At 37.2% G+C, this 144179-nt stretch overlaps 5 protein-coding genes, 1 long non-coding RNA gene and 2 pseudogenes across 7 annotated transcripts in view, besides 5 other annotated features; 2 read left to right on the forward strand and 6 right to left on the reverse strand.

Moving 5' to 3' along the window:
* The window catches only part of IFNA14 (interferon alpha 14), a 1004-nt gene extending 377 nt beyond the window's left edge, over positions 1-627 (reverse strand). Inside the window, exon 1 of the mRNA NM_002172.3 lies at positions 1-627. This exon is cut by the window's left edge and continues 377 nt beyond it. Within this exon, the coding sequence (NP_002163.2) occupies positions 1-557 (557 nt within the window). The 5' untranslated portion in view covers positions 558-627.
* A 27583-nt stretch (positions 628-28210) lies between these two features.
* Positions 28211-97923, forward strand: LOC107987053 (uncharacterized). The gene is made up of 3 exons (XR_001746634.2): positions 28211-28356; positions 29254-29578; positions 97243-97923. It is a non-coding gene; the product is annotated as an uncharacterized LOC107987053 (long non-coding RNA).
* On the reverse strand, positions 38310-39185 carry IFNA22P (interferon alpha 22, pseudogene; annotated as a pseudogene). The gene has a single exon (NR_036676.1). The product of NR_036676.1 is annotated as an interferon alpha 22, pseudogene (transcript).
* On the reverse strand, positions 64948-65935 carry IFNA5 (interferon alpha 5). The gene has a single exon (NM_002169.3). The coding sequence runs from the start codon at positions 65876-65878 to the stop codon at positions 65309-65311; it is 570 nt and encodes a 189-aa protein (NP_002160.1). The 5' UTR covers positions 65879-65935; the 3' UTR covers positions 64948-65308.
* On the forward strand, positions 81922-82449 carry IFNA20P (interferon alpha 20, pseudogene; annotated as a pseudogene).
* KLHL9 (kelch like family member 9) lies at positions 90287-96026 on the reverse strand. The gene has a single exon (NM_018847.4). It carries the CDS (start codon positions 95479-95481, stop codon positions 93628-93630), a length of 1854 nt encoding a protein of 617 aa, NP_061335.1. The 5' UTR covers positions 95482-96026; the 3' UTR covers positions 90287-93627.
* Positions 95456-95505: an enhancer, noted in NCBI's record as "active region_28237". NCBI's record gives its function as "activates an Ori minimal core promoter by ATAC-STARR-seq in GM12878 lymphoblastoid cells {active_cell/tissue: GM12878}" and the evidence as "EXISTENCE:reporter gene assay evidence [ECO:0000049][PMID:35858748]".
* Positions 95696-96005: an enhancer, noted in NCBI's record as "active region_28238". NCBI's record gives its function as "activates an Ori minimal core promoter by ATAC-STARR-seq in GM12878 lymphoblastoid cells {active_cell/tissue: GM12878}" and the evidence as "EXISTENCE:reporter gene assay evidence [ECO:0000049][PMID:35858748]".
* Positions 96046-96215: a silencer, noted in NCBI's record as "silent region_19806". NCBI's record gives its function as "represses an Ori minimal core promoter by ATAC-STARR-seq in GM12878 lymphoblastoid cells {active_cell/tissue: GM12878}" and the evidence as "EXISTENCE:reporter gene assay evidence [ECO:0000049][PMID:35858748]".
* Positions 110940-111509, reverse strand: IFNA6 (interferon alpha 6). The gene has a single exon (NM_021002.2). The coding sequence runs from the start codon at positions 111507-111509 to the stop codon at positions 110940-110942; it is 570 nt and encodes a 189-aa protein (NP_066282.1).
* Positions 118307-118406: an enhancer, noted in NCBI's record as "active region_28239". NCBI's record gives its function as "activates an Ori minimal core promoter by ATAC-STARR-seq in GM12878 lymphoblastoid cells {active_cell/tissue: GM12878}" and the evidence as "EXISTENCE:reporter gene assay evidence [ECO:0000049][PMID:35858748]".
* On the reverse strand, positions 127994-128679 carry IFNA13 (interferon alpha 13). Its single transcript, NM_006900.4, has one exon. It carries the CDS (start codon positions 128630-128632, stop codon positions 128060-128062), a length of 573 nt encoding a protein of 190 aa, NP_008831.3. The 5' UTR covers positions 128633-128679; the 3' UTR covers positions 127994-128059.
* Positions 142413-142712: an enhancer, noted in NCBI's record as "active region_28240". NCBI's record gives its function as "activates an Ori minimal core promoter by ATAC-STARR-seq in GM12878 lymphoblastoid cells {active_cell/tissue: GM12878}" and the evidence as "EXISTENCE:reporter gene assay evidence [ECO:0000049][PMID:35858748]".

Genomic DNA, 144179 nt, shown 5'->3' on the forward strand with positions numbered 1-144179 from the left:
CTTAATCTTTTTTGCAAGTTTGTTGAAAAAGAGAGGGATCTCATGATTTCTGCTCTGACAACCTCCCAGGCACAAGGGCTGTATTTCTTCTCCATCAGATAAAGAGTGATTCTTTGGAAGTATTTCTTCACAGCCAGGATGGAGTCCTCATTCATCAGGGGAGTCTCTTCCACCCCAACCTCCTGTATCACACAGGCTTCCAGGTCATTCATTTGCTGGAAAAGTTCAATGTAGAATTTTTCTAGGAGGGTCTCATCCCAAGCAGCAGATGAGTTCTTTGTGCTGAAGAGATTGAAGGTCTGCTGCATCATCTCATGGAGGACAGAGATGGCTTGAGCTTTCTGGAACTGGTTGCCATCAAATTCCTCCTGGGGAAATTCAAAGTCATGTCTGTCCTTCAGGCAGGAGAAAGGAGAGATTCTCCTCATTTGTGCCATGAGCATCAAAGTCCTCCTGTTATTCAGGCTGTGGGTTTGAGACAGATTACAGCCCAGAGAGCAGCTTGACTTGCAGCTGAGCACCACCAGGGCCATCATTAAAGCAAAGGGCAATGCCATTGGGAATCCCGAAGATGCTGCTGGGCTGGTTGATGAGGGGTAACACTGAACCTTGGGTTGTAGGTTTTCTGAAGACCTTGCTCTGTGCATAGGTCTTAAATAAGGAACATACTAGCTTCCATTTTCTGAACGTCTTCATGTTTTTTTCTACTTCTCTTTTGGCTTTCCTTTATGTCCTGTCTACATGGGTGTAGAGCAGTTTCTCAACCACTTTTATTTTCAGTATTACCTCATCTTTCCCTGCCCCATGGGCTTTTTAGAAATTTCTTTCTAATTCAAAGTCCCATTAAATTTTAATAACACAGACATACCATATATTTGTTGATATACTGTACATATCTATTTATAAGGAGTGTAAAGTTTAATCTTTTTATTTAACATAGTGTTAAGAATGACCAAATGGGCTGGGCCCGGTGGCTCACACTTGTAATTCCAGCACTTTGGGAGACCAAGGCAGATGGATCACGAGGTCAGCAGTTCAAGACCAGACTTGCCAACATGGTGAAACCCCGTCTCTGCTAAAAATACAAAAATTAGTCGGGCATGGTGGCAGGTGCCTGTAATCCTAGCTACTCAGGTGGCTGGAGCAGGAGAATTGCTTGAACCCGGGAGGCAGTGGTTGCAGTGAGCCAAGATTGCAACATTGCACTCCAGCCTGGGTGACAGAGCGAGTCTCCATCTCAAAAAAAAAAAGAAAGAAAGAAAAAAAGAAGACCAAATGAAATTTTTAAGCTAAAAGTTAATAGTTAAATTTAAAACCCATGGACATTTAACTCAATTTGTTTGTGTCTTTAAAATGATTTATTTACCTATATAAATTGTAATGTGTCCAATTCCATCAGCAAATTAACAAATTATAAAAACACATAATAATACCTAATATTATAAAATACTTAAAAATCATTTAAAACTGCTAAAGACTACTAAAATTTAATTTTTTAACATTTACTTTTAGTCTAACTTAATTTTCTGTCATGTTAGAAAATGTTTAACTTCACTAGCTGCTAGATATTCATCCAGATATTGTATAGATTTTTTTCTCTTCAGTGCTTGACATAATTATTGATGTATTGAGCACCTTTAGTAGAATTAAATAATAAAATATAAAGTATTTGCATTTAATTCTGAAAGCCCACAGCACAGTCAGAAATGCTAAGGATTAAACATAAGCAACATTCACAAGATGGCTAATGACAGCCCATATGTATACAGAGGCCACCTCAGATGTTATGACTTTGATGTCTAGTAAACCTTAGAAATTCCTCCAATCACAGCACCCATTTGACATAGGTTTGTAACGCTGATCTTATATACCTTGTGTGTATCTTCCATGAACTCAATGTCAGTACTTTTCATGTGATACACAAGATAACCCAATGGAAAAAAAGTACTAAGGAATAAGGTTTTGTCAGATAGAGTTGAGTTTTAGAGTGCTACCAATCACCGAAATACCCAAGATTTGTCAACACACTCAAAAATAACTTTTACACTTTTGGGAGCAATATCATACTGAAGGAGTATATGTAGTTAAGAAAAAGCCATTAATTTGATTAAACAAATTTTTGGCCCTAAAATTCAAATTTCCAAAGGACCTGCAGATGTTCCAATTCTAGTTGATTTTTATCAAACTAAAGGAAACCCTTTTTGTCCTAAATGTCCATAATGGGATGTAAATGTGATAACATAAATGTGTTGTACAATTGTTTCACATGCAGGACACCAGAAACCTTTATTTCTCATTTTCATTTTCATTTTTATTGAAAACAAAGGTTGTCACTTTTTGCATCCTAAAGAACTGGGACAAAAGAAACCCCAAAACAAATGTATATCTAAATGTGATAAAAATGTAAAAAGGAAGCAATATATTAATGGGAAAAAAACAAGGACAAAAAGCAACTTACGTACATTCAGCCCAGCCAAGTTGGAGATTAAGGAATGGGGAAGAACAGAAGCAGGAAAGTAGAACGGATGTAGATCAAAGGCAGCAAATGGGCATGGGCTAGAAGAAAAGTAATCATTCCTGAACAAGGGTGTGTTTTCTGCTTTTCTGAATACAGCCTTCACAGAGAGTCATGGGACACACACCAACCGCTAGAGTTTATACACAAAAAAGGCAAATTTTAAAGACTACAGTATATTATCCACATAATGGGTAAGTGTTATTTCCCAAGCTCTCCCTTAATGTATACATAAACTCAAGAGGTCAATGTTTTTCTTATCATGTCTCTTAGAAGAAAGAAAGGAATCGATAATTTCAAAGGACACTTCTCCCAACTTAATAATGTGTGTGTTTTCAAATTTTTGGATTTTAGCCTTTCTAATATGTATGTAGTGGTATCCCATTATTGTTTTAATGTGCAATTCCCTAATAATGTGTGATGCTGAGCATATTTTCATATGTTATTTGCCATCTTTGTATCTAGTTTGATTAGGAGTATATTCAGAGGTTTTGCCTAATTTCTAATTGGGTTGTTTGTTTTCTTATTGCTGAGTTTTAAGTATTCTTTGAATATATATATATATACATATATATGTGTGTGTGTGTGTGTGTGTGTGTTAATTTTTAATTTTTGTGGGTATATAGTAGATGTATATATTTAAGGGGTACATGAGATATTTTGGTACAGGCATACAATGAGTAATAATTTCATCAGGGTAAATGGGGTACCCATCACCTGAAGCTTTTATCCTTCGTGTTACAAATAATCCAATTATACTCTTTTAGTTATTTTTAAATGTACAATAAATTAGTGTTGACTATAGTCACAATGTTATGCTATCAAACTAGATCTTATTCATTTCTATATAATGGTATTTTTGTATCCCTTAGCCTTTCCCTCTTTCCTCCTCCACTACCCTTCTCAGACTCTGGTTACTATCATTCTACTCACTATTTCCATGAGTTCAATTGTTTTAATTTTTAGCTCCTACAAGTGAGAACATGCGAAGTTTGTCTTTCTATGCCTGGCTTATTTCACTTAACACAATGACTTCCAGTTCCATCCATGTTATTGCAAATGATAGGATATCATTTTTTTAATGTGTCAATTGTACTCCATTGTATATGTGTATGTATTATTTGTATATTTTGGATAACAGCCATTTGTCAGATGTCTTTGCAAATATATTCTCCCAGTATGTGGCTTTTCAAATTCTCATGACAGTGTCTTTTGCAAAGCAGGAGTTTTAATTGTAATAAAATCCAATGTATCACTTTTTTAAATGAATCATGCTTTTGGTATTTTATCTAAAGTTATCATCAAACACTAGGTCATCTAGATTTCCATGTTTTCAAAAGGACACATTTTTGAAAAACATATCTTCTTTTCTTACTAGGTATGACTCTTACAGTTGGTGCCAATATTCGTAATGCAAATCCTAGTTATATTCAGGTATAATGGGTGTGGGAATTTCAATTACAAAACCAACATTATCTTCATCCTTTTCACAGTACCATCTCACCTCAGAATACTGAGGTTTCACGTCTCTAGTGACACCCTCTGTTCTGAAGTGACAAAATGTAGCTTGATTAATATGCATATAGCCATGTGTCCTGACCTCCAACTCTCCCTGACTCAACCCCCTTTGGTAGGGCATGGGTTAATTCTGTCAGTAAGATATTCCTTTATTGGGTAGTCTCAAGTGTCCCCAAAATAATCCCCCAACATTCTTCTCATTGCCTAAGCACTACTCCTATTTACCAAGTGTGAATATAACTGAGAAAGTAGCTAACTGAGAAAGTAGCGAGATGTAACCTTCTCTCCTCCTGACCCAGGTGTCAAATAGTCTGACAGCCTACACATGATTCCAGCAAACATTTTTTGTATTCCCATGCTCCCATTACCAGATATGCAATAAAGAATCTCAATTTATACCTCCACCCATGGCATTTATCATTAAATCTTGACCCACATACCCAACTGTCAATATGATTTCTGTACTTTCATGTTTTCCAGGCACCTTAGAAAGGAAATTTATTATTTTTTTCCAGCATGATTCATACCTAAAATTTTTGTTATATAAACATCATTGTCCTTTACTTCTTTTTGTAGTATTTCATATAAGTGAAATTAAGTAAATATTAGTACAGCTTTTATATTTCTTTCTCTGTAATAATTCAAGTTTCCACAAAGAAGGAAGTGTATTACCTTTATTCACCTGTGTTTCCTGACAGCAATTCCATAATATATCACTTTGCTGACAAATTTTTACATATGATATGAAGGGAATGAAAGAAAAAGTAAATGAATATTGTCATTCATTCTTCATTTGGGTTTAGAAAACCAGAATTTGGAATTTATTTTTAGAACAAAAAATCCAAAAATTTTTCTTTACTAAGAATGTATTAAATAATACTTTTTTTAATCAAATGAAAAGTTGAACATGTATTACACACTTTAGTACAATGTAAAAGTGAATATCTATTATAGGAAATAGACAAATATTAGAAATATGACAAGTTGCAAGAGTAAATATAAATAATATAGCAAAAATTTGTTCTAAGTAGGTGGGGGAAGTATTCAATTGCCATAATTTTAACTTTAGTAAGCAAATAATTTTTATTTTGAAAATTGTAGATTTTATTGGTCAACTCTTACTTTCATTCTTCAATACTTAAAACTATTGAACACTTGCTTGATTTGACCTTTCTGAGCTGGCCACAGGGGTGTTAATAATGTTGATAATGTTGTCTCTTGTTGGCAACTAATATGACAGAAACTAGGACTTTCAGTTGTTTATCCAGTTAGTGTTTTTCTTGGGGTTGTTTACCTGCATCTCTGCCTTACTCTGACAGTACAGGGCAAGTTAGGCTCCAGACTATTCTGTCAGGAAGAAATAGGCTTCTTTCCTTTATTGGTTTGTGGTTTTTTGTTTTAAATTTGCTTCTTTGCACATAGTGATTTTCTGGACAAGGTTTGTCTTGCTGTTTCTGCATTACATTATAATTCATGATGAAGTAACAAAAATTAAGAGAAGTAAAAGTGAGGCAAAGGGGCCACATTGTTTTTTTCTATAATTTCCATGATTTCATTTTTTTTTCTCATTTCCACTTTCCTAGAAAGCAAAACTTGATAGTAGTTTGTGGTTTACAGAAAAGTACAATGTCATGAAAGTGGAAGAAGAGAAGTGACTTTCTGATGACACAATCACCAAGTATAAATTAGCAAAATATAACGCAGCAAAATTGGAGACTGGGGTTCTGGCAGAGGGCACGAATGAAGGCCCATATTGAGGTACACAAAGGCAGGGAAATTGCTGCTTCTCCAAGAGGCTCAGAGAAGAGCAACTTCTGAAGCCATGAACTGCTCTCAGCTTTGCAAGACCAGCCACCTGACTTTTCTGTGAATTAATACACATTTAAAAACATTTCTTGCATTGTATTATAGTACACATTTAAAATTTTTATTGATACATAATAGTTGTACATATATATGGGGTACATGTGCTATTATGATAATGCATAGGATATACAATGATTAAGTCAGGGTATTTAAGATATCCATCACCTTTAGAATTTATCATTTTTTTTGTGTGTTGGGAACATTTCAAATCCTCTCTTCTAGCTATTTAGAAATGTATAATACATTGTTGTTAACTTTAAATACTGTACCATTGAATGCTAGAACTTGTTCTTTTCCTCTATGTGTCCACATATAATCAGCTCTGAGGAGAAAAGGGAAGAGTGACACCAACCACCTCCTAAGAGATGGGCAACAAGACTTCAGTTGCTGCAACACCAATCCTCTTAGGCAGGATAATGGATGTTAGTCTCGCCTGAGCACTCTACCTAGTTAATAAATCTGCTCAGGCAATGAAAAGATTACTTGTGGAAATGCAGAATTAAAAGAGAGGGAATTAGATGCACCCAAAAGATTCTGCGCTTAATCTGGATTGTAATAATAATCATGATTTGAAAATATGACATTTAGTTTTATTGCATGCTTAGTATGGATCATCCACTGTTGTAAGGTCTTTAAAAATACTAACTCAGGCCTAGGACGTGGGCACAAAGCTGCTTTGCTAGCCTGGGGATGAGCCTGAGAGAGGCAGCCCGAGGGGTGTTTTTCAGGCCCAGGGCCCAGGTGCAGGTCATTTACCCTGGTATGGAGGAAGTCAAATTGTCTCTGTTTGCAGACTGCATGATCTTATATATAGCAAAACCTGAAGATTGTACCAAAGAATCCTTAGAACTGATAAATTAAGTACGTTTGCAAGATATAAAATTAATGTACAAAAATCAGTAGTGTTTCTACACATGAAAAACTAGTTGAAAGAGAAATCAAGAAGCCATTCCATTTTCAGTAGCTACAAAAAAAAAAAAGAGTAATAAAATGGCTAGGAATAAATTTACCAAGGAGGTGAAAGACCTCTACAAAGAAAACTACAAAATACAAATGAAAAAAATGGAAGAGGATACAAACAAATAGAAATACATCCCATGCTCGTGGATTGAAATAATTGATATTGTTAAAATGAGAATACTACACAAAGCAATCAACAGATTCAGTGTAATCCCTACCCAAATACCAATGACATCTTCACAGAAACAGAAAAAAAGTTCTAAAATTTGTATGGAACCAGAAAAGACCCCAAATAGCCGAAACAGTCAAAAAAAAAAAAAAAAAAAAAGAAACAAAACAAAACAAAAAAACCAAGCTGGAACTATCACACTATCACACACTACTGGGCCTCAAAATAGACTAAAAAGCTGTAGTAACCAAAGCAGCATGGTACTAGCATTAAGAACTGACACATAGACCAATGGAACAGAATCAAGAAAACATAAATTAATTCACGAATCTACAACAACTAATTTCTTTTTTTTCTTTTATTATTATACTTTAATTTTTAGGGTTCATGTGCACATTGTGCAGGTTAGTTACATACGTATACATGTGCCACGCTGGTGCGCTGCACCCACTAACTCGTCATCTAGCATTAGGTATATCTCCCAATGCTATCCCTCCCCCCTCCCCCGCCCACAACAGTCCCCAGAGTTTGATGTTCCCCTTCCTGTGTCCATGTGATCTCATTGTTCAATTCCCACCTATGAGTGAGAACATGCAGAGTTTGGTTTTTTGTTCTTGCGATAGTTTACTGAGAATGATGATTTCCAATTTCATCCATGTCCCTACAAAGGACATGAACTCATCATTTTTTATGGCTGCATAGTATTCCATGGTGTATATGTGCCACATTTTCTTAATCCAGTCTATCATTGTTGGACATTTGGGTTGGTTCCAAGTCTTTGCTATCGTGAATAGTGCCACAATAAACATACATGTGCATGTGTCTTTATAGCAGCATGATTTATAGTCCTTTGGGTATATACCCAGTAATGGGATGGCTGGGTCAAATGGTATTTCTAGTTCTAGATCCCTAAGGAATCGCCACACTGACTTCCACAATGGTTGAACTAGTTTACACTCCCACCAACAGTGTAAAAGTGTTCCTATTTCTCCACATCCTCTCCAGCACCTGTTGTTTCCTGACTTTTTAATGATTGCCATTCTAACTGGTGTGAGATGGTATCTCATTATGGTTTTGATTTGCATTTCTCTGATGGCCAGTGATGATGAGCATTTTTTCATGTGTTTTTTGGCTGCATAAATGTCTTCTTTTGAGAAGTGTCTGTTCATGTCCTTTGCCCACTTTTTGATGGGGTTCTTTGTTTTTTTCTTGTAAATTTGTTTGAGTTCATTGTAGATTCTGGATATTAGCCCTTTGTCAGATGAGTAGGTGGCAAAAATTTTCTCCCATTTTGTAGGTTGCCTGTTCACTCTGATGGTAGTTTCTTTTGCTGTACAGAAGCTCTTTAGTTTAATTAGATCCCATTTGTCAATTTTGTCTTTTGTTGCCATTGCTTTAATTTCTAACTAAGGTGCCAGAAACATTCACTAGGGAAAAGATAATATTTTCAATAAATGGTGCTGGGAAAACTGGATATCCATATGCAAAAGAATGAAACTAGGCCCCTGCTTCTCACCCTATACAAAAATCAACTCAAAATAGAACAGAGACATAAATCCAATGCCTGAAACTTTATTTATTTATTTATTTAGTTTGAGACCGAGTCTCGCTCTGTTGCCAAGCTGGAGTGCAGTGGTGGAATCTCAGCTCACTGCAAGCTCCACCTCCCAGGTTCACGCCATTCTCCTGCCTCAGCCTCCCGAGTAGCTGGGACTACAGGTGCCTGCCACCACGCCTGGCTAATTTTTGTAGTTTTAGTAGAGACAGGGTTTCACCTTGTTAGCCAGGATGGTCTCAGTCTCCTGACCTCGTGACCCACCCACCTTGGCCTCCTAAAGTGCTGGGATTACAGGCATGAGCCACCGTGCCCGGCCCAATACCTGAAACTTTAAAAGTACTAGAAGAAAACATAAGAGAAGTCTGGGAAAAAGTTTTATGAATAAGACCACAATAGTACAGGAAACAAATACAAAACTAAACAAGTCACAACAAAAACAAAAATAAACAAACTGCAACAAAAACAAAAATAAACAAATTGGATTATATCAAACTAAATTTTTTAACAACAAAAGAAATAATAGAGTGAAAACAATCTATAGAATGGGAGAAAATATTTTGAAACTACTCAACCAACAGGGAATTAGTATACAGAATATGCAAGGAACTCAAACAACTCAAGAGCAAAAAAGTAATAATAATGTGATTAGAAAATGGGCAAATGATCTGAACAGACATTTCTCAAAAATAGATATAGATATGGCCAACAAATATATGAAAAACTGCTCAACATCACTGTCATCAGGGAAATGGAAATCAAAACCACACTGAGTTATCATTGCATCTTAGTTAGAATGCCCATTATTCAAAAGACAATGTTAAAAATGCTGGTGTGGATATAGAGAAAAGAGAACTCTAAACTACCTCAGCCAATGTGGAGAACAGTATGGAGGTTTCTCAAAAAGCGAGAAATAGAACAACCATATGATCCAGCAATCCCAGTACTGGCCATTTATCCAAAGGAAAGAGAATTATTATATCTAAGAGACATCTGCACCCCCGTATTTATTGTAACATTATTCACGATAGCCAAGATACGGAATCAGCTGAGTTCTCCAACAACAGATGACTGGATAAACAAAATGTGGTATACGTATACATACACAATGACATACTATTCAGCCATAAAAAAAATAAAATCCTATCACTCGTGGCAACATGGATGGAACTGGAGAATATTATGCTAAGAGAAATAAGCCAGAAACAGAAAGTTAAATACTGCATGTTTTCACTCATATCTGGAAGCTAAAATAAAAATTGATCTCATAAAAGTAAAAAGTAGAACAGAGGATACTTGAGGGTAGGAAGGGTTGGAGGAAGAGACGAATTGGAGAGATTTATTAAAAGATACTAAATTATAGCTATGTAGGAGGTTAAGGTCTAGTTTTATATACCATTGTAGGATATAGTTAACAATAATATATTATATAGTTGTTAATAGCTAGAAGGAGGACAGTGACTGTTCCCTTCACAAAGAAATAATAAATGTTTGAGATCATGAATAAGCCAATTAACAAAATCTAATTATTTCACATTATGAATATGGAAATCTCACCGTGTATTCCATGAATATATACTATTGTTATTTATCAATTCAAATATAAAAAAAACAAAAAAAGTTCAATACTTTCAACAAACCTATTTGTATTATGCTCCTTATATAACTCTTTGGAGAGGAATAACAATCTGGAAGGATGAACTATTCTGAACATACCAATGATCCAAGGTCAAAACCTTATGGAGAGTTGAGCTAATTGGTTTGTATGAAAGGGCATGTTACATAAGTGAAGAATAGATATGGGACCAATGTACAGGAGCAACAGTGGTGTTTTATACGTGAATTTAACTGATTGGCTTTATATTCTAGGTAGGCAAAATATTGTTTAAATAGCTATAAGCAAGGATTTTTTTCTCCCAATTGAAAGACAAAGTCTAAGGTTTAATGTGTAGTTTCATCAAAGAAATACAGGAAAATAACTATTAACTTACCAATTGAAAGCCTATTTATTTTTAATTCTCGAGATTTTTTGTGAGTTTAAGAATAAACAAAAAGCACCTAACAATTTTCGGTTTGCTGCTAGTGGAGCCTTATGGGATCTGTCTTATCTCCTTCAGGACCTCACTAAATCTACAGGAGAGCTTCTTCAGGCTAGCCTACTGTTCTCATTCCTAAAGGTGACAGCACTGTTTCTTACCTCCAGCCCAGACTGAACTTCATCTTGTGTACTGATAGAGTCTTGTGAAGAATCTCTTATCCTCTGTCTTTCCAACAAGTGGTTGAGTTTTGAGTGCTGAAAAAACGTTTTGTCAGATGGAAGAATATTATGCAGTTCCTATACAGAAGAAGTGAGGGCTTTTGAAGAGGTGATTACCAAAGACAGTCTGGCTGTAACTCCAAACTTAGTTCAGCTGCCCAACATGGTTGATTTTATTTAATTTCTAGCCTGATCCAATTAAAAGCCATGAAATACAACTTAGCAATGAAATAAATATAGCATTAAAATCAGCAGTAATTGACAAAGTGATAAAAGCATTAGTATTTTTTATCAGAAATAAAGGATGATCTTTGCTTGTCTTTTGGACTTGAATCCTCAGAAAGTGTACAAATCCTAACTTTGAATGTGCCTATTGAGTATAGAATACACTGACTGGAAAAAAGAAAAAAGAAAAAAGAAGAAAGAGAACTGACCCACCAATGCCTCTTTTCAATTAATGAAGTTAAATAAATACAATTCGGCAAAGATCTTTGCTGCCTTTAGAAGCTGTGATTCTTCAGCCAGGTGCAGTGCCTCACGCCTGTAATTCCAGCACTTTGGGAGGCCGAGGCAGGTGGATCACGAGGTCAGGAGATCAAGATCTTCATGGCCAATATGGTGAAACCCTGTCTCTACTAAAAATACAAAAATTAGCTGGGTGTGGTGGTGCATGCTTGTAATCCCACTTACTCGGGAGGCTGAGGCAGGAGAATCGCTTGAACCTGGGAGGAGGAGATTGCAGTGAGCTGAGATCGCACGACTGCACTCCAGCCTGGTGACAGAGCAAGACTCCATCTCAAACAAACAAACAAAAAACAAACAAAAGAATACAAAAAAAAGAGAAGAAGTTGTGATTCTTCAATACATGCATTATTGATATCTGTCCTGCTGGGAAGTCTCTGGCCCAATTGAAATGTACTCAAATACCTGCTGTGTCCCTTCTGTTCAGGCATTGTTTCATTTTTTACTGCCTTTAAGGAGGCTGCATTATGACTAGAATTTAAGAGATGCCTTGAATTGCATTGGCCCCATAAATAAGTTTGCCTGTAGTGTGAGAACTTGATGGGTACTAGGGAGGAAACAGGAGTTTGCAGCTGACACTGAAGTAACCCTGTCCCTTCCAATACTCTACAGGCTGCTGTAGTATCAGTGTCACCCATGCAGGGGACAGTGTTGGCCATGTCTCCACGGGAGCACTGTATGCTCTCAGCATCCACTTCAATCTTCTCTCCCTCTGATTTGAATATTCTGAACAGTTGACTCAGTGCTTCCATTGCTACTCCATTTTCTGAGGACCTTCCAGTCTTCTCTCCTCCTTCCAAATTCTAAAGCTGCTGCTGGCTCTGTCTTCATGTTTCATAATGTGGGCTTTGCTTTTTTCAACAAATGAGAGTCCTGAGCCTGGTGGAGTCTCTTCCTAGCGGAATCAGAATGTTGGAAGTCCCTAAAAAGAGGCACAAATGAGCTCCTGTATTCTTTACCCGCTCATTGGGTGTAGTGTTGTGGGCAGGACTCTCTCTATTTACTGTGTTTCTGTTCCCAGCAAAACATCCTTGACCTCTGCAGTGCTGAGCTTGCCAGGTAAGGGAAATCTAGGGGTGGTTACATTCTTTGGCCTCGTGAGCTCACAAAGCCCCGTTGTCTCCAGGTGGTACTGTATCATGATCTCTTGTATCTGTTCCAATGGAGTCAGGGCAGGGACTAAGCTTCCATGTGTTCCTCACCAGAGGAACTGTCCAGGGACTTGTATGAGGCAGGCTATAATAGGGCTCCTCTCTGCCAGCTCTGCCACTTCCTTTCATTGGGTCTCCAATACTTTAGAATATATAAAAAATTAACTTCTCGATATGTTCAGGATATAGTTACAGACATTTTTCAGGATAAGGTGACAATATGCAGCCACATCATACAATTTTTGCCCACTGAAATGATAAGCAACAAAAAACAAAAATAACATTAAAGAAATAAGAAGCTTAAAAGTAGTCAGGAATAAAAGGGTTTTTAATATATGAAAGGTGTTAAACCATCAAAGAGACAGAGGAGAGAGAACCAGGTATATTCAAAAGTGTTAATGTTTTCTTTCTGATCCTAAACTGGGCCCCCCACACTCAGTAGCTAATGAAAGAGAGGCAAAGAACAAATATATTGTAAAATATAACTTTGAATTTCCCAATTTCTCTCCTCTTCCATTTCAAAAGAGCCATATAAAGGTTGGGTCTGTAACTTGAGCAAAGAATTGAGAAATCTGTCCTAAGTTGAAGCCTCTTCCTACTAACCTAGCAATTCACACATGCTTCCTGGTTAACTTCTTCAAATACACCATTTCACAGATCACTTTAATGTTTCCCCAATTCTACCCAAATTGATACTTCTACTGGGTATCATTTGGCAAGAATTGTATCTTCTGATCCCTTTACAGATCTCTGTTCTCTCTCTTACTACTGAGTGAAAATAGAAGGGATGCAAGTTGAGTCATTATTGAAAATAACAGAGAATGTTCTCCTTATTATGAATGTAAGTGACATGATCTAAGGAATGAATTTGTAAAATTAGCAACTTACTATTAAGAAAGAGCTAATGTACCTTCAAACAGGAGATTTTAATGGATGTCCATTACAGTTCTACACCCACATTGGCAGGCTGTACTGAATCCTAGTGCAGCTCAATACATAAAGGAGGGATGAGTCAGGGGGCTGAAGTCAAGGGACACATTCTTACCCTTTCTCTCTCTACATAGCTGTCCACTGCCCAAAGGACATGTCCTGCTTGAAGCTGGGAGTACTTTCCTTCTCTATGATAAAAAAAATGAAGGAAATGGGCTTCTTCCAATATAAGGTTCAGCTCTTTCTGAGAAAGAGTCCTTTTTACCTATGAAGAAAATTCTGCAAAGGGACAGAATTCTTTATAGAAAAGAAAAGCTGACTCTCCACAGAGTTGGTGTATGTCTTTGTCATCATGGCCAGTAGGTGGCTGTCATCCTCTGTAAATAACTGAACAGCCTCCAGAGTAGAATAAATCTTGACATTTCCTTTTTCTTTAGAGAAAGTTACATCATTTTAACAAAAGTATTCATTCATTTCCAAAATTTTTCACCAGGAGGGAAAAAAAAAGACCTCTGATATGGATGTTTATGAAAAACCTAGAACTCTCACTTAACTTTTGCTTTTATTTGATGACTTTGTGCTCTTAGGGGAAAACTGACAGCCAAAAACCACAAGGGAACAGGAAGCAGCTGTACGAGTGGCAGTGCGGGTTGCTGGTGAGTGAATGAGGACAGCACGCTGGGATTTCTACACTGGAGAGGGAGGAAGCTATTGTGAGATGGGAGTGAAAGAATTGAATCCTGTAAGCAGAGAGGAAGGGAGAGTGTGGCAGGCATCAGAATCAGCAAAGAATGCTATAAATATAGATAGCTATAAAGCCCATGCTATTTATATATTATATAATATATAGTATCTGAAACAAGTATCAGTCTCTTAGACTGATATTCAATCTCCCAGACTTATATATAGTTAGTCTAGGAGGAGACTATATATATATATATATATATATATATATACACATACACACATCAGGCTACATTTCCCACTACCATTATCAAGAACTGCCAAAAAATGTATAGAGTACCAATTTACAGATATATTTATAATACATTAGTCTACGAGACTAATTCCTTTATCAGATATTTACAAGCTGTCACATTCTTATTGAATAAAAAATCAGTCAGACTTATCTTTAATGTCAAGTGTATCTAATATTCATACTTCTCTAAGACTGTCTTCAATTCTCTTTTTAGGCTCTCAGCATTTTCCAATCAGTTATAGAGAGGGATGGGAGAGTTGACTATTCTCAGATAGATCTATATGAATGAATGAGGAAATATCCATCATCTGTTAAGCCGTGACTCAGTGGAAGATAATCTGTTAAGTTCTTTTACATGTTTTAGTTTGTTTGATATTCACAACTCCTCTAGAAATCTTTCTACCTTACTTTACATCTTTAAAATTTGAGGCTCAGAGGAGTTAAGTAAGTTACCCAGGATCACAGACATGTCCTGGCAAAATATAGATTCAATGCAGAATCTTAAATTCCATGTTACAAGTAATTACTTAAGTTTTATATTTTGAAATTCAGATACAAATTAATCAAAAAATTGCACACTATTTTGCTTTCTGTTTTTTAGTCATAGCTGCTATTTTAGTATTATTTTTGACTGATTTCCATCCAAGTTTGCTCCGTACTTCAGATATTGGGGATGAGAAATGTTCTGATCTAGTTTCACTTTTCTATCTTATGGAGATTCCAAGACTGTTATATTCGTTACAAATTGATTATTTATTACTCCCTAAGAGTTTATAATTTTTATGAAATATCACCATACCTATAGTTTAATCTAATGTCACCATACCTATAGTTTAATATCACCATACCTGTAGTTTAATAACACCATACCTATAATTTAATCAGGATTAAAGGACACAGTGGAGAGGAATAACTCTTGGCATTTCTATCTCTACCAGAAATGGAGGAGTGTTTTATAATAACAGTGAAAGCAATTTGACAAAGGGTAAGATTAGGCAACCAGATTGTTAAAATATATAATATCTGAAATTATTTTACTATCATGGTAATAGGATTTAGGAGAAAGTTTGTATCAATTTTCAATAAAATGTTTATAGGGTGATAATCAGGCAATCTAGGTAGATATCAATATAAACTCTCATATAAGAAAGTAAAATCTTGATGGAATACAGGATTGACTTAAGATTTGGTTATAAAAAGAAAATTAACACAGTACAGGTTTCAGGTATGATGCATTAAGAAGGCTGGACCATGTCCTACTGCCTTTAACAAGTACAGAACTGTCAAAAAATGTATAAAGTACCAATTTACAGATATTGGATAATAGTCTACTCAGGGCTGTGACACAGGAGTAAAGAATAAAATAACTCCTTCAGTTCAAAAATTAACCTTTCTTCCTTCCAGAAAGTTTGGGCAAGGGAAAAAATGGAAGCATCAGGGCTTCCAGATAACCAGTCCATGGGTCTGAGGCATGCACTTGATCTCTCAAGTCACCTTCTCGGCCCTCTTCTAAGTGTACTTTATTTCCTTTCATTCCTGCTTTAGAGCTTTTAAATAAACTTTTACTCCTGCTCTAAAACTTGCCTCAGTCTCTCATTCTGCCGTGTGCCCCTCAGTTGAATTGTTTATTCTGAGGAGGCAAGAATTGAGGTTGCTACAGACTCATGTGGATTTGCTGCTGGTAACATACTTTGGTGCCGTGACTTGGATACATTCTGCTAATAACATAATTTGTTGCTGCGTGATTCAGATATGTTCCCCAGTTGTAAGATACTGCGATGGCTCACCTTCTTTGGCTGGAGGTGTTAAACCCCAGTACATGGTTCTCTTCTCCCTTTTTGCTCTAATGCTCACTAACCAACCCCTAGAATTACTTTTCTCAGCCGCAAGTGGCTGTTCCTCTGTTCCTCCAGCTGATCTCTCAGCTCAACCTGATGGGTGGCTCGCAGGGGTGTGAAGGACCTTGGGGTTCACACCAAGTAGACCTGAGACACTAAACATCTTCCTGGACAGGAGGCTTATGAGAGTGGTATGGTGAAATCCTGAGACCATGCAATGTCTGGGGTTTCCTCTGCTTTTTCACCTAAAATCAGCTCTTTCCCCCAAACCTTAATTGCCTATTCTCCTGTTTTCTCTGTGTATATTCTGAAATGACCTTGCATATCTCTGACCATCTGCCTTGGGGGAAGTCTGACTTTTTGCTTTCACTTTGCATGCCACATAACTTCTTAAACACACACTCCTTGTTATTTGGGCACCTGTGGCTCTTGCTGCATTTGCGTGGGAGCAAAAACATGGGCTACCTTGTGGATATCCTCTGAGATTTATGTTTGTTTTTACCCTACCAGCTCAGATGACCTCCAACCCTTCCCCTGTCTGCTGGCACATTGCTGGGACAGACACTAATTGGAACTCTGGCTCTGTCGGCTACTTATGACTTACCATATGTTTTTGTTCCTGTTATGCCCCAGGGACAAGTTTTCCAGTGGCCCTTGAAGCAATCTGTCCACCTGCATAAGGCCTCACTCTGTGGCCCCACTTGCTTTTTCTGAGTTAGCACCCCTTTGGGAGGAGGAGATAGTCTTTCTTTGTCATTTGTGAGTTCTTACCCCAAGCTCCAACTCTTCTAGAGGTTACTACTTTATGTCAAGAGGGCAAATAGACATTGCCCTCTTGAATCCAAGGGCTTTTGGTTTGGGGAACATACGAAGGCTTTCCATGAGTGTTCCTCTTTCTTCCTCCTATTTCTTCCTGTAGCCTCCATTTCTCAAATCACTTTCACACCCTTCTCAGTATGCTTCAAGACCTTTATGGTCTTATTTGAAGGGTGGGGGAAGTCTAGCTCCCTTGTGGCAGTTAGCTGAAAAGCAGGCTTCTTGTCTACTTGAACATGAGAAATGGGAATCTGAGAAAAGAAATAATCATTTTGTTGATAAAATGCTCTGAGCAAAAGTTACTATAACATCATGGAGACAAGGATAGGTCAGCCCAAGAGCCCAGGCACAAGAGACCCATAGGACAGAGATAAAGGTTTGCCGCAGGCTAATAGATTACCATCAGAACAGAGATGAAGGCAAGGTTAGGGGTACATGGTAAGACTGGTTTATTCTGGAACCCCAAGGATGAACAGGGGAGGGTCCTCTCTTCACTCTGGTATCTCCTCTGTTCTCAAGTGGGTCATTGTAATGAGATGGGACCAGGGTTAAGGGCACACAGTAAGACCAGTTTATTCCAGAACCCTAAGGACAAATGGGGGACACCCCATTCAGTATAATAGGAAAGTAATAGGGGACAACTTCTTGTTCCTTTTTCCTTTTTTTCTCCTCTGTTCTCTCTCTGCAAATGGGTAATCACATCTCCATACCACAGAACACACCCTTAGGATGCATCCTTAAGAACTGGAAAAAGTTTAATTCCCTGAAACTTTGAAACCAAAATCCTAGTTTTCCACTGTAATACTGTTTGGCTAAAAATGAACTCAGAGAAAATTACAAAAGTCAGCCTTGGAACCCAGTGCCTCTGTGCAGGAGATCCTCAAATTAGCCTCCTCAGTCTTTTATAACTGAGATCAGGACAAGGAAGACAAGCCTAAGGAAAAAGAGAAATGCAGGGGGAAAAGGCAGGCTGAACTATTGGCTGCTCTGCAATAGAGGCTGGAGCTCTCCAACTCCCTCCAGGTTGCCCTAAGGACATTCCTTCACGTAACTGCCACTGGTGTGGCAATCCAGGCCACTAGAAGACAAACTGCCCCGGTGGGATAAATGGGAAAAAGCCATGTGCAGCTTGCCCTCTCTGCCACAAGCTTGGCCACTGGAATGAGACTGCCCCAAGGGCTGAAGGGTCCGAGGAAGGGATCCCAACCTTTGATGGCCTTGAGCCAAAGGGGCTCTCTGCTATGACTGGCTTCCAAATCAGAAAGCATCATCAACAGAACAAAGCCAAGGGCAACTCTGGAGGCAGAAAGTAACATTGTACATTTCCCTTTTGGGTTCAAGAGCTGCCTACTCTGTGCTAATATCCTTCTCTGAGCAACTCTCCTCCAAATGCTACTGAGTAATGGGAAAAAATGGCACCTCCTTCATCCAAAAGAAAAGATTCGCACCTCTTTGGGGAAAAATATACTTTCAAGTTGGATGCCTACTTAGTATTTACACAACTTTTGAATTCATCTTTCCTTCTAATAGCACTATTTCTTCCAGGAAAGCTACCTAAAACATGAACAAATTAACTTCAACCTGGACCGTCTTACCTCAGGGTTTAGAATAGCCCACACTTAGGTTGACGAGCCCTAGCAAAAATTGAACTGAACAATCTCTTGAGTGGAGATAACTTCTACAGTATGTAAATAACCTCCTCATTTACTCCCCCTTCACAGAACTGGCACAGCAACATGCAGTAAAATCCTTAACTTTCTAATAGAAGGAAAATGACTTGTCTGATTCAAAGGTTATAAAGGTAAAGAGGTATTTCTGGGAAGGAAGGTTATAAAGAAAATGGATTTTGTATGAGAAAGAATTTTGTTTGGTAAATTCTTGTCCCAAAGTAAAATAACTGGTTGTTTAAAAAGAAAGATATTTAGGACAAGTCAGAAAGTCCAAGTATGTCATAAGTGGCCCACGTTGTGAAAAGATTAGTGAAAGGAAATTTATGAAAGAAATCTTGTACAATTTAAAGGTTAATAGGCCTGCTAATTAACTGTTACTATGATTCTTAACTATACAACTACTTGTCTGCTTTAAAGCTAGGTAAGGCCTGGTGACAGAGTTAGCCATGCACCCTAGCTATACTGGAGTCAGACCTTATCTGCATTTCTGTCTGGTATCCTAGGCTCAAAACCTCATATATAATTAGAATTACTTACTTACCAGCTGATAAGATTTGGCTGTGTCCCCACTAAAATATCATCTCGAATTGTAGTTCCCATAATCCCCACATGTTGTGGAAGGGACCCAGTGGGAGTTAATTGAATCAAGGGGGCGATTACCCCCATGTTGCTGTTCTTGTGATAGTGAGTTTTCATGAGATCTGATGGTTTTATAAGGGGCTTTTCCCCTTTGCTCAGCAATTCTCTTCCTGCTGCCATGTAAAGAAGGACATGTTTGCTTCCCCTTCCACCATGATTGTAAGTTTCCTGAGGCCTCTCAAGCCATGGTGAACTGTGAGTCAATTAAACCTCTTTCCTGTATAAATTACTCAGTCTCAGGTAGGTCTTTATTAGCAGCATGTGAACAGAGTGATACACCAGGTTTTCATAAAAAGTTTCTAAGAGTTAAACAGTGTAACATGTATTTGAGACTACTTGAAAAACAGTTTTACGTGCAAGGTACGTAAGGAAAGTCAAATGTGCTTTTGGTAAAAGATTATAAAAAGGCATGGGAATGTGGATTTTTGTCTTGTTTAGAGGATTTAAGGATTGTTTTAATTTAGATAGGATAAAGCTAAAGGTTTAACCAAGTTGTGGAAGGTTTCTGAAATATTAATCTTGCAGAAGAAATTCTGTGTGTAATCATATTGGCTAAAGTTAAAGGGGTATTATTCAATTTTCATTTAAATTGAGCATTAAAATAAAAGCAAACAGTTTTATTAAAGCATTAATCTGCCCTTTATCAATGTGCTATTGGTGTGTGTTCCAAAATTACGTAAAACTCCTAATCCCTTTTTTTTTTTTTTTTTTTTGAGATAGAGTCTTACTCTGTCACCCAGGCTGGAGGGCAGTGGTGTGACCTTGGCTCACTGCAATCTCTGCCTCCTGGTTCAAGCAATTATTCCACTTCAGCCTCCCAAGTAGCTGGGACTACAGGTGTATGCCACCACACCCAGCTAATTTTTTGTTGTTACTGTCCTTTTTTAGCAGAGAATGGGTTTCACCATGTTTGCCAGGCTGGTCTCAAATTTCTGACCTCAAGTGATCTGACCACCTCAGTCTCCCAAAGAGCTGGGATTACAGGTATGAACCATCATGCCCATCCTGAAACTCCTAATTTTTATATACCTTAGTATACATTATCAGTAATTTTTCCCTCTTGTTATAAAGAATAAAAGTAATTTTATTTTGCCAAATGTTGATGTCTATGTTGAGATTAATTCATTAAATCATTGAACACTTCTTATGCTTCAAGTTGCTGAGCTGGTCACAGGGGATTCAACGAAGATTGAAGGTGTTTGTTAGTCACACATTATTAACACTTACAAATTAATCCTCATTTCATCTGATGAGGGATATCTGCATTTTTCAGATGACAGGGTCTCATTATTTTTTATGGTTGAATAGTACTGCATTGTGTGTATGAACTACATTTCCTTTACCATTCATCTGTTAGTGGACACTTAGGTTATTTCCAAATCTTAGCTGTTGTAACCAGTGCTGCAACATAGTAGTGTAGATATCTCTTGGACATACTGATTTCCTTTCTTTTGTGTACATATACAGCTTTGGGATTGCTGGATCATAAGGTGGCCTGATTTTTAGTTTTCTGAGGAATGTTCAAATTGTTCTCCATAGTGGTTGTACTAATTTAAATTCCAATCAACAGTGTACGAGATTTCCCTTTTCTCCACATCCTCATCATCACAAATTAAAAATTTATAAATACACATTTATAACACTGATACAATGGTAGACTTAAAAGTCATTCAAAACCTTTTTTAAAACTTGAAAAATTATTTCCTGAACATGGATAAATGAAACTACATCAAAATTAAAAACTTCTGTGTCTCAAAGATACAATCAAAAGAGTTAAAAAGGCAATCTTAAAAATGGAAGAAAATATTTGCAAATAATACATCTAATAAGGGGTAATGGCCAGAATCTATAAGGAACTTCTACAATCAACAACAAAAAGCATTTAACTTAATTTAAAAAGGGAAAAGATTTGAATAGACATTTATTTAAAGAAGACATACAAATGACCAACTAGTATATTTCTATGGTCTGAATGTTCCTCCTAAATTCTTATGCTGAAATCCTAACACTGAAGTGATGGTATTAGAAGGTAGGCATTTTGGCAGCAGATTAAACCATGAGGGCAGATCCCTCATTAATGGGATTAGCACCCTTATAAAAGAGACCCCAGAGAGCCAACTTTCCTTCCAGCATGTGAGGATACCTCAAGAAGACACCATCATTTGAGCCAAGAAATGGGCCCTCAGTGGATTCAGAATCTGCAGGGGCCTTGATGTTGGACTTTCCAGCTTCCAGAACTGTAAGAAATAAATTTCTCTTATTTGTGAATTACCAAGTTGATGGTACTTGTTATAGCAGCTCTAACAGACTAAGGCACATATGGAAAGATGCTCAACCTCACTAACTGTTAGGGGATACAAATCAAAATCACAATGAGATATCACTTCACATCCATCAGGGTGGTTAGTACTTTAAAAAACACCCCAAATAACAAGAGTTGGCATGATGTAGAGAAATGGAAAGACTTGTGCCCTGTTTGTGGGAATATAAAATGATGTAGCATAGTTGTAATGGAAAACAGTGTGATGTTCCTTAAAAACTTAAAAATAGAATTACTATATAATCCAAAATTTCCACTTCTGGGTATATATCCCAAACAATTTTTCAAAGCAGGGTTTGAAGAAATATTTATATACCATGTTTATAAAAGCTTTCTTTACTGTAGCCAAAAGGTAGAAGTAATCCAAGTGCTCATCAATGGATGGATGAATAGATAAATAAAATGTAGTGTATACATATAATGGAATATTATTAAGCCTTATATGCATTCCATTAAACACATCATGGAATATTATTCAGCTTTTTACAATGGAGTATTATTTTTCATAATATTATTCAGTAAAATGTGGTATATACATATAATGAAATGTTATTCAATCTTATTCTGACACATGCTGCAACATGGATGAACCTTGAGTACATTATGCTAAGTGAAATAAGCCAGTCACAAAATAGCAAATACTGTATGATTGCACCTATATGAAGTATCTAGAGTAGTCAAATTCATAAAAACAGATAGTAGAATAGTGGTTGCCAGAGGCTTAGGGATGGCAGGAGCTGGAAGGAGTGGAGAGATGTTATTTAAGGAGCATAGAATTTCAGTTTTGCAAGATGGAAAAGTCTGGAGATTAGTTCCATAATGCTGTGAATGCAGTTAATACTACTGAACTGTATACCAAAAAATGGTTAAGGTGGTAAATTTTCTGCTAACTGTACTTTATCTTAATTTTAAAAATAGGTAACAAGGGCAACATTATTCCTTGGAAAACAATGCTAAAATATAACTTAGCTAAATTCAGCCCAGCCAAGCAGTGATTAAAGGATGAGGTAGAGGGGAATCAACATTGGAGAAGGGATGTAGACCAAAAGCAGCAGATGGGCATGGGCTCGAGGAAAAGTCATCATTCCTGGTCTAGGGGTTGGCTTTCAGATTTGATTATTCTAGGCTTCAGAGTTAAGAAGGACATAACCAAGTCACAAGAGTTTATATACAGAAAGGTAAATTTTTGAAAGTACAGTATTCTCTGTGGATAATAGGTAAGTGTTAATTGCACTAAGTTCTTTCCTAGTGGATTAATATATCCAGAAGATCAATAATTTCCTTGTTGTGACTGTCACAAAAAGCAAGGAAATACATGATTTCAAACAATGCTTCTCCCACATTGTTTAACTTAACAGAATTAAATAACGAGAATAGTGTTAATACGAAGAATGAAATAGCTAAATTCTAGAAAATGTTTATTGTCAGTCACACATTGTTAACACTTACAAATTAATCCTCATTTCACCTCATGAGGAATACCTGCATTTTTCATATTTATTGAATGTGTACCAGTGGCCAATTCCATTTAGTCCCTATAGATATCAGTGTCTCTGATGGTTAATTTTAGGTGTAAACTTGATTGCATTAGGAATACCTAGCAATTTTGGTCAAGCATTATTTTGGGGTGTATCCCAGGGTGTTTCCAGAGGAGATTAGCATATGTGTCTTAATGGGCTAAGTGGGGAAGATCCACCTTCAGTGTGGGTGGGCACCATGTGATCTGCTGGGAATCTAGAGAGAACGAAACTGATAAAAGACAGATGCGTGGATCTATCCACTGAAACCATGATGCACTCTTTCTCCCCTGTCCTTCAACAACAAGTCCAAGCTCCCCGATCTTTGGACTCCAGGGCTTAAACCAGAAGCCCTTCGGTTCTCAGGACTTTGGCCTGGGACTGAGAATTTCATTATCCACTTCCCTTATTCTGAGGCCTTCAGACTTGAACTGAGCCACACTACCAGCATCCTAGGGTCTCCATATTTATTATATGTAATTATTATATATATTTATTACATCTATATACATATATATACTGATTTTGTCTTGCTGGAGAACCGTGAGTAGCACAGTGACCAAAGCGGACAGTGGTAAGTTATATTATTATTCCTATTTACAGAAGAAAATACAGAAGTATAGGGAGTTATTGAATTGTGGAGCCACTGTTGGAATGCAGAAAATCTGACTCTGAATCCTCAGCTCTTACATGCTCTTGGGACATGTTTTGGTCAAAAGAACCAGAGGTGATTTCTAGACTGATCAATGCTTTTCCAGTAGAGTCCTGCCTAAGGAATAAAAAAGTCATTCTCTTCAGCTGTTATGCTTCTTCACTGTAAAGTCCCATTTGCTTATGCCAGATGTGTTTCATAATGAATATATTGAGCCCTATTTTACTTACACATGTTCTATCCTAGTTTTGTCTCCTTGAGAATTTATCTTTATAAATTCAAATACATTTGAAAAATAATTTGTTCATCCCAGTAATATACACAACATAATCATGGTACAATTATTCAAACAAATAAATTAACATTGATATTATATTACCATCTAAACTTTAGATTTCATCCGTTTTTTTCATTAACATTATTTTTCTGTTTCAAGAATCAATCCAGGATCCCACACTGCATTTATTTGTTTTATTTCTTTAGTCTCCTCCAATCTATAACACATGCTCAGTCTTTCCTAGTCTTTCATTATCTTGAGGCTTTTAAATAAAATTGATCAGCTGTTTTGTAGAATGTCCATCAATTTGGATATGTGTGGTATTTTCTCATGATAACATTGAATTTACAGATTTAAGAGAAGCATACCCCATCATTGCCAAGATCTTGGCCTGCCTGCCTATGTGTACAAACATGTATGACCTACCCAGGCACAGAGACAAAAGAAGCTCTTTCCCCTGGTCCCAGAGTGCACATTCAGTTCATTTGTGCATATACCCATGTCTAGGTGTCTTGATGGCTATTGAGGGAGTTGGTGTGGTACCCTAGTGCTATTAGTGCAGGACACAGCTTGCTTAACATGGAATCACAGCAACCCTTTTAAAAGGCATAGGTGGAATTTCCATTCACATAAGGTTTGTGTTTGCATGTGTTTTTGACTTTTTAAAGACTTAATTGTCACAAGTTTCATGATTAACTGTCACAGGCTGCTATATAACAAAACTTTAGCTACTCACATTCATGCCTAATAGTTCTAATATATTATTTATCTAGGTTTGATATCCTTGTTTCATGGACCCTGTTAGAGCAAACTAAATACAGCTTGAGAAGGACTCCATACTTCTATATTTAAGTCCTTGTGGATGAACTGCAACCTAATTTAATAGGTAGACAAGATTGAAAACCTAACTTAAGAATATGAGTCTGTATCAATAGCTGAGTCTTGACCAATCCCAGCAGCCATACCTCAACCAGTCATACACTGCTGAGTGTTCAAACTGTGTTCAAATAAGGCAAATGCCAAGCTGTAACCAATCTAGCTGTTTTTGTAGCTCACTTCTGATTTCTGTACGTCATTTTACTTTTTTTGTCTATAAATTTGTTCTGACTACAAGGCAACCCTGGTGTCTTTCTGAATCTGCTGTGATTCTGGGGGCTACCCAATTCATGAATCGTTCGTTGCTCAATTAAACTCCTTTCAATTTAATTTGGCTGAAGTTTTTCTTTTAACAACCTTAATCCTCAGGAAGGGTTTCTAATTCTAAATGTAACTACTTAGTGCAAAGTGCACCAACTGGAAAGAAAATAAAGATAATTAAAGTGTCATTGTCTTCTCAACTAAGTTAAATGAATGAATTTTGCAAAGGTCTTTGCTGCATTCGAAATTGTGATCTTGCAATGTCTACATTAATCACATCTTTCCTTATGGGAGATACCTGCCTTTATGTCTTCTGTTCAGGTGTTGTTTCATTTTGTTTTGTTTTTAAACGAAGTCTCCATTGTGACCAGAATTCATGAGATGTCTTGGATTTCATTGGCCCTATGAATAATTTTTCCTGCACTGTGATAACTTACTGAGTCCTAGGGAGGAAACAGAATTTTACAGCTGACACTGGAATAACCCTTGCCCCTTTCAATACTCTCAGTCTGCTGTGGTATCAGGGTAACCTATGCTGAAGACACTGATGTTGGCCACATCTCCATGAGGAAACTCTGTGCTCTTAGCAACCACTTTAATCTTCTCTCCTAATTGCAATGATCTGAACAGTTGACTTAGTGCTCCCACTGGAATTGTTCCAGCTCTTGAGTACCTTCTTCAAGTTAATGTTGTGAGCTTTAGATTTTTAAACAAATGAGAGCCCTGGGTCTTCTGCAGTCTCTTCAAGTGGAATTAGAATTTGGAAACTTTTGAATAGAAGCACAGATGAGTTTTTGCATTCCTACCAGCTCTTTGGGTGCAGATCTGTGGGCAGGGTGCTTTCCACTAACCATGGTTGTGCTGAATTGGACTTCCTTGGGTTGTAACCCTTGTAGCTCATGAATCACCTGGCAGGAAGGAGAAGCAAAGCCATGCTCACCCCTTGCCCTGAGGCTTCAGAAACTTGGCTGTCTCCAGCTGGTGCTGCATAGTGATTGATCCTTAGCCAAGTCTTCCTGTGCACCAGGGGGCTCTCCATGCCCTTTTTAGGTTTACTAGATGCACTTTACCTGGGGTGGGGGTGGAGGAAGTAAAGTGAAGTTCGCAGCAGGACCTGGGGGCAAGGGTCAGCCACCTCAGTGCTCATGCACTCCATTGCACTCCCTGCCCAGGTTCCTCCAGATTTGCCACTCAGTTCCCCAATACTGTAGCATATATAACATGTAAATTATAAACATAAAATTATAAGGCCCCCAAACCACCTGAATGAACTTCCTCCTCTGACAGGGTATTCTTAAAATTTAACCTGAAAGACTGGTTCAGGCATGACAGTTGGACATGCTTCATTGGAACTCTCCCTGGCATTAACATCAACACAGAACTTAAGTCTCATAAGAAGCTTTTACAATCTATTCTCTCTGAAGCCTGCTACCTGGAAGCTTCATCTGCATAAAATTTTGGTCTCTACAACTTATTGCAACCCAGGCTTTCCTTTCTATTAATAATAACTCTTTCAACCAATTACCAGTCAGAAAAATTTTAAATCTACCTATAACCTGGAAGCCCCCATGCTTCGACCTGTCCCACCTTTCTGGACTGAACCAATGTATTTCTTAAATGTATTTGATTAAAGTCTCATGTCTCCTTAAAATATATAAAACCAAGCTGCACCCCAACCTCCTCGGGTATATGTTCTTGGGATCTCCTGAGCCAAGTGTCACAGGCAATGGTCACTCATATTTGGCTCAGAATAAATCTCTTCAAATATTTTATGAAATTTGACTCTTTTCATTGACAATAGCTCCAGGATATAAAAAATATATGGCTGTAGCTTACTGTTCCAGGACAAGATATCAGTGTGGAGCCAAGTCATAAAAAATTTGCATCCAGAAAATATAATGAAAGTAAGTTACATTAAAAAAACAACAGCAACCAAATAATGGAAGGGGTTATCACATTTGAAATGTGTTAGGGAATCACAATTGAAAGGTGTTAGGGAATCACAAAGACAGAGTCAGGTTTATCAAAAAATATGCATGTCACCCTGCTCCTATCCTGGTTTCCCAACAAGTGATTGAAGAGGAAAGAAAAGATAGGAACAAACATTGTTTAATATGTAAATCAGAGCACTCTAACCCATCAATAGGAGAAAAGGAATTTAAAATTGGGTCTCTAATCTGAGGTAGAGATTTGAGCGATCTCTGCGAAGTTGAAACCCTGCGTTACTGTCTGGGGAATTCACACCTGGGCAATTTACACACACTTACTGATTAACTTCTTCAGTTAACAATTTTGAGCAGATTACCTCAGTATGCTTCAATTCTACCCAAATAGGTAGCAAACAGGTGTCAATTGGGAGTCATTATAGTCTCTGAAATCTCTTTACTTATGGCAGTGCTCTAACTCAGAGTCAAGGTGGAATTGATCCAAGCTCATTTGTTATTCAAAGTGAGAGTGAGAATTTTCTCATGATAGTAAAGTCAAGGGACAGAATCTGAGAATAGGAAAGAATTTCTAAAACTGACAACTTACTTGTAAGAAAGAGCTAATGTGCCTTCAAATGAGATTTTTTTTCCTGATTTCCATTGGAGTTCTGCACCCAGATTGGCTGGCTGTACTGATTCCTTATATAACAGAATACATAGAGGGAGGGATGGAACAGGAGGCCCTTGGAGGCTGGCCAGGCTGGAGGTAAGGAACACATCCTGACCCTTTTTTCCCCACATAGCCATCCATTGCCAAAAAAAGTTAAAATGTGCCTGAGGCTGGGAGTATTTTCTCTAAGATACAAACATTAAGAAAAAGTGCTTATTCCCATACTGGGGTCAGTTCCTGACAGGAAAGAGCCTCTTTTTAACTCTGAAATGAAATCTCCTGCCAGGGACACACTTCTGCATAAGCAGAAAAGCTGCTCCTCACAGACTTGGCCGCTGTCTTGGTGCATTTTGGTCATCGGTGGCTCTCTTTTCCTGTAAATGTTTTAACAGCCTCAGAGTAAAATGGAGCCTATTGTGGAAGACTGAGTGCTGGTGGCATGGGGCTCAAAGGATTTACCAAGACAGTTGTAGGTAAAGGAAGGCAGAAAATTTATTAGGAAAATATGTTGCCAGAGAGACAACAGGCAGCCAGTGGAAGAGAAGCTGACTGCCAGGAGAGAAAGGCTTGCTGGAGATTTTATAGGATAAAATCTATGCTGTCTGTTGAAGAGGGCTTTGTGTGGTATTGATAACACAAAGGTTGCAGTGAGCTAACTTGCAGATGTCTACTGATAGCTGGGTACAGAAATATTATGAATGATTTGAGCAGGAGGACTGTGTGTCCCAGACTATAAAGAAAAGCAAGCTTGTTTTCTACCTGCTTCCTCTTTTTGCTTTCTCCTGCTCCCACCAGCCCTACTCTTTTTTCCGAATTAAGACTCCACAGAACCTGCCTTTTATTTCCCCTTTGCAAAGCTACTGTTACATCATTATAAAAGGGACATTCCCTCTTTTTCCAGAAATATTCCTAAGAAAAGAAAAACAGCCTGTTATATAAGAGTGTCTGAAAAAACTAGAACTTTCACTCAAGGTCGGCTTTAATTTGCAGTTTTGTATTCATAAGGGGAAAGTGATGGGCAAACCCCACAAGAGAACAGAAATCAGCTGTGTGAATAGGCACTGCAGGCTAATGAAGAGTGAAGAGGAGAGCACAGTGGGAATTTCTAGAGGAAGAGAAAGGAATCTAATGTGATATGGGAGTGAAAAATGGGATCCAGAAAAGCAGAGAGGAAATGGGGAAGTGGACCAGGTCTCAGAACCAGCAAAGGCTACTATGTATATTTCACTTAGTTTAGGAGACTAACTTCATATGGGAGCGTATGCTGGAATTCTGAGAGCCAGAAAAGGAACGTGCCAGGTGCCAGAATCAGTTAATAGGCATTATGTGTCTTCTGCATTTCAATCTACATGCTGCTTCTTTTCTTTCAGGTATTCATACAAACCAACATTTCCTGACTGAATGCAAATAGGACACTTCTTTGAAATGAGGAGCGACAAATTTTTAACCTTTCTAGAATTCATGACAGAATACTGTTTTTTTTTTTTTTTTAACGCTGTCTCCATTGAAAGTCAGTTACTGAATGGTAGGACACAATTCTTATGAATTTTGTAGAAAGACAAATAATATTCTCATCTACAACTGTGTGAAGAAAAATAGAAAAATACTTGCCATGTGTTAAATCCTTACACTATGGAGAATACTATGCAAACTGCTTTCAACTGCCTGCGTTCATTTAAGAATCACAACAACTATGTAAGTATTTCTAATCCTTTCTATTTATAAGAAACTGAGGCTCAGAGATATTAAGTGCTTTTTTTCAACATCACACATACATGCAAACAGAGTGAAATTTCAATGTTAAATTTTTTATTGTTATTTACAACTAATGTGTAAGCTTTGTATTGGGAATTTCTGCAATAATTTTAACTCTCTTTTGATTCCTGGATTATACACAACTCTCTCCTGCTCTCTGTATATCCTTGGTTCATGTTGTATTTTCGGCTGATTTTGACCAATCTTTTATTTTATTTTGTATTTTTATTTATTATTTACTTATTTTTTGAGGCAGAGTCTCACTCTGTCACCCAGGCTGGAGTGCAGTGACGCTATCTGGGCTCACTGCAAGCTCCGCTTCCAGGGTTCACGCCATTCTCCTGCCTCAGCCTCCCAAGTAGCTGGGACTACAGAAACCCGCCACTACGCCCGGCTAATTTTTTTGTATTTTTAGTAGAGAAGGGGTTTCACTGCGTTAGCCAGGATGGTCTCGATCTCCTGACCTCATGATCCGCCCACCTCGGCCTCCCAAAATGCTGGGATTGCAGGCGTGAGCCACCGCGCCTGGGCCCTATGTTTTGTTTTGTTTTGTTTTTTATTATTATACTTTAAGTTCTGGGATACATGTGCAGAATGTGCAGGTTTGTTACATAGGTATACATGGGCCATGGTGATTTGCTGCACCCATCAACTCGTCGTCTCCATTAGGTATTTCTCCTAATGCTATCCTTCCCCTAGCCCCCACCCCCAACAGGCTCCAGTGTGTGATGTTTCCCTTCCTGCGTCCACGTGTTCTCATTGTTCAACTCCTATTTATGAGTGACAACATGTGGTGTTTGGTTTTCTGTTCCTGTGTTAATTTGCTGAGAATGATGGTTTCCAGCTTCATCCATGTCCCTGTAAAAGACATGAACTCATCCTTTTTATGGCTGCATAGTATTCCATGGTGTATAGGTGCCACATTTTCTTTATGCAGTCTATCATTGATGGGCGTTTGGGTTGGTTCCAAGCCTTTGCTATTGTGAACAGTGTTGCAATAAACGTATGTGTGCATGTGTCTTTATAGTAGAATGATTTATAATCCTTTGGGTATATACCCAGTAACGGGATTGCTGGGTCAAATGGTATTTCTGGTTCTAGGTCCTTGAGGAATCCCCACACTGTCTTCCACAATGTTTGACCTAATTTACACTCCCACCAACAGTGTAAAAGTGTTCCTATTTCTCCACACCCTCTCCAGCATCTGTTGTTTCCTGACTTTTTTAATGATTGCCATTCTAACTGGCGTGAGATTGTATCTCACTGTGGTTTTGATATGCATTTCTCTACTGACCAGTGCTGATGAGCTTTTTTTTCATGTGTCTGTTGGCTGCATAAATGTCTTCTTTTGCGAAGTGTGTGTTCATATCCTTCACCCCCTTTTTGGTGTTTTTTTTTTTTTTTTTTTTTTTTTTTTGTAAATTTGTTTAAGTTCCTTGTAGATTCTGGATATTAGCTCTTTGTCAGATGAATGGATTGCAACAGTTTTCTCCCATTCTGCAGGTTGCCTGTTCACTCTGATGATAGTTTCTTTTGCTGTGCAGAAGCTCTTTAGTTTAATTAGATCCCATTTGTCAGTTTTGGCCTCTGTTGCCATTGCTTTTGATGTTTTAGTCTTGAAGTCTTTGTCCATGCCTATGTCCTGAATGGTATCGCCTAGGTTTTCTTCTAGGGTTTTTTTGGTTTTAGGTCTTACATTTAAGTCTTTAATCGATCTTGAGTTAATTTTTGTACAAGGTGTAAAGAAGGGGTCCAGTTTCAGTTTTCTGCATATGGCTAGCAAGTTTTCCCAACACAATGTATTAAATAGGGAATCCTTTCCCCATTTATTGTTTTTGTCAGGTTTGTCAAAGATCAGATGGTTGTAGATGTGTGGTATTATTTCTGAGGCCTCTGTTCTGTTCCATGGTTCTATTTATCTGTTTTGGTACCAGTACCATGCTGTTTTGGTTACTGTAGCCTTGAAGTATAGTTTGAAGTTAGGTAGTGTGGTGCCTCCAGATTTGTTCTTTTTGCTTAGGATTGTCTTGACTATATGGGCTCTTTTTTGGTTCCATAAGAAATTTAAAGTAGTTTTTTCTAATTATGTGAACAAAGTGAAAGGTAGCTTGATGGGGATAGCATCTATAAATTACCTTGGGCAGTATGGCCATTTTCACACTATTGATTCTTCCTATCCATGAGCATGGAATGTTTTTCCACTTGTTTGTTTCCTGTCTTATTTTGTTGAGCAGTGGTTTGTAGTTCTTGACGAGGTCCTTTCCACTTGTTTGTTTCCTCTCCTATTTCCTTGAGCAGTGGTTTGTAGTTCTCCTTGAAGAGGTCCTTCACATCCATTGTAAGTTGTATTCCTAGGCACTTTATTCTCTTTGTAGCAATTGTGAATGAGAGTTCAGTCATGATTTGGCTCTCTATTATTGGTGTATAGGAGTGCTTGTAATTTTTGCACATTGATTTTGTATCCTGCGACTTTGCTGAAGTTGCTTATCAGCTTAAGGAGATTTTGGACTGAGACAATAGGGTTTTCTAAATATATACTCGTGTCTTCTGCAAATAGAGACCATTTGACTTCCTCTCTTCCTATTTGAACACTCTTTATTTCTTTCTCTTGCCTGATTGCCCTGGACAGAACTTCCAATACTATGTTGAATAGGAGTGATGAGAGAGAGCATTCTTGTCTTGTGCCAGTTTTCAAAAGGAATGCTTCCAGCTTTTGCCCATTCCATATGATATTGACTGTGGGTTTGTCATGAATAGCTCTCATTATTTTGAGATGCATTCCACCAATACCTAGTTTATTGAGAGTTTTTAGCATGAAGGGGTGTTGAATTTTATCAAGGCCTTTTCTGCATCTATTGAGATAATCATGTGGTTTTTGTCGTTGGTTCTGTTTATGTGATGGATTACGTTTATTGATTTGCATATGTTGAACCAGCCTTGCATCCCAGGAATGAAGCCGACTTGGTCTTGGTGGATAAGCTCTTTGATGTGTTGCTGGATTTGGTTTCCCAGTATTTTATTGAGGATTTTTGCATTGATGTTCATCAGAGATATTGACTTGACATTTCTTTTTTTTTGATGTGTCTCTGCCAGTTTTTGGTATTAGGATGATGCTGACCTCATAAAATGAGTTAGGGAGGAGCCCTTCTTTTTCTATTGTTTGGCATAGTTTCAGAAGGAATGGTACCAGCTCCTCTTTGTACCTCTGGTACAATTTGGCTGTGAATCCGTCTTGTCCTGGACTTTTTTTGTTGGTAATCTATTAATTACTGCCTCAATTTCAGAAGTTGTTATTGGTCTACTCAGGGATTCGACTTCTTTTTTTTTTCAATTTTTTTTTTATTATACTTTAAGTTCTAGGGTACATGTGCACAATGTGCAGGTTTGTTACATATGTATACATGTGCTATGTTGGTGTGCTGCACCCATTAACTCGCCATTTACATTAAGTATATCTCCTAATGCTATCCCTCCCCACTCCCCCAACCCCACAACAGGCCCCAGTATGTGATGTTCCCCTTCCTGTGTCCAAGTGTTCTCGTTGTTCAATTCCCACCTATGAGTGAGAACATGCAGAGTTTGGTTTTCTGTCCTAGCGATAGTTTGCTGAGAATGATGGTTTACAGCGTCATCCATGTCCCTACAAATGACATGAACTCCTCCTTTTTTATGACTGCATAGTATTCCATGGTGTATATATGCCACATTTTCTTAATCCAGTCTATCATTGATGGACATTTGGGTTGGCTCTAAGTCTTTGCTATTGTGAATAGTGCCACAATAAACATAAGTGTGCATGTGTCTTTGTAACAGCATGATTTATAATCCTTTGGGTATATACCCAGTAATGGGATGGCTGGTTCAAATGGTATTTCTAGCTCTGATCGCCATGCTGCCCTCCGCAATGGTTGAACTAGTTTACAGCCCCACCAACAGTATAAAAGTATTCCTATTTCTCCAAATCCTCACCAGCACCTGTTGCTTCCTGACTTTTTAATGATCGCCATTCTAACTGGTGTGAGATGGTATCTCATTTTGGTTTTGATTTGCATTTCTCTGATGGCCAGTGATGATGAGCATTTTGTCATGTGTTTGTTGGCTGCATAAATGTCTTTTTTTGAGAAGCGTCTGTTCCTATCCTTTGCCCACTTTTTGATGGGGTTGTTTGATTTTTTTCTTGTAAATTTGCTTAAGTTCTTTGTAGATTCTTGATATTAGCCCTTTGTCAGATGGGTAGATTGCAAAAATTTTCTCCCATTCTGTAGGTTGCCTGTTCAATCTGATGGTAGTTTCTTTTGCTGTGCAGAAGCTCTTTAGTTTAATTAGATCCCATTTGTCAATTTTGACTTTTGTTGCCATTGCTTTTGGTGTTGTAGTCATGAAGTCCTTGCCCATGCCTATGTCCTGTATGGTATTGCCTAGGTTTTCTTCTGGGGTTTTTATGGTTTTAGGTCTAACATTTAAGTCTTTAATTCATCTTGAATTAATTTTTGTTCTGCCCTCTCTTACCACTCCTATTCAACATAATGTTGGAAGTTCTGGCCAGGGAAATCAGGCAGGAGAAAGAAATAAAGGGTATTCAATTAGGAAAAGAGGAAGTCAAATCGTCTCTGTTTGCAGAAGACATGATTGCATATTTAGAAAACCCAAACACTTCAGCCCAAAATCTCCTTAAGCTGATAAGCAACTTAAGCAGTCTCAGGATACAAAATCAATGTGCAAAAATCACAAGCATTCCTGTACACCAGTAACAGACAGAGAGCCAAATCATGAGTGAACTCCCATTCACAATTGCTTCAAAGAGAATAAAATACCTAGGAATCCAACTTACAAGGGATGTGAAGCACCTCTTCAAGGAGAACTGCAAACCACTGCTTAATGAAATAAAAGAGGATACAAACAAATGGAAGAACATTCCATGCTCATGGGTAGGAAGAATCAATATCGTGAAAATGGCCATACTGCCCAAGGTAATTTATAGATTCAATGCCATCCCCATCAAGCTACTGATGACTTTCTTCACATAATTGGAAAAAACTACTTTAAAGTTCATATGGAACCAGAAAAGAGCCCGCATTGCCAAGCCAATCCTAAGTCAAAAGAACAAAGCTGGAGGCATCACGCTACCTGACTTCAAACTATACTTCAAGGCTACAGTAACCAAAACAGCATGGTACTGGTACCAAAATAGAGATATAGACCAATGGAACAGAACAGAGCCCTCAGAAATAATACCACACATCTACAACCATCTGATCTTTGACAAACCTGACGAAAACAAGAAATGGAGAAAGGATTCCCTGTTTAATAAATGGTGCTAGGAAAACTGGCTAGCCATATGTAGAAAGCTGAAATGGGATTCAACTTCTTCCTAGTTTAGTCTTGGGAGGGTGTGTGTGTCCAGGAATTTATCCATTTCTTCTAGATTTTCTAGTTTATTTGCACAGAGGTGTTTATAGTATTCTCTGATGGTAGTTTGTATTTCTGTGGGATCAGTGATGATATCCTCTTTATCATTTTTTATTGTGTCTATTTGATTCTTCTCTCTTTTCTTCTTTGTTAGTCTGGCCAGCGGTCTATCTATTTTGTTAATCTGTCCAAAAAACCAGCTCCTGGATTTACTGATTCTTTGAAGGGTTTTTCGTGTCTCTATCTCCTTCAGTTACACTCTGATCTTAGTTATTTGTTGTTTTCTGCTAGCATTTGAATTTGTTTGCTCCTGTTTCTCTAGTTCTTTTAATTGTGATGTTAGGGTGTCGATTTTAGATCCTTCCTGCTTTCTCCTGTGGGCATTTAGTGCTATAAATTTTCCTCTAAACACTGTTTTAGCCGTGTTTCAGAGATTCTGGTACACTGTGTCTTTGTTCTAATTGGTTTCAAAGAACTTATGTACTTCTGCCTTAATTTCATTATTTATCCAGTAGCCATTCAGGAGCAGGTTGTTCAGTTTCCATGTAGTTGTGGGGTTTTGAGTGAGTTTCTTAATCCCGAGTTCTAACTTGATTGCATTGTGGTCTGAGAGACTGTTTGTTTTGATTTCCATTCTTTTGCGTTTACTGAGGAGTGTTTTATTTCCAATTATGTGGTCAATTTTAGAATAAGTGTGACGTGATGCTGAGAAGAATGTGTATTCTGTTAATTTGGGGTGGAAAGTTCTGCAGATGTCTATTAGGTCTGCTTGGTCCAGAGCTGAGTTCAAGTCCTGAATATCCTTGTTAATTTTCTGTCTTGTTGATCTGTCTAATATTGACAGTGGGGTGTTAAATTCTCCCACTATTATTGTGTGGGAGTCTAAACCTCTTTGTAGGTCTCTAAGAACTTGCTTTATGAATCTGGGTGCTCCAGTATTGGGTGCATATATAGTTAGAATAGTTAGCTCTTCTTGTTGCATTGATCCCTTTAACATTATGTAAAGCCCTTCTTTGTCTTCTTTTTCTTTTTGATCTTTGTTGGTTTAAAGTCTGTTTTATCAGAGACCAGAATTGCAACCCCAGCTTTTTTTTTTTTTTTTTTTTTTTTTTTGCTTTCCATTTGCTTGGTAAATATTCCTCCATCCCTTTATTTTGAGTTTATGTGTCTTTGCATGTGAGATGGGTCTCCTGAATACAGCACACCGATGGGTCTTGACTCTATCCAATTTGCCAGTCTGTGTCTTTTAATTGGGGCATTTTTCCCATTTACATTTAAGGTTAATATTGTTATGTGTGCATTTGATCCTGTCATAATGATGCTAGCTGGTTATTTTGCCCATTAGTTGATGCAGTTTCTTCATAGTTTCAATGGTCTTCACAATTTGATATGTTTTTGTAGTGACTGGTACTGGTTTTTCCTTTTCATATTTAGTGCTTCCTTCAGGAGCTCTTGTAGGGCAGGCCTAGTGGTGACAAAATCTCTCAGCATTTGCTTTTCTGTAATGAATTTTATTTCTCCTTTGCTTATGAAGCTTAGATTGACTGAATATGAAATTCTGGGTTGAAAATTCTTTTAAGAATGTTGAATATTGGGCCCCACTCTTTACTGGCTTGTAGAGTTTCTGCAGAGAGATGCACTGTTGATCTGATGGGCTTCTCTTTTTGGGTAATCCGACCTTTCTCTCTGGCTGCCCTCAACATTTTTTCCTTCATTTCAGCCTTGGTGAATCTGACGATTATGTGTATTGAGTTTGCTTTTCTCAAGGAGTACCTTTGTGGTGTTCTCTGTGTTTCCTGAATTTGAATGTTGACCTGTCTTGCCAGGTTGGGGAAGTTCTCCTGGGTAATATCCTGAAGAGTGTTTCCCAACTTGGTTCCATTCTCCCCTTCACTTTTAGGTACACGAATCAAACGTACGTTTGGTCTTTTCACGTAGTCCCATATTTCTTAGAGTCTGTTCATTTCTTTTCATTCTTTTTTCTCTAATCTTGCCTTCACACTTTATTTCATTAAGTTGATCTTCAATCTCTGATATCGTTTCTTCCACTTGATTGATTTGGCTATTGATACTTGTGACCAATCTTTTTTTGTTTTCTTAAAGCGTTGAGAAAGCGATTCTTTCATCCAGTTTTCCATTTTATTTTATGAAGGAAGTTTGTCAGGTTTTACTGACAATTAACATAGTACTAATCAAAATTATAATTATTGCAACTTTATATGTTATAATTTGATATTATAAAATATTAAGTATATTAACAGCTTTTCAATGCATGAAATCAATCTGCAGACATATATATTTTCAAACGGATAAACCATGCAGGTAAAATGAAATGTGATCCACTTTTTTTTTCATGTCTAACCTTATTTCTTTCCTTTATCTTAAAGGGAAACCTCTCACAACTATTTCTTATCTATTTTGTCACAGATTTCCCTTCTTTGATTCATGCTTCCACCTACTGCAATACGGTTTATAGTGATTAATTCTACCAATGCAGCTCTCACTAAGATCTCCACTGCCATTTATTTTTCTGATGTAGTGGACAGTTTTAATCCATATTTCCCCCAAGTCTATTGATTCTTCTTCTAAATACATTTATTTTCAAGACACACATTTATCACCATTAAGTCTTTCCTTCACTAATGTACAGTTTTCCACCCTTGCTTCCTTTGTGTCTCTTATATCCCCTCTCTTTAAAGGTGGAAGGTCCTCAGAATCAATTTTAGGTTCTTTTTTCCTTTACTTTTCTTTTTCCTCTCCACATGACTGCCTCTATTTTTGGGCTTTCCATTGCCAGTTATGAACCTTCAGGCATTGTATTTCTTGAAAATTGCAAATTCATATATCTGACTGGAAATACACATTTGCAATTGTATGTTTAGAAGTCAATTTATTGAGGATATTGCTTCTTTTATTTTTATTTCTGGAATGCCTAAATCCATCCTCTTCTATGAGAAATTCATTGTTTTTTTTTTCCTATCTCACATTATAGCATTTAACATAACTGATATCAATTGAGAACGATTATTGTTTATAAGTTTCTTTCCTCACAAAAATCAAAGGTACATGAGAACAGGAAATGTATTTGTTTTTTCAATTTTATATCCTGAAGGCAACATACAACATACAATCTGGTATAGAAAAATCTATTTTGACTTATAACCAATAATAGGTAACTGAATCGTATAATCTATTTTTTAATCAGGTTAAATAATCAGGCTTGGAGTTTCATTTTAAAGAATAAACAAATACAAGGAGTTTTCCATAGTAAAAATTTAATGAAAAAAGCAAAGTAATATATTGACTAAATATAAAGAACATGTATTGTTATATTAACCACAAAGTAAAAATACATGATACATGAAAAGAAGATTTTAAATAGTATAAATAGTTAAATAATTATTTAGACAAATAGATAAACAGATCCATCAGCATGATCATCCGTAAGGAACTAGTGCCTGTACAGCTGAACATGATGCTGCTTAACATTCCTGAAAACATTTTAAAATTTTGATTCAACTCATGTCATGGATATAGCAAAAATGAGAAATGGCAGAATTCATGAACGTGTGAGATGATGTATTAATCATGGAAATGTTTCTCATTTCCATGTTGAACCAGTTTTCATTCCTTCCTCCTTAATCTTTCCTGCAAGTTCGTTCATAAAGAGAAGGATCTCATGATTTCTGCTCTGACAGCCTCCCAGGAACAAGGGCTATACTTCTTCTTTGTCAGATAAAGAGTGATTCTTTGAAAGTATTTTCTCACAGCCAGGATGGAGTCCACATTCCTCAGGGGAGTCTCTTCCACTCCAACCTTCTACATCACACAGGCTTCCAGGTCATTCAGCTGCTGGTAAAGTTCAGTGTAGAATTTGTCTAAAAGGGTCGCATCCCAAGTATCAGATGAGTCCTTTGTGCTGAAGAGGTTGAAGGTCTGCTGCATCATCTCATGGAAAAGGAAGATAGCTTGAACCTTCTGGAAGTGGTTGCCATGAAACACCTGATGATGGAAAATCAAAGTCATGTCTGTCCTTCAAGTAAGAAAAAGGAGAGATTCTCCTCATTTGTGTCAGGAGTATGAAGGCCCTCCTGTTACCCACGCTGTGGGCCTGAGGCAGATCACAGCCCAGAGGCAGATGGACTTGCAGCTGAGCACCATCATAGCCATCAGTAAACTAAAGGGCAAGTCCATTGGGGATGTTTCAGATGCTACTGGGCTGGCTGAGAGAGTGACTCTGAACTCTGGATTTTAGGTTATCTGAAGACCTTATTTTGTACGTAACCTTAAATAGGGAACACACTAGTTTCTATTTTCTGAATGCCCCCTCTCTTATTTTCTATTTCTGTTTTTGTTTTCCTTTATGCTCTCTCTACAGGGCTGTAGAGCAGTTTCTTAACTACTTCTTTTTCATTATTACCTCCTCTTCTCCTTCCCCATAGTCTTTTTAGAAATGTCTCTGTAATTCAAATTCCCACTAATATTTAATAACATAGATATACTATATATCTGCTGATGTTCTATGCACACATCTCTATATATAAGCAGTATAAAGTTTAATGTTTTTATTCAATGGAGGGTTAAGAATGACTAAACATTTTAAGCTAAAAGTTAATAGTTAAATTTAAAACCCATGAATATTTAACTTAACTCCATATCTAAATTTTAAAGTGATTTTTATATAATTTATTCACTTATATAAATTGTAATGTGTCAAATTACATGACCAAATTAACAAGTTATAAAAACAAATAATAATACCTAATATAATAAAATACTTAAAAGTCATTCAAACCTGCTAAAGACTTAAAATTTAAATTATTTTTTAACATTAACTGTTAGTGCACTTAACTTTTAATTTTGCTTCATGGGGAAAACTTTTGACTTCAGTAGCTGCTAGATATTCATCCAGATATTGTCAAGATTGTTCTCTTTTCAGTGCTGAGACAATTAATGATGTGTTGAACAATATCAGTATAATTAAATAATATAATATAAAGTATTTTTAATTCTCAAAGCCCACAACACGTTCAGAATTGCTAAGGATCAGACATAAGCAACATCCACGAGATGGCAAATGACAGCACATATGTATGCAGTGGACACCTCTCATGATATGACTTAGTCATCTAGTAAACCTTGAAATGTCCTCTACTCACAGCACCCATTTGCCATAGGTTTGCAGCACTGATCTTATATACCTTTTGTGTATCTTCCATGGACTCAATGTCAATGCTTCTCATGTGATACACAAGAATACTCAATTAAAAAATGCTAAGGGATAAGTTTTTTTTCAGATAGAGTTGAGCTTTAAAGGGCCACAAACCATTGAAATAGGTAAGATTTGTTCCTGCTCCCAAGAATTAACTTATTGTTCCTTTGAGAGCAATATCATACCCAATGAGACTACACAATTGAGAAAAAATCAGTTGGATTAAAAAAATTTGTACATTAAAATTCAAATTTCCAAAGAACCTGCAAAGGTTCCAATACTAGTTGATTCTTATCTAACTAAATGAAACAATTTTTGTCCTAAATGTTCATGATGGGAGGTAAATGTGATAACATATATGGGCTGTACAATTGTTTTACATGCCATGCCAGACACCAGAGATATTTGTTTCTAATTTTCATTTTCATTGAAAACAAAAGTTGTTACTTTTGCATCCTAAAGAATGGAGACAAGAAGAAAACAAACGTGTATCTAAATGTGATTAAAATGTTAAAAGGAAAAAATATCTTAATGGAAAAAAATAATGATGAAATAGAATTTACCTACATTAATTCCAGTCACGATGGAAATTAAAGGAAGGGGAAGAGCAGAAGCAAAATTGTGGAAGAGATGTAGATCAAAGGGAGCAAATGAGCATGGGCTGGAAGAATAGTAATCATTCCTGGTCAGGGGTGTGTTTTCAGCTTTGCTGAATCCAGCCTTCACAGAGAGTCATGGGACACACACCAACCACAAGAGTTTATACATAAAAAAGGCAAAAATTTGAGAGTACAATATACTCTCTGCATAATAGGTAAGTGATGATGTACCAAGTTCTCCCTTAGTGTATAAATAAACTCAAGAGATCAATATTTTTCTTATCACATCTCTTACAAGAAACAAGGGAATTGATAATGTCAAAGGACACTTTCTGCAACCTAGTAAAGTTCGATAATAAAAATAGTGATTAAAAGGAACCAAATACCTAAATTGTTGAATGTGTTTATTTTTAGTCAGACATTGTTCTTAGCACTTACAAAATTGATGCTCCCTTTACCAATAATGAATACTCTTATTTTTCATATTAACTGAACACCTACCATGTGTCTACCCCCATTAATTCACTGGAGATATCAGTGACCAAAGAAGACTGATAGGTTCTACTGTTATTCCTATTTACAAAATAAAAAATAGAAGTATAAGGAACTATCAAATTATGAAGCCATTGTTTGAACCCAAAATCTGACTGAGCCCTCAGTTCTTACATGCTCCCAGGAATATTTCTGGTCATAAGAACTAGAGCGATTTCTAGATTGATCAATATTTTCCCAGTAGAGTCCTGCCTAGGTAATGACAGAGTCTTTCTCTTCAGCTGTTTACTAGTCTTCTTCACTGAAATTCCCCATTTGATCATGCCAACATGTTACATTACAATTAAATTGGGTCCCATTTTGCTTACACATTATATTCTAGTTTTGTTTCCTTGAGATTATATTTTATATGCTTGAATGTATTTGTCAAACACTTGGTTCATTGCAGTAAATATATTCATAAGCAATTGTTTGAAACCCTACATATTTCTACTCAGTTATTCAAATATCCATAGTGCTTTAGATTTCTACCTGTTTAGTGCAATCCTAATTAAGACTAAGTCATGATCAGGATATTGAAATGAGCTAAATTAGAACTAAACCAAGGTAAGGTGCAGAGTTCAGGGAAGGCTCATCTGGAAGGGCTCTCTAAGGAGATTAAAGGTGTGGAAATAGAAACACTTCTGGGGAAATGGGGAAGTCCAGTGCATTAGAGGAGGAGGACTGAGATGACAAAAGATTCTGAATCACCTGACTTTTCAGCTGGTTGATGCCTTTTATGTTGTAGGTCAGCTGAGTTTGCTGCTGTGTTGATTGCGCTGACTTACTTTGAGGAACTGGTAAACAAAAACATTATGCTGACACTTGGTATTACGGTAAGGAAGACTTAATTTAGGACTCTTGCAACAGATGCCAAAACTATCACAATAGGGGAGAGAGATCAATCTGAACTCAATTCTGAATATAACAAAGACAGCCTTGGATTTGTAGCCAACAAGCAGAATGAGAAAGTCTATGGATAGAAAATCACTAAGAAAATCCTTGCTAAATCAACTTAACAGAATTTTTGCCAAAGTAAAGCCAGGGCAGTCAGATATCTAGGGTACAGGAATTCTCATAAAACTGACTTAGGAAGATTCTTGCTACATCTGGACCAGGCAGAACTAAGAGTGGACTCCAAGACATGGTCTATTCAAAAAGAGAGCTCAGAGGAGCCTGACTAACATTTGGTGAAGAAGAGAGCCTTTCAGAACCCTAAAGGGATAAAGAGTAAGAGACAGAACTATCTTCTAAACACTTAAAATGGCATATGAAATTTTACATCTTTTATGGAAAAATGGGAATTTAATGATGATTTCAATTAATGAAATACACTAGTAAAAATTTAAATCATCTGTATAAGAATTTTGGACTTTTTAACTTTTATTTTGAAACAATTTTAGATATGCAGAGTTGTAAATGTAGTACAGAGAGTCCTCTATTCCCTTCACTCACTTCTCCTAAGGTTAACAGCTTACATAGCCATGGCACAACTATCAAAACTAAGAAATCAAGATTGGTGTACTAACCCTAATTAAACTTCAGACTTCACTCAGATTTCCTCAATTTTTTATTGATGTCTTTTTCCTATTCAAGGAATCTCTCCAGGATCCCATATTGCATTTCATTGTCATTTCTCTTTATTCTTCTCTAATCTGCCATACACGCTCAGTCTTTCCTGACTTTCATGACCTTGAAACTTTTTAAAGAATATTAGTCAATTATTTTTGTAGAATGCCCATCAATTTGGATGTGAGTGCATTTTCTCATTATTATATTAAAATTATAGATGTAAAAGATGAATACAATAGAGTGAATCTTGTCACATCAAGTGATATAGGAGATATATATCAATATGTTGCCTTATTACTGCTGATATTAAACTTATTCACTTGGTAAAGTTTGGATATGCCTGTTTTCTCCAATACAAAGTTGCTATTTTTCCTTTCCATACTCTTTATATTGGTAACACGTCACTAATGTGAGCTTACACTCAAAAGGAGGGAAATTAAGCTCCACCCCATGGAAAGAGAAGTATCAAAGACTTTGTTGACATGTGTTAAAGCTTCACAGTAATTTAAAAATCTTTTGGAGGGAGATACATTGAGGATATGCAGTTATCCTCATTCTCTTCAAGGCTTTGCTTATTGATTTTATGATTCAACAGTAGATCTTGCCTGTTGCAATTATATTTATGATGTTCTGACTATGATATTCTATTTTCCTCGTTCCTTGTACATTTATTATTTGAAATGCTTTTGAAAGATGGAGTTGGCCTCCCTTCCCAATAAATGTATTTATTTACTCATTACTTATATTAGTATAAACTCATGGATATTTATTCCATTCTTTATGTGATAATAAAATACTATCATTATCTATTGTGTTACTCTAGTTGTCCCAGCTTTGGCTATTGGAAGCTCATTAAGGCTGGCTTCTGTGTCCTTTTGACATGTACCTATACATTTTGTTTTTGCATACTTCTTCATCTTCTGGCACCACAAGATACTCCAGTATCCTTGTATTTCCATGACACAGACCAAGAATCAGTCATTTCTCCAAGATGTATTAATGCCTTTTATTGGAGATTGGTATTTTAGAAGACAAGATCTGAGAGCTACATGTGCTTAGCAGTACTAGGATGTCACTGCTTTTAGGTCCTCTCAGTGACAGAGATAGGAATATAAGTAGTACATATACGTATACTAATTTTTTATATACACATACCTATATTTATTTCTGTCCACACCTATATCTAAGTAAAGACTAAAGCAAACATGAGACTATACAAATATCTTTGATTCTAATCCAGCACAATAAGGTTAATTCTAGCCTTTCCATTTTCATTATTTGAAACTTCTTTTTCCAACTCTGAGATACTTGGTTTTTGTTAGTAACAATATTTTTACCTATTTACTCAAGTCTAATAATACACATAATGTTTCGGAACTACTAACTAGAATTTCTGTGAGAAACAATTCTACCAACTAGCATACAGTGTTTGTGTACAACCCTTTTGTGTTTCACCTTAAAGTATCTAGTCACCACATGGCTAGACAGAGTATTTGTCACTTTCAGAGTGGTTATGTCATACATCAATTACATTAATTTGTCATCATCTAGATTCAATCCTGGTATCTACTGCCAATGTGGTTGAGTTTTTAAAAATTTACATACAGTAAAATTCACACCTTTTGGTGCATAGTTCCACAGGTTTTAACAAATGGACAGAATTATAGTTCATTTATTTTTACCTCAAGTTTTCCTGTAACTTTAAAGGTGAACAAAAAGTTTTTGCCATTGTATACCGTGAAAATTGCCTTGGTATACAGAATCTGTTGTTTTAAATGACAGGATCTCATTCTTTTTATGGCTTTATAGTACTCCATTGTGTATACGTACCACTCTTTGCGTATTTGAGATAACAGCCATTTATCAGATATGTCCTTGAAAACATATTTCTCCCAATATGTAGCTTTTCATATTCTCTTGACAGCATCTTTTGAAAAGCATAAGTTTTTAATTTTAATGAAATCCAGTTTACAAATTTATTCTCTAATAGATCATGGATCATGTCTTTGTTGTTCTATCTAAAGTCATTGCCAAACACAAGGTCATCTAAATTTTGGCTTTTCTTAACATATTTATGATAAAGACAACTGGGTCTTATATTTTACTGACAACAACTTAGGCACATTCATTGTATTTTTTTCTTTTCTTTCTTTCTTTCTTTCTTTTTTTTTTTTTTTTTTTTTTTGAGACAGAGTCTCGCTCTGTCACCCAGGCTGGAGTGCAGTGGTGTGATCTTGGCTCACTGCCACCTCCACCTGCCAGGTTCAAGCGATTCTCCTGCCTCAGCCTCCCGAGCAGCTGGGACTACAGGTGTGCATCCGCATACCCGGCTATTTTATTTATTTATTTATTTATTTTTGTAGTTTTAGTGGAGACAGGATTTCACTATGTTGATCAGGGTGGTCTCAAACTCCTGACCTCAAATGATCTGCCCACCTTGGCCTCCCAAAGTTCTGAGATTACAGGGGTAAGCCACCATGCCCAGCCTCATTGTATTCCTTTTCTTTTAGATAGAGACTGGTTCCTTGAAGTACCTCTTCATAGCCATCAGGAAGTATTCACTTAGCTCAGAGATTTCTTCTACTGTTTTCTCCTGATTTCAATAGGTCTTCAAGTCTTTCTGCTGGTGCTGATATGCAGGGAGGAATTTCCACCAAGTGTCTCATTCAAAGCAGCAACGGCATCCTCTGCACTGAAGAGATTAAAGATTTGCTACAGCACCTCAAGGAGTAAAGCAGTGGCCTCAGCCTTCTGTAACTGGCTCCATCCAGTTCCTTTGTACTGCCCCCAGGAAGTACAAAGTCATATCTGTTCATTAGACAGGAGGAAAGAAAGTCTCCTCATTGTCTCTGAAGCATAAATATTCCCCTGCTGATCAAACCTTGGCTCTTTGGTGGTTCACAGCCATGAATGCTGCAGGGAGGCCTAAGAACATTGCTAGCACCATTGTTATAAAGATGGAGGAGGCCACTGAAAATCTTGTAGGTGCTACTGGCCTGGCTACATGTGTAGTGTGTGAATCTTGGTCCTCAAGCTATCTGAAGATCTTTTACCATGTTTCCCTTTTAAATCAGGAACACAATAGTTTTCACTTCTGGAAGGCCTGCACCTGGGACAAGTGTCCAGGATTGTAGTAGAGGTGGCTCTCTCTTCCACTCTTTTCTTATTGGTATAATGACTCTTTCAGTTGGTGCCAATATTCATTGTGCAAATCCTAGTTATTTTCAGGTATAATGGGTGAGGGAATTTAAATTCCAAAACCAGCATTATTTTCATCTTTTCATGGCACCATCTCACCTCAAAAGTAATTGTCATGTCTCTAATGACACCCTATGTTCTGAAGTGACAAAGTCTAGCTTGATCAATACAATATGCACACAGCCATGTGTCCTGACATCCAACTCTTCCCGACTCAACCCCCTTTGGCAGGGCATAGGTTACTTCTGTCAGTAAGATATTCCTGTATTAGGTGGTTTCAGGTGTGCTCAAAATATTCCCTAGCTTTCTTACCATTACCTAAGCACTTCCTCAGTTTACTAAGTGTGAATATAACTGAGAAAGTAGTGAGATGTAACCTTATATCCTCCTGACACTGGTATCAGATAGTTTGACAGACTACAGATGACTCCATCAAACAAATATTTTCTGCATTCCCATGCTCTCATTACCAGATATGCAATACAAGTCACAATTTATACCTCCACCCATGTGCATTTATCATTAATTCTAGACCAATATACTCAATTGTCAATGAGATTTCTACACTTACATTGTTTTCCAGTCACCTTAGAAAGGATGTCTACTATTGTTTTTTTTTCCAACATGATTCATAGCTAAAATTTTTGTTATATATACACATCATTGTCCTTTAGTTCTTTTTGCAGTATTTCTTTTTTTAATTTCATTTTTAACCTTTATTTTAGGTTTGGGTATACATGTGAACACATGTCTACATAGGTAAACACGTGTCACGAGGGTTTGTTGTATACATCTTTTCATCGCTCAGGTATTAAGCCCAGTACCCAATAGTTATCTTTTCTGCTCCTCTCCTTCCTCTCACCCCCGACCCTCAAGTATACCCAAGTGTCTATTGTTTTCTTCTTTGTGTTCGTAAGTTCTTGTCATTTAGCTCCCACTTATAAGTGAGAACATGCAGTATTTGGTTTTCTGTTCCTGAATTAGTTGGCTAAGGATAATAGCCGCCAGCTCCATCCATGTTCCCGCAAAAGACATAATCTTGTTCTTTTTTATGGCTGCATAGTATTCCATGGTGCATATGTACCACATTTTCTTTATCCAGTCTGTCATTGATGGACATCTAGGTTGATTCCATGTCTTTGCTATCGTGAATAGTGCTGCAAGGAGCATTTGCGTGCATGTGTCTCTATGGTAGAATGATTTATATTCCTCTAGGTATATACTCAGTAATGGGATTCCTCAGTTGAATGACAGTTCTGCTTTTAGCTCTTTGAGGGATTGCCACACTGCTTTCAACAACGGCTGAACTAATTTACATTCCCACCGACAGTGAATAATTGTTCCCTTTTCTCCGCAACCTCACCAGCACTTATTTTTTGACATCTTAATAATAGCCATTCTGATTGGTGTGAAATAGTATTCATTGTGTTTTAATTTGAATTTCTCTAATGACCAGTGATATTGAGTTTTTTTGTCATTAAAGTGAAAGAAGAGAAGTGATTTTCCACCTACACAATCACCAAGTGTAAGTTCACAAAATATAATGCAGCAAAATTGGGAAGTAGGGACTCTGGCAGCAGGGACGAATGAAGGCCAATGTTGACACACACAAAGGCAGGAAAATGGCTCCATCTTTAGGGTGCTCAGGATGCTCTTTGGCAGAATAATGGATATTAGCCTTGCCTGAATATTCTACCTGGTTAACAAATCCACTCAGGCAATGAAATGCTTGCTTTTAGACACCTAGAATTAAAAGACGGGGGATTAGGTAAGCCAAAAAATAGCTGCTCTTAATGTAACACTGAGTTTTATTGCATGCTTAATATGGACCATCCAGTGTTCTAAAGTCTGGGACACTAAGGTCCCAGCACTAGGCACGGTGCTGCTCAGCCAGCCTGCTGGTGAATCTGATATAGGTAGCCCAAGGGGCTGTTTTGCAGACCCAAGACCTGGGTGCAGGGCATCCAAGTTAGAAAGAGGAAGTCAAATTGTCTCTGTTTGCAGATGACATAATTTTACTTATAGTAAAACCTAAAGATTTGGGTGCAGGGCGTCCAGGTTGGAAAGGAAGAAGTCAAGTTGTCTCTGTTTGCAGGTGACATAATCTTATATCTAGAAAAACCTAAAGATGCTACCAAAATAACCCTTAGAACTGATAAATGAATTCAGTAACTTTGCAAGATACAAAATTAACATACAAAAATCAGTGGTGTCTCTGCACATGAAAAACTAGCTGGAAAAAAAATCAAGAAGGCTTCCTGATTTCAGTAGCCATAAAAAAGTAATAAAACGCCCAGTAATATGTCTAAACCAGGAAGTTAAAGAGCTCCAGAAGCTAAATTTCAAAACACTAATGAAAGAAATTTAAGAGGATATAAACAAGTAGAAAGACATCTCGTACTCGCAGCTTGGAAGAATTAATATTGTTAAAATGAGACTACCACTGAAAGCAAACTACAGATTCAATGCAATGCAATCCCTAACAAAATACCGATGACATTTTCTATAGAAATGAACAAATTCTAAAAATTTTATGGAACCACAAAAGACCACTAATAGACAAAGAATCCTGAGGAAAAAGACAGTACTATTCAGCCATAAAAGAGAGTGAGATTCAGTCATTTGCAGTAACATGAATGGACATTTATCCAAAGGAAAGAAAATCGTTATATATAAGAGACATCTGCATCCCCATGTTTATTGAAGCATTCTTCCTGATAGCCAAGATGTGAAATTAACCTAGTTTGCCAACAACAGATGAATGGATAAACAAAATGTGGTACATATAAAGAATGAAATACTATTCAGCCATGAAAAGAATGAATTCCTGTCATTTGTGGCAACATGAATGGAACTGAGGACATTATGTTTAGAGAAATGAGGCAGGAGCAGAACATTAAATACTGCATGTTTTAACTCATATCTGGAAGCTCAAAAAAAAGTTGATTTCATAGAAGTAAAAAGTAGAACACAGAGGCTACCAGAAGCAAGGAAGTGACAGTGAGAAATTTGTTAACCAATTTCCCATTTAGAAAACAGTGCAGCTTATGACCAGCACTCATTTCTTGGGGCAAATGGTAAATGTGATAAAGGACGAAATTACAGCTAGATAGGAAGTTAAGGTCTAGTGTTTTATACCAGGAGTCCCCAACCCCCAGGCCATAGACTGGTACCGGTCCATGGCCTGTTAGGAACTGGGCCACAGTGCAGTGCAGCAGGAGATGAGCCATGAGCGAGCAAGCATTACTGCCTGAGCTCTGCCTTCTGTCAGATCAGCCATGGCATCAGATTCTCATGGATCAAACCCTATTGTGAACAGCGCATGCCAGGAATCTAGTTGTGTGCTCCTTATGAGAATCTAAGTAATGCCTGATGAGCTGAGGTGGAACAGTTTTGTTCCAAAACCACCACGCCCCAGTTTGTGGAAGTGGGAAAATTGCCTTCTGCAAACCCAGTCTCTGGTGCCAAAAAGGTTTGGGGACCACTGTTTTATACCACTGTAGGATCTAGTTTACAGTAACATATTATATAGCTGTAAATAGCTAGAAGGAGGACACTTGGAGGACTGTTCCCAACACAAAGAAATGATAAATGTTTGAGATGATGGATATGCTAATTACCCTGATCTGATCACTACGTGAGTATTAAAACATCACTATGTTTGCCATTAATAGATACAATTATCTGTCAATTATTAAAAAGAAAAATAGAAATTTTAAAAAATTAATTCAATCATTTTCAACAAACCTTTATTTGTATTACACTCATTGTGTAAAATCTGGACGGATGAACTGTTCTAAACATGCCAGCAATCCAAGGTGAAACCCTTACGGAGGGTTGAGATCACTGGCTTGTGCAAAAGGGCCTGTTAAACAGCCAAGGAATAGATACGAACAAGGGCAACAAAGATGTTACAAGTAAATTTAACTGACTGACTTTAGATTCTAAGTAGACAATTTAAAAAAAAATTATAAGGGAGTAGATCTGTCCTCCCAATGGAAAAACAAAGTCTAAGGATTAATGCAGAGAAATATGTTAAAATAAATATTAATCTATCACTTGTAGACCCTTGGAAGCCTATTTATTTTTAACCCTTGAGCTATTTTGTGAGTTTAAGAATAAACAAAAAGCACCTAACAATTTTTGGTCTACTGATAGTACCACCATGTAAGGTCTGACTTATCTCCTTTAGGACTTCACTAATTTATCAGGAGACCTTCTTCAGGCCAGCATGCTGATCTCATTCCCAAAGATGACAGCACTGTTTCTTACCTCCAGCTCAGACTGGAATTAATCGTGTGTACTGATAGAGTCCAGTAAAGAATCCTCTTCTGTATCTTTCCATCCAATAGTCGAGTTTTGAGTGCTGAAGAGACCTTTGATGACTAAAATGGAAGAATATTATGCAGTTCTTGCACAGAAGTGAAGGGTTTTAAAGAGCTGCTTACCAAGGAAAGTCTGGCTTTAATGCCAGACTCAGCCCAGCTTGCCTACTGTGGTTGATTCACTAGATGAAGGAGATAAGCATTTCCCTAGTTCACACAGCTCACAGCAATCAGAAAACATACCATGCTACCTTTTTGAGGTTAGTAGCCCTTTGTTCCCCATATCATTAATCCTTCATTTTTTTGGCCTTGTCAAGGAGAGACCAAATTCACAGAATGTGTGTGTGAAATGTAAGGAGTTGGGACATCGTTTTTCTACAACTGAGAAACCTAAGCTTCAATCATTTGATGATATTTAGGTGACACTAGTATAGAACCAGCATGAGTATATCAGGGTACATATCAGAAAGAATCAGTTTTTAATAAAACAAATAAATTTTATTATCCATTTTTTGGATGATTCAAAAGAAAGAAATAAAAGGCATTCATTAACAAATCTCTCACCTTTGCCCTCTCTCCTACCCCATACAGAAAACACACTAAGACAGGTACACCATGGGAAAAAATAGTCTTTTTAACAAACAGTGTTGGAAAAACTGGTTATGGACATAGAAAGGAATTAAGTTGAACTCCTACATTACATACAAAAAGTAATTAAAATTGAATTAAACATCTAAACATAATACCTGAAAACATGAAACTCCTAGAAGAAACCTACAAGAACAGCTTTATAACAATGGATTTAACAATGGAATTATTGGATATGATACCAAAAGCATAGGCAACTAATGTAAAAATAGATAAAGGAAACTACATCAAAATTAAAAGCTTCTGTGTCTCAAAGATACAATCAAAAGAGTTAAAAGAGCAATCTTAAAAATGGAAGAAAGTATTTGCAAATAATATATCTAATAAGGAGTAATGGCCAGAATCTATAAGGAACTTCTACAATCAACAACGTGATGAGTTAATGGGTTCAGCACACCAACATGGCACATGTATACATATGTAACTAACCTGCACGTTGTGCACATGTACCCTAAAACTTAAAGTATAATAAAAAAAAAGCATTTAACTTAATTTTAAAAGGGAAAAGATTTGAATAGACATTTATTTAAAGAAGACATACAAATGTTCAACTAGTATATTTCTATGGTCTGAATGTTCCTCCTAAATTCTTATGCTGAAATCCTAACACTGAGGTGATGGTATTAGAAGGTGGGCATTTTGGCAGGAGATTAAACCATGAGGACAGATCCCTCATTAATGGGATCAGCCCCCTTATAAAAGGGACCCCAGAGAGCCAAATTTCCTTCCAGCATGTGAGGATACCATGAGAAGACATCATCATTTGAGCCAAGAAATGGGCCCTTAGTGGACTCAGAATCTGCAGGGGCCTTGATGTTGGACTTTCCAGCTTCCAGAACTGTGAGAAATAAATTTCTCTTATTTGTAAATTACCAGGTTGTTGGTACTTGTTATAGCAGCTCTAACAGACTAAGGTACATATGGAAAGATGCTCAACCTCACTAACTGTTAGGGAATACAAATCAAAATCACAATGAGATAGCACTTCACATCCATCAGGGGGTTACTATATAAATAGATGATATAGATGTTGATATTGTATAGGTATAGATAGAAATAAATTACAAGAGTTGGCAATGATATGAAGAAACTGAAACCCTTGTGCCCTGTTGATGGGAATGTGAAATCGTGCAGCCTGGTTGCAATGAGAAACAGCACAATGTTCCTCAAAAAATTAAAAATAGAATTACCATATAATCCAGCAATTCCACTTCTGAGTATATGTCCTAAGAATTTTTTAAATAAGCGTTTGAAGATATATTTGTACATAATGTTTGTAAAAGCTTTCATCAGTATAGCCAAAGGTGGAAGAAACCCAAGTGCTCGTCAATGGATGGATGAATAGATAAATAAAATGTGGTATACGCATATAATGGAATATTATTCAGCCTTATATGCATTCTATTAAACATAGTACAGAATATTATTCAACCTTATACAATGTAATATTATACTGCATTATATTATTCAGCAAAATATGATATATATGTATAATAAAATATTATTCACCTGTATTCTGACACATACTACAACATGAATGAACTTTGAGGACATTATGCTAAGTGAATAAACCAGTCACAAAATAACAAATATTATATTATTCCACTTGTATGAGGTATCTAGAGAAATCAAATTAATAGAAACAGAAAGTAGAATAGTGGTTGCCAGGTGCTGAGGTGTGGAGGGAGCCAGAAGGAATGTGGAGGTGCTGTTAAAAGAGCATAGAATTTCAGTTTTGCAGGTTGGAAAAGTATGGAGATTAGTTCCACAATGGCGGGAATACATTTAACACTATTGAACTGTATACCTAAAAATGGTTAATATGGTAAATATTATGTTAACTGTATTTTATTTTAATTTTAAAAATATGTAACAAAACAACATTATTCCACTGGGAAAAAAATGACAAATATAACTTGGCTAAATTCTGCCTAACCAAGAGGTGATTATGAGATGAGGTAGAGAGGAATTGAAATTGGACAAGGATGTAGGTCAAAAGCAGTAGATGGGCATATGCCCAAGGAAAAGTCATCATTCCTGGTCTAGGGGCTGGCCTTCAGATTTGGGAAATCCAGCCTTCACATAGTTGAGGACATATCAACCAAGTCAACAGAGTTTACACACAAATGGTAAATTTTTGAGAGTACAGTATTCTCTCTGGATAACGGGTGTTAATTGCACTAAGTTCTTTCTTAGTGGATTAATAAACTCAGAACAGTAATCATTTTCTTGTCATCACTGTCACAAGAAGCAAGGAAATGAATAATTTCAAAGGATGCTTCCCTCAACTCAATAGTTAAATAATGAGGAGAGTGTCAATAAGAAGAATAAAATCGCTAAATTCTAGAAGGTGTTTATTGTAAGCCATGCATTGTTGTAACACTTACAAATCAGTCCTCATTTTACCCCATTTCAAACACCCACATTTTTCATATTTATTGAAAACTTACCAGTGCTCAGTTCCATTTAATCACTGTAGATATCATTGTGTCTGATGGTTAATTTTAGGTGTCAACATGACTGCATTAGGAATACCTAGCAACCTGGTCAAGCATTATTTTGGGGTGTATCCCAAGGTGTTTCCAGGGGAGATTATCAGTGCTCTAGGTGGGTAAGATCCGACCTCCATGTAAGCAGGCACCATGCAATCTGCTCTACAGTCCAAAGAAAACAAAAACTCTATCTGTGGGTCTATCTGCTGGAACTGGGATGAACTCTTTCTCCCCTGTCCTTGGACAACAACTCCAAGCTCCCCTACCTGTGTACTCTAGGGCTTAAACCAGAAGCCACCAGGTTCTCAGGACTTTGGTCTGGGACTGAGAGTTACATTATCAGCTTCTCTGGTTCTGTGGGGAGCTTCAGACTTTGAGTGAGCCACACTACCAGCATCCCAGGGTCTCCAGCTTACAGATGGCATGTGGCATGGGAGGGGCTTTTCAGACTTCATAACTGCATGAGCTAATCCCTCTAATGATGTATTTGAAGGATTAGCTCGTGCAGTTACGAAGTCTGAAAAGCTTTTTAACTTAAAAAGATTTGAGGGATCACAATAAATGATAAAATGTAATTCCACTGATTTTGTCTCACTGGAAAACACCTGAGTAATGGAAAACACCTGAGTCATACAGTGACCAAAGCAGACAGTGAAGTTTCTATTATTATATCCATTTATAGAAAAAAAAGACAGAAGTGCAGGGAGCTATTGAATTGTGGAGCCACTGTCTGAATCCAGAAAATCTGACTGAATCGTCAGGTCTTACATGCTCCCTGGGAATATTTTGGCCATAAAAACCAGATGTGATTTCTAGACTGATCAGTGCTTTTCCAGTAGAGTCTTGCCTAAGTAATGACAGGCTCTTTCTCTTCAGCCATTATTCTTTTTCTTCACTGTAAAGTCTCATTTGCTTATGCCAGTCATGTTACATCATGAATAAATTGGGTCCTATTTTACTTACACTTGTTATATCCTACTTTTTGTTTTCCTAAGTATTTACTTCATAGGTCTGAATGCATTTGAAAAATATTTTGTTCATCCCAGTAATATACACAACATACATAATTGTGGCACAGTTATCAAAACTGAGAAATTTATAGTGGTACAGTATTACTAACTAAGCTTCAGATTTCAACAATCTTTTACTAATATTATTTTTCTGTTTCAAGAATCAATCCAGGATCCCACATTGCACTTAGTTGTCTTATCTCTTTAGTCTCCTTTAATCTGTAACACGTGCCCAGTCTTTCCTAGTCTTTCATGATCTTGAGACTTTTAATTAAAATTGGTCAATTATTTTGTAGAATGTCCACTGATTTGAATTTGTATGGTATTTTCTCATGACTAGATTGAAGTTATAGATTTAAGGGAAGAATACAATGTCATTGCCAAGATGTTGACCTGCCTGCCTATGTGCACAAATATGTATGACTCACACAGACACAGAGTCACATGGAGCCTTTTCCACAGGTCCCAGACTGCACATTGAGTCAGTGTGTGAAACCACCCTAATGCTCTGGCAGGACTCCCGGTCCAGGTGTCTTGGTGGCTATCTAAAAAGTTGGTGTGGTGTCCTAGCATCATCAGTGCAACATGTAGCTTGCTTCACATGGAATCACAGTAATTTGAGCTCATTATAACCCTTTGAACAGGCTTAGCTGGAATTTCCATTTATATGAGGTTTTATTTGAATGTGTCTTTGATCTTTAAAGGTTTCATAATCACCAGCTTCATGATTAACTGTGACAAGCTGTTATATGACAGACCTTTAGATACTCACATTAATGACTAATGATTCAAATTTGTTATTTATCTAGGTTTAATGTTCTTGTTTCATGGATCCTAATCCTCAGGAAGTGTTCAAATTCTAAATGAGCCTACTCAGTGCAGAGTACACCAACTGGAAAGAGAAGAAACGGAACTAAACTGCCATTGTCTTCTTCTTCTGAATTAACTAAGTTAAATTAATAAATTTTGTAAAAGTCTTTGCTGTATTAGGAATTGTGATCTTGCAATGCGCATTGCTCTGCAGATAAATCTCCTGCCAGAAGACAGACTTCTGCATAAACAGAAAAGCCTGGTCTCCACAGACTTGGTTGCGGTCTTGGTGCATTTTCGTCATCAGTGGCTCTCTTCACCTAAAAATGTTTTAATAGCCTCAGAGTAAAATGGAACAGCCTTTTATTTTCTTTTTGCTAAGCTAATGTTACATCATTATAACAGGGACATTCCCTCTTATCCAGAAATATTTATAAGAAAAGAAAAACAGCCTTTCATATAAGAGTTTCTGAAAAACCTAGAACTTTCATTCAACGTCTGCTTTAATTTGTGGTTTTGTACTCTTAAGGGGAAATTGGTGGACAAAACCCACAAGAGAACTGAGAACAGCTGTATGAAGAGGCAATGCAGGTTAATGAAGAGTGAAGAGAAGAGAACAGTGCGGATTTCTAGAAGAAGAGGAAGGAAATTATTGTGATATGGGAGTTAAAAATGGGATCCAGAAAAACAGGGAGGAAAGGGGGAAGTGTGCCAGGTCTCAGAACCAGCAAAGGTTGCTATGTATATTTCACTTCAGTTTAGGAGACTAACTTTATATGGAAGTATATTCTGGAATTCTGAGAGCCAGAAAGGGAATGTGCCAGGTGCCAGAATCAGCTAATAAACATCATATATCTTCTGCACTTCAATCTAGATGGTGCTTCTTCTCTCTCAGGTATTTATACAAGCCACCATTTCCTGACTGAATACAAATAGCAAACTTCTTTGAAATAAGGAGGGATAATTTTTCAACCCCTCCAGATTTTTTGACAGAATTCTAGGTTTTTAGTTTGCCTCCTTTGGAGATGGGTTTCTGAAAGGGAGGACGTAGTTCCTAAGAATGTTATAGAAAGACGAATAATATTCTCTTCTCTAGCTGGATGAAGGAAAATAGAAAAATACCTGCCATATTTTAAATCCTTACTCTGTGAAGGATACCACACACAGTGCTTTAAACTATATGTGTTCATTTAGGAATAACAACTATATAAATATTTGAACCCATTATATTTATAAAAAAACTGAGCTCCTGCAGCCTCTGCACTGTGCTGCCACCACTGCCACTGTGAATGCCTACATGGAGTCCAACACCCCTGCACTCACCAGTGCCCCACTGCAGTCAATGAGCATTTGCCTTCCCAAGCTGCTGACACATGCAAATGAGGAAGGATCCCACTGCCACCACTCTATGAATCACTGTGGCTGGCACCACCTATCAGAGTGTTCTGACCAGTGGTTCAGGAGCAAATTAGGCCCCTTCAGCATGGCAGGTTGCGAATCTCCAGGGGCCCCAGAATGAAGCTTCAGGCCTGATAGTAGACACCCACAGTAGGATCATGCAGTTCAGGGCTCCTAAGCTGAGCCTTGGCCCACTTAAATCCCCATAGATTAAGCCAATTGACTGAACCCACATTATAGCAAAACTAAACCCCAAAGAATGTTACATAGGATAAAAGAAATAAAAGCAATCCAAAGGTTAGCAACTTCAAAGATTGAAGGACCATCAGCCCACAAAGATGAGAAAGAACCAGTTCAAGAACTCTGGCAACTCAGAAAACCAGAGTGACTTCTTACCTACAAACATCCACACTAGTTCTACAGCAATGGTTCCTAACCAGGCTAAGATGGCTGAATTGACAGAAATAGAATTCAGAATATGGATAGGAATGAAGATCATCGACATATAGGGGAAAGTTGAAACCCAATCCAATCCAAGGAGTCTAAGGATTACAATAAAACGATACAGGAGCTAATAGATGAAATGGTCACTATAAGAAAGAATCAAACTGATTGATAGAGCTGAAAAATACTGTACAGGAATTTCATAATGCAATTGCAAGTATTAACAGCAGAATTGACCAAGCTGAGGAAAGACTCTCAGAGCTTGAAAACTGGCTCTTCCAAATAACTCAGTCAGAGACAAATAAAGAAAAAACAATAAGAATAAACAAAACTTCCAAGGAATATAAGATTATGTAAAGAGACCCAATCTATGACTTATTGGCATGCCTGAGAGACAGAGAGAGAAACCAAGCAACTTGGAGAACATATTTCTTTTTTTTTTCTAAAGGATGTATTTTTACTATGATCTATTATTCTTAATTATTTTCACAAAATTGCTGGTAATCCTTAAAAAGTTGTATTTTGTTGCTGATTAATGCCGTCAACTGAACTATCTCTGTAAAGCATAATGATATTTTATTTTATTATATTTATATATTTTTTATTTTATTATTATTATACTTTAAGTTTTAGGGTACATGTGCACAACGTGCAGGTTTGTTACATATGTATACATGTGCCATGCTTGTGTGCTGCACCCATTAACTCGTCATTTAGCATTAGGTATATCTCCTAATGCTATCCCTCCCCCCTTCCCCCACCCCACAACAGTCCCCAGTGTGTAATGTTCCCCTTCTTGTGTCCATGTGTTCTCATTGTTCAATTCCCACCTATGAGTGAGAACATGCGGTGTTTGGTTTTTTGTCCTTGCTATAGTTTGCTGAGAATGATGGTTTCCAGTTTCATCCATGTCCCTACAAAGGACATGAACTCATCATTTTTTATGGCTGCATAGTATTCCATGGTGTATATGTGCCACATTTTCTTAATCCAGTCTATCGTTGTTGGACATTTAGGTTGGTTCCCAGTCTTTGCTATTGTGAATAGTGCCGCTATAAACATACATGTGCATGTGTCTTTATAGCAGCATGATTTATAAACCTTTGGGTATACACCCAGTAATGGGATGGCCAGGTCAAATAGCATTTCTAGTTCTAGATCCCTGAGGAATAGCCACAGTTTCTTCCACAATGGTTGAACTAGTTTACAGTCCCACCAACAGTGTAAAAGTGTTCCTATTTCTCCACATCCTCTCCAGCACCTGTTTATTCCTGACTTTTTAATGATCGCCATTCTAACAAGTGTGAGATGGTATCTCATTGTGGTTTTGATTTGCATTTCTCTGATGGCCAGTGATGATGAGCATTTTTTCACGTGTTTTTTGGCTGCATAAATGTCTTCTTTTGAGAAGTGTCTGTTCATATCCTTCGCCCACTTTTTGATGGGGTTGTTTGATTTTCTCTTGTAAATTTGTTTGAGTTCATTGTAGATTCTGGATATTAGCCCTTTGTCAAATGAGTAGGTTGCGAAAATTTTCTCCCATTCTGTAGGTTGCCTGTTCACTCTGATGGTAGTTTCTTTTGCTGTGCAGAAGCTCTTTAGTTTAATTAGATCCCATTTGTCAATTTTGGCTTTTGTTGCCATTGCTTTTGGTGTTTTAGACATGAAGTCCTTGCCCATGCCTATGTCCTGAATGGTATTGCCTAGGTTTTCTTCTAGGGTTTTTATGGTTTTAGGACTAACATTTAAGTCTTTAATCCATCTTGAATTAATTTTTGTATAAGGTATAAGGAAGGGATCCAGTTTCAGCTTTCTACATATGGCTAGCCAGTTTTCCCAGCACCATTTATGAAATAGGGAATCCTTTCCCCATTGCTTGTTTTTCTCAGGTTTGTCAAAGATCAGATAGTTGTAGATATGCGGCATTATTTCTGAGGGCTCTGTTCTGTTCCATTGGTCTATGTCTCTGTTTTGGTACCAGTACCATGCTGTTTTGGTTACTGTAGGCTTGTAGTATAGTTTGAAGTCAGGTAGCGTGATGCCTCCAGCTTTGTTCTTTTGGCTTAGGATTGACTTGGCGGTGCGGGCTCTTTTTTGGTTCCATATGAACTTTAAAGTAGTTTTTTCCAATTCTGTGAAGAAAGTCATTGGTAGCTTGATGGGGATGGCATTGAATCTATAAATTACCTTGGGCAGTATGGCCATTTTCACGATATTGATTCTTCTTAACCATGAGCATGGAATGTTCTTCCATTTGTTTGTATCCTCTTTTATTTCATTGAGCAGTGGTTTGTAGTTCTCCTTGAAGAGGTCCTTCATATCCCTTGTAAGTTGGATTCCTAGGTATTTTATTCTCTTTGAAGCAATTGTGAATGGCAGTTCACTCATGACTTGGCTCTCTGTTTGTCTGTTATTGGTGTATAAGAATGCTTGTGATTTTTGTACATTGAGTTTGTATCCTGAGACTTTGCTGAAGTTGCTTATCAGCTTAAGGAGATTTTTGGCTGAGACAATGGGGTTTTCTAGATATACAATCATGTCATCTGCAAACAGGGACAATTTGACTTCCTCTTTTCCTAATTGAATACCCTTTATTTCCTTCTCCTGCCTGATTGCCCTGGCCAGAACTTCCAACACTATGTTGAATAGGAGTAGTGAGAGAGGGCAGCCCTGTCTTGCACCAGTTTTCAAAGGGAATGCTTCCAGTTTTTGCCCATTCAGTATGATATTGGCTGTGGGTTTGTCATAGATAGCTCTTATTATTTTGAGATACGTCCCATCAATACCTAATTTATTGAGAGTTTTTAGCATGAAGCATTGTTGAATTTGGTCAAAGGCCTTTTCTGCATCTATTGAGATAATCATGTGGTTTTTGTCTTTGGTTCTGTTTATATGCTGGATTACATTTATTGATTTGCGTGTGTTGAATCAGCCTTGCATCCCAGGGATGAAGCCCGCTTGATCATGGTGGATAATCTTTTTGATGTGCTGCTGGATTCCGTTGGCCAGTATTTTATTGAGGATTTTTGCATCGATGTTCATCAAGGATATTGGTCTAAAATTCTCTTTTTTGGTTGTGTCTCTGCCAGACTTTGGTATCAGGATGATGCTGGCCTCATAAAATGAGTTAGGGAGGATTCCCTCTTTTTCTATTGATTGGAATAGTTTCAGAAGGAATGGTACCAGCTCCTCTTGGTACCTCTGGTAGAATTCGGCTGTGAATCCATCTGGTCCTGGACTTTTTTTGGTTGTTAAGCTATTGATTATTGCCTCAATTTCAGATCCTGTTATTGGTCTATTCAGAGATTCAACTTCTTCCTGGTTTAGTCTTGGGAGGATGTATATGTCGAGGAATTTATCCATTTCTTGTAGATTTTCTAGTTTATTTGCATAGAGGTGTTTATAGTATTCTCTGATGGTAGTTTATATTTCTGTGGGATCGATGGTGATATCCCCTTTATTATCATTTTTTTTGCGTCTATTTGATTCTTCTCTCTTTTCTTCTTTATTAGTCTTGCTAGCAGTCTATCAATTTTGTTGATCTTTTCAAAAAACCAGCTCCTGGATTCATCAATTTTTTGAAGGATTTTTTGTGTCTCTATTTCCTTCAGTTCTGCTCTGATCTTAGTTATTTCTTGCCTTCTGCTAGCTTTTGAATGTGTTTGCTCTTGCTTTTCTAGTTCTTTTAATTGTGATGTTAGGGTGTCAATTTTAGATCTTTCCTGCTTTCTCTTGTGGGCATTTAGTGCTATAAATTTCCCTCTACACACTGCTTTGAATGTGTCCCAGAGATTCTGGTATGTTGTGTCTTTGTTCTTGTTGGTTTCAAAGAACATCGTTATTTCTGCCTTCATTTCATTATTTACCCAGTAGTCATTCAGGAGCAGCTTGTTCAGTTTCCATGTAGTTGAGCGGTTTTGAGTGAGTTTCTTAATCCTGAGTTCTAGTTTGATTCATATTTCAAAATGTTGTCCATGAAAATTTTCCCAACCTCACTAGTGAGGCCAAGATTCAAATTCAGGAAATGCAGAGAATCCCTGCGAAATGCTACAGAAAAAGACTTTCCCTAGCACACGTAGTCATCAGATTCTCCAAGGTCTAAATGAAAGAAAAAATGCTAAAGGCACCTAGAGAGAAGGGGCACATCACCTACAAAGGGAACTGTGTCAGGCTAAAAGCAGACCTGTCAGCAGAAACTGTATAAACCAGAAGAGATTAGGAACAATATTCAGTTGTCTTAAAGAAAACAATTTTTAACCAAGAATTTTATATCTGGCCAAACTGCACTTTATAAGCAAAGGAGAAATAAGATCCTTTACAGACAGGCAAATGTTAAGGGAATTTACCACTAAATCTGACTTACGAGAGTTTCTCTAGGGAGTGCTAAATATGGAAAGGAAGTACACAGACCAATGACACTATAAAGAAATCACATGAAGGAGTCTGAATAATAACTATATAACAACATTATGACAGGATCAAATCCACACTTACCAATACTAGCCTTGAATGCAAACAAGCTAAATGCCGTAAAATTAAAAGGCAGAGAGTGTCAAGTTAGATAAGGAACCAAAACCCAACAATATGCTATCTTCAAAAGACCCATCTTACATGCAATGACACTCACAGGCTCAACGTAAAGGGGTGGAAAAAAAATCAACGAAGCAAATGGAAAATAGAAAAATGCAGGTGTTGCTATTCTAATTTCAGAGAAAACACACTTAAAATTAACAAAGATCAAAAAAGACAAGGAAGGGCATTACATAATGATAAAGGGCTCAATTCAACAAGAAGACCTAATTATCTTAAATATATATACCAAACCCTCAGAGACTATTACAAACACTTCCATGCACACAAACTAGAAAACCTAAAAGAAATGGATAAATTTCTGGAAACATAAACCCTCCCAAGACTGAACCAGGAAGAGACTGAATCTCTGAAGAGATCAAAAATGAGTTCTAAAGTTGAATTGGTAATACAAAGCCTACAAATCAGAAAAAGGCAAGACCAGATGAATTCACAGATACATTCTACCAGATGTACAAAAAAGACCTGGTAATATTTCTACTGAAACGATTCCAACAAATTGAGGAGGAAGCACTCCTTCCTAACTTATTCTATGTGGTCACCATCATCCTGACACCAAAACTGGCCAGAGATACAACAAGAAAAGGAAAACTTCAGGTCAATATCCTTGATGAACACTGATGTAAAAATCCTTAAAAAAGATACTAGCAAATGAAATACAGCACATCAAAAAGCTAACCCACCACAATTAAATAGGCTTTATCTCTGGGATGCAAGGTTGTTTCAAAATACACAAATCAATAAATGTGATTCATCAAATAAACAGAACTAAAGAGAAAAATATATTATTATCTCAATAGATGCAGAAAAGGCTTTTGATAAAATTCAACACCTCTTCACATTAAAAATTCTCAATAAACTAAGTATTGAAAGAATATACCTCAATATAATAAGAGCCATCTATGACAAACCCACAATCAACATCATATTGAATAGGCAAACCTGGAAGCTTTCCCCTTGAAAACTGGCACAAGACAAGAATGTCCTCTCTCACCAGTACTATTCAACATAGTACTGGAAGTCCTGGCTGGAGTAATCAGGCAAGAGAAAGAAATAAAGGACATCCAAATAGGAAGAGAAGTCAAATTATCCTTGTTCACAGATGGTATAATTCTCTATATAGAAAACCCCATATTCTCTGCCCAAAAGCTCCTCGAGCTGATACACAACTTCAGCAAAGTTTCAGGATACAAAATCAATGCACAAAAATTACTAGCATTCCCATACACCAACAACAGTCAAGCTGAGAGCCAAATCCTAAATGCAGTACATATATACCATGGAATACTATGCAGTCAAAAAAGAACAAGATCTTGTCTTCTATGGGAACTTGGATGGAGGTGGAGGCCATTATCCTAAGCAAACTAATTCAGGAACAGAAAATCAAATACTGGATGTTCTCACTTATAAGTGGGAGCCAAATATTAAGTATATATGGACACAAAAAAAGGAGCAACAGACACAGGGGCCTACTTGAAGGTGGAGGGTGGGATGAGAATGAGAATTGATAAACTACCTATTGTGTACTATGCTTATAACCTAGGTGATGAAATAATTCATACTCCAAATGTCTGTGACATGTAATTTATCTATATAGCAAACCTACACATCTACCCCTGAACCTAAAATAAAAGTTTAAAAGAAAATAACAGTGATATGTATTGCTTTTTTAATGTAGAAAGTATATTTTCAAAAGAAAACTGAGGCTCAGAGAGATTAAGTGGTTTTCTGAACATCACGCTTACATGTAAGCAGAATGTAATTTCAATGTAAAATTCTTTATTTTTATTTACACCTGAGGTATAAGCTTTGTATTCAGGATTTCTGTAATAATTATTACATCTCCTCTTACTACTGAGTTATATGCAACTCTCTGCCGCACTCTGAATTTCTCTTTGGTTCACGTATTTTCAGCTGGTTTTGGCCAAAAGTATAAAGAGATTCTCTCATCCAGTTTCCCATTTTATTTCATGAGGGAAGTTTGTCATTTTTTCCTGACATGTAACATAGTATTAATCAAAATAATAATAAATTATTATGCAAATAATATTATGATTTAAATACATAAAATATTAAACATATTAACATGACTTGCCAATAGATTGAATCCACGAACTCTATTTTCAAAAAAGAAAAACTATGTAGATAAAAAATAGTACACATTCTTTTTCAAGTCCAACCTTATTTCCCCCCTCCATTTCCATGGCAAACATGTCACAATTATTTCCTACATATGGTTATCACTGATTTCTCTTCTCTGATTCACTCTTCCACCTACTCCAGTATGGTTTGTACTGATTAATTCTGCCAATCCAGCTCTCACCAAGATCTCCACCGCCATCTATTTTTCTGATGTTCTGGGCAGTTTTAATCCACATTTCCCATAAGTCTATTGATTCTTCTTCTAAGTACATTTATTTTCTAAATACATTTTTATCATCATTCCCTCTTGTCCTTCTAATGTTTAAGGTATTCCACCTCTGTTTCCTTTGTGTCTCTCCTCTTCCCTCTCTTTAATGGTGGAAGGTCCTCAGAATCTAGTTTAAGTCTTATTTTCTTCTCTACATTGGCTCCTCACATGACAGCCTCCATTTTTAGGCATTTGGTTGCCAGTTATGATCCTCCAGACATTGTATTCCTTGGATATTGCAAACTCATGTATCTGACTAGCAATGCACATTCGCAATTACATGTTTAAAAGTCAGTTTAGAGAGGCTAGCTCTGCTTTTATTTTTCTTTCTGGACGTGCCTCTATCTGCGTTCTGCTGAGAGCAATTCACTGTTTTTTTTCCTAGCTCACATTATAGCATTTAACATAACTCATATTAATCATAATTATTGTTGTTAAATTTCTGGCAAAAATCAAAGATACAAGGGAACAGGAATTGTATTTATTATGTTCACTTAAGAAAAATCTTCCTTTACTTAAAATTTGAATAAAATAATGATAGGTAACTGAACTGTACCATCTGTTTTTAATCAAGTTATACAATCAGGCTTGGAGTTTCATTTTAAAGAATAAACAAACAATTAATAGTAAAAATCTAATGAACAAAGCAAAATAATCAGTTGACAAAACATAAAGAACATATTTTATTATATTAGCCACAAAGTAAAGGTGGATGTAATATTACCTGAACAAACATAATTTAAAATAATTTAAATCTTATAAATAAATAAATATTTAAATAGATTAGATAGAAGACAGACAGATAGATAAATAGATAGAATAGATAGATTGGCATGATCATCTGTAAAGATTTTGTCCCTGTGGAGCTAAAGAAGTGTTGCTTAACACGTGTGAAACGTTTGAAAATTTTGATTCAACTCAAGTCATGGATATAGCAGAAATTAATATTTGAAACGGCAGAACTCAAGAAGTGTGAAATGGTGTACTAGTCAATGAGAATCATTTCGATGTTGAACCAGTTTTCATTCCTTCCTCCTTAATCTTTCTTGCAAGTTTGCTGATAAAGAGAAGGATCTCATGATTTCTGCTCTGACAACCTCCCATGCACAAGGGCTGTATTTCTTCTCTGTCAGATAGAGGGTGATTCTTTGAAAGTATTTTCTCACAGTCAGGATAGAGTCCACATTCATCAGAGGAGTGTCTTCCACTCCAACCTCCTGCATCATACAGGCTTCCAGGTCATTCAGCTGCTGGTAAAGTTCAGTGTAGAATTTGTCTAGAAGTGTCTCATCCCAAGTAGCAGATGAGTCCTTTGTGCTGAAGAGATTGAAGGTCTGCTGGATCATCTCATGGAGGACAGAGATGGCTTGAGCCTTCTGGAACTGGTTGCCATCAAACTCCTCCTGAGGAAATCCAAAGTCATGTCTGTCCTTCAGGCAGGAGAAAGGAGAGATTCTTCCCATTTGTGCCATTATCATCAAAGTCCTCCTGTTACTCAGGCTGTGGGTCTGAGGCAGATCACAGCCCAGAGAACAGATTGACTTGCAGTTGAGCACCACCAGGGCCATCAGTAAAACAAAGGGCAAGGCCATTGGGGAGGTTGCAGATGCTTCTGGGCTGTTGAGATTGAGTGACCCTGAACCTTGGGCTCTTCTCTGAAGACCTTGTTTTGTGCACAGATCTTAAAAAGGTCACATACGAGTTTCCATTTTCTGAATGCCTTGTGTTACTTTCTACTTCTCTTTTTGCTTTCTTTTATGCTCTTTCTACATAGATGTACAGGAGTGTTTCTCAGTTTATTTATTTTTACATTATTACCTCATCTTCCTCTGCCACATATGCTTTTTAGAAATTTTTTTTCTAACTAAAAATCCCATTAAATTTTAATAACACAGATATACTATGTGTTGGCTGATGTATATACATTACAGTACCCATTATCGAGAGAGAATATTGTACTTCTTTAATGCTTTAAAAGCAGCGTAATAGAATGTAAAATAGAATTTATTCAGTCCCGGATTAAGAATGAGCAAATGAAAATTCTAAGGTAAAAGTTAATAATTAAATTTACAATTTATGGATATTTAACTTCATAGTTCAATTTGTTTAAGTAACAATGTGATTTATTTACTTATATAAATTGTAGTGTGTCAGATTAAATAAGTAAATTAACAAATTATGAAAATATATAATATTGCCTAGTATAATGAAATATTTAAAAATTCAAAATAGCTAAAGACTATTAAAATTGAAATTATTTGTAACATTTATTTTTAGGGTACTTTCAATTTTGCTTCATAGGGAAATTTAAAAAATTCACTAGCTTCTAGATATTGATCTAGATATTGTCAAAAACCTTTTTCTCTTCAGTGCTTGACATAATTATTGATGTGTTGAACAACTTTAGTAGAATTAAATAGTAAAAGATAAAGTATTTTTATTGAAACCTCAAAACTCAAAACACAGTCATAAATGCTCAGGATCAAATATAAGCAACATACACAAGACAGCAAATGACAGCTCATATGTATACAGAGGCCACCTCACATGATATGACTTTGACATCTAATAAATCTTGGAAAGTCCTCCAATAACAGCCACCCATTTGCCATATGCTTGTAGCACTGATCTTGTATACCTTTTGTGTATCTTCCATGAACTCAAGGTCAATGCTTCTGATGTTACAAGAAAACCAAATTAGGCCAGGCGCGGTGGCTCACATCTGTAATCCCAGCACTTTGGGAGGCTGAGGTGGGTGGATTACAAGGTCAGGAGATCAAGACCCTCCTGGACAACATGGTGAAAGCCCGTCTCTACTAAAAATACAAAAATTAGCTGGGCGTGGTGGCACGTGCCTGTAATCCCAGCTACTCGGGAGGCTGAGGCAGGAGAATTGCTTGAACCAGGGAGTCGGAGGTTGCAGTGAGCCGAGACCACCCCACTGCACTCCAGCCTGGCAACAGAGCGAGACTCCGCCTCAAAAAGCAAGCAAACAAACAAACAACAACAACAAGAACTCAATTAAAAAAATACTAAGGAATAAAGTTTTGTCAGACAGAGTTGAACTTTAGAGGGCCCCAAGAAATAACTTTTACATTCTTGGAAGCAATATTATACTTAATGAGTATATGCAATGGAGAAAAATGTCATCAATTTGATTTTAAAAATATTATTTGTCATGAAAGGTCAGATTTCCAAAGAACCCACAGAGGTTCCAATTCTAGTTGATTCTCCTCAAACTGAAGAAAACCATTTTTGTCCTAAATGTCCATAGTGTAATGTAAATGTGATAGCATGAATGGGTTGTACAATTGTTTACATAGCATGCAGGATACCAGAGATCTTTCTTTCTCATTTTCATTTTCATTGAAAGTAAAGGTTGTCTCTTTTTGAATCCTTAAGAATGGAGACAAAAAGAAAAATGTATATCTAAATGTGATTTTAAAAATCCTACAGAATGGAGATAGAAAGAAAACAAATGTGTATCTAAATGTGATAAAAGAATCCTGATTCTTTTCTGGTCACTTGGGCTAGGAGATTCTAATCCTAAGTTAATTTGTTAGTTTTATTTTCCCCAGCACCATCTCACTCACAAGGCAGTTATCACAGTCAGTAACACCCTTTTCTCTAGAGTGACAATATCCTCTAGAGAGACAATATCTCACTGGGAAAAAAAGGATGACAAAATGCAACTTTCCTACATTCATCCCAGTAAAGAAGGAGATAAAGGAATGGGGAAGAGGAGAAGCAAAATCGTAGAAGATATGTAGATCAAAGGGAACAAATGGGTATGAGCTGAAAAAAAAGAGTAATCATTCCTGGTCCACGCAGTGTTTTCAGCTTTGCTGAATCCAGCCTTCATGGAGTCACACCAATCGCAAGAATTTGTACATAAAAAAAGGGCAATTTTTAAAAGAGTACCATGTACTCTTTGCATAATGAGTAAGTGTTAATTCTCAAGTTCTCCCTTAGTGTATAAATACATTCAAGAGATCAATATTTCCCTTATTATGTTTTTTACAGGAATCAAGGGAGTTAACAATTTTAAAGGACACTTCCCCCAATTTAATAAAGTTTAATAATGAAGATAATGTTTAAAAAAGGAAGGAGACAGGTAAATTGATGAAGGTGTTTATTTTCAGTCAGATATTGTTCTTAGAACTTACAGATTTGATTCTCATTTTACCAATAATGAATATCCTCTTTTTGTATTAACTGAACCCCTACCATATACCTACCCACCATTTATTCACTGGAGATATCAGTGACCAAAGAAGACTGATAGGTTCTACTATTATTCCTATTTACAAAAGAAAAAACAGAAGAACAGTGAGGTATTGAATTTGAGGCTACTATTTAAACCCCAAAATTGGACTCTAAATCCTCAGCTCTTACATGGTCTTTGGGAATATTTCTGGTCATAAGAACTGATTTCTGCATTGGTCAGTGTTTTCCCAGGAGAGTCCTGCCTAAGTAATGACAGGGTCTTTCTCTTCAGCTGTTCTTTTTTACTGAAACGTCCCATTTGCTTTTGCCAACATGTTACATTACAATTAAATTAGACCCCATTTTACTTACACACTATATTCTAGTTTTTTCTTCTTGAGAATGTATTTCCATAAGCTTGAATGTATTTGTAAAATACTTGGTTCATCATAAGCAACTCTTTGAAACCCTATGTATATCTACTCATTTATTCAAATATCCATAATACTTTAGATTTCTACCAGTTTAGTGCAAACCTAAGTAAGACTAAGCCATGATCGGGATATAAATATGATCTAAATCAGAAATAAACCAATAAGCTAAGGCTCAGAGATCAGGAAAAAAACCCTCTGGAAGGGCTGCCTAATAGGATTGGAGGTGTGCAAATGGGAAGCACTTCTGGAGAAATGTAGAGAGTCCAGGGCATTAGAGGAGGAGGACTGCAATGACAAAAGGTTCTGAGTTACCTGACTTTCCAGCTGGCTGATGCCTTTTATGTTGTAGGTCAGCAGAGTTTGCTACTGTGATGATTGTGCTGGCTTACATTGAGAAACTGGTAGAGAAAAAATTATGCTAACACTTGGTATTACAGTAATGAAGACTTTATTTAGGACTATTGCGACAGATGTCAAAACTATCACAATAGGGGAGAGAGATCAATCTGGGCTCAACTCTGAATATGACACAGACAGCCTGGGATTTGTAACCAACAAGCAGAATGACAGGATCTGTGGATGGAAAATCAATAAGAAATATGGCCATTGGGAGGGCCATTGGGAAATGAGGGTTCTGCAGGCCTGGCTGAGCTGGGGTCTGGTTGAACTTTGGAACCTAGGTTCTCTGAAGACATTATTTCTATGCATGGCTTTCAATAGGGGACATCTAGTTTTTATTTTCTGAACATTTCTCTATATGTCTACTTTTTGTTTTCATTTACATATTGCATATTAGGCTTAAAAACACAACATCAATTGAGACCCTTAATTTTTGCAATAGAATTTGCACAGTAAACTTCAGGTGTGCCAATCTAAATGTACATTTATCAATTAAATGAGAACAGTCATTGTCATAAAGGCTGAAGTGTATGTAGGAATGTAAATACTTATATACTTTTTTCATACAAATATTCTTCTTTTCTGTGTCAGGTGAAAAGTTTTCAGCCCTGATCCTAGGTTGCATTATACCCTGCATGCATTACATAGGCTCTCTCTACCATCTGGGTATCTGTATTTGAGAATTTATCCGACCAGCTTTGACAATAAACCCTTTAGAAGAAAGAATTGGGTTTTGTCCATTGTTTCATTCATAGCAGATGCTGACGATTATTAGTTAGTGAGCCTCTCTGATTTTTCTATTTATTTAAAAATACATTCATGCAATTCCATGTGATTGTGCCTCACTGGAGCCGCAGGTCAGGATTAACGTAGAAACAGCCCTTTCTTCCCATCATTTTCTTACTCAATGTCTATAGTGCTCCTCAGGCTGTGATAATACCCCCATCAAGAATCCCGATTCTTCTCTGGTCATTTGGGCTGCGAGATTCTAATCCTAAGTTAATTTGTTAATTTTCTTTCCCCCCAGCACCACCTCACTCACAAGGCAGTTATCACAGTCAGTAACACCCTTTCCTCTAGAGTGACAATATCCTCAACCCAAACTCTTCCAGATTCATTCTCTGAGGCACAAAGTTAGAACTCCTTTACTAGGGAAAGGTCTTTTTCTTTGAGCCAAAATAATTAATGCTCCAAGATCTTTGCCCTTGCCCTTAGAGTGTTTGTGTGAAGGATTTGGCTTCTCAATGGTGATCTCCTCCTGTCCAGGGTCTGTGTCCTCAGGGATCAAATGTGTGCACAGTGCTCGGATGTTGATAGCAAGTTTCCTTTTATACAAATAGGTAAAGGAAGTATTCAATTGCCATAATTTTAACTTTAGCAAGCAAGTAACTTTTATTTTGACAATTAGAGCTTTTATCAGTCAATCAGTCAACTCTTTCATTTTTCTTCTTTTTTTTTTTTTTTAGACGGAGTCTCGCTCCGTCACCTAGGCTGGAGTGCGGTGGCACGATCTCGGCTCACTGCAAGCTCTGCCTTCCAGCTTCACATCATTCTCCTCCCTCAGCCTCCCGAGTAGCCTGCACTACGCCCGGCTAATTTTTTGTATTTTTAGTAGAGACAGGGTTTCACCATGTTAGCCAGGATAGCGTCAATCTCCTGACCTCGTGATCCACCCGCCTCAGCCTCCCAAAGTGCTGGGATTACAGGCGTGAGCCACCGCGCCCGCACACTTTCATTTTTCAATACTCAAAACTATTGAACACTTGTTAGGTTTGACCTTTCTGAGCTGGTCACAGGGGAGTCAAGGTTGATGTTGTCTCTTGTTAGCAACTAATATGACAGAAACTAGTGACTTTCAATTGTTCATCCAGTCAGTGTTTCTTTGGGGTTCTTTGTTCCTGGGTCTCTGCCTTGCTCTAACAGTGTAGGGCAGTTAGGGCCAGGCTATTCTGTCAAGAAGAAATAGGCTTCTTTCTTTTACCTGTATGTGTTTTTTTAGTTTAATTTTTTGTACTTTTTTGCACTAGTGATTTCTGGGCAAGCTTTGTCTTGCCATTAATGCATTACATTCTCATTCATGATGAAGTAACAAAAATTAAGGGAAGTAAAAGACAGGCAAAGGGGCCACAACTTTTTTTCTATGATTTCCATGATTTCTGTTGCGGGAAGTCAGGAACCCCGAACAGAGGGATTGGCTGAAGCCATGGCAGAAGAACATAAATTGTGAAGATTTCATGGACATTTATTAGTTCCCCAAATTAATACTTTTATAATTTCTTATGCCGGTCTTTACTGCAATCTCTGAACATGAATTGTGAAGATTTCATAGACGCTTATCACTTCCCCAATAAAAACTCTTGTGATTTCCTATGCCTGTCTTTAATCTCTTAATCCAGTCAGCTTCGTAAGCTGAGGATGAATGTCGCCTCAGGACCCTGTGATGATTGTGTTAACTGCACAAATTGTTTAAACAATAAGAAATATGGGCACCTTGAAAAAAGAACAGGATAACAGCAATGTTCAGGGAACAAGGGAGATAACCTTAAAGTCTGGCTGCCTGTGGGCTGGGTGGAACAGAGCCATATTTCTCTTTTTTCAAAAGCAAATAGGAGAAATATCACTGAATTCTTTTTCTCATCAAGGAACATCCCTGAGAAAGAGAATGCATTCCCAGGGGGAGGCTTCTGAAATGGCCGCTTTGGGAATGTCTGTCTTTTACGGTTATAGATAAGGGATGCAATAAGCCCCAGTCTCCCGTAGCACTCCTAGGCCTATTAGGACGAGGAAATTCCTGCCTAATAAATTTTGGTCAGACCGGTTGTCTGCTCTCAAACCCTGTCTCCTGATAAAATGTTATCAATGACAATGCATGCCCAAAACTTCATTAGCAATTTTAATTTCACCCCGGTCCTGTGATCTTGCCCTGCCTCCATTTGCCTTGTGATATTCTATCACCTTGTGAAGCATGTGATCTCTGTGACCCATACCCTATTCATACACTCCCTCCCCTTTTGAAAATCACTAATGAAAACTTGCTGGTTTTGCGGCTTTTGGGGCATCATGGAACCTGCCAACATGTGATGTCTCCCCGGGACACCCAGCTTTAAAATTTCTCTCTTTTGTACTCTTTCCCTTTATTTCTCAGACCAGCCAACACTTAGGGAAAATAGAAAAGGACCCACATGAAATATTGGGGGCTGAATTTCCCCCGATAATTTCAGATTTTTTTTTTTCTCATTTCAACTTTCCTAGAAAGCAAAACTTGATTGTCATTTGTGGTTTAAAAAAAAAAGTGCAAATGTCATGAAAATGAAAGGACAGAAGTGCCTTTCTACTGACACATTGCCAAGTGTAAGTTAGTCACACACAATGCAGCAAAACTGAGAGCTAGGGCCTCTGGCAGAGGGGATGAATGAAGGCCAATGTGGAGGCACACAAAAGCAGGGAAATGCCTGCATCTGCCAGAGGCTCAGAGAAGAGTGACTGCTGAATCTATAAACTGCCCTCAGCTTTGCAAGACCAGCCATCTGACTTTTCTGTGAGTTAATCCACATTTTTAATTTTTGCATAGTATTATAGTACACATTTTTAATTTTTGATTGATACACAATATTTGTACATATTTATGGGATATATGTGCTATTTTGAAACATGCATAAGTCGTAAATGATCAAGTCAGGATATTTAGGAAATCCATTGCCTTGAGCATTTATCATTTCTTTGTGTTGTGAACACTTCAGATCCTCTCTTCTAGCTATTTGGAAATATATAATACATTGTTGTTAACTTTAACAACTGCTATCAAACATTAGAACTTATTCCTTTAATCTAATTGTATGTCCACATGTGACTGGCTCCGAGGAGAAAAATGAACAGTGACACCAATCACCTCTCAAGAGACAGACAATCAGACCCTAGTTAGTATGACACCAACCCTCTCTGGTAGGATAAGGTATATAATTAGCCTTGGCTGAGTTCTCTACTTAGTTAATAAATCCACTCAGGCAATGAAAAGATTGCTTCTGAAAACCTAGAATTTAAAAGAGAGTGTTAGATGACCCCAAAGATTCTGCTCTTAATCTGGGTAGCAATAATAATCATAACATAAAAATATATTATTGAGTTTCTTTGAATGCTTATTATGGACTATCCACTATTCTAAGGTCTTTAAAAATAGTAACTCAGGCCCAGAATATAGGCAGAAAGCTGCTCAGCCAGCCTAAGGATGAATTTGACAGAGGCAGCTCAAGGGGTGGTTTTTGAGTCACAGGACCTGTGTGCAGGGCATCCAGGTTAGAAAGGAGGGAGTCAAATTGTCTCTGTTTGCAGACGACATTTTCTTATATATAGAAAAACCTAAAGAATTTACTAAAAAACTCTTAGAACTGATAAACAATTTCAGTAACATTTCAAGACACAAAATTAACATACAGAATCAATAGTGTTTCTACACACAAAAAACAAACTAGCTAAAAAATAAATCAAGAAGTTACCAGATTTTCAATAGCTACACAAAAATTAATAAAATGCCTAGGAATAAATTTAACCAAGGAGGTAAAAGACCTCTGCAAGGAAAGCTAGAAAACACAAATAAAAGAAATTGAAGAGGATACAAACAAATAGAAAAACATTCCATGCTCATAGGTTGAAATAATTAATATTGTTAAAATGTCCATACTGCCCAAAGCAATCTAAAGATTTAATGCAATCCCTATCAAAATGCCAATAATAATCTTCATAGAAAAAAGATACTAAAATTTGTATGGAATCATGAAAGACCCTGAATAGCTGAAGCAATCCTGAGCAAAAAGAACTACACTGGCGATATCACACTACTGGACCTCAAAATATACTACAAAGCTGTAGTAATCAACACACCATGGTACTGACATAAAAACAGACACATAGACAAATGCAACAGAATAGATAACAGGAAAATTAATCCACATATCAATAACAACTGATTTTTAATTAAAGTGCCAAGAATACTCACTGAGGAAAGGATAGTATCTTCAATAAATGGTGCTGGGAAAACTGAATACCCATATGCACAAGAATGAAATTAGACCCCCTCCTCTCACACTATACAAAAAAAAAAAACTCAAAATGGAAGAGAGACATAAATCTAATACCTGAAACTTTAAAATTACTAGGAGAAAACATAGGAGAAGTCTGTGAAAAGATTTTATAAGTCAGACCACAATAGTACAGGCAACGAAAGCAAAAATAAACAAATCAGATTATATCAAAAAACAAAAGAAACAATCAATAGAGTAACAACCTACAGAATGGAGAAAATGTTTCAAAACCAGTCATACAACAGGGGGTTAATATCTAGAATATACAAGGAACTCAAACATCTCAAAGCAAAATAATAATAATAATAATCTGATTATGCAATGGGCAAATGATCTGAACAGACATTTCTCAAAAGAAGACATAGAAATGACCAACAAATATGTGAAAAACTGATCAACATCACTATCATCATGGAAATGCAAATTGAAATCACAATGAATTATCATCCCACCTCAGTTAGAATGGCTATTTTCAAAACAAAAAACAAAAAATAACAAATGCTGGCATGGATGTGGAGAAAATGAAACTATTACACAATATTGGTTGGAATGTTAACTAGTACAGCCACTATGGAGAACAGTGTGGAGGTTCTTTAAAAAACTACAAATAGAACATCCGTATGTTGCAGCAATCCCGGTACTAGGCATTTATCCAAAGAAAAGGAAATCATTATATCTAAGAGGCATCTGCACCCTTATGTTTATTGCAACATTATTTCCAATAGCCAAGACATGGAATCTATTCCCCAACAACAAATAAATTGATAAAGAAAATGTGGTATATTTGCACAATGGAATATTATTTAGCTATAAAAAGGAATAAAATCCTGTCATTTGTGGCAACATGGATGGAACTGGCGGACATTATGTTTAGAGAAATGAGCCAGGAACAGAAAATTAAATACTGCATGTTTTCACTCTTACTTGGAAGCTAAAGAAACGTTGATCTAATAGAAGTAAAAGTAGAACAGAGGATACTGTAGCCTGGGAGGGGTAGGAGGATGGGATGGACAGGGGGAGATTTGTTAAAGGATACAAAATTACAGCTATGTAAGAGGCTAAGGTCTAGTATTTTATACCACTGTAGCAGTAATATATTATATATTATTAGCTAGAAGGAGGACAGTGACTGTTCCCAACACAAAGAAATGATAAATGTTTGAAATGATGGATATGCTAATTACTCTGATCTGATCACTATTATCAGCATTGAAGCATCACTATATAGTCCATGAATATATACAATTATTATTTGTCAATTAAAAATATAAAAATGAAAAAATTGAAACTTTAAAAAATCAATTTGATTCTTTCAATAAACCTATTTGTATTACACTCATTATATAACACTTTGGAGAAGAATAACAATCTGGAGGGATAAACTATTCTGAACATGCCAATAATGAAACGTGAAAACCTTATGGGGACTTGAGATAATTGGCTTGTGTGAAAGGGTCTGTTAGACAAGTGAAGAATAGATATGAACAAAGGCAACAGGTATGTGTTACAAGTCAATGGAACTTACTGACTAAATTCTAAGTAGAACATTGTTTAAAAAGTTAAAAGGGAGTGGATTTTTCCTCCCAACTGAAAAACAAAGTCTAAAGTTTAATGAATGATTTCTGCAATAAAATATGGTAAAATAACTATTAATCTATCAGTTGTAGACCCTTGGAATCTTATTTATTTTTAACTCTTGAGCTTTTTTGTGAGCTTAAGAATATACAGAAAGCACCCAGCAATTTTTATTCTACTGATGGTACAACCATATCAGGCCTGTCTTATCTCCTTCAGGACCTCACTAATTCCACAAGAGACCTTCTTCTGTCCAGCCTGTTGTTTTTATTCCAAATGATGACAACACTGTTTCTCACCTCCAGCCCAGACCGACATTCATCTTGTGTACTGATAGAGTCCAGAGAAGAATCTCTTTTCTGTCTTTCCATCCAATAGTTGAATTTTGAGCGCTGAAAAGACCTTTTATATGACCAAGATGAGAGAATATTATGCACTTCCTGCACAGAAGTGAAAGGTTTTGAAGAGCTTCTTACCAAGGAGAATTTGGCTTTACCTCTACACTCAGCCCAGCTGCCTACTGTGGTTGATTTTACTTAATTTCTAACCCCATACAATTACAAATCATAAAATAAAACTGTAGCAATGAAATAAATATATCACTAAAATCAGCATTAATTGATAAAATGATAAAAGCATTATTATTTTGTCAGAAATGAAGGATGTACTTTTCTTGTTTTTTGGACCCTCATCCTCAGAAAGTGTCCAAATTCTAACTTTAACTGTGCCAACTGAGTGCAGAATGCACCCACTGGAAAAAAAGCTAAAGGAGAATTGACCGACCAACGTCCTCTTTCCAAATAACTAAGTTAAATAAATAAACTAGTACATTTTGGCAAAGATCTTCGCTGTCATTAGAAACTGTGATTTTTCAAAACAAACATTACCTTATATCAGTCCTGCTGGGATGTCTCTGACCCAGTTACTGTTAATTCTACTCAAATAACTGCTGTATCCTTTTTGTTTAATTGTTGTTTCATTTGTTTTATCTTTAAATCAGGCTGCATTATGACCCGAATTATGACATGCCTCGGATTGCATTGGCCCTATGCCTAACTTTCCCTGCACTCTGATGACTTGCTGGGTCCTAGGGAGGAAACAGAAGTTTGCAACGGACACTGGAGTAACCCTTGTCCCTTCCAATACTCTCAGGCTGCTGTGGTATCAGTGTTATCCATGGTGGGGACACTGACGTTGGCCATGTCTCCATGGGAACACTCTGTGGTTTCAGCATCCACTTTAATCTTCTCTCTGATCAGAATAATCTTAAGTAGTTGATTCAGTGCTCCCATTTGTATTGCTCCATCTCCTGAGGACCTGCCGCTCTTCCAGTCAATGTGTTAAGTATCTCTCTCTTCCTTCCAAGTTCTAAAGCTGCTGCTTGCCTTTTCTTCTTCATGTTTCATAATGTGGGCTCTGCTTTTTTCAACAAATGAGAGTCCTGAGCCTAGTGTAGTCTCTTCCTAGAGGAATCAGAACATAGAAGCACCTGAACAGGGGCACAGATGAACTTCTGCATTCTTTACCAACACGTTGGGTATAATCACGTGGGAAAGATTCTCTCTATTGACTATGTTTTTGTGCCTAGCAGTATTTAACTTCAAGTACTTAACCTTTGCAGTACTGAACTTGCCAGGCAGGGAGAGTCCAGGCATGACCATATTCATTTTGGATCCTTGATCTCACAAAACCTAGCTGTCTCCAGGTGGCACTGTGCCACGACTTCCTGTATCTCCTCCAAGGGATTCAGGGCAGAAACAAGGTTTTATGTGTCCTTCTCCAGGGGCACTGCACAGGCAGGGAACTGTGTGAGGCAGGTTATGACAATGCCCCTTGCTGCCAGCTCAGCCACCACTTCACCTCAGTTCTCCAATACTTTAGAATATATAAAAAATTAACTTCTGAATATGATCAGGGTATAGCCACAGAGATTTTTCAGGGTAAGATGATAATATGCGTACAATTTTTGCCCACTGAAATGACAAGCAACAAAAAGGAAAATCACATTAAAGAAATAAGCAGTATAGAAAATAACCAAGAATTAAAGGAGACTTAATATTTGAAAGTCGTTAAACAATCATACAAACAGAGAAAGGAAGAGAGAGAACCAGGTATATTAAACTTTTTAATATTTTCCCCTGCTCCTAAACTGAGTACCCCACATTCAGTGGTAAAAGAAAGAGACAAGAGACATATTGTGAAATATAACTGAATTTCCCAGTTTCTCTCCTCTCCCATTTCCCAGTTTCTCTCCTCTCCCATTTGAAAAGTGCAATCTGAAGGTTGGGTCTGTAACCTGAGCAAAGAATAAGAAATTCCTCCTAAATTGAAGCCTCTTCCTACTATCTAAGTAATTCTCACACACACTCCTGATTAACTTCTTCAATTACACTATTTGCAGATCACTTTAATACTTCCCAAATTCTACACAAATAGATACCTTCTCTTGATATCATTTGGCAAGAATTGTATCCTCTGATTCCTTTACAAATGTCTTTGCTCTCTTTTACTACTGAGTAAAAAGCACAAGGGATGCAAGTTGACTCATCATTGAAAATAACAGAAAATGTTTTAATTATAAAGTTGGGACATGACCTAAGGAGTGAATGTGTAAAATTAGCAACTTACTGTTAAGAAAGAGCTAATGTACCTTAACCAGGAGATTTTTCTTGATTTCCCTTGTAGTTCTACACCTACATTGGCAGGTTGTACTGATTCCCAGTCTAGCACAAAACATAGAGGGAGGGACAAGTCAAGAGGCTGGAGGCAAGGGACACGTTCTGACCCTTTCTCTCTCCACATAGCTGCCCATTGTTCAAAGAACATGTGCTTCCTGAATCTGGGAGTGTTTTCTCTCTCTGTGATACAAAAGCTAAGAAAATGGGCTTCTTCCAATATTAGGGTTAATTCTTTCCGAGAAAGATGGCCTTTTACAAATGAACGAAAATCTCCTTCAAGGGAACAGAATTCTTTTTCTTATTTTTTATTTTTTTATTTTTATTTTCTTATTATCATACTTTAAGTTTTAGGGTACATGTGCACAACGTGCAGGTTTGTTACATATTCTTTACAGAACAGAAAAGCCTGCCCTCCATAGACTTGGTGCACGTCTTTGCCAGTAGGTGGCTCTCATCCTCTGTAAATATTTCAACGGCCTCCAGAGTAAAATGGATCTTGCATTCTATTTCCTTTTTCCACAGGGATGGTTACATTATTGTAATGGGGATATTCCTTCTTTTCCAAAACTATTCACCAGGAGGGAAGTAAAAAAAAAAAAAAAAAAAAAAACAGGCCAGTGATTTGGATGTTTCTGAAACACCTAGAACTCTCACTCAACTTTTGCTTTCAGCTGATGGCTTTGTACTCTTATGGGAAAATTGACAGCCAGAAATTACAATGGAACAGGAAGCAGCTGTATGAATGGCAGTGCAGGTTAATGGTGAGTGAATGAGGAGAGCACCCTGGGATTTCTACGCTGGGGAGGGAGGAAACTAATGTCATACAGAAATGAAAGAATGGGATCCTCCAGTAAGTAGGGGGGAAGGGAGAGTGTGGCAGCCATCAGAATCAGCAAAGTATTGTGATTTTTCCATGGCTGAAAATCAAGGTAGTCCCATTTCCAATCCCCCTCCCTCCAGAAATATATATATGTATATATATGCTTGTATATACTTAAATTTTATGTAACATAAAATAAGTTTATATACTTATATTAATATACATTACATTTTTAGATTATGTATTTTGTAATTAATATGTGTAAATATAATTATGTATACTTAAGTATATACAGCTTTAAGTATTATATACTTTTACAATCTCATATAATTTAATATATGCTTATTATATTATACTTAACATATTAAAATATATTAAATTTGTATATTATTAAATATATAAGTATACATAATTTAAGCATATGTATTTAAATATACATAAAGAATATATAGGCCTGGCGTGGTGGCTCAGGTCTATAATGCCAGTACTTTGGAAGGCCAAGGCAGGAAGATTGCTTGAGGCCAGGATTTACCAGCCTGGTCAACAGAAGGAGACACCATCTCTACCAAAAAATAAAAAATTAGCCAGGTGTGGTAGTGCACACCTATAGTCTCAGCTATTTGGGAGGCCAAGGTGGGAGGATCACTTGGGCCCAGGAGTTCGAGGATGTAGTGAGGTATGACAGCAGCACTGCAGTCCAGCCTGAACAAAAGAGTGAGACTTTTGTCAAAAAAAAAAGAATATATATTTATATATCTTATATATGTTTTTGTACATTTAAAAATCCATATGTAAATATAATGTGTAAAAATATGTATACATTTATATATTTTAATATATATACTTCAATATATACTTTATATAGAATAACATATATACGATATGTTATATATACACATATACAATATAGCATATAACATATATTGTATGTTATTAAATACATTACAATATTTACTTATTTATTTGTATTTAAATATGTATATATAAATATGTAAGTGTATATTCTGTATATATCTATAGGTAACTTTATATAATACTATATTCAGTTAGTTTCAAATCACCTTTTTTTTTTTAGGGTTGAGTTAGAGAGTTGTAAAGGCTAGGAAAATGGTTTACAAAATATGTTTTACTTGGGCCTAAAAATAATCATCAATGGTGATTTGAAACTAACTGAATCTGAGTAAAGGGATTATTTTATTTATTTATACTATTCACAGAGCAGCCATTTTCTATCGCAACTTGCTGAGACACTGGTTCCCTGGAACAAGCTTCATGGGGGCTGTACAATTTTTCCTCTGTGCAAGGCACTACTCTGACAATGGGAACCTGGGCTCTGCTCCTTCACAGTTTTACAGACAGTCCCCTTTCCTAGAGTTTCAATTTGAGGGACATCAACGTGTTAGACCTCAGGAATGTCAGGGGAGCTGCAATCAAAGCTTCTCTTGTCTGGATTTGGTTAAATGTGGACTATACAGGATTATGTTATTTATTACATTGAAATTAAAGGTAACTATCATTTACCATGTTCAGATTCTCAGCCAGTAATTTGCAAACTTTATTTTATTTCATCTTTGCAGTTTCCTATGTGACAACTATTAAAATTGTCTCAATTTTGCAGAAGAGGAAAGGAAAATCTGATGTTGTTTAAGCTCCCAGGAGCCACAGATGTTGTCACAAAGTGGCAGTTTCTACTGCCTCCCAATTTCCCTCTTCATTAGCTTTCAGTTCTTCCTCTTGGCTGCACTGAGCATGCTAGTGTTTAATTAATCACAATCATGTCTTAAATGCCATTCTTTGAATCCATGGAGGGTAGTCATCATCCTGTATTACTTATCTGTTAATCTAAATTGCCAAGCCTATTGTCTGTCACATATATGCAGTAAAGACATTTTTAGTGACAGAACAAAGACAACTGGATGACTTAACCCTGGGTTTTCGAGTTTTATGCCACCGTTATCTACAGATTATAAGCTGTGGCTCTTGTAAAGAAAGGTGGAAGAAATCAAACCTAGTGTATTAGCCACTTAAAAGAGAAATGCAGAGAGGTGAGGAAACATGTATTTCAGTGCAGTTTAAGAAGTAAAAATGTCCAAGATCAAACCTCTAAGTATACTTATTAGAATTTTAAAAGAGACATAGATTGAGACTCAGATAGGTTGTTATTTCAACATTGAGCCTCATTTGGATGGGTATTTCCTATTAGATTGAGAGTTTTGCCATTTTCTGAGTGTGTTTAATTTCCATTGTCATAATACAAAAGAAGTGTTGAGGTCATGACATTATCTGAGACCCATAAATAGAAGAGAAAGTGAACAAAGTAGAAATAAAGTTGAGATAAGTACAAAAACTGAAAACCCTAATCTGGTTATGTAAGAATCTCACAACAAGAAAGTGCTGAGACAGGTGGGTAAAGACTCAAATGGCCTAGCCAGCTGTATCCCACCAATGACCCGGCCAACCTCTTCCCTAGTGACACTGAGGATGATATTCTGCAGTTCTCTCTGCAGCTTTAGCTGTGGCCTAGCCCAGAGCCATGGGCTGCCATAAATAGGTGACCTTCAAAGTTCTGCACCAAATTGGGAGAATCTTTCTTTTCTTCCTGTCTGAAGAACAAGAATGTTTTTTAAGTTTCCCCTAGAGCAGCCGCATGGCACCAAATTCCAAAAGGCTCAGGCCACCAATGTTCTTCATGAGATGATCCAGCAGATCTCCAACGTTTTCAGCACAAAGAACTGAAATTCCTCACTGGGCTTGATCAGTAGCTAGAATTTCTGGAGACCTGTTTGGGTATAGGAAATCAAAGAGACCTTGAGTAGGAGGACTCCAGCCTGGCTGTGAAGGAGTATTCACAAGCAATCAGTCTCTATGTGAGAAAGAAAGAACACATCTGTTGTGCCTGGGACATTGTCAGACTGCAGATTAAGAAAGGAAAATCAATAAATGCTTTCTCTGTGTTAATAGGCTCATCGGAAATCCCAGGAGGTTGGAAAGGAAACTTAGATTTAGACCCAGTATCAGTCAATTGGGTCTCATCTACTAATTATGTGGCTTCGAGCTTGTAAATATTCATTCAATTCAAAGACTTTCCTTTCTGCTTCATTTATCGATATATTGAGTCATTTTTGTAAGACTGTGTTTCAATAATAAGAAATTGTACTTTTTTGTTTGTTTGTCTTTGACAGAGTCTCACTCTGTCACCCAGGCTGGAGTGCAGTGGCAGAATCTCTGTTCACTGCAAACTCCGCCTCCCGGGTTCAAGCGATTCTCATGCCTCAGCCTCCCAAGTAGCTGGGATTACAGGCATGCACCACCATGCCCAGCTAATTTTTGTATTTTCAGTAGAGATGGATTTTTGCCATGTTGGCCAGGCTGGTCTCGAACTCCTGACCTCAAGTTATCCACTCACCTTAGCTTCCCAAATGCTGGGGTTGCAGGCATGAGTCACTGCACCTGGCAAAATTGTACTTTTGAATAGGGAGAAATTACATTTTTAGCTTGTAATAATTAAAATTTATCCAATGATAATTGCTATATTTTCAAAATTTATTGTTTATAAATATGGTCAGCTTTGCCTTCTGGTTTCTATTGTTTGGTGAGGATGGAGCGGGTACTTAAATCTTTACAGTAAAAGTCAGGTCTTACTCAAACCCTCAAAGAGATACAAAGTGCCCTTAAACCTTTAATCTGCTTTCAAATCCAAAAGGAACATTAAGTCTATTTATTCATAAATCGTTTTAAATATCTCTGCTCCAGGCAATTTACTTGTCACTGTGAAAATATTGGTAAGTTAAATAAAGACTTTATTTTCTTCAGTGGAGCACTCTTCCTGAGAAGACAGCTCTAAACAATAAGTAGGTAGGTAGGAATCCTAGGGCCATGAAGGAGATGAACAATTCACATAGATTATACCAGCTGAAGTGAATTCAGTTTTACTTATGTTTCTTAGATAAGTCATATCTGATGACCGTTGATTCAGTTTCAGCAGTTGCATGAACTAGAAACTAAAGTGAAATACGGAATCATCCACCTTGAAACTTCAAATAAGTAGCAAATACCTTTTATTTGCTGGCTCTGTGGATGGTGCTAGTTACAATGAAAGAAAGTAGACACATTCTCTGCTTTCAGGGAATGACAGAGCTTCCAGTCTGGTGGGATGTGGGCAAGTGAGCATTTAATTAAAGTAATGCTAATGACTGTGACAGGGAAAGTATCAGATTCTGGAAGCGTGTAGCACTTGTTTCCGTCAGGGAAAGCATCCAGGAGAAGTAACTGCTAAGCTGGCATCTCAAGGATCTGTGGGAGTTAACCAAGTAAATGTGTGATGCTCAAAGGGTCAGAAACAGGGAACAGCAGATGTGAATGCGTAGCGGCCAGAGGGCGCATGCAGGAGCAAACAGTGAAGAAGGTTTAGAACTATGTAGAAGTAGAAGGGAGGGAGGGAGAAAGCAGAAGTTAGAATAGGAAGCAGGTGTTGTATTGTAAAAGGCATTGCAAGCAATTATGGGATTATGAGTCACAGAAATGATCATTAGAAATATTGAGATGTTTTAAGCAGTGAATTGATGTCACCAAATACATATTAGAAAAGCTCTTACAGCTGCCCTTTGAAAACTAGGTTGGGATTTGCTTGCACATACTGGTTAGAAAGGTGGGAAGTGGACCCATTAGGACATAGTTATTGTACCCAACGAGATAGGTAATAGGTTTGGAAGGTATTTATTACGTTGTAGTAAAGAGTAAAGCTGAATGTAAGACTGATGACTAAACAGAGGTGTTAAGATGTGGTGCCTGCTGAATTTTTGGGATGCCATAGAAACAAGCTCTAGACTAAGCCTCCAGATAAAAATATCAAAAATTAAACCAGAGAACTGTCCAGATATAAAAACCCACTGTTGATGATGCTGCTCTAGTAAGAACTAGAAGGAACTTCCATTCTCTAATGCCATTTCTTTTCCTAAAACCTGAACTTCCCACTATAGAAAGCCACCAACTCAGCCAATAAATACAGAAACACCACGTAGAGCCTATATCTTCTTGTGGACACATTAGGATCAAAAGCTCATGCAGGTGCTCCAGATCGGCAAGTCTTTCTTTGTTCCCATGTCCTATCTACAAGGGAGGCTTGAAATTTACATTATGTTGCCTGCATTGGTGATCTGGTTTTCCATTGATGCATAATTAATCAAAAACTCAGTGGTTTAAAACAACACACATTTATTACCTAAAAGTTTTTGTGAATCAATAATTCAAGAGCAGCTTCGGTGGGCTTAGAATCGCTCATGAGTTGCAGTCAAGATGCCAGCTGGGGCTGCAGTTGTCTGAAGGTTCTGTTTGGGCTGGCGGATCTGTTTCTAACATGGGTCACTCACACGGCCACTGACAGGAAGTCTTAGCTCTTCATCACAGTCACATGGGCATCTCCATGGAGCTATGTGGTATGTGCTCACAACATGGCAGCTGGCTTGTACTAGAGGAAGTGATAGAAGAGAGATAAACATGGAGGAAGTACACAATTTTTTATGACCTAGTCTATAATTTAAACACCATTGTTTCATTGTATTCATTAGATGGGAATCACTAAATCCAACACATAGTCAAAAGGAGGAAAGAAACGAGCATGAGAAAATTTGTGAATATATTTTAAAACAACCACAACTAGAATTCATAATGTGAGTATCCCTTAATGTAGAAAGGGTGTTTTACAGATGATAAGTAGGCATGGTTATGACAGATGATGAAACTACAGATATCAAAAGGAAAGTGACTTTGGATTTGGGGGCTGAGTTTCAATGGATCTCCTTGATCTCCTATAGGCATTCCCAAATGGTAGCCATGAACCTCTTGCAAGTGGCTAGACTATCTACTAAGTAAGTGGTAAGGGTGAATGGGAAGTGTAGATATTGCAGCCCAAGAAGTGAACAAAGTAGACATACCAATGGAATCCATAACTTATTCCCCTTGCAGGATAAAGTATAGCTAGTCCAGGGCATGGGAGAGATTATTAATGGAGAGCCAGCCTTGAAAATTAAAAATTGTTTTTCTGGCTGGGGGCGGTGGCTCACGCCTGTAATCCCAGCACTTTTGGGAGGCCCAGGCAGGCGGATCATCTGAGGTCAGGAGTTCGAGACCAGCCTGGCTAACATGGTGAAACTCCGTCTCTACTAAAAATACAAAAATTAGCCAGGGGTGGTGGCAGGCGCCTGTAATGCCAGTTACTCCGGAGGCTGAGGCAGGAGAATCGCTTGAACTGGGGAGGCGGAGATTGCAGTGAGCCAGGATCACACCACTACACTCCAGCCTGGGTGACAAGAGTGAAACTCTATCTCAAAAAACAAACAATAACAACAACAACAAAAAACAAAATCAAAACAAAAACTCTTTTTCCTTAATCTTTGAGTTAATTGATGTCTTCAAGTATGTGTATATACATATATGAAAGGTTTTGTGAAATCTGTGATTTTCTTATCTGGAGAAAGATGGAGAGAGTAATAAAAAATTGAAGTAAACACTGCTTAGTATGAAGAAATAAACATTACACTGACTCACATTAGGTTTTTATACTGAGTATGTTTTGGTTCATGATTTGACATGAATTAGAAATAAGTTTTAATGGATCACTAATTCCTGGCTGGAAGAATGTTTTGACTTCTAAGTGATAAAGTATACTCCCTAAGTAAGATAAAGCTGTTTGAATCAGTAGAAGTTAGACCTGCCTCCCATCCCCACCACATACAAACATGTACTCTGTTGACTGGCACTTGGGTGAAATGAGGCAAAAAATGATAAACTTCCATTATAAGAGATTGTAAGGCTGTATTGTAATAGTCTTTTGGAAGATGGACCAGTAAAGAGCTAGACATACTCTTTGGACTTACAATTGGAGAAGGGGCTCTAGACAACGAAACTTCTGAAGTTTGGGTTACTTAGTTGCTGTCAACAGCTTTATACACATCTTGTTCTAAGATTGCACGAAATCTAATCTTGCTCCTTCAGTTCTATGTAGAAAAGATATGTGCACTCTTGATATCCTTCAGGAGGCACTATTAAGAGATCACTTGTTGTTATACACATCCATCTTGAGGGAAAAAATGCTTGGTGTAAGAGAATATTTTGTTCTGAGACAATAACATGGAGAATGAGGAAATGGGTAGTTGATGCCATTCTTACTGTTCACATAGTCAAGAAATAGACTTTCTTTGAGCCCATGGGTGGCACTAAGAAAAATCTGGATCAGCTGGTCCAAAAGCTGTTTTACATCAAACACATGTATATGCTTATGCATATGTGTGTCTGGCTGGCCGGGTGAAAATTATGTGGCTATAGCAGTCATGATTTGATCCTCATACCCAAATGAGCAAACCAATATAAAAATTTCTTAAATATTATGAGGTTGTCATATTTACTTATAACCAGATATAATGCATATTACGTCCTTTCTGCTGTGGAAAAGATTTACTCTATACATGTCTTTGTGATGAGGCTGTCTGCTAAAAACTAAAAATAAAAATGGTATGGGGAATCCACTCAAAGGAAAAAGCAAGTATTGGGTATGAATGCTTAGAATCCAGATGAAATGTTGCAGATTTTAAAATTAAATGTATATGAATTTATAAATAAAATAAAGGTCATAGCTATTTAAATCTGTATTTTTAAGTAATATAAAAAATAATTCTTCTCTTTGATCTACCGTACCCCAAAAATTACCAAAAGTTTTTAATATTCACTTATGTAATTTATATAAGCTGCCAACTTTGAACTTTCACATGTGCTATAAAAATTTCTGGGTTTTGTTATTACTGTTGTTTTGATAAAGGAGATATATTTTCTGTAATCTAGCTAAACAAAGACTTTTAATTTTAACCAGTAGATGGCAGAATAACATTAGCCCCTGGAAAGCAGTTGCTCTGAGACTGTTACAGAGGAACGACCTATTCTGTGTACTAGTGCATTTGGCTCAGGTACACAATTCAACAGTTATGTGTTCAGTCATCCTTAATGAATATCTAAGTCTTTTATTCTAATCATCATCCAGCCATTCAAATATATGCTCAACAATTGAATACTAGAGGATGCAGATAAAGTATCAAAATTAAGGTGGGAAGAATCTTTAAAAATCCATTTAAAAGTATTTTAATGGAAGGTCTAATGTGGTCCTATTAGGAAGCAAATAATAGTATCATGCTGAGATGACTATTTCTGGCCTATTTTCTGTCACTTATTAATTCTAGAAATATACTTACTGTCCAAAAGGTATGAAACTTGAAAGATCATTTTACTACTTTTGCCAAATTGCATTCTAAACTGTAAACCAATTGACAATGCACTCAGCAATATGTAAGAGTCCTTTCTAACCCAACAGTTGAAAACAATTAAAAAACAGACTCTTTTTCAGTATTTGACATGAGAAAAATTAAATTATCATCTCAATAAATTTGACTAAATAAATGAAGAAATGGGTAGTTAATGACACACTGATCACACAGCGAAGAAATAGCCTTTCTTTCAGCCCATGGATGGTACTAAGAAAAATTTGGATCAGCTGGTACAGAAATCATTTGTAATGAAGATACACAACCCTAATTTTTTAAGACTCCTAATTAATGAGGAACTTCGTGAACAAGATCAAGGATATTTCCTTGTAACAAAGGAATCCTAAAACTAGAATTACCCCTATTAAAATTACGCATAAGACACAATTCCTCGGTCACTACTATAATTTTGCTGGAAGTATGAACCATGCTTTAATGTTTCACATTAAACTAATAATATGAAATTGGCTTTTATAATATGCAGATAATGGTTAGTTAAGGTGAAAATATGAGAATTGACCCAAAAAACTGAAGAATCAATGAGAGTCGGTAGACAGAAAACCATTATGCTAAAACCACATATTTCCTACTTCTACCAAGAGTTCAGAATATAACATAACGAAATCCCATTCAAAGCAGAAATACACAAACACACACACACACACACGTATATATCAAAGACAACTTAACTTGAAAAAAGATCATTGGAAGTGAAGAAAAATACTCTAAATTGATTGACTATAAGATTTTATGATTTTTTTTAAAGCATAAAAATTCAGCAAGGAAATGAAGATATTCAAAAAGTGGTTATGGAAAAATTAGGTAATTTGAAAAATACATTAGATTTTATGCCAAAAGTTTGGTAGAAAGTTGTATCAATAATAACAACATAAAATACTGGGATAATTATGCCACCTAATGATAAAAAAATTATTCAAGAAAGCATTAAAATGACAAAAAAACTAATTGTGCTACGTTACAAAGGAAAAACACTTGATTTCTTTGCTCACAGAACACAAGTGGGCAAATACTTGCTGTAAATAGAGAATAAAGATTAATCTTAATATAGCCAGTTGCAGTGGCTCACACCTGTAATTCTAGCCCTTTGGGAGGCTGAAATAGGAGGATCACTGGAGACCAGGAGTTCAAGAACAGCCTGGTCAACATAGCGAGACCCCATCTCAAAAAAAAATGAATGATTAATCTCAATATAAAAAGGTAAGTTTATTAATTTTAAGGAAAATCTCATTCTCATTTTAACTAGAAAGAAAAGCTACTTGAACAGGAGACAAGCAGTAAATGCCACCCTAACATGTCAAGAACTAGTAATCACAAAGCTATAGAGCTATAGTATCAAGAACAAGTAATACCACATCAGTACTATATAACAACCACCACCACCACCACACACACACACACCCCAAATTAAAAAAAACAAAAATATCACCGAAAGGTCAACATACAAAAAAGACGAACATACTTGATCATATTAAATTGAATAAAAAAGTAGAGTATAAAAAAGTATTTATAGCAAATAGGACAATTAAAGCAAAAGACAGGAGCAAATGATTTATGAAAAATACACATGCTCAATAAACAAGAAATTATAACTAGTAATTAAAGATATGTAAATCCAAACAGTGAAATAACTAGAACTGCAAAGATTTCCTTTGAAATAGTTACTGAACACAGTTCTGCTAAAAATGCATATGGTATAATCCTGGAAATATTTTTTAAGACCCTAAAAAAGCTAACACTACATGATTCCGATTTTACTTAGCATTTATCATAGGGTAGTAGCTATGGGCAAAGTTTTATGTAAGAATATTACATCTTGCTTTATTATGGTGAAAATTTATGGTAGACATTTAAATATCTACACATAAGGAAATGGAATAATTTGGCATGTTCATGGAATGAAATATTGTATAGACGCTGAACACTTTCAAAGAACAATAGCCTGAAAATCATTAAGCTGAAGCAAAAGTCAAAAATTATAAAATCCCAACTTTGTTAGTAACAACTATCATTCACTGCTTTTGTGCATATCTTATGCTAATCGCTTTATATTATTTCCTTACAAATCTGATATAAATAGAATTATTAATGATCACACCCAACCTGATAGATGTATGACAAAGCTGAAGTTTTAGAGAGTTAAACTTACCCCACAATCTTTCGGCAGTTGTTTATAATCGGTTGAGCTGGGGATGGCACATTTATGTAGTTTTAAAATGTCCTGTAGGAGCTTACTGCCTTTATAGTGAGAACAAAATAATTTTGATTACAAAAATCTGAACATGAGTGAAATGTGTTTGCTTTGCAGGCCAACTACATAAATATTACTGTAAGCAAGTGGGAAAGAAATTTAAGTCTGGATTTATCTGAATAAAAATGGAATCTGTTTTTCTAAATACATGTGCATTTGATAATTAGAAAAAAACACCTTATGATTTTTTAATATATACAGCTTTTTAAAAAATAAGAGAAAGTCATGATAATAGGAGTCTTTGGAAGGTGGATTTATTTTCATTATCCAGCTTTTAGCCTAAGGTCTGGCATACTTGAAAAATATTTGACAAATGCCTGCACATATGTACGTATATATATATATATAATATACTATTAATAGAAATTATCTTCAACATGTGGAATCACTGATAAATTAGTTTGCTTTTATTTTCCTGTACGTTCTATAATAGACATATCAAAAAAGCTAACAAATGTTAATTTTTGAATACTTTCCGAAAAACTAAAACAAGAAATGTTAACATAATGCTTTATGTGCTTTTAGTTTTTATCCTCTAAATATTTTTCCAGTCTGAACTTTCTTTAAAAAATTACCAGCTTATGAAAATAAATCTCTTTCCATTTAATCATTTCAACCACCTAAAATTTCTCTCTATAAGAAACTCCAGGTTTAATGAGCAGTACAGATTGAATATCCCTTATCTGAAATGCTTGGGACCAGAAGTGTTTTGGATTTTGGAATATTTGCATGTACATGACGTATCCTGGGGGAGGGACCCAAGTCTAAACAATATTACTTAAAACTTCGGTTATATTTCACGTTTCAGACACGTAGTCTGAAGGTAATTATAATAGTCTTAATAATGTTGTGCATGAAACAAGTCTTCACTGTGTTTTGAGTGTAACCTGTCACATGAGCTCTGGTGTGGAATTTTCTACTTGTGGCATCCTGTTGGCCCTCAAAAAGTTTTAAATTTTGGAGCAATTTGGATTTTTGGATTAGGGCTGCTCAACCTGTATTAGCATAGCATTAGTCAGCTACCTGTATGATTACCAAGAGAACTGTCAACTGCAGAATACGGGAAAGTAAAAAAATGAGAGGCAGGGTGGGTGAAGCTGGAGGTGGGGGATGTAGATAGAGCAGTTTACCTAGTAAAGCAATACTTATTTCAATAGGAAGCACCAGGTTCAGACATAAGATGTAATAAAAAGTACTTTTTTTCAATAAAAGGAAAAGCCTGTACAAAATAGAGGCAGGGCAGTATCACCTTGATATGTCAGAATAAGCACTGAAATACTACATAAAAAATAAACCATATCAAAATTATCCCCTAACCCCATCTCTACTAAAAATACAAAATTAGCCGGGCTTGGTGGTACATGCCTGTAATCCCAGCTAATCGGGAGGCTGAGGTGGGAGAATCGCCTGAACATGAGAGGCAGAGGTTTCAGTGAGCACACATCGTGCCATTGCACTCCAGACTGCACAACAGTGAGACCCTGTCTCAAAAAAAAAAAAAGACAAATTTGATCTCAAAAATTAACTGAACAGCGTTGCCTTTGTAAAACTACAACAGATTGAGGGAAGAAATAAATGCAAGCAAATGCAAGTTAAATTACATTTATTATATAAAGAGATCCTATAACTTGATACGAAAAACAAAGCAACTCCAACAGATAACAGAAGGGCAAAAGGACAGGAACATCTGATCAAAGAAACACAGCTACCGATAGCACACAAATATTCAACCTCATTAATAATCAAAGGATTAGGATGCACTTCTTGCTTATTCAATAAAGTTAATAATTTCTAATTTTTCTACTTTTCAAATGTACTCAAATGTGCTATTTTTAGTAATAAAAAACTGAGTAATTAAAAAAACATAGAAAGTATGAAAATTTCTGCCAATGCAGAAATCATAAACAGCATTAAAATGAATCAACACTTGTATGGGCAGTAAGGTTCAGACCCCTAGAAGCCAATTCATTTTGCCTTGGTTCCTGAGTTTTATTATGGGATTGTCAATAAGGAGAAAGTTGTTCCTGATTTACATGCTGACAATCTTCCAGGTATAGGGGGTTGTGTGTGTGTATTACACACACACACAATGTATATATAAATTTTTTTTCTTCAGGTAGACAATTATTCCAGGAAAGTACCTCTTCAGAATCACTCATTACAGAGAATTCCTGTAACTCCATTTGCTGATAAAAGTCCCATTAAAAATTACCATGTGGTTCTCAACCAATAGGGATACCTTTGGCATTGAAGAGGCTGAGGGTTGATTTTAGTACTGCTTGTAAGACCATAGTGTTCCAGAGGCTCTGTAGCTGGCTTCTTTGGGAATCTGAAGTTGGTCCTGTCTTTGAGACATGGCCAAAAGCACATTTTTCCTCACTTGATGCAGAAGAAAATGTTATCTCCTGCTTGCTCAGATCATAGCCTCGAGGCAGATCACACAGCTCAGGATGCACATGGACTGGAACAGCACCAGGGCAAGCACCCCAAATCACAAAATAATCATGTTAGGATGACTAAGTTGGGAGGCTGAACTTAAAACCCTATAGCTTTGTTCAGAATATTTTTTTCTTTGCTTTTTTCATTAAGTTTTACTGACCAAAAAGGTGGAAAAAAGAACCTAAATTTTCTGCACAAAAGCAGTTCTCTGAAACCTGAACTTTACCAATCTGTGTAAAAGTACTCTACAGAAAATACACAAGCAGAAAACAGTAATGTAAGCTTCATCTGAAGTAACGGTTTAGTCACATGACAAATTTGGTTGTCGATTTAGTATGCTGTAGCCCTTATCTATCTAAATTCAGTATGACTACATAGACATTTATTCTCTGGTACTGAATTTCCATTTGAATAGAAACGGCTGCTTTGTGGAAGAAAGAAACTTCAATTTAAAAACAATTTCAGCATCGTTGAAGTGCCAATCAGTTTTCAAATTATGTGTGTGTATACATATGTATGTATGTGTGCATGCATGTATGTTTGTATTATGTGTATTTTTTCCTCCTCTCTCCCTCTCTTGCTCGCTCTAGAGAGAGATACCAAATACTGGCTTGGTGCTATACTGTTTTTTCCTAGTTAATATTTTTATTATTTCTGTCTACGTAAGAAACTTCAAATATTCTGAATGCAACCACACAATCGAGTAAGTTGACAGACATGACAAAAACTACGAAAAGAGGGAGGTAACTAGTATTAATACTTGGCAACCTTTCGTTATTTTTAGTTTAGAGCGGCCTCCCTCTGACATTTTGGAGTCAAAGATGAAAACTCAACTTTGAAGCATAATGGACATAATTACACATTTACCACAGTCATCTACAATTTTATATAACATCACAAAAAGACATCTAAACATTTTTCTACGTCTTTTTTTCATTTGTTAAAACAGCTATGTTAAATACATTTTCAGAATGCATTTGTTAGCCACTTGATAAACATACTAAAAGCCATACAAGACGAATAACATCAGTTACCTTTATATCTAATAACTGTACCAATCACTGTAAGAAGATACAACTGAAGGGGAAGTATTAGATCACCCATGACGTACTGCAAAGGTGTTACACCTTAGACCTAAGAATGATCTGAAGGTGCTGAAAGAGGTGATTCTCTAGAAGGTGACCCAGGGTTTTCTTCAGGTGGAAAAACTGTGAGTGTACAGGCTCGAATGCCACCAAGTGACTCTGGAAGATCAAAAACTTTATGCCACTCATCTTTTTCTGGGTCATATTTCTGGACAATTTCTACCATACAACGATTATTCCAAGAATATCCACCAACAACATAGATTTTATTTTCAAAGACGGCAACTCCAACATCACTTTGGCCTCTTAACATGGCGGCAATTGGGGTCCACTGGTCAAGGGTTGGTGAATAGTATTCACAGCTTAGAACATCATCATAATCACTTGTTCCTCTGAAGTGATTGCCACCAATGACATAGAGCTTATCTCCAACTGTACACATGCAATGCAGACCTCTGACTGTAGTCATTGGAGCCTTTTGCATCCATTTATCTGTATCTGGGTCAAAACACATGAGCTCATTTTGGAAAGTGTCATGGGTAATTCCTCCTGAAATATACATTAAGCCTCCATATACTGTTCCAGCATGACCATAGTGGGGTTCACTCATTTTTGCAACATAGCTCCACTCATTCATTCTTGGGTTGTAACATTCTACTGTGGCCAGTTCACCAGCTGCACTGCGCCCACCAACTGCATACAAATGTCCTTTGAGGGCACTCAAGTGAAAGAATGTGCGCTTTTCATTTAATGATGCAACCTGCATCCATTTATTATACCGAGGATCAAATCTGAAAACTGTATCAACAGCAGTTTTTCCTTTTGTATCATAATTACTCTGACCACCAACTACATAAAGAAAGTTTCCAATGACAGCAATACCATGCTGGTAACGGGGAGCATCCATTGGGGCTAAAGATCTCCATTCTTGTGCCCTTTCATCATACATCCGTAATTCTTTACTGACAACCAGCTGCTGCCTCAAAACTCCTCCTAATGTAACCAAGTGAGTGGAGTCAGATCGAATGGCAGTTCTATCTGACTGCATCACTGGCTGCATATATGGCATCATTTGGTAATTGCTAGCTTCCAAAAGCAAATTCACGCAGGTATTGTCTGTTCTCATGAAATCTACTGTCTGCACGTAATTGATGAGATCCTGTGGTGTCATCAGTGGAAATCGAATATTCTTCATTAACTTTGCAGCATAATCCATCCGAGGGTCTTCCAACCTTAGCCAGCGACAGGCTGCCTTAAAGAGTTCAAGTTCGGTACAGTGCTTAAGACTATTACTGGAAAGCACAAATGCAAGTCGTTCAAAAGGGAGTTTTAGAAACTCCCCAGTACTCAATAAAGCAGGAAAGTTCTTCAGGATGAAATTATTAACATATTTATCCACTTCTATAAGATTGTAGGTGTTAGCAATTCGTCCAACCTCAACACAGTTATCCAAAGAGACTCCTGATATAAGAAATACTTTACAGAAATCCAAAACGGGTAATATTTGTAAAAAGCTAGCAGCTTCAAGTGTGTCCTGAAGATTGTCCATATTAAGAGAAAGTTTTGCAGTATAAATAAAATCAATGATTTTCTTCAGACCAACCTTGTTCACCCCATGAAGCTTAATGCACATCAAATCTTGTTCTTTCATTCCACCTGTGAACATGGCTTTGAAATAATCACTAGCAGACGCCATCATAGCTCTGTGAACAGGGAAGATTTCATCTCCATCACCTGGTACCAGGGTCACATCACAAAGCAATCCTTCTATTCTAAGCTGATCAAAGCCTTGCAATACCACCGAACTGTGAGTATTGCTGGTAAAAAAGCGTGTGGTTCCTGCCTTACAAGGCTGCAAATGGGCAGAGACGCCCATTTCGCCGTTACCAAGGGACACTTTCATGTGAAAGCTTTCCTCTTGCACAGAGATGCAAGCCGGATAAAGAAGTTATAACCGGAATGTTTTACAGGTAACGAGGTGTCCAGAAAGAACAGAAAGCTCGTTTCCTTATCAAGGGAAGGCAGTCACTGCGGCACCCCTCGGGCCACGCCAGTCAGTCATCCACTGAAAATCACCCTGTAGCAGGACCACAAAGGGCTGTGGACCTCAAATCTGATTATTAGACAGATGATTCATCACCTGAAGGCGGTTAAATGACCTGGTTCACCTCGTCCGGCCTGCGCTGCCGCTCCTTCAGCAGTTCCGCTTCGGGCAAGGAAGAGGCGCCGCCACGTACTGTGGCTCCACGGCCCGCTCGGCGGCGGGTCCGGACACCTCAGCGAACGGCCCGCTGCGCCCTCCGCTGTACCTAGAGTGTCGCAGCGGCCACCGGCCTGTCTTTGAGCAAGGGCCGGGAACACAGGCCTGGGCCTGGGCTTGGGCCTAGAATACCGGCCTAGCCCCAACACCGAGCCGCTCCTTCCGGAAAAGCCTAGTCCCAGGATACCACGGGGTGGGAGCGGCCTTAGCGGCTACTGCGGCTGCGCGGCCTCCAGACCTCGTCAGTCAGCGGGAGGGTGGGGGTGGGGAAGGGGGAGGAAGTACCCGGGAGGCGGGAGGGCGAGGGTTGGGGAAGCGGAGCTGTGTGGGGTGGGCGCCAGCCCGGCCTCTTAGAGCTGCCTTGTATGTGGGACCAAATAGGACAGAATGTGTGCAAGCAAGTGTGTTATGCTGCACGTTTGATATAAGTTTTTCGCATATCTGAGCTCTTACGTTCCCCAAATGCATAATTTTTCAAAGCTTTACGCTTCCTAGCTTCTGTTTTTTTGAATAACAGTGAAATGCGGCATTTGTATAAATTGAGAGGAAACCTGGATGCTTAATTTTTTTTTTCCTCTACAAAACAATAATTGTTATCCCACATTATGTAGTAGATACTTCAGTTACAATTTTGGTTCATATTTTCAAATTTGTTACAATTTCAAACGCAAAATATTTGTCTTTACTAGATTGTTACTTTATTATGTAAATGATATATTCTAAATTTTTGGCTTGAAATGCCTTTGTTTTCCACAATTTTAAAAATGGCTACATAATTTTCCAATAACTATACATACTATAGTTTCCTTTGCCCATTGGTTTGTTCCTGAATGTGTACCTTCTTATCCTCCATTGTTTTATAGACTCGGTAGTAAACTTATACAATCTGGTAGCAAAATTTTAGCCCTGTTATGGATAATATTTAGTAAAATACTGATCCAAGACAATATTTCCAAAATATTATCACCAACAATGTTTGTGTCTTTCCCTTCTTCTGACTTTTCCCTTTGTGAGTATTTTATTAACTTGCATTTCTTTAATTAGTGGTAAATTTAAATTTTGACATACAAATAAATGTATACTTTGACACAATTTCTTCCATTTTCCAAATTTTGAAGTTTCTGTCTTTTAAATCCTTCTAGTTCTTTATGCATATGCAAAGTAAGAATGTAGTCATGTTTTTCTTACACTCGCCTCGTTTTTATGTAAAAGATAGCATACCATGTACACTGTTCTGCATCTTTTTTTTTCACTTCAAGATCTTCCTGAATTAGTGTAGAGGGCTTATTTATATTTTTAAACAATTCTGTTGTTGCCTTCTGAGTTGTTACATCATAAGTTATTTAACCAGTGCCCTGTTGATGGGCAGTTCATCTGTTTTGAATGTTTTCTATTGTTTCCAAGGGATGGCAGCAAAATTCAGAAGGCTTAGACTACCACTGTCCTCCACAAGGTGCTCCAGCAGATTGTCACCTTATTCAACACAAGAGGTTGGTTGGAATGAAACTGGCCTGGAGAAATTATTCACTGAATTTTTATCAGCATTGGGAAGTCCTGGAGCCCTGCTTGTTGAATGAGTTAGGGGTGGAAGGGCTCTCTCAGGCCATGACAACTCCCTAATGCTGTGAAGAGCTACTTCCAAGGAATCAGTCTCTATCTGGAAAAGAAAGAAGAGAGCCTCTGTACATGGGAAGTTGGAGCAAGAAATCATGAGATCCTTCTTTTTTTCATCAAACTTGCAAGTAAGATTAATAGCTTAGGAACAGACTTGTGTCTTCATGAAATGATTACTATAGACACTCTTCATTATATTCCCATATGTTTAGTTATTTTAAAAGACTATCTTTTCTGCCTGCATAATGAAATGATTGAATCAAATTTGTCACAATACTTGTTGGTAATGTCAAGCAACTGTATGATAAAGCATCCAGTTCTTAGGGGCATTAGCTCACCATGGATGATATTATTAATTTACCCATGTACTTAATTATTGATTCTACTACATTTATTGTATTCAGTATTTTTGCTTGTATGAAATGTTCACTTTTAACACTGTGCTAATTACATTAAAAAGTGTTCACTTTATGTATATTTTGTTTGTTTGTTTTGTTTTGTTTTGTTTTGACGGAGTCTCGCTCTGTCACCCAGGCTGGAGTACAGTGGTGCGATCTCGGCTCACTGCAACCTCCGCCTCCCAGGGTCAAGCAATTCTCCTGCCTTAGCGTCCCGAGTAGCTGGGACTACAGGTGCGCGCCACCATGCCCAGCTAATTTTTTGTATTTTTAGTAGAGATAGAGTTTCACCATGCTGGCCAGTCTGCTCTCAAACTCCTGACCTTGTGATCCGCCTGCCTCAGCCTCCCAAAGTGCTGGGATTACAGGCGTGAGCCACCATGCCTGGCCCCTCACTTTATATTTTGAAAATTATTCTCTTTATTATTTCGAGTTTTACTTTCAGATCATTTTGCATTTGTTTATTTAAAAAAAACAAACACAAGGTCTTGCTCTGTCACTAAGCTGGAGTGCAGTGGCAGGTTCATAGCTCACTACAGCCTCAAACTCCTAGCCTCAACAATCCTCCCACCTCAGCCTCCCACACTGCTGGGATTACTGGCATGAGCCACCATACCTGGCCTTACTCAATAAATCAATGCCAAGGTTGGTTTTGCAACCTCAAGTGAAGTTCAGTTCATTCATTCCATTCACACTGTATGAAACACTTGATATGTGACTTTTCAGGATAGAAAAGTGAATAAAGGAAACACAGCTTCAGCCCTCTTGAAACTTTTTGCTGAGGGAGAAATAAAACTATTAACCAATTAATTAATTTCAACTCTATCATAAACTCAAACCATAGGCAAAAGAAAAGTGGTTTTTGTCATCAGAAACTGGAAGACTTTAAGCCTTGAAAATTGGATACACAGTTCTGGGATTTAGAGTGCATGGCTAGAGATGTTCATTTGGGAGCTGGGCTATACCTTTTTCCTGAAGGCCCAAGGATGGATGAGGTCTGGTAGAAATTGAGTAGTGAATCAGAAGACCAAAACCTGGATCTTGAGGACCTTTACATCTTAATGTAGTGAACAGAGTGAGGAACCTGAAAAGGGCATGTGAATGAAATGATAGGAGGACATCCAGGAGCAAAATAGGAGGACAACCAGGAGAAAATTGTGATAAGAGGGTGTTTAAGGGAAGAAATGTGTTTAAAACATGACGTTTTACATTTAGGAAAAGAAAGGACTGGTTTGCCAGAATTAATTTGGCAAAATCCAGATTGGAATATATTGACTAGAGTAAATAGCAGGAGAGGTTGGAGACACAGTGGATGGAAACTTCTTTTAGAAGTTTATCTGTGAGTGGAAGAAGAGCAAGAAGGTAGTACCTGGAGAAAAATGTGTGTTTGTATTATCGGATATAATTTTGTAACCTTTTTACAAACTTTTATTTAGGATTGATTTCAGGGAATGGATATAATGGCACAAAGCATATAAAATTAATACTTTATTTCATAGGCTATATTGTCTTACTGCTTATTTAATAATCTAAAATTTCAAGAATAATTGTTTAATAGTTTTTGAGTACTAGTGGGCTATAATGCCTTTCCATTTGCTTCACTTGCTGTTCTTAATTCTATTTAGATTTCATTTTATGGCATTAATTGTAGTTTTTATTGTTCTTATGAATTATGCTTTTATACGCCCCTCTTAAAAGTATATATAAACCCTTTATGTAGATGTTAGCTATATTCCCTATGATGCAACTTTCTCGATTTTGTTTACATATAACTGTTATTTTCCTTTACATTTCTCCTATTGCCAGACAATTGAGAACATCTAAAACTTATGGAAAATGCGTTTGAAATCCTACTTCTTTCTTTCAAACAAATGGGCTCTCTTTATTAATGTGGATAAATAAAATCCAAATACTCTTCAGAGAGAGTGTAGATGACTGCTCAGAGAGCTCATTTATCACATTCTTCGTACACCAGGGATGCTAATTGTGCAAAAATACTGAAACCTAAGTAAGGCTGGACAAGGATGGCCATCGTAGTAAAGGCCATCTCTGACCAGATGGGGATGCTTCTAGGGAAGTGTATTTAGCTGCCATGCAGAGAATGTCTGCAAACCACCACGTTGTGAGTTTATTGATTCACTGGTTTCCTATTCTCTACTGCCTAGTCATGAAACCCACTCATACTTTGGTAACATTTTATAAATTTCTCTCTTAGCAGAGATGATATGAGGAGTGATCTGCGGATCAGTATTGATAAGAGATGTCTTGAAGACATCCATTTAGTGAATGGTGAGGGGCAGAGATAGGATTCATAGCTGGTTCTACCTGTATGTACAGTGTTCTTTTCTCTGTGTTTAATGTATCTAAGTTAGACTTTGTTGTTTGTCATGAATGCAGAATTGACAAGAGCACTCAATACTAAGAAGGCATTAAAAGAAAACATTGTTTTTGATTTCTTTCATCAGTGTTAAGAAAGAACAGGGAAAGAAAAAATCTATTATTATGTGCCATCTATAAAATAAATAATATGTTACATGTTTTAATCCACCAGTTACAGTGTAAATAGTAATACTATCAAGCTTACTTTATCAATGAAGAAAGCAGGACGCTGAGAGAAAAGGTGATCCACGTAGAGTGCACAAGTGATTGGCAGAGTTAGGATTTGAGTCTAGGTGTGCTGATGGAAAACTTCATGCACTCAGTGGATATCATGTTTCCCCAAGGTTGGGGGCTATCAGGATCGGGTAGGTTCTTCTTTCTTTCTCTTCTTCACAAGTTACCCTGTTGGAGACCCAAACTCACAGCGTCTGCCCTACTCACTGTGCTTCACTCATTTCCTCAATTATTGTCTTACCTGCCTGTGGCATCTGTCTGGGTCACAGACAGACCTCCTATCACCTGCATAAGTGCAGTGAAGAACTCAGGTACCCCAAGGATTCTGAGGGGTTGAGTAACACATAAATCTTCAGTAAAGAGACGGGCCTGAATAGGACTTCTTACAAGTTTAGCACCAACCATGTCCAGAGTGCCTAGCTGGCCTCACTGGAGAAAAGGATTACTCATGAAATCCTCTTGGTCTATTTTCTCCTGTCCTTTGTGAAATGGTGAAGAAAATAATAGACCCCAAACTGTTCTCAGCTCACATATTCTCCTTTTTAGCTGTGGCCTTTGGGCAAGTCTTTTTCCCTCAGAGATAGATGCCTGCTCACAGGGTCTGAGCCGTAAGTAGGAGGAAGTCAAAAGGTATGTGCAGAACAATCTACAAAGTGCTATGTGGTGGTTAGTGGTTATTTCTCTAAACACATCTAATTGTATTGATTCAGACTGTTGATCGAGCTTGCCATGCTATTTTAGACAGCACAATTTAGTGACTAAAGGGTATGACTCTAGAGCCAGAGTTCCTGGTTTGGATTCCAGCTCTGCTATTTAATAGCAATATGACCATGGCAAGTACCATGAACATTATGCTCCCTAGTTTCCTCGTCTGTAATATGGGAAGAATAATAGTATTGATCTCATAGGATTATTGTAACAATCAGATTAATAAATACGAAATGGCTGAAACTACCTAGCAAAAATAATCACTGCTGTTAGAAGCGAGAGTGTCTATCCCCAGGGCAGAGGCAGAAGAGTTGGTCTTACTTAGGTACTGACTGGCACAGAGCACTAGAGAGGCTTCTAAGTCCTGAGCAAACTGTTTCTGACATGCTGCTACTTTCACAATGTATTCAGTGTGTGAGGAACCATGTCACTGTGTGCGTAAGACGTGTATACTTTCATTCTGTGTGTTATGCTTTCAAAAATGAGTTGCTTTTTAAAAAACAATTGTGCTAGAAAAAATTCCTGGGATAGCTTAAGATTTCCAAAGACTAGTGGGATCCAAGCCAATACATATATATATATTTCATCTATCTAAATAGCTATTATTAACCTGATATCTAATCTATATTTACCTATCTATATCTATATTTATCTATATCTATCTATGTGTACATATCAGATCAAAGTTTTTCCAGGGGCTCGCCATTGCTTTCCATGTTGGCTCTACACAAGAGAGAAGCTTGTCCCCAGGTTCACCTGAGATGGGATGGGGAAGTGGCTGATGAAAAGGTATTGAAAGGCTGTCCTGTTCAAGTGTGCTGAACTCCCTTCATCAGCCAATTCATAACCCTGAATCACAATGTTTGGGATTTTACTCTGAAGACCTCTCTCACACTCAGATAAATTATTTGTGACCTTTGGTTAGAAGCCCTAGGCCCTGCTGTCTCCCCTGACCTGCCTTGCCTGTTCTCTAAGTCTAATGATGTTCTCATCTTTTCCCAGTACTCTCATTCCTGATGTATCTGTGTTCCAATAATTAATTCAGAATAATGGAAAATGATATTTGGGCCCTTTTCTTTACCTTGCCTAATTGATGTCTCTGCTTTCTACGAACAGTGGTAGTAAGTCAGATGTGGGTATATCAATCCTAATCCCAAGAACCACAACATTTTTATTCTTTCCCCAGCACCTCCTTACCCCTCAAGTTAGAGACCACATCTTTAATCTGACCCTCTGGCCTAATGTGCACACAGCCACCTATCTTCCAATTTAACCCTCCCTAACTCCCTCTAAATGTGCTGGCAGGAGTCAGCTCATCACAATTGAGAAATTTTGGCACATCATTACTGGAAGATGATTGCTTTTGTCCTTCAAACAGTCAATTGGCCAAGACAGCAGAGTGTTGCTGTGATTGAACTAGGTTGTCAGCAGTGATCTCCTCTTTTTTTGATCTGGTACTAACGTCAATATTTTCATAGCCTTCAGATGATAGGAGCAAAAATTTATGTTCAGTGTGTGAGCGTGGGCAGGGGTTGGGTAAATTATCCTTTGCAAAATTTTTATGTTGAATAGCAAAATTAATTTTATTTTTCCAAATGTGGATTATATCTACGTTGAATTCAATTCATTAAATTGCTGAATACTTTTTATGCTTTAAGTTTCTAAGCTGGCCACAGGGGATTTTATGATGATTTTGCTTCCATCAGATTACATTGTTCTCATTGGTTTCAAAGAACTTCTTGATTTCTGCCTTAATTTCTTTATTTACCCAGGAGTCTTTCAGGAGCAGGTTGCTCAATTTCCATGTAATTGTGTGGGTTTGAGTTAGTTTCTTAATCTTGAGTTCTAATTTGATTGCCCTGTGGTCTGAGAAACTGTTTGTTATGATTTCAGTTTTTTTGCATTTGCTGAGGAATGTTTTGCTTCCAATTATGCGGTCAATTTTAGAGGCAGTGCTACGTGGCACTGAGAAGAATGTATATTCTGTTGATTTGGGGTGGAGAGTTATGCAGACATCTGTCAGGCCCACCTGATCCGAACTGAGTTCAAGTCCTGAATATCTTTGTTAATTATCTCGATGATCTGTCTAATATTGACAGTGGGCTGTTAAAGTCTCCCACTATTATTGTGTGGAAGTCTAAGTCTCCGTGTAGGTCTCTAAAAACTAGTTTTATGAATGTGGGTGCTCCTGTATTGGGTGCATGTATATTTAGAATTCTTAGTTCTTCTTGTTGAGTTGATCCCTTTACCATTAGGTAATGCCCTTCGTTGCCTTGTTTTTTTTTTTTTTTACCTTTGTTGGTTTAAAGTCTGTTTTGTCAGAAATTAGCATTGCAACCCCTGCTTTCTTCTGCTTTCATTCTCTTGGTAAATTTTCCTCCATCCCTTTATTTTGAGCCTCTGTGTGTCTTTGCAGGTGAGATGGGTTTCTTGAACAGCACACTGATAGGTCTTGACTCTGTCCAATTTGCCAGTCTGTGTCTTTTAATTGGGGCGTCTAGCCCATTTACATTTAAGTTTAATATTTTTATGTGTGAATTTGATCCTATCATCATGATGCTAACTGGTTATTATGCAGATTAGTTGATGCAGTTTCTTTATAGTGTCCTTGGTCTTTGTACTTCAGTGTGTTTATGTAGTGGCTGGTACTGTTTTTTCCTTTCCATATTTAGTATTTCCTTCAGGAGCGCTTGCAAGACAGGCCTGGTGGTTATGAATTCCCTCAACATTTGCTTGTCTGAAAAAGATTTTACTTCTCCTTCACTTATGAAGCTTAGTTTGGCCGGATAAGAAATTCTGGGTTGGAAATTCTTTTCCTTAGGAGTGTTGAATATTGGCCCCCCTCTCTTCTGGCCTATAGGGTTTCTGCTGAGAGGTCCACTGTTAGTCGGATGGGCTTCCCTTTGTAGGTCACCTGGCCTTTCTCTGTGGCTGCCTTTAACATTTTTTCCTTCATTTCAACCTTGGAGAATCTGATGGTTATGTGTCTTTGAAACCAATGAGAATAAAGAGACAACATATCAGAATCTCTGGAATTCAGCTAAAGCAGTGTTTAGAGGGAAATTTATAGCACTAAATGTCCACATTAGAAAGCTGGAAAGATCTCAGATCGACATTCTAACATCACAACTAAAAGATATAGAAAAGCAAGAGCAAACAAATCCAAAAGCTAGCAGAAGACAAGAAATAACTAAAATCAAAGGAAATTGAAGGATATAGAGACACAACAAAACCTTCAAAAACCAATGACTCTAGGAGATGTTTTTTGAAAAAATTTAATAAAATTCACTGCTAGCTAGACTAATAAAGAAGAAAAGAGAGGATAATCAAATAGACACAATAAAAAAATGATAAAGGGCATACCACCACTGACCCCACGGAAATACAAACAACCATCAGAGAATATTATAAACACCTCTATGCAAATAAACTAAAAAATCTAGAAGAAATGGATAAATTTCTCAATACATACACCCTCCCAAGACTAAACCAGAAAGAAGTCGAATCCATGAACAGACCAATAACATGTTCTGAAATGGAGGCAGTAATAAATAGCCTATCAACCAAAAAGAAAGCCTATTACCAGATGGATTTACAACTAAATTCTACCAGAGGTACAAAGAGGAGCTGGTACCATTCCTTCTGAAACTATTCCAAAAAAATTGGACCTTCATGTTAAAAACTCTCAATAAACTGTGTATTCATGGAACATATCTCAAAATAATAAAAGCCATTTCTGACAAACCCAAAGCTAATATCATACTGAGTGGGCAAAAGCTGGAAGCATTCTCTTTGAAAACCAGCATAAGAAAAGGGTGCCCTCTCTCACCACTCCAAATTCCAAAAAAAAAAAATTGGGATGGTTTCAGAAGGAATGGTACTTTGGAATAGTTTCAGAAGGAATGGTACCAGCTCCCTAACTCGTTTTATGAGGCCAGCATTATCTCGATACCAAAACCTGGCAGAGACACAACACAAAAAGAAAACTTCAGACCAGTATCCCTGATGAACATTGATGAGAATATCCTCAATAAAATACTGCAAACCAAATCCAGCAGCACATCAAAAAGCTTATCCACCATGATCAAGTCAGCTTCATCCTTGGGATGCAGTGCTGGTTCAACATATGCAAATCAATAAATGTAATCCATCATGTAAACAGAACTGACGACAGAAACCACATGATTATCTCAATAGATGCAGGAAAGGCCTTTTATAAAATTCAACATCCCTTCATGTTAAAAACTCTCAATGAACTATGTATTGATGGAACATATCTCAAAATAATAAGAGCCATTTCTGACAAACCCAAAGCTAATATCATACTGAATGGGCAAAAGCTGGAAGCATTCCCTTTGAAAACCAGCATAAGACAAGGATGCCCTCTCTCATCACTCCTATTCAGCATAGTATTGAAAGTTCTGGCCAGGGCAAGCAGGCAAGATAAATAAATGGTATTCAAACAGGAAGAGAGGAAGTGAAATTGACTGTTTGCAGACCACATAATCCTATATTGTCTCAGCGGAAAAGCTCCTTAAGCTGATAAGCAACTTCAGCAAAGTCTTAGGATACAAAAATCGATGTGCAAAAATTACAAGCATTCATATATACCAAAAGTAGACAAGCAGAGAGCAAATCATGAATGAACTCCCATTCACAATTACTACAAAGAGAATAAAATACCTAGGAATACAGCTAACAAGGGATGTGGAGGACATCTTCAAGGAGAACTACAAACCACTGGTCAAGGAAATAAGAGGGGACACAAACAAATGGAAAAACTTTCCATGCTCATGGTAGGAAGAATCAATATCATGAAAATGGCAATACTACTCAAAGTAATTTACAGATTCAATTCTGTTCCCATTGAACTACCATTGACATTCTTCACAGAATTAGAAAAAACCTAGTTTAAAATTTATATGGAACCAAAAAGAGCCCATGCAGCCAAGACAATCCTATGCAAAAAGGAAAAAGCTAGAGGCATCATGCTACCTGACATCAAACTATACTGCAAGGCTACAGTAACCAAAACAGCATGGCACTTGTACCAAAAATGACACATAGACCAATGAAACAGAATAGAGATCTCAGAAATAAGGCCAGACATCTACAACCATTTGATCTTCAACAAACCTTACAAAAACAAACAATGGGGAAAGGATTTCCTCTTCAATAAATGAGAAAACTGGCTAGCCATATGAGAAAACTGAAAACTGGACCCCTTCCTTACACATTATCCAAAAATTAACTCAAGATGGATTAAAGACTTAAATGTAAAACCCAAAACTATAAAAACCCTAGATGCTGGGGAGGATGTGGAGAAATAGGAATGGTTTTATGCTGTTGGTGGGAGTATAAGTTAGTTCAACTACTGTGGAAGACAGTATAGTGATTCCTCAAAGTTCTAAAATCAGAAATACCATTTGATCCAGCAATCACATTACTGGGTATATACCCAAAGGATTATAAATCATTCTACTATAAAGACACATGCACACATATGTTTATTGCAGCACTATTTACAATAGTGAAAACTTGGAACCAACTCAAATGCCCATCAATGATAAACTGCATAAAGAAAATGAGGCAGATACATGCCATGGAATACTACACGTCCATAAAGAAGAATGAGTTCATGTCCTTTGTAGGGACATGGATGAAGCTGGAAAGCATTCTCAGCAAACTAACACAGGAACAGAAAACCAAACACTGCATGTTCTCACTCATAAGTGGGAGTTGAACAATGAGAACACATGGACACAGGGAGGGGAACATCACACACTGGGGCCTGTCGAGGGGGTAGGGGGTTAGAGAAGGGATAGCATTAGAAGAAATACCTATTGTAGATGATGGGTTGATAGGTGCAGGAAATCACCATGGCATATGTACATCTTGTAACAAACCTGCATGTTCTGCACATGTATCCTAGAACTTAAAGTAAAATAATTAAAAAAAAAAAAAACCCAAGAAGAAAATCTAGGCAATGCCATTCAGTACATAGGTATGGGAAAAAATTTCATGACGAAAACATCAAAAGCAGTTGCAACCAAAGCAAAAATTGACAAATGGAACCTAATTAAACTAAAGAGCATTTGCACAGCAAAAGAAACTATCATCCAAGTGAACAGACAACCTATGTAGTGGGAGAAATTTTTTGCAATCTATCAATCTGACAAAGGTCTAATATCCAGAATCCACAAGGGACTTACATCAATTTCAAAAGAAAAAAAAAAGCCAAACAACCCTGTCACAAAGTGGGCAAAGGTTATGAACAGACACATCTCCAAGAAGTCATTTATATGGCCAAAAAACATGAAAAAAAAAGCTCAACACCACTGATCATTATACAAATTAAAACCATAATGAGATACCATCTCACCCCAGTCAGAATGGCGATTATTAAAAATCTCAAGAAATAACAGATGCTGGCGAAGCTGTGGAGAAATAGGAATGCTTTTACACTGTTGGTGGGAATGTAAATTAGTTCAATCATTGTGGAAAACAGTGTGGTGATTCCTCAAGGATCTAGAACCAGAAATACCATTTGACCCAGCAATCTCATTACTAGATATATACCGAAGGGAATATATGTTATTCTGTTATAAAGATACATGCATGTGTTTGTTTATTGCAGCACTATTCACAATAGCAAATACATAGAATCAACTCAAATGCCCATTGATTATAGATTGGATAAAGAAACATGGTACATATACCCTATGGAATGCTATGTAGCCATGAAAAGGAATGAGATCATGTCCTTTGCAGGGACAATGGATGGAGCTGGAAGCCATTATCCTCAGCAAATTAACAGGAACAGAAAATTAAACATCACATTTTCTCACTCATATATGGGAGCTGAACAATGAGAACACATGGACACAGGAAGGGAAACAACATTGGAAGGCATGGGGAGGGAGAGCATCAGGATAAATAGCTAATGCATGTGATGCTTAATACCTAGTGATGGGTTGATAGGTCCAGCAAACCATCATGGCACACATTTACCTATGTGACAAACCTGCATGTTCTGCACATGTATCCCAGAACCTAAAATAAAATAAAATTAAATATAGAAAAGAAAAATAAGATTACATTGTAGTAACTACTAAATGTCCCTAGATCAGTCAGTCAGTGCATTTCTACTGAACTTCATGGTTTGTTATTATCTGTCTCAAGGTGAAAATTTAAGGCAGTGAGGTCCAGCAATGCTGCTAGATGAAATTAGTCTGCTCTTCTTTACTGGTTTCAGTGTCTAAACAATTCATATATTCTTTTTTTTATTTTCATATTTTTCTGGTCAAGTGCTGTATGGCTGCTTCTGAATTACTTTCTATTTTATCTTAAGGTAAATACCAACATAGGGAAGTACAAATGGAAACATAAAGAGCTCATATCATTATTTTCTATCATTTTCAATACATCCTTTTATTCTTTCTCCAAATTAATGTTTTTATAAATTGTCATTGCATTTGGATATGTTGAAGAGAAAGGAAGACAAATGCAAATCTGAATATGATAAACATGAAAGAAGGAAAGTGACTCCCCAGGCCAAAAAATGGTAATAGGAATTTTTCTTTTTTTTTTTTTTTTAACCTTTCCACCTACTCCAATATAGTTTCTGCTTGTAAATTCTACCAAGTCACCTTCACTAAGGTCACCAATTCCATCTGTTTTTCTACTGTAGTAGATGATTTCAATCCATAGAGCAGTTTACTGACAGTCAAGATAGTATTAACCAAAATAATGATGTTATCATTATAAATAATTTGATATGTCATAATTTAAAATAAATATTAATTATACTAGTATGATTTTTCAATAATCAAATCCATGAAATCTATCTATAGACATACATATTTCCAAAAATGGAAAGCTATGCATATAAAAATTAATTCATGTCCTTTTCCAGGTCCTACTTTACTTCTCTCCTTCATTTCATGATGAGGCAGGATAGGTAGTCAAGGAAGTAACCATATCATCAGGATGTCACAACCTTGGTGACCATACCATCACCACAATAAGCTTTAGCATTAACATTGTAATTGAACTCATTCAAGCAAAGCTGTAGTTCCCCTGTAGAGAGAATGCACATTTTGATTTTACCTGTCCTCAGAGTGACCCTTTGCTCATTATAATAGTAAAGAATAAACCCGTGGGTAGAAGATTTAAGATGCTAATGAGACATACGGTGTTACAACAAGCATATGCAGTTACTGCACATGTGCACCCAGAGGACAACCAAGAACATGCTTACTAGTAACGCCTCTTCCCACCTCCTTATGGATAATCATGGAAGATTCCCATAAAAGGAGTCTCCCTAGTACTAGTCTTTACTTTCTCATCCTTACTAGCAGCCTGCCCTGAATCCTGTCTGTCTCAGGGTGTACTGTCTATTCTGCACCTGGATTTCAAAATATTCGTTTTCTTTTTTTTGGCAATAAATTACTCCATGCTGCATCTCCACCGCCGTGTGTCTCTTGTTTAAATTCTTAAAACTAGCAAGACAAGAATCTAGGTCTCACATCAGCCATCAGCAAGAAGGCAAACTTCTCAAAATTGTTTTCTCTATATATTGCCATTACCTTCTCTTCTCTTATTTACTCTTCTACCTACTCCTGTATGGTTTCTACTGATTAAGTCTATCAGTCAACTGGTTGATTCTACCAATCAACTTCCACTAAGATCACCAATGCCCAAATTACCAGGCAGTTTCAATCTACTCTATATTTTGCATGAATGCATCAATTCTTCTAAGCAGTTTTAGTCCTTTAAATTTATTATTATCACCATTCTCTCTTTTCCTTCTAATATTTGGCCATTCCAAATCTGTTTCCATTGTAGCTCTTTCCTCCCTTTAAAGTTGAAAGTTGCAGGAGGAAATTTTCAGTCATTTTGTCATTCTGTAAACACTTCTCACATGACCACTGCTGTTCCTGGAGTTTCAGGTCACGGCATTGCTTGAAAATTGCAGACTGAAATATCAAATTGCCAGTGCACATTTGCACTTATGTGTCTACCAGTCAACTGTAGAAGATATCTGCTGCTTTTGTTTTTGTTTCCTGATATGCCTTACTCCAGCTCTGCTGAAAAAAAATACTGTTTTTTGGTCTTCTTCTTATATCATTTATCTAACAGATTTAATGATTATTCTTGTTTTTAGGTTTTTTTCCCTACACAAAGAAAGATAAAAGACAGCATGAAGTGTATTTGTATCTTCATCTCTATAACCTGAAGTCAACTTACAAGCTGGCTTATAGAATGTAAATTTGTACTGTACTTATAACTTGAGTATAATAACAATGAATCAATGAATTGAACCATACATTTTTAAATCATGTTGGAGAATCGGCTTGGTGTTTCTCCTTAGAGAATAAACAAATCCAAGAAGTTTTCTATAGTAAATATTTAATAAACTAAACAAAATAATACATCGACTAAACATAGAAAATATATTTTGTTATGTTATCAACAATATAAAGGTATACATTTTATGCTTTTATATGGGCAAAAAATTAAATATTATAGTCAAATAAATATACATTTAATAAATAGATAAATAGATCCATCAGCTTAGTCATCTGTAAGGGACTAGTTCCTGTGCAACTGAACACGATGTTGCTTAACACACTTGAAAATACTTGACGCGTTTGATTCAACTCATGGTATGGTTATAGCAGAAACAAGAGTCTTTAAAATGGCAGATCATGAAAGTGCAAGCTGGTGTAGTCGTCAATGGGAGTCGTTTCTGTGTTGGATCAGGTCTTATTCCTTCCTCCTTAACCTTTCTTGCAAGTTTCTTGATGAAGAGAAGGATCTCATGATTTCTGCTCTGACAACCTCCCAGGCACAAGGGCTGTACTTTTTCTCTGTCAGGTAGAGAGTGATTCTTTGGAAGTATTTTCTCACAGCCAGGATGGAGTCCTCATTCATCAGGGGAGTCCCTCCCACCCACACCTCCTGCATCACACAGGCTTCCAGGTCATTCAGCTGCTGGTAAAGTTCAGTATAGAGTTTGTCTAGAAGCCTCTCATCCCAAGCAACAGATGAGTCCTTTGTGCTGAAGAGGTTGAAGGTCTGCTGAATCACCTCATGGAGGACAGAGATGGCTTCAGCCTTCTGGAACTGGTTGCCATCAAACTCCTCCTGGGGAAATCTGAAGTCATGTCTGTCCTTCAGACAGGAGAAAAGAGAGATTCTCCTCATTTGTGCCAGGAGCATCATGGTCCTCCTGTGACCCAGGCTGTGGGTCTGAGGCAGATCACAGTCCAGAGAGCAGCTTGACTTGCAGCTGAGCACCACCAGGGCCATCAGTAAAGCAAAAGGCAAAGCCATTGTAGATGTTGCAGATGCTGTTGGACTTGTTGAGATGGGTGACTCTGAACCTTCAGCTCTAGGTTCTCTGAAGACCTTGCTTTATGTGTAGGTCTTAAATAGGGAACATACTAGTTTCCATTTTCAGAATTTACTTTCTACGTCTGATTTTGCTTTCATTTATTTACTCTCTACATGGGTATAGAGTAGTTTTTCAACCAGTTTTGTGTGTGTGTTTGTGTGTGTATGTGGTCATTATTGACACTCCCTTCTCTTGCCTGCCTCCAGAGTCTTTTAAGAAATTTTTTTCTTAATTGAAATTAAATTTTTATTAAATTTTAATAACAAATATATTGTATATCTCCTTATGTACTGTATGTATGTCTACTTTGCACACTAAAAGAAAAAGCATAAAGTTTACTTTTATTATTTCTTGATCTGTTAGGAATGGCAAAGTAATTTAACTAAAAGTTAAATTTTTAAAAATTTGACATTTAACTTAACTCTGAGCAGCAACTTTTAATTCACTCTATTTGTTTATATAAATTATCTCAAACAAATTTGCAAATTAAGAATGTATTAGTAATATACATAATAATACAAACATGATGACATGCATAAGTTTCTTAAAGGTAAAAAATGAAATTGTTTTCTTAAGTTTGATTTTTAGTGTACTTAACTTTTAATTTTGCTTTAAAAAATAAACTAATTTTTAATTTCACTAGCTGCTACATATTCATCCAGAGTGTCAGCATTTTATTCTTTTCAGCATTTGACATTAACTGTTGATGTGTTGAAAATATTTAGTAGAATTAAATAATAACATATACATGATTTGTATTTAATTCTCAAAGTCTACCTAATACTCAGAATCCCTGAAGCTCAAACATAAGCAACATCTGGAAGAAAGGCAATCACAGCAAATGATGGAAAGAAAGTCCTCCAGTAAGCCATCTATTCGCCATAGATTTATAACACTGATTGTGCATGTATTTTGTCTGTTTCTACTGAATTCAATGTCAGTATGTCTTGTGCGATACACAAGAAAATTCAATAAGGAAAGTGAACACTAGAGAATAAGATTATGTAAGAATTGAGCTTTGGAGGACCACAAACTATTGTAATATCTGAGAGTTGTTCACACCCCCAAGAACTAATTTCTACAACCTTGGGGGCAATACCATCTCCAATAGAAATACACAACTTTGAAAATATCATCAATTTTATTTTTTTTGTATTTTTGCATTAAAGTTCAAATTCCTCAACATATATTTATAGTTTCTAAACCAAGTCAATTCTATTAAACAAAGAGAAACCATCTTTGTCCTAAATTCATAACTGGATAAATATTATCATGTTAAGCATTAACTTACAACTCCAATCCTGAGCGCTGGGATTTTTTTTTTTCATAGCAAGTTAAGTTGCCTCAGACCTATAGATTCCCTCTCTTAAAATGGTAAGTATGGAATCATCTTTGGCAAATCATCTCTTTAGTAACTGGACTCTGTTCTGTTGACTGCATTATCCTCAGTACCAGGCCTAGTGTACTTATTCAAGAAATAGTTTTTGCTGAAGCAATTTATCATACTTTCTCTTTATACTAGAAGGCATTCATGGGTGACCAAGCTATTTTGTTTCCATCATGGCCATATTTGTTAGGATTATAACAGACAATGGCTAATATTTCCACTCTACTCTTACTAAGTGTCAATAATGATTATAGAATGTATTGCCAAACCCACTGGATATCTAATTCCTTTAAGGTATATACGGCACTGGGAATTCAAATGCAAGCACAACATAATTTTCAGCCTTTGCGTAGCACTATATTAAACTATATTATGACCTCATGTCTAAATTGCCCTCTACATTTTATAATATAAATTAACCAGCCTGGTGTCATAATATCGAGCCAAATGTCCAAACTCAAACTCTCCCTGATTCACACAGCTTACAGCAATCAGACAACAAATTACACTACATTTTGTGGGTAGTACCCCTGTGATCCCCAAGTCATCAATCTTCTAACTTTCCTGCCGTTGTTTAATAAGGCCAACTTCCCAGAATGTGTGTGTGAACTATAAATTGTTGGGACTTCATTTTTCCATCACCCAGAGATCTAGGCTTTAAATCATTTGATGATATTTAGATGACAACAGTATAAAATCAACATGTCTATATGAGGATAGAGATGAGATAGGATCAGTTTTTTAAATAAACTAAATGCATTTTAGTATTTATTATTTTTAGTGATTTACTTAAACTCTTTATATCATTAATTAACTTAGACTCTTTATATCATTAAAATGCTCAGAGTTCTGAAATGGCTACAGGAATTTCCATAGTAAATGAACTTTCTTTCCAAAAATGTATCTTGCAAAAATTAATAACTTTTATAAGGTAATCCAGTCAACACATTTTTATTGGATTTTAGAGTTTAACCTAATCATCATAGCTTTTGAATGCAGGACCGTCCTGCTTAAGCTATTATTCTTAGTCTATCAAACACTGGAAAAGGAACCTTTTTTTTTTTTTTTTTTTTGAGATGGATTCTTGCTGTGTCTCTCAGGCTGGAGTGCAGTGGCAAGATCTCAGCTCACAGCAATGTCTGCCTCCTGAGTTCAAGCAATTCTCATGACTCAGCCTCTCAAGTAGGTAATACAGGCGTATGCCACCACACCTGGCTAATTTTGGTAGAGACAAGGTTTCACCATGTTGGCCAGGCTGGTCTCGAACTCCTGAACTCAAGTGGTGTGCCTGCCTCAGCCTCCCAAAGTGCTGGGATTACAGGCTTGAGCCACCATGCCCTGCTGGAACATTTTTATTTGTTTACCTGGATTGTGCTGGGGACTTATGTATATTCCCTTTTCATGTGATATTTTGCTATGCAAATTTGTTTTGCCACTCCTGGACATGTTTTATTTTCATCTTCATTTCATGTCAATAAGAGTATGTAAATATGACAAAAACAACTGAAATGTACAATGTTTCTATATAGTCCTCATAACACCAGGTGTCTTTCTTTCTCATTTCACTTTCCTAGAAAGTAAAAGTCGTCTGATTTCACATCCCAATGCACAGAGACAGAAATAAAACATTTGTATGTCTAAATGAGAAAAATTTAAGAAGGAACACAATAGAAATTAGAAAATAATAAACTAAAAAACCAAATATACCAAAACTTATACAATGAAGTGAAAGCAGGGCTAAGTGAGAAATTTACAGACATAAAAGCTTATAAAGAAGAGAGTTCAAATCAACAACTGATATAGTTTTGTTCTGTGTCCCCACCCCAATCTCATCTTGTAGCTCTCATAGTTCCCACATGTTGTGGGAGGGACCTGGTGGGAGATAATCAAATTATAGGGGCAGGTCTTTCCCATGCTGTTCTCATGATAGTGAATGGGTCTCCCAAATCTGATAGTTTTAAATGAGTCTCACAAGATCTGATCTGATAGATGAATCGGTCTCACAAGATCTGATAGTTTTAAATGGGTCTCACAAGATGTGATCTGATAGTGAACAGGTCTCATAGGATCTGACAGTTTTAAAAATGGGAGTTTCTCTGCACAATCTCTCTCTTTGCTTGCTGCCATCCATGTAAGATGTGACTTGCTCCTCCTTGCCTTCCACCATGTTTGTGAGGCCTCTCTAGCCATGTGGAACTGTAAGTCCAATAAACCTCTTTCTTTTGTAAATTTCCCAGTCTCAAGTATGTCTTTATCAGGAGCATGAAAACAGACTAATACAACAACCTTATTGTACACCTTAAGTAACTAAAAAAAGAAGCGCAAATAAATAAATAAACCCCTAATCTAGCAGAAGGAAGGAAACAATAAAGCTGGAGCAAAGATAAATAAAATAGAGAATAGAAGAGCAATTATAAAAAAAATCACTAAAACTAGGGTTGATGTTTTGAAAAGTACAGCAAAATCAACAAACCCTTACTAGATTATTTTTTAAAAAAGAGTATACTCATATAACAAAATCAAGAATATAAGAGGAGACACTACAGCTGATGCCACAGAAATAAAAGGTCATAAAACTATGAAAATTATGCTTCAGCAAATTGTATAACCTAGAAAAAAATTGATGAATTCCTAGAAACATACAACTTACCAAGACTGAATCATAAAGAAATAAAAATTTGCAATAGACCTATAAGGGATTGAATAAATAATTAAAAATCCCTGAAAAAAGAAAAGCCCTGGGCCAGATGGCTTCACTAGAGAATTCTATCAAAACTTCAAAAAATTAACAGGATCTTTCTCAAACTATTCCATAAGATTGAAGAGGAGGGAACACTTCCAAACTAATTTATGAATCTTGCATTAACCTGACATAAAATTCAGTGAAGGACATGATATGAAAACTACTACAAACCAATATCTCTGATGAATATTGATGCAAAAACCTTCAGCATAATACTTGCAAACCAAATTTAACAGCACATTAAAACGATTATATAACATGGCTACATGTGATTTATTCCTGGAATATAAGAATGGTTCAACACAGAAATAAATCAATGTAGTAACCTACATGAACAGAATGAAGGGAGGAAAAACCATGATCACCTCAGTTGATGCTGAAAAACCATTTGATAAAATTCAATATCCTTTCATGATTAAAAAAAAAACACTCAACAAACTAGGACTAGAAGGACATTAACTCAACATGATAAGGGCTATTATATGAAAATCCCACAGTAAACATCATGCTCAACTGTGAAAAATTACACGTTTTTATTCTAAGTTCAGGAAAAAGGCAAGAATGTGCTCTTACAACTAGTATTTCAAATCCTGGCCAGAGTATTTAGGCAACAAAAATAAATAACAAGCATCCAAATTATAAAGGAAAAAGTGAAATGATCTCTGTTGGCAGATGACATATTCTTATATGTAGAAAAACCTAAAGATTACACACACACACACACACACACACACACACACACACAGAGAGAGAGAGAGAGAGAGAGAGAGAGGGAGACAGAGAGAAAAGAGAGAGATAACTTATAAATGAATTGAGCAAAGTTGCAGTATACAAAATCAATAAACAAAAATCAGCGGCATTTCTATATACTAACAGTGGATAATCTTAATAGGAAATTAAGAAAATACTCTAATTTACAATAGCATCAAAAAACATAAAATATTTAGGAATAAACTTAACCTAGGATGTGAAAGACATGGACACTAGAAACTACCAAATACTACTGAAAAAATTAAAGATGACAAAAATAAATGGGAAGACATTTACTTGTATCCATCATGGGTTGGAAGACTTAATATTGTTAAAATCTGCATGCTCTCCAAAGTGTTATACAGATTCAATGCAATCTCTATCAAAATCACAGAGGCATTTTTAACAGACATAGAAAAAATATATCCTAAACGTCATGGTCTCTGGGTTGCTGAAACAATCTTGATAAAGAAAAACAAAGCAAGAGGTCTCATATTTCCTAATTTTGAAACATATTATGATGCTACAATAATTAAGGCAGCATGGCACTTGAATAAAAACAGACATATAGACTAATGGAATTAGTTTATTAGTGAATGAGCTTCTCTAGTGCTTTTCTTCTTCTAGGATATATTCATTCAGGTTCATGTGGTTGTGCTTCCCTGGGCACTCAAGATTCGATTAATATGGTCAAGGCCCTTTCTTTCATTAATTTATTTTATTTTTGGAGACAGAGTCTTGCTCTGTCACCCAGGCTGGAGTGCAGTGGCACAATCTCGGCTCACTGTAACCTCTACCTCTCGGGTTCAAGCTATTCTCATGCCTCAGCCTTCCAAGTGCTGGGATTACAGACATGCCCCACCACACCTGGCTAATTTTGTGTGTGTGTGTGTGTGTGTTTGTGTGTGTGTGTTTGTGTGTGTGTGTGTGTGTGTGTGTGTGTGTTTTAATAGAGACGGGGTTTCACCATGTTGGCCAAGCTGGTCTGGAACTCTTGAGCTCAAGTGATCCGCCCGCCTAGCCTCCCAAAGTGCTGGGATTACAGGTGTGAGCTACCCGACCCAGTCCATTATTTTGTTACTGGAGAAATATAGCACTTCTCAGGCTTTACCAATACCCCTAAGAGGAATTTCATTATTTTTTTTCAGGTGCATGTGGGTGTGGAAATTTTAATATCAAAATAATGTTATTTCCTTAGTATCACATCACTCACAAGGTATTTATCACATCAAGTTATTCCGTAAGTGTAGGCTCATCAAATCCTGATGATTTTGGAACTCTTTTCCCAAGGAGGGCCTTGCTTCTTTGTTGCCAAAATAATAAATGCCCCTGACCCTTGCTCTTGCCCCTAGAGTTTTGTGTGAAGGAGTATTTGCTCCCAGTGGTGACCCCCTCATCTCCTGACCCAGATCCTAGGTACCAAAAGTCTCAACACCCCTAGAAGGCTGATTGCAAAGGTTTGTTTTGTCTAAGTAGGTAAAGGAATTATCCTATTGTGATTATTTTATCTTTAGTAGTTAAATAATTTTAACTTTGCCAAGTACAGCTTTTATTCTTCAACTGTTTTGCTATCTTCAACTCTTTTAAACTATGGAACAGTTTTATGCTTGAAATTTCTGAGCTAGGCACAAAAGACTCAAAGGTAATGTTTCTCTTCAGAGGCTCATATTACAGAAAATGGTGACCCTCAGTTGTTCACCAGTTCAGCGTGATCTGTTAAAGTTCTTTGCTCCTCTGTCTATGTGAAACTTTGATCGTGCAGGGCAGTGAGCTCCCATGCTATCATGTTAAACAGTCATAGCCATCTTTCCTTTACTGATTGATTTGTGATTCTTCATTTTAAATTTAAACCTCAACAACAAATGAATTTTTAGAACGCCTTTTTAACGTAGTGGTTTACTGGGCAAAGTTTGTCTTGCTGCTACCACATTACATTCTAATTCACTATGAAGTCACACAAACAAAGGGAAATAAAAGAAAGGCAAAAGAGCCGCAGTGGTTTTCTTTATAATTTCCAGATTTTGTGGTTTTCTTGTCTCTTGTTTCAACTTTTCTAGAAAGTAGTACTTGACAGTTGTTTGTAGGCAGAAAGAAAACAGAAGCCATTCTGACTGTCATGAAAGTGAAAGAAGGGAAGTGACTTTCCCCTGACTAATTGCAAAGTGTAAGTTAGCAAAATTCAATGCAGCAAAAATTGAGGACTAGAGCCTCTGGCAGAGTGAAAACATAACGCCAATGTTGAGGTGCACAAAGGCAGAAAAATGGCTGCATCTGCCAGAGGTTCTAAGAAAAGCAATTCCTGGGTCAATGGACTGAATTCAGCTTTCCAAGACCAGCTACTTGACTTTCTTTCATATAATTCACATGTGATCAGCTCTAGACAGAAGGGAGAAGTCACACCAATCAATTCCCAAAAGCCTGTAAGCAGGCTGCAGTCGCTAGACAACCAACAAAGTTGTCTGGCAGGATAATGCATATTAGCCTTGCCTAAAGACTCCACCTAGTTAATAAATTTACTCAGGCAATGAAAACATAGCCTTGAGAAACCAGGAATTAATGGAAGAGAATTGGATGATCCCAAAAGATTCTATTTTAATCTGGATGATAATATCAAAAATGATAACACCAACATTTATTGCAGGCCTAATAGGGACCATCCACTGTTTTAAGATTTTCCTTTTTGAGACTGGGTGTCACTCTGTCACCCAGGCTGGAGTGCAGTGGTGTGATCCCTGCTTACTGCAGCTTGACCTCCTGGGCTCAAGCAATACTTCTACCTCAGCCTCCTGAGTAACTGGGACCACAAGCAGGCATGACCACATATGGCTAATTTTTTGTAGAGACCAGGTTTCACCATGTTGTCTAGACTGGTCTTGACCTCCTGGGCTCAAGCAATCCTCCTGCCTCAGCCTCCTAATATGCTGGGATTACAGGCATCAGCCACTGTGCCAGGCTGTTTTATGATGTTTTGAAAATACTATCTCTGTCCTCTCAATAACACTATTTGGATTATACTCTTTTATAAAACTATTGGGAGAGAAATATAAATCTGCAGGGATGAACTATTCTGACCACACCAATAATGCAAGGTCGAAACCTTAGGGAGAATCATTATAATGGCTTGACTGGAAGGACCCATTAAAGGAAGGGGGGATAGATATGAATTTATCAACCAAGGAGAGACCAGGGCATAAAATCAATACAGCAGAGAGGGTGAGATGACAAAGGATTCTGAGATTCATTTTGAATGCCAAACATTTGCTCGTGCTGTATAGAGCAACAGGGGGTGTGGTGTAAGTGAATTGAATTAACTGCCTTTAAGTTCTAAGGAAAAGTAGACTAAATATATTCCTTTTTTTTTTTTTTCCTTTTTTGAGACAGAGTCTCACTCTGTCGCTCAGGCAATGGCGACATCTTGGCTCACTGCAACCTCCACAGCCTGGGTTCAAGCGATTCTCATACCTCAGCCTCCTAAGTAGCTGGGATCACAGGCACCTGCCACCATGCCCAGCTAATTTTTGTATTTTTAGTAGAGACAGGATTTCACCATATTGGCCAGGCTGGTCTCGAACTTCTGGCCTCTAGTGATCTGCCTCAGCCTCCCAAAGTGCTGAGATTACAGGCATGAGCCATCATCAAGTGAAAAAATAATTAGTGATGTATTCAAAAATATACTAAAACAACTCTATTAACCCATCAACTACAAACTCCTGGAAGCCAATTTATTTTTTTACTCTTGAGTTTTTTTATGTATTAAGAATAAAGAAAAAGCAATGAACAATTTCCAGGACAGCCCAGCAGTACATGCTCTGATTTTTTGCTCCTTCAGGACTCACAGGTCAGCCTCCCCATCAAACATGTAAACTATAGAGATGTAAGATGTCCCCACCAAACATCTAAACTGTATAGCATCTAAGCAGCCTAAGGCTTTCACCAGATGCCCAGCACTTTGGGAGGCAGAGGCAGATGGATCACTTGGGCTCAGGAGTTCAAGACCAGCCTGGCCAACATGGTGAAACCCCGTCTCTACTAAAAATACAAAAAAAAAAAAAAAAAAATTAGCCAAGTGTGGTGAGGCATGTCTGTAATCCCAGCTACTTGGGAGGCTGAAGCATGAGAATCGCTTGAACCCAAGAGGCAGAGGCTACAGCGAGCCAAGATTGTGCCACTGCACTCCAGCCAGGGCGACAGAGCAAGACTCTGTCTCCAAAAATAAAATAAATTAATGAAAGAAAGGGCCTTGTCCATATTAATCGAATCTTGAGTGCCCAGGGAAGCATAACCACATGAACCTGAATGAATATATCCTAGAAGAAGAAAAACACTAGAGAGGCTCATTCACTAATAACCATCAACCTCTGCTTACTATGTAAACTATAGAGATCTAAGTTGTCCCCACCAAACATCTAAACTATATAGCATCTAAGCAGCCTGAGGCTTTCACTAGTTGCCCAGTCTTCCAGCCAGAAGAATTGTGAGCCAAATAAACATTTTTTTCTTTATAAATTACTCAGCTTCAGGTATTCCTGGACAGTGTAACTGAACCCAGGTGCAGCTGCTCACCCCTCGAAAACCAAACTCAAGAGATGATAGTTGCTGGGGTCGGGGGAAGCAGGTTCATTAGGAAAGCCAGCAAACTGAGAAGATGGTGGACTAGCATCATAAATACCATCTTAAGACAGAACCAATTTTAGGCTCTTTTTATGTTAAGGGCTAGCAGAAGAGGAGGGCGTCAGGATTAAGAGGAGACCTTCAACAGTAGACATCTGGGCACCAGCGAGGGTCCAAGGAGTTTGGAAAATTATTTGTTCTTGGTCAGGTCACAATGCTCCTACAGTCTTTAACAAAACATAGTTGTTTACATCCTTCTTCTTGAATACCAGAGTTAGTTTTAAAAACTACATGACTGTTGTTTTTGCACATTATCTCAGTGCTCTAAAATAATCCCAATCTATGTGCAGGAATGGGTGTAGGCCCCATAAACAAAATGGAGTTCGTTATGTTAGGTATTTTGCTGTCTCACTGCTACAACTGCAACACAAAACGAATGCTTTTAAAGGGCTGCTTGCCAAGGCAAGTCTGGCTTTAACTACAAACTCAGCCACATTGCTTAGTATGGTTGTCTTTGGCTGTGTATGGTTGTCTATGGTTGGCATTATAATAAATGATATTTTCCTGTCATAGTAGTAGAAAGTTTTATCAAAAAATAAATGTTTACAAAGTGAAAATTGTAAGGAACACCTCTTACAACCAAGCAGTTCCAAAGCAAACAGAAACAAATATGGTGGGCTCGCTGAGCACTTTCATGCATTGTTGTGCATCTGTATAAGTGTCATATGCTTTGTGAATTTTTGTTTTGCAATCATTTGTACTCATTCATTCATTTATTCATTTTCCAATGCACTTATTCCATTTCAGGGTCAAGGGTGGCAGGAACCTATCCTCACAGATCAGGGTGTAAGGTGGAAACCCCCACTGGACAGGAAGTTATTTAATCACAGGGCACATTCAAACACACACACACACACACACACACACTCACACACACACACACACTCACTGAGACTGGAGAAATTTAGACAAACCAATTAACTTAACGCGCACATATTTGGGATGCAGGAGGAAACTGAAGTACCTGGAGAAAACTCATGCAGACGTGGGGAGAATGTGCAAACTCCACACAGACAAGGCCCTGGTGGGGAGTCAGTTTCTTCTCTCATCAATGTTACAAGGAAATGACATAGAATGAAATGACGTTATTGGAGGGTCTTCCTGCGACCCTTCTGTTCAAGAATTGTCTTCGTATTGTTGGTCTTTAAAGGAGGCTGCATTGTGAGCAGAATTTAAGAGATCCCTTGGACTGCATTGGTCCCATGAATAATTTTCCCTGCACTGTGATGACGTGCTAGGTTCTAGGGAGAAAACAAAAGTTTGCATCTGGAAGTGGGTTAACCCTCATCCCTCGCTGTACTCTGCAGGCTGCTGTGGTGTCCCTGTTACCCATGCCATGGACACTGATGTTGGCCACAGCTCAACAGAACTCTGTTCTCAGCATCCACTTTAATCTTCTCTCCTTCTGATAGGAATGATCTGAACAGTTGACTTAATGCTGCTCGTTGGTATTATTCCGTCTCCTGAGTACCTGACACTGATGTCTATGCTTTAAACATCTCTGTCCTCCTTCCACGTTCTCAGGCTGCTGCTGGCTCTTCCAGCTTATTCCAGTGCATGATGTGCACTTTCATTGTTTGAACAAATGAGAGTCCTGTGCCTGGTGCAGTCTCTTCCTGAAGGACTCAGAACTTCGAAGCTTCTAAACAGAGTCACAGATGAGCTCCTGCATTCTTTATCAGCTCAATGGACATAGAGGTATAGGCAGGACTCCCTTCATTTACTGCATTTTGATGCCAGACTGGACATCAGAGGGTCTACACCCCTACAGCTCATGACTCACCTGGCAGGAAGGGTGGAAGTAAGGCCACACGCACACTCTTGCTTCTGAGGCTTGAAAAACATGACTATCTCCAGAGGGTGCTTCATGGTGATACCTCGCCATGTCTCTCTGGGCACTGGGCACTGATCCCTGCCTCCCCACACCTTTTCTCAGGTGGACTAGATGTTCCTGGGTGGAGGTGGGCCTGGGAGCAGTAAACCTGTCTCCTCAGTGGGACGAGGGCAGGGCCAGCGGCCCAGCACTCAGTGTCCCCACCACGCCCTCGCCTAGGTATCTCGAGACCTGCTGCTGGGTTCCCCAGTACTGTAGATTATATATAACAACTTAAAAACTCTGAGATATGAAACGAGATATGGCTATAGAGATTTATCAGGGCAGGGTGACAATATGATGCCAAATCACAACTTTTAATATAAACATAGTATAAACTATAATATAAATATAATGAAAAATTACCTTAAAAATGTAATCAGTTACCCAAGAATAGAAGGGGTTCTAATATTTGAATGGCTAATTTGGCGGTCACAAAAGACAGAACCAAGTGAATCAAAAAATGTTCCCATTGTCCTGCCCCTAAACTGGTTCCCTATAAGTGGTGGAGGAGGAAAGGAAAAATGGTTTAATATGTGAACTATGGCCCTCTAACTCGGGAATAGAAGAGAAATAATCTAATAGTTGGACCTCTAACCTGAGTCAGACAGCTGACAGATCCCTGCTAAATTGAACCCTTGCCCTGCTAGCTGAGCAATTGACACCTGCACAATTCACACACATTTTCTTATTACTTCCTTAGTTGCAATGTTGCCAAGATGCCTCTCTATTCTACCCTGTTGACACCTGTGGCAATCACTGCATTCTCTGAAGTTCCTTTATTTATGTCAGTGGTCTCTCTATTGAATCAAGGTGGAATTGATGCAAGCTCATTCCTTATTCAAAGGGAGAGTGAAAACTTTCTCAATTATAAAGTTGACAGAAATTATCTGATAGGAGGAATAAATTTGTAAAACTGACAACTTACTCAAAAGAGTTAATGTGCCTTCAAACAGGAGAGTTTTCCTGATTTCCCTTGAAGTGCCACAGTCAGATGGGATGGCTCTCACCTCCATGTGACCTGCAGTAAGTAGAGGGAGGGATGAGTCAGGAGACCCTGGGAGGCTGCACAGGCTGGAAGCAGGGGACACATCCTGACCTTTTCTCTCCCCAGGGTTGCACATTGTCCAAAGAGGACATGTCCTGCCTGAAGCTGGGAGTATTTTCCCTCTCTAAGATATGAAAATTAAAGAAATGGGCTCATTCCAGTATTTGGGTCAGTTGTTTCCAGGAAAGTTCCTCTTTTTAGCTCTGAAGAAAAAGGTGCTGGAAGGAGACAGACTTATACAAAGAACAGACTTTCCCACTGTCTCTGGTCTTGGCAGGTAGGTGGCTCTCTCACAGTGTGAAGTTACCCTTGATACCCCAAAAGCCAAAGAGATCAGGGAACTCACGGCAAGGGAGAGCAGAGCTCCAGACATGAGAAGGACCTACCCATGACTCTTGGGGCTTCATGAGGAAGACAGGAAACTCTATGTAGTGGGGCATCTGTGGCTACTTTCTCTCTCTCTCTCTTTTTTATTTGCATTCTTCGAGGAGTCCCAGGCTTTCTAGAAGTATTCTCTACAACCCTTTATGTGGTAGCCAGAACTCTGATGTTTCTGCTTAGTAATTTTCCATCCACTGACCACCAAATGCAGAGGCAGGGGCTTGTCAATGATAAGAGAGAGCTAGATGAACGACTGAAAATGGCAGAAGTAAATAGAAGAACAAGTCTTAGAGGAGCCAGACTGGGGAGATCTTAAGCTTCTTCAAAAGGCCAATGAAGTTTTACATTTTTTTAAGCAAAAATCCTGCCTACAAGAAAGGAAGCAAACAGAGGATTCAAATATATAATTTAAAAAGGCTTAAGTTTACAGAAAAAATGTTTCCATGGGATAAACAAGATCCCAAGGAGAAAATCAGAAAGACCCTTAAAAAATGGTAGCCTTGATACCCACTTTAAATTAAGCTAATAATTGAATACAGAGCTCTTAAAATTACTTTAAAACCCCTTACCGGATTTCGGCAAGAACAAACAACCCATATTTCTAATGTTTGAAACTTTCTTTTTTCTCTTTTCTTTTAAAACAAAGACACCTACCAAGTGACTCAGTACCAAAACCAAGCCTTTTTTGACTTCACCAAGGATGCATAAGACATCTTCAAAGAAATGCCAAGATGCAGTCCTCTCAAAATTCAGAGCCACCTCTAAAGATCGCCGCAAGAAAGAAATATTTAGACACCTCGAGAGCTGGCAATAGTCAATATGTAAACTTTTAATGGGCGCCTCCAACTTTTGGTTTGGCCTCCTGCACACACCGAAGGGCATCCTGATAGGCAGCAAGCCAAGTCAGGTTCTCAGGACACAAAACAGCAAAACGACAGCTGTCTATTGAAGGGAAAGGATCAATAACACATGGGTCCCATAAATCCAAATTTACACAAGAGAACAATTCAAACAAATGATCTTCTCCTGATGACCTGCATTTGGAAAGGAAGAAATAAAGATAAATTTTTACCTTTAGTTCTTGACCAGACACTACAAGCAGAAATTCAGAACTGAACTTGGTAAAAATTCTTACCTTTACTGGCAAGCTCTTTATCAGCATTTTACCTGGACCTCATCAGTAGGTGAGTCAGGTGCTTCAGGCATCCCATCTTCATCACCACAACTATAGGGGTAGAAATAGTGTGATCTCTTTCCTTCCTATCAAAAGGGTCACAGCTCACACGCCTAAAACAAAAGACAGCTTAACAAGAGAGAAGCATAACACATTTATTTAATCACAGGTTTATATAACTACGGAAGCCTTCAAAATGAAGACCCAAAGTACAGGAAAAAACTATCCATTTTTATGCTTATGTTCCATGAAGAATGGCCAGCTGTGTAGAAATGTGATTAGACAAAAAGGGCATCATCTAATGCTAATATTCTGAGTAGGGGAAACCCAACAAGGCCTTTCTGGTCAGATACTTCTTGGCCCCTCCATACACCATTCCTTCCTCTTGGGTATGTGGCAGAGCTCTTTTTGGAATGGGGGTCTTAGTATCTACAATCAAACAAGGCAGGTGAGAGAATTTCTTTATGGCCAGTTCAGTTCTTACACACAAAGGTGAGGGAAAGTTAGAGTCATATTTTCAGATTTTATGGCTGGCTTTGGGGAAAAGGGTCTCCCTCAGGAGATGAGGCGTGACAAACAGCAGGGCAGGAGAAGGCCAGAGAGAAACTTTGCTTCTGAAGCTGCTTCTGAGAACTTCACTTTGGGGTATTATTTTTGAGCCTCAATAGGAGTGAAAATGAGATCCAGAAAAGCTGGGGAAGAAGGAAAGAACTGTGCTGGGTATCGGAATCAGCAAATGAATGGTATGTATATTTCACTTAGGTTTAAGAAAATAAACTCTTCCAGATTTTCCTGTAAGATACCGTATCCTGACTGAATATACACATCAGACTTATCTTCAGTACGAAGGGTGACTATTTTTCAGTTTTCTCCAGAATACTCCAAGAATTCTGCGTTTTAGATTCTTATGTGTTATGGAGATTGAGGAGAGAAGAGAACATTCCCTTTTCTGTTTTCTCATTTTCTTTTTTTTCTTTTCTTTTCTTTTTTTTTTTTTTTTTTTTTGGGGACGGAGTATTGTTCTATTGCCCAGGGGCTGTAGTGCAGAGGCGCCATCTCTGCCTCCGGGGTTCAAGTGATTCTCCTGCCTCAGCCTCCCGAATAGATGGGATCACAGCTACCCAACACCATGCCTGGCCAAATTTTTGGTTTTTAGTAGAGACAGGGTTTCACCATATTGTCCAGGCTGGTCTTGAACCCCTGAACTCAAGTGATCCACCCACCTTGGCTTCCAAAGTGCTGAGATTACAAACATGAGCCACTGCACCCAGTCCCTTTTCTGATATATATGCACTAATTAAGAAAATAATAACCATATATTTATAAAATAAGAAAATAAGCATATATACATATGTTTTATATATATACACTATATATAAAATATATATATAGTGTGTGTGTGTATGTGTGTGTGTGTGTATATATATACATATATATACGTATATATATATATGTACGTATATATATACACACACACACACATACACACACACACACACACACACATACATTCTAGAGGCTGGTCTGCCTGAGATTTAGGCAGAGACACAGTTCCAGACCATATTAATCACCATTGTCTCTATTTGTCCATCCCTCTGTTTCCTTTGTGGCTCTTCTCTTCCTTCCCTTTAAAGGTGGAAGGTCCTTAGAATCACGTTTAAGTCCTTTTCTCTGTCTACACTCTCTCCACACATGAGCACTTTCATTTCTGGGATTTTGCTTGCCACATATGAACTCCCAGCAATTGCATTCCTTATAATTTGCAAACTCACATATCCAACTGGCAATAGACAGTTTCTACCACATGTTGTATCAGTCAACTTATAGAGGATATCTGTTTATTTTTATTTCCTCACATGTTTCAGTTTACCTCCTGCCGAAAGAAATCATTGTTCATTCCTTTTTCTCCTTATAGTATTCAGGATAACTGATACTAAGTATGATTACTATTTTTAGTTTTATTCCATACAAAAATCAAACATGCAAGAGAGTAGGAAGTAGATTTATTGTATTCACCTTTATAACTTGAGTACAACATACAACCTGGTTTAGAGAAAGGTCATTTTTACTTACATCTCTCATATAATAATGATGAGTAAATAAATTATACCCTTTATTCTCTCATCAGGTTGCACAGTCAGGCTAGGAATTTTGTATTAAAGAATGAACACATACAGGAAGTTCCTATAGTAAAAGTTTAATGAACAACATAAAATAATGAATTGAGTAGATATAAGGAACATGTTTTATTACACTAACCACAGTGTAAAGATGCACATGATGTTATATGAACAAAAATAATTTAAATCTTATGAATAGCTAAATAAATATTTAAATAGATAAATCAGTTTATCAGCATGGTCATAGTTATAGCAGAAGTGAGAGTCTTTGAAATGGCAGAATTCATGAAAGCGTGACCTGGTATATGAGTCAATAAGAATTGTTTCATGTTGGACCAGGTGTTATTCCTTCCTCCTTAATCTTTCTTGCAAGTTTGTTGATAAAGAGAGGGATCTCATGATTTCTGCTCTGACAACCTCCCAGGCACAAGGGCTGTATTTCTTCTCTGTCAGATAGAGAGTGATTCTTCGGAAGTATTTCTTCACAGCCAAGATGGAGTCCGCATTCATCAGGGGAGTTTCTCCCACCCTCTCCTCCTGCATCACACAGGCTTCCAAGTCATTCAGCTGCTGGTAGAGTTCGGTGCAGAATTTGTCTAGGAGGTCCTCATCCCAAGCAGCAGATGAATCTTTTGTGGTAAAGAGGTTGAAGATCTGCTGGATCAGCTCATGGAGGACAGAGATGGCTGGAGCCTTCTGGAACTGGTTGCCATCAAACTCCTCCTGGGGAAATCCAAAGTCATGTCTGTCCATCAGACAGGAGGAAGGAGAGATTCTGCTCATTTGTGCCAGGAGCATCAAGGTCCTCCTGTTATCCAGGCTGTGGGTCTCAGGGAGATCACAGCCCAGAGAGCAGCTTGACTTGCAGCTGAGCACCACCAGGGCCATCAGTAAAGCAAAGGGCGAGGCCATCATAGATATTGCAGATGCTTCTGGGCTTGCTGAGATGGGTGACTCTGAACCTTGGGCTCTAGGTTCTCTGAAGGCTTTGCTTCCTGCAGATGCCTTAAATAGGGAACATACTGATTTCCACTTTCTTAATGCTTCTGGACCACTTTCCATTTCTGTTTTTGCTTTCCTTCTTGAACTCTTTACATGAGTTTAGAGCCGTGTTTCTCAACCATTTTGTTTTTCATTATTGTCTCCCCCATCTTGTTCCCAGAGACTTTTTAGATTTTTTTTCCTAATTGAACCCACCGTGAAAATTTAATAACACAGATATAATATCTATCTATTTGTGTACTATATGTATATCTCTATACTCAAAAAGTACAAAGTTTAATCATTTTATTCAATGCAAGTTTAAAAATAACCAAATGAAAATTTTAAGATAAAAGTTAAATTTAAACGCTATTCAAATTTAACTTAACTTTATAACTAAATTTGCTTGTGGGCTTCAATATAGTTTATTTACTGATATAAATTGTAATGTATTAAATTACATAAGAAATTTAACAAATTATAAACATTATCTAATGTTTCTAGATAAACATTATACAGCTAAGTAATGAATGTTTATGAATTATTTGAAACTGATAAAGACTTAATAATTTAAAATATTTTTATCATTTATTTTTATTATACTTAACTTTTAATTTTGTTGCATGTGAGAAAATTTTTAACTTCACTAGCTGCTAGATACTCACCTAGAGAGTGTGAAGAATTTTTTCTTCAATTCTTGACCTAAATATAGATGTGTTGAACAACTTCAGTAGAATTGTTAAAATATAAATTATTTATATTTCATTTCAAAGCCCACAACACAGACAGAAATGCTAAGGATCAAACATAAGCAATATCTATAAGATGGCCAGTGACAAACCATATGTATGCAGAGGACACCTCTCATGATATGACTTTGAGATCTAATACATCTTGGAAAGTACTCCAATCACAGCTACCCATTTGCCATAGGTTTGTAATGCTGAACTTTTATACCTTTTGTGTATCTTCCATGAACTCAATGTCAGTGCTTCTCATGTGATACACAAGAAAACCCAATGGAGAGAAAAAAAAAAAAACTAAGGAATAAGATTTTGTTAAATAGGTTGAGCTTTGAAGGGCCACAAACCATTTAAATATGTAAGATTTGTTCCCACTCCCAAGAACTAACTTCTACATCCTTGGGAGTAGTATCATATGCAATGAGAATACACAATTGAAAAAACATCCTCGATTTGATTAAAAATTTTTTGCATGAAAGTTCAAATTTCCAAGGTGCCTTCAGAGGTTCTTTGCTGATTCCTAGCAAACTAAAGGAAACTATCTTTGTCCTAGATGCGCATAATAGGATGTAAATATAATAACATAAATAAGTAGACAATTGTTTTACATAGCATGCCAGACACCAGATATCTTTCTTTCTCATTTCATTTTCATAGAAAGCAAAAGTTGTCACTTTTTGCATCCTAACTAATGGGAACAAAAAGATAACACAAGTGGCCGGGCGTCGTGGCTCACATGTGTAATGCCAGCACTTTGAGAGGCCGAGGCAGACGGATCATCTGAGGTTGGGAGTTTGAGACCAGCCTGACCAACATAGTGGAGGTTAAGGGGTGGGAAAGAACAGAAGCAAAATAGTAGAAGGGATGTAGGTCAAGGTAACACGTAAGTATGGGCTGGAAGAAAAGTAATTACTCCTGGTCCACAGTGTGTTTTCAGATTTACCGAACCCCATCTTGCAAATATACCAACTGCAAGAGTTTATACACAAGAAAGAGAAATTTTTGAGAGTACAATATTCTCTCTGGAAAATGGGTCAGTGTTCATTGCACCAAGCTCTCCACTATTGGATAAGTAAACTTAGAAGGTCAGTTTTTTTCTTCTTATATTTCTAGTAAGAAACAAGAGAATTGATAATTTCAGAGGACACTTCCCTAACTTTTAATAGAGTTATATAATAAAGATAATGTTAATAAGAGAAATGAAATATCAGGCCGGGTGCGGTGGCTTACGCCTGTAATCCCAGCACTTTGGGAGGCCGAGCTGGGCAGATCACCTGAGGTCAGGAGTTTGAGACTAGCCTGACTAACATTTTGAAACACCGTCTCTACTAAAAATACAAAATTAGTCTGGTGTGGTGGCACATGCCTGTAATCCCAGCTGAAGCAGAAGAATTGCTTAAACCCAGGAGGTGGAGGTTGCAGTGAGCTGAGATCATGCCTTTGCACTCCACTTGCACCCCAGCCCAGGCAACAAGATTGAAATTCCGTCTTAAAAAAAGAAGGAATGAAATATCTAAATTGTGGAAAGTCTTTATTTATTTTCAGTCAGACACTGTTTTTAGCACTTGCATAATCAATGCTTACTTAATCAATAAAGAATATCCATTTTTCATATTTACTGAACGTCTACCATGTACCTAGCCCCATTTATTCACTAGATATATCACTGACCAAAGCACACAGTGATAGATTTTACTATTATCCCCATATGCAAAAGAAAAAAAATGAAATCCCAGGGAGCTATTAAGTTGTGGAGCCACAGTTTGGATGGAGAAAATTCAGCTCTGAAGTCTTACTTCTTACATGCTCTCTGGGACTATTTCTGGACAAAAGAACCAGAGCTGATTTCTAGGACAATCAATGTTTTCCTAGTAGAGTCCTTACTATGTAATGACAGGGTCTTTCTCTTCAGTTTCCATTTGTCTTCTTCATTGAAATGCCCCATTTGTCCATGCCAACATGTTACATTACAATTAAATTGGGCCCCACTTTACTTTCACATTATATTCTAGTTTTGTCTTCTTGAGGATACACCATCATAAGCATGAACATATTTGTAAAACATATTGTTCACCCCAGTGAATATATTCATCAACCCTTTATATTTCTGTCAATTTAAAATTCTACATAGTACTATTCTTTTAATCAAATATCCACAATACTTTAGATTTCCCCATGTGTAGCACAAATTTAAGAAAGAACGAGTCACTGTCAGGCTAGAGACATGAACTAAATCAGAACTAAACCAAGGAACTAAGGCTCAGAGCTCAGGGAGAGCACACCTGGAAAGGTTGACTAAAGGGATTATTAAAGGTGTGGAAATGGAAACACTTCTAGAGAAATTAGGATAGTCCATGGCATTAGAGAATGAGGACTGAGATGACAAAAGACCCTGAGTCACCTGACTTGCCAGCTGGTTGATGCTTTTTATGTTGCAGGTCACCAGAGTGTGCTGCAGTGTTGATTGTACTGCCTTAATTTAAGGATCTGGTAAAGAAAAATTTATGCTGACACTTGGTATAACAGTAAAGAAGACTTATTCAGAAGTATTGCAACAGGCGTCAAAACTATCACAATAGGTGTATTAGTTCTTGCACTACTATACAGAAAAACCTGAGACTGGGTAACTTAGAAAGAAAAGAGGTTTAATTGGCTCATGATTCTGCAGACCATACAGGAAGCATGGCTACGGAGGCCTCAGGACACTTACAATCATGGCAGAAGGCTAAGGGGAAGCAGGCATGTCCTGCATGACTGGAGCAGGAGGAGAGAAGCAGGGGAGGTGCTGCACAATTTTAAACAACCAGATCTTGGAATAACTCACTCTTACCATGACACCACCAGGGGGATGGTGTTAAACCGTGAGGAACCGCCCTATGATCCAATCACCTCCCACCAGGCCCCGCCTCCAACACTGGAGATTACAATTCCATGTGAGATTTGGAAGGGGATGCTGACCCAAACCATATCAATAGGGGAGAGAGACCAATTGGTGCTCAGCTCAAAAATCAGCAAAGAGAGCCTGGGGTTTATACCCAACAAGCAGAATGAGGGGTCAGATAGAAAATCAGTAAAAGGAGACATCAAAGGCAGGGGGATCCTTCCTAAGCTGAACATAATTCTTTCTAAAGGCAAGCCAGGGTAATTACATATTGAGTGTGTGGGATGAACAATTTGATCATATATCAAGGGTAAATCAGCTATCAAGCGTGGAAGCATTCTCATAAAACTAACTTAGTAAGATTCCTGCTACAACTGGACTTGGCAGACCTAAGAATGGACCCAAAGGCACGAGCCAGTCAACGAGAGAGTTTGGAGGAGACTGACTAAAGTTTGGCAAAGGACAGAGTCATTGTCAGAACCTTAAGGGGTAAGAGACAGAACTGTCTGCTAAACAGTTACAAGGGAGATTAAATTTTATGTCTTTTGAAAACAATACCATTTAATGAAAGATTTTAATCAGTGAAATAAATATTTTTAAAATTTTAATCAGTAATGTTAAAAATTCTGGAAGCCGATTCATTTTTATCTTGTATTTCGAAACAATTCTAGACCTATAGAGAGTTGCAAAGATAGTACAGGGAGTTCTCTTCCCTTCACTCAGCTTCTCCTAATGTTAACAACTTACATAGCCATGAAACAATGATCAAAACTAAGAAATTAAAAGTGGTGCATTAATATTTGCTAAACTTGGCCAGTCACTGGTGGCTTACACCTGTAATCCCAGCACTTTGGGCGGCCAAGGCGGGTGGATCGAGGTCAAGAGATTGACACCATCCTGGCCAACACTATGAAACCTTGTCTCTACTAAAAATACAAAAATTAGCTGGGCTTGTTGGCTCCTGCCTGTCGTCCCAGCTACTCAGAGGCTGAGACAGGAGGATCGCTTGAACCCGGGAGACTGAGGTTGCAGTGAGCTGAGATCGCGCCGCTGACCTCCAGCCTCGGCGGCAGTGCGAGATTCCGTCTCGAAAAAAAAAAAAAAAAAAAAAGAAAAAACAAACAAAGAAAAAATTTGCTAAACTTCAGGCTTCATTGTGATTTCCTTAACTTTTTGACTGATGTCCTTTTTCTGATTTAAGATTCAATCCAGGGTCCCATATTACATTTCATTGTCACATCTCTTTATTCTCCTCTCATCTATAACATGGGCTGAGTCTTTCCTGACTTTCATGACCTGGGGACTATTAAAGAATATTGGTCAGTTACTTTGTAGGATGTTCCTCAATTTGGATGTGTGGAATTTTCTCATGGTTACATTATAGATTTAATGGATGAATACAATGGAGTACATGCTCATTACATCGAATAATATAGGAAGCATACAATATCAATAACTTATTGCTGCTGATATTAAATGAATCACTTGGTTAAGTTGTTGTCTGCCAGGTTTCTCCTATGTAAAATTACTATTTGTCCCTTTCCATACTGCTTGTGTCAGAAACATATCACGAATATGAGCCCACATTAAAGGGAGGATAATTACATAGAGAACAATGTATACAAGAATTTGTTGATGTATATTAAAACATCACAGTAATTTTTTTTCTCTTCTCTTTTTTTTATTATTATTATACTTTAAGTTTTAGGGTACATGTGCACAATGCGCAGGTTAGTTACATAGGTATACATGTTCCATGCGGGTGTGCAGCACCCATTAACTCGTCATTTAGCATTAGGTATATCTCCTAAAGCTATTCCTCCCCCCTCCCCCCACCCACCAACAGTCCCCAGAGTGTGATGTTCCCCTTCCTGTGTCCATGTGTTCTCATTGTTCAATTCCCACCTATGAGTGAGAATATGCGGTGTTTGGTTTTTTGTTCTTGTGATAGTTTACTGAGAATGAAGATTTCCAATTTCATCCATGTCCCTACAAAGGACATGAACTCATCCTTTTTTATGGCTGCATAGTATTCCATGGTGTATATGTGCCACATTTTCTTAATCCAGTCTATCATTGTTGGATATTTGGATTGGTTCCAAGTCTTTGCTATTGTGAATGGTGCCGCAATAAACATACATGTGCATGTGTCTTTATAGCAGCATGATTTATAGTCCTTTGGGTATATACCCAGTAATGGGATGGCTGCGTCAAATGGTATTTCCAGTTCTAGATCCCTGAGGAATCGCCACACTGACTTCCACAATGGTTGAACTAGTTTACAGTCCCACCAACGGTGTAAAATTGTTCCTATTTCTCCACATCCTCTCCAGCACCTGTTGTTTCCTGACTTTTTAATGATTGCCATTCTAACTGGTGTGAGATGGTATCTCATTGTGGTTTTGATTTGCATTTCTCTGATAGCCAGTGATGGTGAGCATTTTTCATGTGTTTTTTGGCTGCATAAATGTCTTCTTTTGAGAAGTGTCTGTTCATGTCCTTTGCCCACTTTTTGATGGGGTTGTTTGTTTTTTTCTTGTAAATTTGTTTGAGTTCATTGTAGATTCTGGATATTAGCCCTTTGTCAGATGAGTAGGTTGCAAAAGTTTTCTCCCATTCTGTAGGTTGCCTGTTCACTCTGATGGCAGTTTCTTTTGCTGTGCAGAAGCTCTTTAGTTTAATGAGATCCCATTTGTCAATTTTGGCTTTTGTTGCCATTGCTTTTGGTGTTTTAGACATGAAGTCCTTGCCCATGCCTATGTCCTGAATGGTATTGCCTAGGTTTTCTTCTAGGGTTTTTATGGTTTTAGGTCTAACATTTAAGTCTTTAATCCATCTTGAATTAATTTTTGTATAAGGTGTAAGGAAGGGATCCAGTTTCAGCTTTCTACATATGGCTAGCCAGTTTTCCCAGCACCATTTATGAAATAGGGAATCCTTTCCCCATTGCTTGTTTTTCTCAGGTTTGTCAAAGATCAGATAGTTGTAGACATGTGGCATTATTTCTGAGGGCTCTATTCTGTTCCATTGATCTATATCTCTGTTTTGGTACCAGTACCATGCTGTTTTGGTTACTGTAGCCTTGTAGTATAGTTTGAAGTCAGGTAGCATGATGCCTCCAGCTTTGTTCTTTTGGCTTAGGATTGACTTGGCGATGCGGGCTCTTTTTGGTGCTATATGAACTTTAAAGTAGTTTTTTCCAATTCTGTGAAGAAAGTCATTGGTAGCTTGATGGGGATGGCATTGAATCTATAAATTACCTCAAGCAGTATAATTTAAAAATCTTTTGGAGGGTGATACATTGAGGATATGCGTTCATCCTCAATTCCTTCAAAGTTTTGCTCACTTGTTTTATGATTTGCCTGTGAATCTTGCCTATTACAATTATTTTTCGGTGATATTCCATTTTTCTCATTGTTTCTATATTTATTATTCAAAATGTTTCTGAAAGAGTTGGCCCTCCTCTCCGATTTATGATTATCCACCCACTCATTTACTTATATCAGTATGAACTCATGGATATTTATTCTATTATTTGGGTTATAATCAAATACTATCACTATTTTGTTGCTCTACTTGTCCCAACTTTGGCTATTGGAAGCTCTTTCAGGTTGACTCCTCTGTGTTTTTGATGTGCACCTATAGTTTTTGTTTCTGGGCCCTTCCCTATCTTCTGATACCACAAGATACTCCAGAGTATCCTGGTACTTCCATGCCCTATACCTGGAATCATTTCTTTCTCCCAGAAGTCCTCATGCATTTTATTGGACATTGGTTAAATGCCAATTTAGCTGAGCAAATAATAAATGCTAAAAAATGAGAATATATCAATTTTTCAAAATTCTAATCCAGCATAATAAGGTTTATTCTAGCCTTACCATTTTGATTATTTGAAACTTCTTTTCCCAATTCTGAGATACCTGGCTTATATTATCCACAAGATTTTACTTATTTATTTAACCCTAGTAATTCATGTTAAGTAGTTCCAGAACAACTAACCAGAATCCCTGTGAGAAACCAATCTACCACCTAAAGCGTCATACCTATGTACAGCTCTTTCGTCTTCAGCCTTACACTCTGTAGTCACTAAATGGTTGGACAGAGTATTTGTCATTATCAAAAGGCTTTTGTCATATATTCATCACATTATTTTTTCATAGTCTCCATTCAACTTTGGTTTCTGTTGCCAATGTGGTTGATTTTTTAAAAATACATACAGTACAATTTACATCTTTTGTTGACTAGTTCCCCAGGTTTTAACCAGTGAATACAGGCACAGCTTATCTATCTTTACTTGAAGTTTTCTTGTAAGTTTAAAGCTGAACAAAACTTTCCACCAATTTATACCATGACAGTGCCTAAGCATGCAAGATCTGACGTTTCTCCTTTAGGTCGTTGTTAGTTGCATTGATGACCCTCTTGAGGTCAGTCTACTGTTTTAATTACCAACAAATATACATCGAATCTCACATATTCCCCAATTTGGAATTCTTGTTGTTCTCCCAGATGATGGAGCCCTCTGAAGGTCTTGTAGAGGATTCTGTGAAGAAGGTGGATTAGAAAACACCAGAACTCAGTCTCCCCATCTAGATAACAGTTGCAATGGCAAAATCTACCTGATATAACTATTTTGGAACTCTGGACTATATTTCAGGCTTGGAACTTCCAGGGGAAGTCTTGGATGGTAAATTGTGATTAATTTCAGTCAATTTTAGCTTTAATCACATTAGTATCAACAGATCCTCTACAGTTTTCCACACCTAGTCTCCATGGCAGGCAGCTGTGCCCATGTTCCAAGAGCAGCTTGCACTGAGCTGATGGGAGCCAGTGTTGGCAAAAAGCATACTTTCTCCAAATATCAGGGACCTGTGTCCTATTTTCTGGTTGCTGTTTTTGATCCCCTTTGTTGCAAGGCCCACCCTCCAGCTGAAGTGACTTCCAAGGTATGAAACAGCCAGCACCCTCCCCATCTCCTCCTTTATTTTTTTCCCCTTTTCGGCAACCGGGCATTAAAAACTAGGACATTCAAGGTGAAAGTTAGAGAGTGACTGCATATGTCTAGGGAAAGGTGCAGACTCAGAAACACCCTGAGAAGACCTTAAGATCATACCTCAGGACAATCTTTACACAGAGACAGCCTGCAACAATCAAATCAAGAACAAAATAATATCAACAATCACCAAAGACTGGGTAAGGGGTTAATCTTATTTCCAGAATTACTACATTATTAGATTTGAATGTCGAGTTTTCAACAATAAAAATAATCACAATTTTCTGTGTTAATAGTACATTAACACATAAAAATATGGCCCATTCAAAAAAAGGTCTCAGAAATCATACCTAAAAAAGATTTGATAGCAAATCTACAAGATAAAGACTTTGAAGTAACTCTTAAAGATGCTCAGAGAATTAAAGGAAGATGTGGAGAAAGTCTCAAAAATGATGCACAAACAAAATGAAATTATCAATAAAGAGATAGACAACCTATAAAGAAAACAAAAAAAAAATCTGGAGCTAAAAAGTGAAATAACTGAAATGAGCACTGAACATTTTATTAGAGGGATTTAAAGGCACATTGGAGTAGACAGAAGAAAGAATTAGTGAACTTGAAGATAGGACAATGAAATTATCACGTCTTAGAAACAAAACAAAAATGATTAAATAAATGACTCAAATCTAAAGGAACCATGTACACCATCCAGTGGACTTGAATGGGGAGAATCATCATGACCTGTGTCCCCAAATAATTGTAGTTTTCTTCTCATTGTTTAATCATATAATGGCTTTTGAATATATGTGTTAATGAGTAAGTTTTCATTGGCCATTTCCTCTTACTTTCATCCAGATTGCCAGGTATCAAATAGCTTGATGTCCTCCAAATGGCATGGTCCTGCAGTCCTTTCAGTCTATGAGAAATCGTGAACATAAGCTTTAGGATCTGTCCTTGATGTTATTTTCTTGTAGCTGCTGATTAGGCTACCAATACATTACCCAAAAAAATGCAAAATCAATGTTGGAAACATTGTTAATGATGTTCAGTAATAAAAATTACTGAAATAAGCACTGCTTCCTAATAAGACAAGAAAATACATGATAGTCATCCAAATAGAAAAGAAGAAAGTAAAACTTGTTTATGAAAAATGACTTCATCCTCTAGAAAATTCTTCAGATTCTTTAAAAAATATGCTAGAATTTACTAGTCAATTTATCCGAGTCAATATACAAAAATCAATAATATTTCTTTATATGCGCAACAATCAGAAATTTAATCTTTAGAATATAATTTATAATATTATGAAGCATTTAAAATACTTAGGAATAAATTTATAGGAAGACATATACATTGAAAACTATAAAATATTGCTGATAGAAAATAGATAAGACCTAAACAAATGGAGAGATATATTGAGCTAATGGATTAAAAGACTCAGTAATGTTAAGATATCAGTTATAATCACATTGATCTACAGATTCAATGCAGTATCAGTCAAAATTTCACCAGACTTTTTTCTGTAGAAATTGACAAACAGATTCTAATATTTATGTGGAAATGCAAAGGAACAAAAATAACCAAAATAACTCGAAAATGAAGAAAAATGTTGGAGATCTATAATCTCTAATTTTAGGACTTATATTACTAAAGTAATCAAGACAGTGAAGTATTAAAGAGAAACAAATGTATCAGTGAAAGAGACAATAGTTTGCACAAATAGAACCTACATATACTGTTTATTGATTCTCAACACAAGCACAAAAAGCATTCAATTTTTAAAAAGAAAAATTGAGTAAACAAGTAGTGCTGGGATACACATCTCTATAAAAATGATAAATCTTGACCCATATTTTACAGAATATACAAAAATTAAATTTTGAAATGTGCTCATTCCAGTATTTGTTCAGTTGTTTCCAGGAAATTTCCTCTTTTTAGCTCTGAAGAAAAAGCCGGTGGAAGGAGACAGACTTATACATAGAACAGAATTGGCCACTGTCTCTGGTCTTGGCAGGTAGGTGGCTCTCTCACAGTGTGAAGTTACCCTTGATACCCACAAAACCCAAAGAGATCAGGGAACTCAAGGCAAAGAAGAGCAGAGCTCCACATCTGAGAGAAACTACCCATGACTCTTGGAGCTCCACGAGGAAGACAGAACACCCCATGTAGTGGAGGGTCCGTGGCACTCTTTTTGCATGCTTCAAGGGGTCCTAGGTTTTTTTCAAGTGTCTCCTACATTCCCTTTTGTGGTATCCGGAACTTTGATGTTTCTGCCTAGTAATTTTCTGTCCACTGACCACCAAATTGAGGAGGCAGGGGCTTGAAGGGTAATGTATCGATGATAAAAGAGACCTAGATAGAAAATTGAAAGTGGCAGAAGGAAGGAAGTACAGAAATAAATGGAAGAACAAGTCTTAAAGGAGCCAGATTGGGAAGATCTTAAGCTTCCCAAAAAGGCCATTGAAGTTTCACTTTTCTTTTCAGCAAAAATTATGCCAGCAAGAAGGGAGGCAAACAGAGGGATCAAACATATAATTAAAAAGAGGTTTAGGTGTACCGAAGAAACTTCCCATGGGAGAAACAGGATTCCATTTTAAATCTCTTATCAGATTTCAACAAGAATAAACAGCTAATATTTCTAGCTTTTGAAATTGTTTTCTTTTTTTCCTTTTCTCTTTTAAAACAAAGGTATCTACCAAGTGACTCCAAACAGAAACCAATTAAGTCTTTTATGATTAACCAAGGATGCATAAGACATCTTCAAAGAAATGCAAAGATGCAACCCTCTCAGAATTCAAAGTCACCCCTAAATCACCCCTAAAAATAGCCAAAAGAAAGATTTAGACACTTTGTGAGCTAGCAACAGTCAATGACATGTAAGCTTGTCATGGGAGCCCCCAACATTTTTTTTGGCCACCTGCACATGCCGAAGTGTGTTGTACAGGCAGCAAGCCAAGCCAGGTTCTCTTGACACAATATGAGACAAACAGGGACACAATAGCTGTCTATGGAAGGGAAAAGATTAATAACAAATGGGTACTTTAAATCAAAACTACACAAGAATCACAATCCAAGCTAATAATTTTCTCCTGCTATCCTGAATTTGGAAAAAAAGAAAGAGAAATTTTTACCTTCCATTCTTGACCAGGCACTATAGGCAGAGATCCAGGAGAACAGACCTTGATACAAATTCTTACCTTTCTTTGCCAACTTTTTGCCAGCTGTCCCAGGACCTCATCAGTAGGTGAGTCAGTTGCTTCAGCCATCCCTTCCTCATCACCGGGACTATAGGGGCAGAAATGGTGTGATCTCTTTCCTTCCCATCATAAGGGTCATAGCTGACACCCGTTTAACAAAAGAAAGACAGGTTAACAAGAGAAAAGCAAAGCAAAGCATATTTATTTAATTATAGTTTTATGTGACATGGGAGCCTTCAGAATGAAGACCCAGAGTTACATAAAAAAATTCATTTTAATGCTTAAGTTCAATGAAGAATGGACAGCTGTGTAAAAAATGTGATTAGACAAAAAGGGCATCATCTAATGCTAATAGACTGAGTGCGGAAAGCCAGCAAGGTCTTTCTGGTCAGATTCTTCTTGACCTCTCCGTGCAGCATTCCTTCCTCCCTGGCATGGGGTAGAGATCCTTTTGGAATGGAGGTCTTATAACCTACAATTAAACAAGATAGTTCAGAGAATTTCTTTAGAGCCAGTTCTTACACAGAAAAGTAAGAGTAGTATTTTTAGGTTTTATGGCTTACTTTGGTGAAAAGGAGCCTTGGAAAAGGGGGTTTCTAGTTTTTATGGCTAACCTCTAGAGAACGAGGAGTGAGAAACAAGAGAGGAAAAAAAGATCAGAGAGAAAATTTGCTTCTGAGGCTGCTTCTGAGACCATCACTTTTGAGTATTGTTTTTTCTGATCCCCAACGAAAGTGAAGAATGGGATTCAAGAAAACAGGGGAAGAAGGAGGGAATTCTGCTAGGTATCAGAATCAGCCAGTACATATTATGTATATTTTACTTCAGTTTAGGGAAACAAACTGAATATATTATGAAATATATTACATATATTTCATAAGCTACCATTTCCTGACTAAATAAACAAATCAAACTTACCTTCGATGTGAAGGCTGACTATTTTTCAATTTACTCCAGAATGCTTCCAGGAATTCTGTTTTTTAGACTATCACATTCTCGAACGTAGTAGTTACTGAGTTTGAGGAGAGTGTTCAATATTCTGATAAATATGTATAAAATAAGAAAATAACCATATATCCATAAAATAAGAAAATGATAGCCATATATGTGTATGTATATATCAAGTTCTAGATATTCATATATAGATATATGATGTTGACTGTGTAGCTTGAGGAAAAGATTCAAGAGACCCCTCTGCAGTTGCAGGCTCTCACTCCCTGCTACCTCAGAAATTCACACACACTCCCTGGGAAATACCTCCATGAGAATATGGTACCAATTACAGGAATGCCTCTCAAATTCTACCAATATGGACACATTTAGATAAATAGACTTCACTGAGAATAATAATAATAATATTCTTTTATATTTCTTAGCTTCTGTGGGATTTTTCCCTTTTTCTAACTAGGTACAGTTTTTATTGCTGAGTTGAGGAGCTGTCAAGATTACTACCTAAAGTTACAGTAAGAAAATGTTGATTTGTTAAAGTTTGAACTCTGACATTAGGAATGAATCTGTGAAACTAAGATTGCACTGTCAAGAGTTTAATGCACTAAGAAACATGATATTTTTGTGAATAGTATTAAGTTCCAATCCAAACTGGCAGTTCTGTGTATCCCCAAGGATCCCAATATATGTGGAAGGGGTGATCCTAGGGAGCGTAGACTGGTCTACACAGTAGGCTGTGGGCAGGGAATACATGTTTCTCTGTCCCTATAACTGGAAATCCCAAGGAGTCCACGCCCTGACTTTAGCCAGAAACTCACTCTCTTTGTAATAGACCAAGGGTAAGGAAACATGCTTATGACAGCATGAGTATCTCTTCTGGCCAAGAAGTAGCCTTTTTGCAGCATGTGGATAAATCCCCAGAACTGGTAGAATTTCTTCATAGATCAGCAACCTGCCCCTCCAGTTTTGGTTGCTGCCCTTATCACTCTTGGCCCCAGGGGACTGTCTTCCCCTGAGAGGTTTGCAGGAGCCTACGTATAAACTGAATTCTGCTTTCTCTTTCCTTTTTGCTAAGCTACTGTTATGTCACATTTAATGGAGATTCTAGAAAACCCCCTTTGCATGTGTTTCTGTAAAACCTAGAAATTTTATTTCACTTCTGCTTTCTCCTTGTGGCATTCTGCTCTTTAGGGAAGCCATATGAAGCCAGAACCACAATAGAACAGAAAGCTGCTCTGTGTGAATGGGCAGGAAAGTCAAGAGAATGAATGACCAGGGTCCCATGGGAAATCCACCTCAGAGAGCAAGGAAACCCTGGTGATATGGAAATGCCTCCTGGAATGCTGAGAGCCAGGGAGGGAATGTGTCAGGTGCCTGAATCAGTAAATAAACATCACATGTCTTCTGCACGTCAATCTATATGTTTATTCTCCTGTCTCAGGTATTTATACAAGCCACCATTCCCCGACTGCATATAAATAGGACACTTCTTTGAAATGAGGAGTGACTGTTTTTCAACCACTCTACAGTTGCTGACAGAATCTAGTTTTTTTAGGCTGCTGCCATTGGCAGTCACTTACTGAAATGCAGGACACAGGTCCTAAGAATTTTATAGAAAGATAAATATTATCCTCATCTACAGCTGTATGAAGAAAATAGGGAAATACCTATCATATTTTAACTTCTTACTAGATAGGAGACACAGTGGTAGGTGCTTTAAAATGCATGTTTTTTCTAATATTCACAACTACATAAATATTTTAAACCCAATTTTTATGAGAAAAGTGAGGCTCAGTGAGAATAAGTGGGTTGATCAACACCACACATACATCCAAGCAGAATGAAATTTCAACGTTAAAGTCTTTAATGCAAATTATGAGTGATTTTGTCAGTTTGGTTTTCTGGATTTCTATTACAATTGCTAAATCTCCTTGTACTCGTGAATTATACACAACTCTTTGGTACTTTCTGAATTTCCATGGTTCGGGTTGTATTTTTAGCTGGTTTGACTAATTTTTTTCTTTCCCTTAAGTATGGAGGAAGAGATTCTCTGATCCAGTTTCCTAATTTAATTTGTGAAGGAAGTTTGTCAGTTTATATGTTTATGGTAATTTAGTTATTTTTGTATTCATGTAAGATTGTAATATTCATAAAATCCGGAAAAATTACCAAGGAGTATTATAAAAGATTTCTTATCATATCTGGCTCTACCGGAGAAATGCAGTCAAGTTGTAGTAAACTAGCATGACAATGGCGCAAGTTAAGTAACTTAATTAAAGCCAGTAATTGCAGTAACCATTATATTATCAATATTAATTGAATATTTTGATGAAAGATTGAATTAGTTATCTATTCCTGCCTAAATAATTAACAAAACTAGGCATCTTACTGATAGTCACAGTAGTATTAATTAAAACTGATAAATTACTATTGTAATTAAATATGCCGTGACTTAAAATAAATATATGAAATATATTAATGTCATTTGCCAGTACCTCAATTACATGAAATCTATTGAGAAAAATATACATTGCAAAAAAGGAAAAACTATGCCCAGAAAACATAACCCACATCCTTTCCTAATCCCATTTTATTTCTTTCTCCACTTCAGTTCACTAACTTATCTTATTTAAACTTCCTCCAATATGGCTTCTGTGTATTAACTTTACCCAATCAGTTCTCACTAAGGGTGCCAATGCCATCTATTTCCCAATTAGTAGGC

Source organism: Homo sapiens, chromosome 9, assembly GCF_000001405.40.
Source record: "Homo sapiens chromosome 9, GRCh38.p14 Primary Assembly".
Lineage (NCBI taxonomy): Eukaryota > Metazoa > Chordata > Mammalia > Primates > Hominidae > Homo > Homo sapiens.

Bases quoted from the DNA above. Each gene is read 5' to 3' on its own strand.
- KLHL9 (NM_018847.4), bottom strand. From the start codon at position 95,481: ATGAAAGTGTCCCTTGGTAACGGCGAAATGGGCGTCTCTGCCCATTTG.
- IFNA5 (NM_002169.3), bottom strand. From the start codon at position 65,878: ATGGCCTTGCCCTTTGTTTTACTGATGGCCCTGGTGGTGCTCAACTGC.
- IFNA6 (NM_021002.2), bottom strand. From the start codon at position 111,509: ATGGCTTTGCCTTTTGCTTTACTGATGGCCCTGGTGGTGCTCAGCTGC.
- IFNA13 (NM_006900.4), bottom strand. From the start codon at position 128,632: ATGATGGCCTCGCCCTTTGCTTTACTGATGGCCCTGGTGGTGCTCAGC.